We start from the raw sequence: 129820 nt of genomic DNA, 5'->3' as shown, positions 1-129820 counted from the left end.
TCAACTTCCATCTTTAAAAATAGAAGTGCCAAGGCAGGGTCAGGTAGCTCAGGTTGCAATACAATCTAGCTTATTAAAATGAAATTTGTTCCCCGGGATTTCAGTTCCTTTTCAAAGGTTCACCATGGGTAAAGCAGTATACCTTTAATTGAACAACCTCTGCAGCACAGAGGGGACAGATTCAGATTAATGTAACTAAGTTAAATCAGAATTCAATGTCACCTGTGTATTAATTTTAGTCCTTTTTCCCGAGTTTTGCAGAAATGGGCTTCACTTATCCACTCCGTGTCTGTGAACTGCACATTCAGATGTGCCTCTTTTTCTCTCACTACCCCCTCTGTCTAGGTATTGAGCATTTATTAAGAGTTGATACATAGCTTTTCCATGCACTCTGGCTTCCGGTGCGCCAGAAGCAGTTTAGTCCTGCTGGCCACATGACCTGGAAAGGTGTCTGTAGACAAATGCTGGCTCCCTTGGCCTGAAAAGTGAGATGAGCGCCGCACCCCATAGTCGCCTTTGACTGGACCTAACCATCCAGTGGTCCTTTACCTTTTTACATGGCTGAAACAAGTACTTTCCAGTACTTTCACACACACACCTTCAAAGAGAAGGAATGCAGGGGACTTTCAGTTCTGAGTGCATAACGAGAGAAGGAATTCATAGGTCTTTCCAATAAGACCAGGGCCAGGAAGAATTTTTATTCTTTTTGAGTCAGGGGCACACTTGTAACACAAGTCCCCTTCCCACCCTGAAAGACTCGCCTGTTGAAAAATTCAAGGGCTGTTTGTGGTTCTTTAGCTTCATGTACACAGCGAAGCCCTATGCACACTCACTCGGGACAGGGATAAGTCCCACTGTGTTCAATGACGCTATAACCCCTCTGAAATATACTTGGAGTCCTGCCGTGATTTCATGCTCTTTATTGCAGCTTGTAAAACAGTGATTGAATTTCCCCCCAAACCTCAGGCTTTTATATACATTATTTACACAGTGAGTCCCTTCTGATTGGCTGATTCTGCTTCCCTCCTGGAGCCTGATTGGTCTTCTCCTGCAGGCCAATCAGTTGTTGCATTCTAGGATCCTACCTGCCTATTGTTCTAGGATAAGCTTAGTAGCTAACACCCTCCCTGCCCAACTTTTCTGGGTTGGGTATGGGGCAAGGATTGTGATTTTTCTAAAGCTAGATTATTATGCCAAATTCTTTGCAGAAGTGGTAAAGCAGGTTGCAAAGATGTTCCTTGGAGAAATTATATGCAGCTGTCCCAGATGGGATCCCATATGCCTTGCTCAGTATATACTGAGCTAGAGCTTTAGCTTATGGAAATAAAGAAAATATTTACGTAACACTTGAAGCTTGCAAACCAATGTGTGGCTGAGATTTTGTCAACGAACCTTCTTCCTTTCCAGGAATCCAGAAAGATAAGCCAACACAGCATTCTTATTGTTGCCACCATGATGAAATGTGTTCGCAGAGCCACCACTAATGTTTGCAAAATTCAAAGCAGAATGTTATTTTTTCTGGACCCTGAAAGCTGGTTGGAATGCAGGAACTGTGCCTTGAAGTCTCCACGGGTTGTTGAAATCTGCTAAGAGCTGGAGACATGACAGATATTTAGAAGGAGGGAAAACGAGTGCCGTCCCTCTCCTGTTCTTGAAACAGGATGAGCTTGCATTATTAAGACAAGGTAGGTGTTGGTGAAACTTTAAGAGAAAGCCCTGAACTTTAAAAGAGATTCTGTAATGGAATATGAGTTTTGCAGTGTTCTAGAATGCAGCCAGGCATATCTGCAGGGACTTCTTTTGAATGTGTTGCCTCCCATTTTAGGAGAAACGTGGCTCAGCTTGATGGCTAGGGGGCACCTTCAACTCTGCTAGCACCTTCATTTTCAAGTGGGCAATCGCCTATCTCTGTAATGTCACACATCAATTGTCTGCTATTGTTTGATTAGCTTCTGATCACAGAAATATGTTGATTATCTTTCAGATCCTATATGTTCACTTCATTGCCATAGCATTCATGTGCTGCGCATCACAGCAGATTCACCTCCAGCCCTTTTCCCTCCAGATGAATGAATAATATCCAACTCTCATATTATTTTTGGGGTGGGTCTGGCATCAGCACCCAAATTCCTCAGGCAGCTGCCAGGGCCAGTCAGTGCCCACTGCTGCTGTCAGTATTTCACTCTCTCATTGCAGGATCATGTGATCATTATTTACATTCCACACTGCTGGAAGTTTGGGATGGAAACTCAGATACAGAACTTCCGTTCTTTGTGCTTTTGTTTTCTGCTCTTTGTTCTCTGCTCTAGGACAGAGAAGACGCACGTGTGAGATGCTGTTCACACTAGCCATGTTTTGTTGTTTTGATTTGCTATAAATAAAGAAAATTGTGATGCCACATGCCTACACAGCCTCGCTTCTTATGGAACTCTGCTAAGCGTGCATGTGCTGGTCCTGGGGGGGGTACCATGCGGTATGGTCCGTGTCCGGTCCAAGGCTGAAATGGGGTCCAAGGCAGGGAGTCGGGCGTGGTCAGGAACTCTGGCAGAAAGCAGGACAGGGTACCGGCAGGAACAGGTAACCAACAATGTTGCTCCCGCAACCTGGGACTGGGCGGCTGGCCTTTATCTCCTCTGAGGCATAGGGCGGTCCCGGTCCACAGGTGACTCGCCTCTACTGGCCTGGGGGCGAGCACTCCTCCTGCGAGAACTTAGTTCCCTCCGCCTCTCTGCCCTGAGCCTCTGCAGCTCAGGAGAGGCTGGAGGGTTACTGGACCCAGAGGCAACCTCAGCTTCCCCTGACAGGGCTGGGAGAGGAGCACCTGCAGGCGATGGGTCCTCAATCACCTCTGGAGCCAGAGCAGATTCAGCTGGTGTCTGCTCCTGAGGATCCAGCACAGGTGAGGGCCCTTCAGGTTCAAGCCCCTGCCCCGGCTCAGCCGGCCCTGGAGGCGGGGACTCCTGTGCAGGCTGGGATTCCTCAGGTTCAGCCTCTGAGTCCAAATCCCAGGCCATCACAGTGCATACAGCTCCACTGGATGTATGTCATAGTCTCCTCCGTACAGGAGATGTACAGAAAGTTGCCACCTGTCTTGAGGCCTTATTTTCCGAGGCTCCAGAAAGTGTGCAGATGCCGTTTTAATTTCCTGTGAAGCCCTGGAACAATGATACTTTGGGGGCATTTTAGGAAATTTGAATTTCAAGCTGTCCAAGTTCTCATCGAGTTGCCCCAGTGCTGTGCCCACTTTCTCTCCCCACAAGTAAGCCTACCAGGCCTCATGGGGAGGCATTGATATAGGAAAGGGCCATCTACGGGGCACTGTGTTGAGAGCCCTCTCAAACTTGAAGCTGCGCCTATGGTATTTTCTGTGCCGCACCATGACATGGATGCTAAGAATTACACATGAAGCTCTGCTGGGAGAATAAAGGTAAAGGTAAAGGTACCTCTGACCGTTAGGTCCAGTCACGGACAACTCTGGGGTTGCACGCTCATCTCGCCCTATAGGCCAAGGGAGCCAGGGCTTGTCTGCAGACAGCTTCTGGGTCATAGAATCATGGAATCATAGAGTTCGAAGAGACCACAAGGGCCATCGAGTCCAACCCCCTGCCAAGCAGGAAACACCATCAGAGCACTCCTGACATATGGTTGTCAAGCCTCTGCTTAAAGACCTCCAAAGAAGGAGACTCCACCACACTCCTTGGCAGCAAATTCCACTGTCAAACAGCTCTTACTGTCAGGAAGTTCTTCCTAATGTTTAGGTGGAATCTTCTTTCTTGTAGTTTGGATCCATTGCTCCGTGTCCACTTCTCTGGAGCAGCAGAAAACAACCTTTCTCCCTCCTCTATGTGACATCCTTTTATATATTTGAACATGGCTATCATATCACCCCTTAACCTCCTCTTCTCCAGGCTAAACATGCCCAGCTCCCTTAGCCGTTCCTCATAAGGCATCGTTTCCAGGCCTTTGACCATTTTGGTTGCCCTCCTCTGGACACGTTCCAGTTTGTCAGTGTCCTTCTTGAACTGTGGTGCCCAGAACTGGACACAGTACTCCAGGTGAGGTCTGACCAGAGCAGAATACAGTGGCACTATTACTTCCCTTGATCTAGATGCTATACTCCTATTGATGAGGCCCAGAATTGCATTGGCTTTTTTAGCTGCCGCGTCACACTGTTGGCTCATGTCAAGTTTGTGGTCAACCAAGACTCCTAGATCCTTTTCACATGTACTGCTCTCAAGCCAGGTGTCACCCATCTTGTATTTGTGCCTCTCATTTCTTTTGCCCAAGTGCAATACTTTACATTTCTCCCTGTTAAAATTCATCTTGTTTGTTTTGGCCCAGTTCTCTAATCTGTCAAGGTCGTTTTGAAGTGTGATCCTGTCCTCTGGGGTGTTAGCCACCCCTCCCAGTTTGGTGTCATCTGCAAATTTGATCAGGATGCCCTTGAGTCCATCATCCAAGTCGTTGATAAAGATGTTGAATAAGACCGGGCCCAAGACAGAACCCTGTGGCACCCCACTAGTCACTCTTCTCCAGGATGAAGAGGAACCATTGATGAGCACCCTTTGGGTTCGGTCAGTCAGCCAGTTACAAATCCACTGAGTGGTAGCATAGTCAAGACCGCATTTTACCAGCTTCTTTACAAGAATATCATGGGGCACCTTGTCAAATGCCTTGCTGAAATCAAGGTAGGCTACATCCACTGCGTTCCCTTCATCTACCAGGCTTGTAATTCTGTCAAAAAACAAGATCAGGTTAGTCCGGCATGACTTATTTTTCAGAAATCCATGCTGACTATTGGTGATCACAGCATTCCTTTCTAGGTGCTCACAGACTGTTTGCTTAATGATCTGCTCCAGAATCTTCCCTGGTATTGATGTCAGACTGACTGGGCGGTAATTATTTGGGTCCTCTCTTTTCCCCTTTTTGAAAATAGGGACAACATTTGCCCTCCTCCAGTCTGCCGGGACTTCGCCTGTTCTCCAGGAATTCTCAAAGATGACTGCCAGTGGTTCTGAGATCACATCTGCCAGTTCTTTTAATACTCTTGGATGCAGTTCATCTGGCCCTGGAGACTTGAATACATCTAAACTAGCCAAGTATTCTTGTACTATCTCCTTAGTTATTCTGGGCTGTGTTTCCTTTGCTGAATCATTTGCTCCAAATTCTTCAGGTCGGGCATTGTTTTCTTTATCGGAGAAGACTGAGGCAAAGAAGGCATTGAGGAGTTCAGCCCTTTCTGTGTCCCCTGTTTGCATTTCACCATCTTCTCCTCTGAGTGACCCCACTGTTTCTTTGTTCTTCCTTTTGCTACAAACATACCCATAAAAGCCTTTTTTGTTGCTTTTAACCTCTCTAGCAAGCCTGAATTCATTCTGTGCTTTAGCTTTTCTGATTTTGTGTCTACACGTGCTGGCTATTTGTTTGAATTCCTCTTTGGTGGTTTCCCCCCTTTTCCATTTTTTGTACACATCCTTTTTAAATCTTAACTCAGTTAAAAGTTCTTTAGATAGCCACCCTGGCTTCTTTAGGCACCTTCCATGTTTCCGTCTCATTGGTATTGCCTGACGTTGTGCTTTTAGTATCTCCCTCTTAACAAACTCCCAGCCATCATGAACTCCCTTTCCTTTTAGTATTACTGTCCATGGGATCTCACCCAGCACTTCCCTAAGTTTTATGAAGTCGGCTTTCTTAAAGTCAAGAAATTGAGTCCTAGTATGCTTGGCTGCTCCTTTCCGCTGTATAGTAAACTTCAGAAGAGCATGATCACTCGCGCCTATTGATCCTTCCACTTCATGTGGCCAGCATGACTAAGCCACTTCTGGCGAAACCAGAGCAGTGCACGGAAACACCATTTACCTTCCCGCCAGAGCGGTACCTATTTATTTACTTGCACTTTGACGTGCTTTCGAACTGCTAGGTGGGCAGGAGCAGGGACCAAGCAACGGGAGCTCACCCCATCGTGGGGATTCGAACCGCTGACCTTCTGATAGGCAAACCCTAGGCTCTGTGGTTTAGACCACAGTGCCAGGTGTATCTCCGCTTGGAGAATAGAGCACCACAAAGCTGCTACAAAGAGTGTAAGGATTTCTGGGATGGGGTTTGATGTGGGGGCACAATTGCACAAGCACAATTGCCTTCTGTTCATGCTCGAAGTTCATTGGATCCAAGGCTGTTAGCCCTAGTCAAATTGATACGCACATGTCTCATTTCTCATTTTGGTAACAGAGAGAGATGCACGTTTCAATGGGAGCAAAGCAATCCAGGGATTATCCAAAAGTACACGAAGGAGCAAAATGTTCATTTTATTAGTTTTGGCAGAGATGCTACAAGTGTACTGAATCACTTGGTGAAGAGTGGTGGTGAGCAAACCATAATTATTCTTAGCAGAAGACCTCATTTGAACAAAATGGCTGAAGCACCAAGTGAAGATACAAATTACATATTATTTCTTGCCTGTCTTACAACAAGAAACTTGAAAACATTGAACTCAATTACTACTAGGGGGGAAACAGGACCTTGAGAGTATATAGCTTACTGGATAGTTGGAACCCAGAAATCTGAGGAACAACATTAATGGAAAAACTCAAACACAAGGGTAGCGCACTGCGAAAAGGAATGGCAATGGACAACTTCCAAGCAATTTGGAATTGCTTTATTACATGTGCAGTTCAGTCGGGGCATAGATGTAAACCACCACTGACACCTTTGGAAAGACTATCTGAGGTAAGATCGACAAATAAATAATAATGATTTCTGGAGCAGACACACTGGACTTGATGGATGAAAAGGGAATTTGTAACCTTGTTAAAATTGTTGTTGGTTTTGAGTGAGTGGTTGAATGAGTAAATAATAAAAACCTTAGGGCATCTCTGCTACCTGCTAAGGTTTACAGATCAACACACAGGAACAGGGCCTAGTGAAATTGGCACTTTTATTCCCAGGAAAACCTTGCTTAGTTTGTATAACAGCGTCAGAGAACTGATTTCTGGACCAGATTGGGGGTTTTTTTGAACCATTTTATGCTCTTATGAACCACTTTTCCCAGTAACTGTTACAACATTTATTTATTGTCAGTTCAGTGTTATGCTCTAGGTGCCCTAAAGAACAGAGAAATTGTATAGGAAGCTTATAGCTTAGGTCCCATACCACTAGAACAAATGGGGAGCAAGTCCTGATGCAGGAGTAAGATGGGGTACAGAGGACACAGTTCCCTGCCTTACTGCTACTAAGCCAAAGTAAGTGTAAAATTAAAATTAAGTCCCACAGAAATCAATTGGGATAAATTAGCTGGGCTCAAGAGCTCTAATTTAGCTGGATTTTGAATCGATCCCTTTGTCTCCTGAAGTGCTGCAGTCTGAACAGTGTATAAGTTGTGTAGTGAGGATCAGCACGGTCTGTTGTTATGAAAACCAGGATTTTATTCTGTTTTTTAATACATGGCTGTCTTAATGTGAATTGTCTGGGGTTCTTCAGCTTTAAGTTAGCTTTTGCTTCTTCTCAAAACCAATGCCCTTCCAATCAAAATACTTTCAGCATTCCTGGTCCAATGTTCCTTGCTATTACTTTTTACCTTGTCTATCTCCAAAGACCCTCCAGTCAATACAATTCCCTACGTTCCTAGAATATACAACATTTAAACTTCAGAAAAGTTAATTGATAAGGGAATATAGTGGAAAGGGGCAAATGCCAGCAAAATAATACCAAGCCTTAATTAGAGTGAGAATAAAACAAGCTAACACTCTGCAGCTAAAACAGCTGGTGGAGACTGAAAAATTAAATTAACTATCAAATAATTCTTCTGTTGGCTGCTGCTGCGGAAAGCAAGTGATTTATGAACACAAGCAGCAATTGGCTTTGCAAAAGCACTTTTTCTCCCGGTTCCCACAGAACCCTTGAGCCCCCAGTGCCCCAGGAGGTAGTGTGATGGCTGCCTTTTTTGTTTCTTGAAAAGTAAAGGTAAAGGTAAAGGGACCCCTGACCATTAGGTCCAGTCGTGGCTGACTCTGGGGTTGCGGCGCTCATCTTGCTTTATTGGCCGAGGGAGCCGGCGTACAGCTTCCGGGTCATGTGGCCAGCATGACTAAGCCGCTTCTGGCGAACCAGAGCAGCGCATGGAAACGCTGTTTACCTTCCCGCCGGAGCGGTACCTATTTATCTACTTGCACTTTGAGGTGCTTTTGAACTGCTAGGTTGGCAGGAGCAGGGACCAAGCAAAGGGAGCTCACCCCGTCGCAGGGATTCAAACCGCCGACCTTCTTATCGGCAAGTCCTAGGCTCTGTGGTTTAACCCACAGCGCCCCCACGTCCCTTTCTTGAAAAGTACATGGAGCTAAAGAAGAAAACTAGAAGAGTGAGACTCCTTCCCACTTCTCTTTTAGCTCTCTGTGCTTCTCAAGGCTCACCGTTACTCAGCTGGGTCTGACTTGTACCCAGATCCCTTCAAAAACCAAAATATGTTCTCTTTGCCAAATGAAAAAGTGACCAGAAGGTAAAAAGGACCCGTAGACAGTTAAGTCCAGTCAAAGGCAACTATGGGGTGTGGTGCTCATCTCGCTTTACTGGCCAAAGGAGCCGGCGTTTGTCTGCAGACAGTTTTTCCGGGTCCTGTGGCCAGCATGACTAAGCCGCTTCTGGCGCAACAGAACACCAAAACCAGAGCAGCGCACAGAACGCCGTTGACCTCCCCGCTGGAGTGGTACCTATTTATCTACTTGCACTTTTTGGAGTGCTTCTGAACTGCTAGGTTGACAGGAGCTGGGACCGAGCAACGGGAACTCACCCCATCACGGGGATTCGAACCGCCAACCTTATGATTGGCAAGCCCAAGAGGCTCAGTGGTTTAGACCAGAGGAGTGACATGTGATGGTCCTCACTCAAAAATCCCAATGTGCCCAAGGCCTTAAAAAGGGCGAAAGCTTGACAACAACCCAACCAAGCAGACTTAACAATGGACAATGTGGTCTTTTCTATATGTTTAAAATGACTCCATCAATTCAAGGCACACACACTCTTTTTATGAGGTGATTATACAAAATAATCGTTTGACTTCACCCCCCAGCGCGGCTTCTTCCATTGTCTCCCGAGACTGACGGATGACAACAAAACAGAACACCTGAGTTCTGCAGATGACACAGGCACACTCACTAAAAGTAAATACGTGATCAGATGAGAAAACACGCAAAACTGAATAATTATGAAATGCTTATTTTTGGCATAGTTTTCTAGCTACCGACTATCTGCAGCTTCGGCTTGCATTTTATTAATTGACCTGCTGATCATCGTCAAATGATGAAACGAAGCTAAAATTATACATTTGAAGGAAATGGCAAATGTTACCGGTGGTTTTAGTTTTAAATTCTGTTTAAATATACTATTGTTATATATTTGTTTGACCTACAAGTAAGTACCTTGGTCATAGTACTTGTGGGAAGTTTTATTTTTGAAAGGCTGGATGCAGTGCCTCTATATTTGTAAACATGTGTGACTCATGGCTTAATTTTAAATTCGCATCTAAAAAAATAGTTCCAGCTAATTTTTCTGATGCTTTTACTAGTGAGTGCTTTTGCCTCCCTGCATTTATTATACCCTTGAGCAAATACCGCTGTCAACCCTTCAACCTCTCTGTTTGAAGAGGGCTTTTGTAGCCCATCTGCTTCTGAATTGCAAAATGGATGCGAAGCACAGCTTATTCGGGAATATTTTCCATTATTTTTAAGTGTATGCAAGTTTCCAGATCAATAATATATTAGCCAGTTGTTTAAATCAATGAATAGTTGAAAGGACAACTTATGTGAGATGGACACACACATACAATAAATTGCATATCCAAGTTCAACCCACATGCACAAAGGATTCATGATGAGACTTCTTAGTTGGGCTGGATCCTCACACACTCCTATAAATTGCATCTCCAAAGTACCTACCCATATACACAAAGGGACCTTGACCTTGGTTTGTCTAGTAAGGAGAGAAAAATGGTAGCCATCTTCCGTCCAGCATAACTTCTCCTTAATTATTGTGCCTCTCTTTTTTTATATAATTTTTTAAAATACATTTTATTTTCAATGTAAAATTACAACAAAAATTACAAACATTGAATCCAAAATGAAACTATACAAACAAGAAAGAAAAACAGAACACAAAAGAAAGAAAAACAACAACAAAGCACACATCTACAAATAAAACCATATATTCATTCTAATCTAGTCATCACATACATATACACATATTGACTTCCTTCCTTTGTTCTAAGACCTCAAAAATTTTACTCTTTCTAAATTGTTGTGTCTAATGTAGATTATACTTTTTACACCATTTTTCTTTTTCTTTAACCCTGCAAAGCATCATTCATTACATACCGATATGCTTACTCCAGAACACTGTAAATTTTGTGAATATATAAATCTGGCAAGACTCACAGCATTCATAAGGGGACAATCGGACCAGAAATTATTAAAAGAATGGGGATGTGCCAAAGAGTACAGGAAAAAACATTGTTCTGGAAACATTATTGTGCCTCTCATTGCTCCACCAATGAGGCAACATGAGGCAATTGCCTCAGGCGGCAGGAGCTGCAAGTGCAGCAGATCACAATGCCGATCTTTATTCCCCTCTTGTTCCTGATGTAGATCTTTACTCACCTCTTCTTCCCTGGTGAGAAGGGGAGGCACTATATTGTGGTTCACCTCAGGTGCCCAAATGTCTTAGGTGGCCCTGATCTCCTAGAACAATAGGATTCAGAATGCAGCAGTCTGATTGGTCCTAGAACAATGCAGCAGTATGATTGGTCTGCAGAAGCCACCCAATCCAGCTCCAGATGGAAGTGAATCCACAACCTGATTGGCCTCCAGGAGAATTCCGGAATTAGCCAATCACATGCAGCCCATTGTGTAAATAATGTATATAAAGCAGATACTTTGGGGAAACTTTCATTCCTCCTCACCACTATGAGCTGAATAAAGAGCATGAAATCCACTCTCGACTCTGAGTATATTTCACTCCCAATAATGGATTTCCCTTCCATTGTGTGCCTCAGCATTGTCCTTTGGGCACCATCTGAAGACATACTTATTCATTCAGGCCTTTCTATGGCACGCTGGTTTGACATCATCTGATAGGAAGTGCCTACAGAGGGTGGTGAATACAGCACAAGATATTATGGGCTGTCCTGTGAATCCGCTGGATGAAATAGCGGAAGAACATTGCCTCAGGAGAGTGAAGAAAATTCTCAGGGTTGATTCACACCCTGGCCGGCACTTTCTTGATCTCCTGCCCTCGGGCAGAAGATATAGAAGCATGATTAGTCGCACCAACAGGGTAAAGAACAGCTTCTGTCTGTGGGCTGTTAGGCTGCTGAATGAAAAGATAACAACAGGGCAACTGACTTTCGGGTTTGGTAGGTGTGTGTCAGTAAACGAGGGGAATTAAGACTAAGAGAGCTGAGTGGAGGGTGCTTGTGTAATAAGGAATGAGGCAGTGCATTTATAAAACATATCATGTAGCAGAGTCCAATAGTCATCTCCCACTTGGGAAGACCCAAATAAAATGGGAGCAGGGAGTGCAGCTGCCACATTGGGGGGGGGGGGGGAACGACAATATTGTGTGTACGGTGAGGAAAACGGGACTAGATGATCCTCAGGGTCCCTTCCAACTCTACAGTTGTAGGATTCTCTGATTCTCTGACTGCAAGTATCATAAATCGTTATGGTTTATGATACTTACATTGTTGGTCCAGTATACCTGAAGGAGCTTCTCCACCTCCATCGTTCTGCCCGGACACTGAGGTCCAGTGCCGAGGGCCTTCTGGCAGTTCCCTCGCTGTGAGAAGCCAAGTTACAAGGAACCAGGCAGAGGGCCTTCTCGGTAGTGGCACCCACCCTGTGGAACGCCCTTCTACCAGATGTCAAAGAGAACAACAACTACCAGACTTTTCAAAGACATCTGAAGGCAGCCCTGTTTAGGGAAACTTTTAATGTTTGATGCATTACTGTATTTTAATATTTTGTTGGAAGCCACCCAGAGTGGCTGGGGAAACCCTGCCAGATGGGCGGGGTATAAATAAAAAATTATTATTATTATTATTATTATTATTATTATTATTGGCACATTGCTATTGGACACCGTGGCATAATAGGTTTTATTTTTAATTTTTTGGGTAAGATTTTATGTATTGTTGTATACCACCCAGATGAAGGGCGGCCTAGAGATATAATGATGATGATTGTACCAGCTGTATATTTATTCTGTGGTGTGTGGGGGTTTTTTTTACATCATAAATTGGTATATTTATCTTTGAAGGGAACTTCTTTGTGACATTAAGTGAATGAGCATACCTCTGTTGGGGTAAAACAATACTTCTCTTCCACCTTCAATGTCAGGTCAGTTCCTTCAAGTGCCAACCTGAGGGATTAAGCTAGTAAGTACTGTTTGTTTTACAGCCCTTGACCCTAGTAAAATTAATAGACATGATGGAGGTCAGTAATGAATAGACTGCATAGGATTTATTTTGCAGAGAACATGATGGCTGGAAAAGTTATTTTATTTTATTTTAAATTAAAAGGCATACAGACCATTTTAACAAGTCTCACTTTGCACAGGAAAGCAAGTCTTACAGCAGGAGAAACAAAAAGCAGATTGAAAAAATATATACAGCAAATTTCAAAACAAGTGAAGGTATAAACTGTCAAAATACTGGGATGGACTTTATGATTAAATTAAATAAAAATATCCCGCCTTGAAAATGAAGGGGTAAATGAATAAAGGGGTCTGTTTTTATTTTAGGAAAGGGGATTACCTGAGAAACTCTGGGAGGGAGTTTCTGTCAGTGTCACCATGGCAGCCATGAAGCACAAGCCCTGCATGCCCTTGAATTGTGAACAGAAGCTTCAGCCAAGGCTGGAACACAATTTTGTAAACAGAAGCCAAGATGAAAGGGGCATCAATGCGCATTACAATTTGTAACATCTGAGGCCATATATATATATTAGCCCAGCACGTTTATGGGAAGACTAACTATTGGGTCATATCATGTTTCCACCCATTGTTTTTAAAATAGAGATTTTTGCAAACAAATCCTTAAAGACATGTAGGACGGAGCTCCCAGACAAAGTGCAATTGAGCAAAATCTGGCCCAAACCGTTTTTCCGGAGTGCCCTGCCACTTTTCCTGCTTCCTCCCATTCGTCTGTCAACTTAAAAGCGAAAGTGAACGGGACACTTGTTGGCAGTGGTGTAGCAAGATCAGGTGGTACCTGGCGCGGAAAATTTCTTTTCACACACACCCGTTTATTTTTTTTGCTGAAACAAAGTTGTGGAGCTTTTGGGGGGGAGCCAGAGCTGTTGGCAGCGGGAAACCTGTGCGTGCCAAAACCACAGTGTCTCTCACAGACGTGGAGGGCCGCACAGGTTTTTGTCACCTCCCTCAGAGGTGACACCTGGGGTGAACAGCCCCCACTGCCCCCACCTTGTTCCGTCCCTGTGTGTTGGCATGCCACTATAGGGCAGGCTTATATAACGCGTGGCTTTCTTAAGTCAAACGTCGCCCAGCAGCCATGAATTGTGGCTTGACAAGCTCCTGCCCTGTTTACAGTAGCAGTCAGTCAGTAAGGCTGGCAGGTCAAATCAACTTCAGATGGGCCACCAGCGATGGCTGCACCCAGCAGTTGGGTCAGAAGTGGTACAGTCCTGCATTAGAGGGTGCCTTTTGAAGGCACTGGCTCTCCTTAGCTAGCCTTCCCACTTCAAGTGGCTGCTCTGGATAACTAATTGCCAACCAGGGTTCTAGGCTCTGCCATGTCATGCCATTTAGTTGATGCCTTGATGCCTTCTCTTTAAGCTACCAGCTCCATCTGCTATGCCAGCCGAGACCCTCCCTGCCTACAGACTGTCTCGCCAGAGTGGTGCATGCTCTAGTTATCTCCCGCTTGGACTACTGCAATGTGCTCTACGTGGGGCTACCTTTGAAGGTGACCTGGAAACTACAATTAATCCAGAATGCGGCAGCTAGACTTGTGACTGGGAGTGGCCGCCGAGACCACATAACATTGGTCCTGAAAGACCTACATTGGCTCCCAGTACGTTTCCGGGAACAATTCAAAGTGTTGGTGCTGACCTTTAAAGCCCTAAACGGCCTCAGCCCAGTAGACCTGAAGGAGCGTCTCCACCCCCATCGTTCTGCCCGGACACTGAGGTCAGTTCCGAGGGCCGTCTGGCAGTTCCCTCACTGTGAGATGTGAGGTTAAAGAGAACCAGGCAGAGGGCCTTCTTGGTGGTGGTGCCTTCCCTGTGGAGACCATCCCACCAGATGTCAATGAAATCTGACTTTTAGAAGACATCTGAAGGCAGCCCTGTTTAGGGAAGCTTTTATTATTTGATGAATTCTTTTATTTTAATATTTTGCTGGAAGCCGCCCAGAGTGACTGGGGAAACCCAGCCAAATGGGTGGGGTATTAATAATAATATTTATTTATTTATTTATTTATTTATTTATTTATTATTATTATTATTATTATTAGGCTCCATCTCAAAGCAGCTGTCTGGATGTATAACTGATTCCTTTGTTATTCCTTTGTTTTGGATTATACCTTTCTGCTGGAGTCAGGAATTGCAACAAATCCCATTTTTTTTTCTGTGACTGCCAAGGGAGGGGCATGGCTTAATTTAAATGCCATGTTCTTGCTGGGCTTAGGGGCTAGCAATTTGTGACTTGCCTGGATTGCTTTGGTTCTCTTCCTGACAGCTAACTCTAGATGAATCTTCATCCTCCACCACCTGTGACCCACTTTACTGTAATGGGGAGAAGATCAGCAGCCTTCCCTATTTTGGAAGCTTTCCGGTGATCTGATCAGATGATCAGCAGATAAGATTCATTTATTTGTCATCAGACCACCGCAAGAAACAAAAGTTTGACAATAGGAAAGTAACACCAATAGAAGTTAACCCAGACCCAAAGACAACCAAAACCAAACTTCAAATCTCGAGTTTCCTGGGCAGAGAACAGGCCCTTCATTTAACAAATAGTAAAATAAAAGATTAAGATGAAAGGAATTTACACAAATCTGAATAGAATTATGCAAAACCTAAATGAAGAGGAGCAGGAAGCAAACTTAAAAATCTGAATCTCCCAGACAAGAGACACATCATTCTCTCCTTTCACAGGTTACCTCTGGGTATAGGGTATAGGGTATAGGACGGTATATAAATTCAATTATTATTATTATTAGAAAGAAAGAAAGAAAGAAAGAAAGAAAGAAAGAAAGAAAGAAAGAAATGTTACAACAGATGGAAAACTTGCAATCTTCACAGTGGCATATTTATCTTGTCCACTCAGTAGGTAAACCTCTCCCATCACTGCGTAAGAATTGTTTCAGATGTTCTTCTCTCAGCGCATTATACAATGGGCAGGGTTTTCTGGTGAAGCATATATAGGAACACAGGAAGCATGCTTTATATGGTGTCAGTCCCTTGGTCTATCTAGTTCCATATTCTCAACACTGACTGGCAGTGGGTCTCCAAGGTTTCAGAGAGGGAACAATCTCAACACAACCAAGAGATGTTGGGGGTTGAATCTGAGTCCTTTTGCCTGTAAAATAAATGTGCTCCCACTGAGCCACAGCAATCCAAATAGGGCAGCAGGGATAAAGTATCTTGACGTGCGCTGGGAATGCTCTTTTCTCGGAAAGGAGAGAAAAGGCTATTCCTGCTCTTCAGCCATCAAAGGGTCTTGATGATTTAGGTGACAGTATTGTGTAAAAACGAGCTGTGTGGTACCATGAAGAAATTTGGCACCGCCTTTTTCAAGATAAAATATTCCCATGTGGAGAAAAGCCATTTACACTGAAACATACTGCTCAGTGGATACAGCTTTGAAAAGCAAGGACTGACTGCAAATGTGGAACAAACCATGGCAGTTCTGCTTGGCCATCAGGGTATACAAGGAATGATTTTTGCTCCTCATTCCTCCCTCCTTAAATAATAGATTTCCGAAAAAGGGTGAGGCTTCTATTTCACCCCTCAGACTCAACGTGGCCTTTATAGTCACATATCAACTCTAAATATATTCCGGCTTGGATACCGCCTGCATCTCTTGCCCTTCTGTTCTTTCTCTGAAAGTCCCCAAATTTCCTGATTTTCTTCGCCTAGAGAACAAAGTAATAACAACAATAATTGAAAAATTGAAATGAATTCACAGTATAAGGGTGGTGCATACGCGCTCCTTTTTAATCTGCTAATTTATATGTCTAGACTGGGGGTGGCTAACCCTGGTCCAAGGGCCTGATCCTCTCCCGCTTGCTAATATTTTGGCCCCCCAGTGATAGTGGTGGCCAAAAGAGAGAATAAACATAGCACTGTGTGAGTGTGGAGAGGTTTAAACCACTCCACCCAACTTAGCAGCTGCTCTTGCCCCCTTGAATTCTGCAGTATGTCACTGATGCAATGATTGCAACAAATCTAATGAATCTAATGTAAAAAGAGAGTCAGGTTTAGGAGAGGATGAATTCAAACATGAATAAGAATTCATTCCCAGGAGGTCCAAATGCAGTATAAAAGGGATGTCTCCTGAATGGTTACAGCATGGGCCATGTGTACGGCATATGAGCCAAGTAGTTTTAAAGAAAGTCCAACAGAGGTCTAAGCATGCCAATATCAAATACCTGTGTTAAAGCAATGCCATGAGCAAAATTACAGAAGGGGTGTTGGAGGAATTGGACCTGGAGGAAGGGGTTAATTTTCTTCACGAGCACAGATCACCCCATGTATGAGACAAGATAACAGGTGCAAGGCCTGTCAAACCAGTTGCTATGGCAACAGCCCAGTGCCGCCTATATAAGTGATTGAGGTAAGTCAGCTCAGGATGCCGGGGTCTTGTGCTGTGTGTTGAGAAGTGAGTCAGAGTCGGTGTTACATCTTGAATTGTTGAAGCCTCAGAAATACTTTGTACTTGTGTAAATACATATCTGCAAAGCCTACAAGCTGTATGTATATATCAATGTCTGGAAATGTATTACTGAAGCCTTATCTTCTGCAGCAGTAAACTATTTTGGACCTTAACCTGCCTCTGTGTGTGACGGGAACTGAGGGCAACTTCTGTTATGGGGGTATCTCACAACACTGTAAACTGGACCATCTATCCATCATTCCACTTGATTAGGTGTTCTCTGTAATGTTTTCCCAATTTTAATACATCAGTGTGTCTGGAGGGGCATTCTTGCACTATTGCACAGAGAAAGCAGGACATTTGTGGTATGGAAAGTTGCAGGCTTCTAGCAGGAAATTGTAGGCAACATACTAATTGGAAATGAAGCAGTATGTCTGCCCTGAGGCTTTTGCAGCCGCAAACAGTATTGAAAGCAAGATCACATTTAACTTCCCTTAATACCATTATGAGCACAAATCATAAATGCAGAATAAGGAGGACTTCAGGATACAGGGGTAGCTGTATCTTCTAAAGTCTTCTGTTATAGTCCTATTACTCACCTGGTGAGCGCAATGTGTAACCAGGCAACTTTTTGCCCATATAAATCCCATTAAGGGGTGGGGGACCCAAGAAGTCTAATACCTGAAAGCATCGCAAAGAGTGTTGCTGAAAACACAGTATATGATGGGATTGATGGCACTGTTTAAAGATGGCAAATTCTGAATAATCACTGCGGCATAGAAGCGTTCTTTGGTTTCCGGGAGGACGCTGAAGTTGTCCAGAATGTCAAAGAGAAAGTAAGGACTCCAGCAGAGTACAAAAGCTGCAAGAAATCAAGGAAATGGTTTGAAAAGTGTTCCGTTTTAATGGGGAAAGTAGCACTAGGAGATCTGGGCAAAATTGGCTTGTCTACTCTCACAAGTGTTCTGTTTTTCTCACTAAAAAGGGGGAATTGCTTTGAAATCTGGTAAACTTTTGCATGCCTATGTAGAACCAACCTGTTGAGTTCCTGCAACACCTGCTGAAATCCCATCTATTAAAGTGCAGGATCCCCATCTGTCCTGGGTCAATGGGATTCAGCTGCAAATATACAAAGCTTTAAAAAAAAAAAATGTAACAACTTATTTTAATGGATGGCCATCATTAAATACTGAAAGGACTTTGCTTTCTAAGCTGCGAACCTCAAAGGTATTCCTACATCTGCCTCTGGCTTTCAAAGAAGGGAACTAAGTGTTTCTCTTTGCATAATCCTTTTGTTGCAAGTTCCCTGAGGTTCATCGGCAAAGGATCAAGAATACTGGCACAGACTTATTTGCACATCCCATCTGCAAAGAAGAAAATGCGTGGCACACCCTCCTCCTGTTATATCAGTTTGCCTGTCCCTCTGGACTAATCCAGACAAACAAAACACTGAGCGACAGCAATATAATCACATTAAACACAGATGTGTAGCCAATTAAATCATTATCAAATGCCAAGGAGCGCTTTCTCCTGCGTCCCCTTGCATTAACAGCCAGCCTAATTGAATCAATATAAATTCCAGCACCTAAGCCGGGGATTCTTCAGTTTTGCATTTGATAGCATCTCCAGAAAATGCATATTTAAGTTTGAATAAGAAAAAAGGAAGCCTAATCGCTTGGCTGATGGAGGTCACTCCTTCTGTATGCTTGCAGACAGGCAGATTAAAAAAAAGAAAAGCTTATAATGGAAATCAAAGAGCCTAATGTTTGCAGTGTATAGTTTGCATAAAAAAACCTCTGAGGTTCAATACTTTGCATCTCAAGGCAGGGCTGGGAAAGACTCCTCAAGAACTCAGTGGCAGATTCACACCGTAAAGTTAAAGCACATTCAATGCACATTTAAAGCACATGGCATCCTCCAAAGTATACTGGGAATTGTAATCTAAACGGCCTCAGCCCAGTATACCTGAAGGAGCGTCTCCACCCCCATCGTTCTGCCCAGATACTGAGGTCCACCTCCAAGGGCCTTCTGGCGGTTCTCTTACTGCGAGAAGTGAGGTTACAGGGAACAAGGCAGAGGGCCTTCTCGGTGGTGGCACCTGCCCTGTGGAGCGCCCTCCCACCAGATGTCAAAGAAATAAACAACTATCTGACTTTTAGAAAACATCTGAAGGACATCCTGTTTAGGGAACTTTTTAATATTTGATGTTTTATCGTGTTTTTAATATTCTGTTGGCAGCCTCCCAGAGTGGCTGGGGAAACCCAACCAGATGGGCAGGGCATAAATAATAAATTGTTGTTGTTTTGTTGTTGTTATTTTCGCCCCCACAGAACTCCACTTCCAAGCACACTTTACAAACTACAGTCCTCAGGATTCTTTAGGGCAGGTTTCCCAAACTTAGGTCTCTGGCTGTTGTTGGACTACAACTCCCATCATCCCTGACCACTGGTCCTGCTACCTAGGGATGATGGGAGTTGTGATCCAATAACAAATGGGGACCCAAGTTTGGGAAACCCTGGGAAGCCATGTGCTGATCTGCTCCCAGGGTGTCTTGGCAAGTTAGGGCAAATACTGAGCTAGATCTTAACCGTGGGTGCCCAGATATTGCTAGACTACAACTCCCATCATTCCTAGTGAGCAAGACCAGTGGTCAGGGTTGGTGGGAGTTGCAGTTCAGCAATATCTGGGGACCCACAGGTTGAGAAAGGCTGATTTAGATGGACCAGCAGCCTGACCTAGGACAAGACAGGAGTGGCAAATCAATGACCCTTTAAAAGTTGCCACACTCCAACTCTAAGTAGTTCTGGGCTGCCCTGGGCAAGATAAAGCAACTAACAAATGTAATAAAGAAAAATAATAGATAATAAACAGGGGTGATGGAAGTCGTGGTCTAGCAATATCTGGCGGCATAAAGGATCCCACCCAACTTTCTAGGTCTCTATCCTGGTTCTTATCATGAGCTATTGCTTCTTTGAAATTGTGTGGGGCTGCTTCTTTAAAGCAACTGTTAAAATCAGTTTTTTCTTTACTGCTGTTGTTGTTAAAAACTGATTTTGAGATAACTTGCTTTGGTTGCTTTTGTGAATTTGTGTAACCCACTGAAAGGGGACACAGGAAAGTTTGAAATAATTCAATAACAGGTATGAAGCACAGGGACATACCAAGAATGGCAAAAAATACTTGGCAAAAAATCAAAAAATCTACTTTGTTGCTATATAGGTGGTTCTAAAGCTTGTAGAGATTTCAGGGACTTGGAAAACCACGGGGGGAAATGACCCTACTCTACAGAGAAATAAGCACTCATTTAATATTTCATGGGGGTGGGAGGGAGGCAGAACAGAGTAGGTAGAACAGGACTTGACTGTGTTGATGATAAAGGCAATCTGTGACTGTGTTGCCATGGAGGGAGGCTTTAATTGCCGCAGAAGCGATCTCAGCCATATCCGCTGGGTGAGTCAATCTTTACTGCAGCACACCAGGCTAAACAAAACAGAATCCAAAATGCTACTTCAACCTATCTCAGAAAAGGGTCAGCGGCAATGACTGCATCTTTGCAACTTTCACATTTCTGTCTTGTCACAATTTAAGTGGAGAAGGACCCCTGCACAGAAGATATGAAACCAGTAGATATACAGTGGTACCTCAGGTTAAGTACTTAATTCGTTCCGGAGGTCTGTACTTAACCTGAAACTGTTCTTAACCTGAAGCACCACTTTAGCTAATGGGGCCTCCTGCTGCCGCCGTGCCGCCAGAACACGATTTCTGTTCTCATCCTGAAGCAAAGTTCTTAACCTGAAGCACTATTTCTGGGTTAGCGGAGTCTGTAACTTGAAGCGTATGTAACCTGAAGCGTATGTAACCCGAGGTACCACTGTAGTAGTCAAAGAGAGATCATCAGGGGGTATGGGCTGGGTGTCCATCAAGATGCGGATGATACCCAGCTCTACCTCTCTTTCAAATCAAAACCAGTGAAGGCGGTGACGGTCCTGTGTGAGTGTCTGGAGGCGGTTGGAGGATGGATGGCGGCTAACAGATTGAGGTTGAATCCTGACAAGACAGAAGTACTGTTCTTGGGGGACATGGGGCAGGCTGGTGTGGAGGACTCCCTGATCCCGAATGGGGTAACTGTGCCCCTGAAGGACCAGGTGTGCAGCCTGGGAGCCACCAAGACCATATAACACCGGTCCTGAAAGATTTTCATTGGCTCCCAGTACGTTTCTGAGCACAATTCAAAGTGTTGGTGCTGACCTTTAAAGCCCTAAACGGCCTCGGACCAGTATACCTGAAGGAGCGTCTCCACCCCCATCGTTCTGCCTGGACACTGAGGTCCAGCGCCAAGGGCCTTCTGGCGGTTCCCTCACTGCAAGAAGCAAAGCTACAGGGAACCAGACAGAGGGCCTTCTCGGTAGTGGCGCCTGCCCTGTGGAATGCCCTCCAAGCAAATGTCAAGGCAATAAACAACTATTTTACTTTTAAAAGACAACTGAAGGCGGCCCTGTTTAGGGAAGTTTTTAATGTCTGATGCTGTATTGTTTTTAATATTTGGTGGAAGTCACCCAGAGTGGTTGGGGAAACCCAGCCAGATGGGCAGGGTATAAATGAATTATTATTGTTGTTGTTGTTGTTGTTTCATACTACAGTGGTACCTCGGGATGCAAAAAGGATCCGTTCCGGAGCTCCGTTCGCATCCTGAATGGAACGTAAGACGCGGCGGTATGTCTGCAGGTCACATTTTGCCGCTTCTGCGCATGCATGTGACGTCATTTTGAGCGTCTGCGCATACGCGAGTGGCGAATCCCGGAAATAATGCCCTCCATTACTTCCAGGTTGCCACAGAGCGCAACCCAAAAGCGCTCAACCTGAAGCACATTCAACCTGAGGTATGACTATACAGGTGGGGAATTGAGTATTTTTGAGAAAGCCACAATACATTAAATAATAAAAAAAGCATCAGCATTCACTCATGCAATCCCTTTCCTGCAGTTTGAACAATTACAGCCCAGGAATAGTTTTCTCACTTTATCTGCTGCTTGTGTAAACGAACTAGGCATGTAAGAAGGGTCTGCTGGAACAGGCCAATGGCCCAGCGTCCTGTACGCACAGTCTGACTGCACATCCCTCCCTTGCTCTCGTTCCTATTGGCACTGCAATCCGCATTGAATTAAACTACAGTTTCTTGTTCAGTCTAAGACAGGGAAATGTCACTTTACAAACAAGATCTCAAATCAGAATCAAACTGTGGTTTCAGATCCTGGTTGGTAAACTGGCATTAAATCACAGTTTTCTTATTCTGCAAGTAAAGAGCTGGCCCAAGCGTGTGCGTGTGCGTGTGCGTGTGTGTGTGTGTGTGTGTGTGTGTGTGTGTGTGTTGCATGCAGGCTTGGTGGTTTTATTAAACCAGGAACGTTACAGCGAAACCAGTCCATTATCCACTCCGCTCGTCATAGCAGATATAATACTTGGGAAAAGGTCAGCACACAATAGCTTTTTAATAGCATCTCATAATTGAATCTTGAAGAAACCTCAGTTACTAAGCAAGCTAATGCTACTTTGTCTTATGGTTAGGCTTGTCTGTAAAGTTTTATTTTGGTGCAGAGACTGGGGCTTCTCAGCGACGGAAAACCTGGTTTACTGTCTTTAAAAATAAGAAAAGAAAACAGTATACATTCTTGCTTGAGTAAAAATGTGGCTTATCAAAGGCTGAGGCAGTCAGAAGAAGCTGCTCTTGCTGTGGCAGCAGAAGCGAAAGAAGTGAAATGGATGGAATGGATCTGAGACAAAACCATGGGGGCAGATATCCACTCCAACTCTCTGGAACCTTCCACGGAGCCATTTTTTAAAAAATGAAGTCTTTCACTGGTCACTGATGTCTAATTAATTGGCATATGTCGTCACTTACCAAGAATTATTACCACACTGTACTTGATAGCTTTGATTTTAGCCTTTGATATGAGTCCCCGATGGGTGTAGCTAGCGCAGAATTTGCCATCTGCAAAGAGAAGAGAAGGGAAAAATAAATTTAAGAAATGCATAGCCAAGACTGAAATATGTCACCTAAAATTTTTAGGCTGACCAATCTTGAGCAATTTTGCAATACATATACCATCTATAATATCATCTAACCTATCAATTTGTCCCATTATTTATTGATTCTTTATCTGAATTCTTACGCAACGCACAGTCACCTAGCCTATCACAAGGACCTCAGTTATGCTGAAGCATCTTAAAAACAACACAACACACACAACACAACACAATCTTTTGAGATTTTTTTATCATAGATGTGGCTATATGCTTTTTAAAAAGTGTAAACAGCTATCTGATGTGGCTTTCAACAAGTTGCGAAGACATCTCCCTTAGCTACCAGCTGTGAGGTAAAATAATCTCCTCGGTCCATCCTGCTGCAGAACATCTAACATAATAGTGTGCCGTGCCAAATTTCTGAGGTTTGATTTTCAAAGCAGAGCTGTAAATTGGGGAGATTTTAAACTGTTTGCTGCCACCACCACTCTCACAATTTTGATGCCAGTTCCCAGCCTTCCAACTCCCAATTTACTGTTCCTGCCTTATTTTTTATTTTATTTTTTGCAGGGGGAGAGAGATGTTAGAGATATAGATTTTTTAAATTGTTCATAGCCAATGACCATATGCTAGAGATAGGCAAGCAGTCTTGTGCCCACCCTGAAAAGCATATTAAACCTGAACACTTGGAAAGTTTTAATGAAGCTCTCTGAGTGTTCAGCTTAACACTTCCTTTGGCTGGTAGCCCATTCTACTCCCACAAGGGCTAAAAAAGCTCACCTTGAGGAAGAGAGACAAGGTAGCAGCTTGCGGAGGGCTCCAGTAATGACGGAAGAGGCCTGTTAATGCCTCCCCTCTGAAAAATGATGTTATGGGCATAATTTTCTGCTGAGGAATAATTGGGTATTAGAAATTCTCCATATGGCTTTCATAAGCAGAATCTTTGCTAAGAGCCTCGCTGTAGGTCTACTTCCAGTTTTGTTCCCCAACTTAGATGAAGCATTCTTCATGATCTGTGGTTGTCTATTCCCCATAGCTGGGTCAACATTGGCCTTTAGGATCTGATAACATTGGATAATATGATCCAAAGGTCTTTTCCATCCTTACAATTCTATGATCCTAAGAAATTGTGGCAATTTCGAGAGGGGTAGCTGTGGTGTCCTTTAAGATGCCACAGAACTTCTTGTTGTTTTTGATGCAATTCTACGTTACTTGGTAGCTCAAAGATTTCATCTGCGAAGCCTGCCAAAACTGAAACTTTTGAATTTAAAATTTCACACTCAAAACGGAAATTCCTCCAGAATCTTTTCAATCAACTGGCAAAAATGGAAGAAACCACAGTCAGTCAGATATTTGGGGATATTCTGCTATTACTGATCAGCTTAATCTTGGTCAATATTTCCATCCATGATGAATTTAGAAGGATTTCTGTTTTTTTATATATATAATATTTATTAAAGTTTCGAGATATTACAAAAATAAGAGAAAAAAGTAATAAAAAAGGAAAAAAGAAACAAAAATGAAAATACAAAGTAAAAACAGTTAAAAACAAATCAGTCTTTCCATATCTTATCTTTCACCTATTAACAATCCATTTTTACATATTCCTTTCTAACATTGCTACTAAAAGCCACTTAACTTCAATCCAACATCATTCTAACATTCATTAATTTTGCAGTGTTTCTGTAAATAGTTTTTAAATTTCTTCCAATCTTCTTCCACCGACTCTTCTCCCTGGTCTCGGATTCTGCCAGTCATTTCCACCAGTTCCATATAGTCCATCACCTTCGTCTGCCATTCTTCCAGAGTGGGTAAATCTTGTGTCTTCCAGTGTTTTGCGATAAGTATTCTTGCTGCTGTTGTGGCATACATAAAGAAAGTTCTATCCTTCTTTAACACCAATTGGCCAACCATGCCCAGGAGAAAGGCCTCTGGTTTCTTCAGAGAATTTAGAAGGATTTCTGGAAATTCTTAGTTTAAACTTTGAACAGAGCACAGCTTTGCATGAGATAACTTGTGGAAACCAAAGAAAAATAAAACTCTAGAAAAGCTAATTGTGAATTCATTAGAATGTATTAACACAATGTTTCTTTTCCTGTCACTAAAGCAGTAATTAAGGTAACAGTACACTTGGCTCAGTTTTTCCCCTTTCCTTTTCCTTTGAATATTTACAATGTTTATTTGATTAATTAGTGTTTCAGAAGAAAGAGTCTTGATTTTTCCCTTGTTTACATTAATCTATTTCAACCACTGTTGATGGATTTTAGGTCCTCAGTTAGGAATTAGTGTGTATTTTTCATGGGTTATGCTCAGGTTATTAGGATAAGACTTCACTCATTATTACTTCCAGGTAAAATGACTGGGGTCCAGCCAACCTGGTGAGCACATGTTTAAATGCTTTTGGCAATTTAGCCTATGGCAGCTCATGGAGATTTGATCTACAGTGGGCTTTTTAATGATCTGTGGCAATTGCATACCCACTGTCTTTCAATGTCATTAGTTTCAATGCTTGGGCGTGATTGCCCCAATTTACTTACCTGAGCAGTTGGAAACAATGACAGCATGAGCTTTGCTCTTAACCCATATTGTTCGGATCACAATGAAGTAAATAACGCTACAGTTGGGGAAAGAACAGAAAACAAACAAGTTAGCGATTCTTTAGGATGGGATAATTCTAAGTGTCTCATCATCCTAGTGATATAATTAAAAAAAAAAACCCTTCTCATTTTCCCTTATGGGGGTACCCAAGAGCCCATATAGAGTCCTTTTGTAGGTCCTCTATCGGTAGGAGAAAATAACAGAGGCCAACCAAGCAAAGCAGCTAGTAAGCCTGATCTTTATTAACTGTTGCAACAGGGTGCTCCCCCACACGCAGGAGAGAGGAGAAAGACCCCGAGCCATGCATACAAGCCCTTATATAGACATTTTAAATTGGCCGCCTTGGAGTCCAAGACCACCCCCAGAAACATCATACATACATCACAGAAGGGGTGTAGCCCAAGATCACCCCCCCGATACATCATATCTACATCACAGAAAAGATGGTCTACAACAGAAATCTGAGTGCATTGTTTTTACCCTGTCTGCCAGGTTACCTGTTAATGGTCACTTAACTGGATTACCTGGGGAGCCTGGCCATTCTTTTGTAATGATAATACTTTTAATGATACTGGAAGTGGCGTTAAGGTTAAACTTCTGCAGAACTTCATGGCTTATATCAAAACTCACATTGTGTCAGCTACAAGCATACGCACACTGGCAAACTAGTGTTATAAGAATTTTTAGGTCTCTCTCTCTCTCTCTCTCTCTCTCTCTATATATATATATGTAGTGTTCATAAATGTACCAAGCAAAGGTAAGGTAAAGGGACCCCTGACGATTAGGTCCAGTCATGGACAACTCTGGGGTTGCGGTGCTCATCTCACTTCATGTGGCCAGCATGACTAAGCCACTTCTGGCGAACCAAAGCAGCGCACGGAAATGCCGTTTACCTTCTCACTGGAGCGGTACCTATTTATATACTTGCACTGGCATGCTTTCGAACTGCTAGGTTGGCAGGAGCAGGGATCGAGCAACGGGAGCTCACCCCGTCACGGGGATTCGAACTGCCGACCTTTGATCAGCAAGTCCTAGGCTCTGTGGTTTAACCCACAGCGCCACCCGTGTCCCACACAAGCTACAGGGTAAAAAAACTTGGTGCTTGTCTATGCAGGGCTGCTAGCTTGCAAGCAGGAGAACAGGCAGTGCGACCTGTCACATTTCACCTCCTGAGGCAAAACAGAAAGGTGACAGCCTGTGTGCGCATGCCATGTGCCTCTCACCTGCTCTTGCAGCCCCCCATCAAAGCCTTGCTTACTGGGATGCCATGACTTCTGGGTTCTGGTGAGATCTCACAAGAGCCCCATGAGATTGTGCAAGGCTCTTGTGAGATCATACCAGAACCTGGAAACCTCGGCAGACGCTTCTCCCCACTCCTCTGACAGCAAGCGGGAGATGCCCATGAAGGTTCCCTTGGATTCTGCCGCCTGAGGCAGCTACCTCAGTCGGCCTCATGGGCAGCTGGGCCCTGAGAATGTCTTCTATATACCCAGGTAAGGCAGGAGGTGAGGCAGCTGTGACCTATTCCTATTCTAGTCCACTTCCTAGTCCTATTCCTATTCTAGTCCACCTATTCCTATTCTAGTCCACATGTTCCTATTCATAGAATCATAGAATCATAGAGTTGGAAGAGACCACAAGGGCCATCGAGTCCAACCCCCTGCCAAGCAGGAAACACCATCAGAGCACTCCTGACATTTGGTTGTCAAGCCTCTGCTTAAAGACCTCCAAAGAAGGAGACTCCACCACACTCCTTGGCAGCAAATTCCACTGTCAAACAGCTCTTACTGTCAGGAAGTTCTTCCTAATGTTTAGGAAGTCTAATGTTTAGGAATTCTAGTCCACTTCTCCTCCCCTGCCTGTGGTGCAAAGTATCAGCTTCTGAGCGACCTGCTTGAAATATTCATGTGGATAGTCCAGGCCTGAAAACCATAAGCATAAATGATTTTTTGCTTTAATATTTCTGTTCCGCTTTTCCAACAACAAACGTTGAGCTCAAAGCAGCCCGCAAGCATCACAAAAGCACTGAAATCCGCAAACATTACAATCACTATACTATCAAACAAACACAACACAATGACATATAAATAAAGTAAACGACAGCAAATTCATCAAAATGGTTAATACAATTCAATGAAGTATTAGCTAAGAAGAAAAGAAGTTTCCATGATGGCAAAGATATTAATACCCACACTTCTGAAGCTGGTGTGTCACCAAATTTAATGATCTTGGCTCCAGCCAGGAACCGCATAATTAAACCAAATGTCACAAAGGGAGAGATACCTAGATCCATCCAAGTGCCTGTTTGATGCAAGAATGATGCTCATCCCGTAAACTCAAGATTCTGTTGTTGTTGTATGCAGCTTTGATAACTATGAAGCTGAAAAGGAGCATATGTGTGGAAATTAATGAATGGCGCTAGAGAGGCAACCAAACATTCAGTTCTGTAACTTTATTTCATCGGCCTGCCCTTGCCTTCTGCACATTCTGCCAGATAGGTATGGCCAAAGTGGAAGACACTGGCCTTCTTTGAGGTATAAATGGCAGATCAGCATCTTCAGCAAACCAACATACCAAGTTACTTGAAGGAAAAGAGAATGCAAAGAAAGTAAGGCAGAAAGAGAGTGGGCTTGTAATTTGGCAACCCTACCCAAGAAAGCTACTTGTTATTCATTTTCAATTCCTACGATGGTATGATTGTTCCAGATAAATAAAGCCATCTGAGGCCTCTGGATCTCTCTTCAGAAGACATCTGTGAGTTATTCTTTTCACAGTATAAGAAAATTACAGAGGTTTTTGAATAATAAGGATAAGGAAGATGAAGCATTTATAAATTACTTTTTGAGTGTTCGGCAACTCACATAGATTATTGAGTAATCTTTGCAACAAATTTCAAAGGGACAGCCATGTGCTGTAGGCGTGTGTGTGTGTGTGTGTGTGTGTGAATGAAACTGACACCTTCATAATGTACACAAATCTGCACAGAATAGTTTTGTGCCTGCTTCATGTGTGGCAGCTTTCCTCCTATCCCAGTGCTAAAAAACAGGCATCTAAGTCTGGATTAAATATTAAAACATAGGGTGATATTCAGTAAGTTTTATTCAAAATAGACTTAATGAAGTGAATGGATTGATCTATCTTAGTCATGCCCATTCGTTTTAATGGGTCTACTTTGAGTAAAGGTTGAATACTACTGATAGGAAGTGACAATTTGCACCTGGTCATAGGATTCTCTACTATGGTGAGGTGTTTCGTATTTCTCTTTCAATTATAGAGATTATAATTTTACTATCATATAATACCATATGCATATATCATTCCAATTTTATGCTAACCTCTGGCTTCTTTTAGCCTCCTTTTTGGTATACAGCAACAGGTCCCAGTTCAGTACATTTCTTACACTGAAAAATCGATTTCACAAAACCTCCCGCCTTAGGAAAGTACATAAGCATAAATTCATGTGCAAACAAGTGATCAAATCCTATTAAGCTTACTGGACACCCATGAGCAAGATTTAATACCAGAGATCTATAAACACCTGTGCTCAAACTTCCGGGAATATGACACCACTTGAATATATCGGTTTTATGTATTGTGACGCAAGAGATGATTGTACTTTGTATTTCTTTGCATTCTCTGCCTTTTCAGATATATTCAAATGCAAAAGATACTGATTTGCCCTTCACAGGAGGCTGTTTTCCACTTTGAAATTACATTGCTTGTAGGATGTGGCAGAAGTAGCTTTCAGAACAGAATGTATGGTTGTCTCCTTTGGTTTAGTTTCATAAATACACTGCTTTTCAGCTTTATAGCTCTTAAAGCTGCACGAAACAAGATAAAAATGGTCTTGAACAGTGATGCATGTGGTTCCCAGGTCTGGATCATGGACATGTTTGTTTCAAGTGACTCTTCTGACAAGTCTCTCTTACCAGAGCCTTAATTACTCTTCACTAATGTGTTTGCCATTCTAATGATAATTTTCGTTGAGTCCCTGTAATGGCTTCAGATAAAGCAAAATATGAAAAGGAACCAAGTCCACACACCTAAAGACCTATGCAGACATTTAATTCCTCCCTCTTTTGCTGTTCCAGTTGCTTTTTACAAGTTGGAGGGTGATGCCCCAAAACATATGTATCCAAGGGAGTTCCCCATGTGTTTCAGAACCTCAATTTCCCCCATTTATTTCAATGGAGGAAACCAATATGTGCCCTTCTTCCTTTGCGTAACTACGCAGATTAGTGCCCTCCATTGAAATGAAGGTGGAATCTCACCTGGACGTGTGAGATAAGTGTGTGTGAATGCTTAGTACAAGATCCTTACCTGATAATAATCAGAGGAATGAAATAAACCAGGAAGGCAACTGTGGTCATGTAGGGAATCCAGTAGGAGTCATCCGGCCAGGCAGCCCAGCACTGCACTTCGCCATTGGATAATTGCCGCTTCCCGAATATAATCAGCGTTGGAATTGAAAACAGGAAGGCAAGGCCCCAGGCAACTACAATGAGGATTTTTGCTTGCCTTTCTGCTCGAGAAATAAGAACAAGGTATTAAATTACATGTGCAGCTTATTCAAAGAACAGACCTGGATATTGAGGAAAATTTAGAGGGGTGAATGAGAGGCAATAGAGTTCCTTACCCACAGTGTGGGGAGAAACTTAGCTGGTCGCATTCTGTGAAATATGAATCTGTGTTCTGTTTTAGGATTAAAATAATTAGGGATGGTTTATCAAATACATTACCATACGGATAACTGGGAGCTCTGCCAAACACTGTAGTCGGGAAAAAGCTTGCTGCAAGGTGTTTTTGAGATTTCAGACAAAGAATGGCCAGCACAACAGCTGGGATTCATTCAATTCCAGGGAGCTCCAGAAACAGCAAAACCCAAACAAGCATGGTCACCACTCCGTGGCAGAACTTCACTAGGCTCCATGTACAAAAGATCCCTGGTAATCCCAATTAACATGATTTCAGGGAAGCAGGAGAGATCTCTGCCCAGCCTTATCATCAGCACATGGTATTCTCAGGCAATCTTGGGTCCCAAGAGCCGCCAAAATGCCAGGGCCGGACCTGGAATAACCTCTATGTTTTCTAGCTATAGGGATTTTCTTCTTTTTTAAAGTGATAAATAAAAAAATGCTTCCATTTGAACTGTAGCAATTTTACAAAGGAACTACTACATGATTTTGCTGGGTTTGTGGCTCATTCTCTCACCCTACTTTTAACAATGTGCACATTGCAAAGGCATGGCTATTTTCCGGGTACAACAAGGTTTAGGAACGCAAGTGGGGGAAGCAGATGGCCCTCAATTAGCTCAATGAATGATCTCAGTGAATGGGGTTTGTTTGTTTTTATTCCAGCAGGCATTTCAACTGAATTCTGAATTTCATAGCTAAGTTTCTGCACGTTGCTTAGAGATGACAGTGATTAACTGGTATATAAATGGTTGAAACAAACAAACAAATGTTATTTAAAAACCTACTTCCATCCACCACTGCCTGCAATTCCAGTGTTCTGCAGAACACAAACTCCCCAATTATGATTCCTTTAATGCAATGTATAGTATTGTTATAAGGTTTGTGGGGCCTGGAGTCCCCTTCTAATTCCAGAGTGCCAACAGAGGGGGATTTAGGGCATGGAGCCTGGGTAGCACCGGCCTGCAACTATGATGCAGAATGGAAGGCGAGAGGAAGGGGCACCAAATATTGGCATCTCACAGGGCACCCCTGAAATTTGAGACCCCCAAGGTCACCCACTGGTGCCAGACATTGAATTTAGCATGTTAAAATACAAGTCAGGAGCTAGCTTGGTGAGTCTTTGGCTGGGACAAAGGGAGCGGCTCTGTGCCAGAGGGCAAATGGTCCCTCGTTGGAGAAAGACAAAAGGAGAATATTGGGATGGAGTTTTTGCAGTGATGTGAGAACTGGTAATATTCAGCAAAATGGAGAGAGGGTGAGAGGCATGTTTTGAAGCATGTTTGATTTCTGCATGAATCCTGGGCTGCGGCTATGTGAAAATCAAGACCTTTTTGGGGTGGCAATGTTCTGAACCCCTCAATTGCAGGCTCGGGTTATATATATATATGTGCGTAAATAAACCATATATCATAAAGACACCACAGTCTCTGCTCAGCCTCATTTCCCCAAAGGAAACACAGAACTTTATGAGTAAAGCATGCCTGGAACCCCTGGGGTCTCACGCTGCTGTGAAGATTGGAGTGGTGCGTAACAGTCTCATTCATGTGCCATTATCACATTGTGATTCCTCCACACCAAAAGTAAAGAGGGGAGAGCTGTGTGTGTTAGCCCGAGCTCCTTGGCTGAAGGGCAGAGTAAAAATCAACTTGGCAAGTACATAAACATGATTGGATGCCACAACACAGTCAATAATATGGTGCCACAATCACAAGAATGTTCACATTCTTTAGGATAATGTGATGTGGGGGATGCTGTTTTCATCAGCAGTCAATGTTCAGAATAACATTAAGTCCTGCCCTAAATGTTTCTCTGCAGAGCATTTTTTCCAGATTTAAAAACCACTCTGTTAGTTGTCTTCCTGATAGCAAACCTTCCACTCTCCTGCAAAGTTCCGGTTGCAGTTTTTTACTGACACTGGCAAAAATCATTTCCCTACACAGACAGATTTTTACTTTATTTTAAACTAATACTATGAAGCATTTCACTGGTATAAATGGAAGTCCCACAACATTTTAAACGACATGATTTAAGTTTCAGGGGCTCAAACCAATTAAATTTTTTGAATTCCCCACTGAATTTCCACCAGGCATAGTTTTCAAATATTTTATCATTTTATTAACTTTTGGGTGCCTAATGGCCCTTTCTCACCAGAGTAAGAAAAAAGGAAGATATTCATTAAGTCAGATATCTGACATGATTGCAATAATGGTTGTAAAATGCCAAAGGCCAACACCACAGATATTTGAAAAATGGCAAGGGAGTCTAAGAACAGGAATTAATAAATGAGTCTATTGCATTATTCATAGCAGTAAAATATTTGCTCTGAAAATGAAGTTGTTGCACAAAGTGTGTGTGTGTGTGTGTGTGTGTGTGTGTGTGTGTGTAACATGGGAGTGGGATAAATCTCTTACCTCCTTGGAAGAATTTCATTGGATACACAATGGCATGATATCGGTCTATGCTTAGTGAGACCAGGACATAGGTTGAAGCATACAAAAGTACAACCTAGAGCAGAAAGAAAGAAGTGACCATTTATTGGAGGGAAATGGGTCATCAGAGCATTGGCTCAATTCCATTTTGGTGTTAGGCCTGGGCATGGCACTGAAGCTGCCATGATTGTATGGCTTGGGAGAAAGATGGCAGAGGGGGACCCTGCCCAATTCTCAGGGGCTGTTGTGACTGTTGAGCATGGTATCCTTCTCAAGCATCTCAAGGGGGTGAGGGTTGGCAGGACTGTGTTTCATTTATTCCCTTCCTATCTCCATGGCCATTTCCAGAAAGTAGTCATAGGGTGCCCTGCCCCATGATGTCCTCCAGGGTTCTATCAACTTGTCCCTGATGATATTTAACATCTATATGAAACCTCTGGGAGATTTAGAGTGAAGTGTCGTCAATATTCAGATAGAACCCAGCTCTATCTCTCTGTCCACACGGATCAGGAGAAGCAGTCAAGGTGTTAGATCAGTGGTTGGTGGTGGTGATGGGTTGGATGTGGGGCAAGAAACTGAAGCTGAATCCTGAAAAAACAAATGTGTTATGGGTTTTGGGTTCTTGTGTCTGGGAGGCGGAGAGGCAGCCTGATCTGAATGAGATTTCACTCCCCTAGAAGGAGCAGGTCTACATCTCCACCATAACTGAAGGCACAGGTGGACTCAGTGACTGTGTGTGCCTATTTTCAGCTCCTTCTGGTTCACCAGCAAGGCCCGGTTGGGACAAAGATGACTTGGCTATTGTGTAACAAAACTGATACGTAGAATAAAATTTTTTTTCTACTTTCATGCAACCACCTTCTTGGAAACAGAGTGATTTCTGCCCCGCCCCCCGCCCTAGGCAAATTGTTAAGCTAAGGAATAAGTACGTCAGGAAACTCAGAGAGACATTTATCTATTCTCCTACCTGCAGATAGCGAACAATTCGGCAGACGAGATCAGGGGCCATGAAATCTCCAGTGAAGCGCCAAATTATATCAGTCATTATATTTATAAGGCCTGTAAAACAATCTATTAAAAACACAAAAAGGCACAGTTAGAAAGGAAGGAAAAAAGCAGCTGCTACAATGCCATTATCGTCTTCAATCCTACTCCCACCTGCTGTGATTGTGGAGATCAGTGTGTGGTAGCTGCCATGGGATAAAATAAGTGCTCAGATTTAATAAGTACTTTTCCATACAGCATTCAGAAAAAAGTTGCATAGGCAGTAAAACCTGGCTTAGTTACAGTGGTGAGAGATCCTAAATGACTGGTATAGGAACTCAAGAGAAGCTGGTAAGAGTCAGGTGGTCCGAACTGGCTCAGCTCAGACCTCCACACATGTGTTGAGCTTGTCAGGTAGACTCGGGGAACAATGTCTTGATTACCTAGCCCCTCCCAAGGTGAGCTAAGTCTGGCAGAAGAGTATCTATGGTATTAACCCTTTCATGTTTGTTATATGAGGTTGGTTATCCCAGACTTACAAAGCACCTTCAGATCTGACCACTCTATGAAGCCAAGTTAGAGGTGGACGCGGTGGGGATGTACACCTCTAACACACATACAGCTTCTGTCATAGAATCGAAGATTTGGAAGGGACCCTGAGGATCATCTAGTCCAACCCTCTGCAGTGCAGGAATATGCAGCTGTCCCATACAGGGATTGAACCTGCAACCTTGACATTATCAGCACGATGCTCTAACCAACTGACCTGAGTTATAACACCTGACAGGTCTCCTGAAAACAAGGCTTAGACTCTAAAGTTCAGGAAAAACTTGAGCACCTGGAAACCTTACCTGGGCTTGTAGCTGAGAAACAGTCCTTGTGGCCGTTTCCGTTCCACTTAAAGTTCATTGATTTTCAGTCAGGATCTAATGTTCACCCACTTTTGCCTCTGGCCCCATGCCCCACTGACATGTGTCCCTCAAAAGAAAATACAGCCCTCAGGTTAGAAAAGGTTCCATGTCCTAAATCTAGAGTGTCCTCTGGGAATACAAAAGCACACTGGGAGTTTTAAAACAAAGATGCTCTTACACCAGAGGCTGAATTGGGAGAGGATGTTGGGCTACTTTTGGAAAGGGGCTTCATAAACTCTACCATACGTTGTTCATTTCTGGAGTGCAGCTGCGTAAATTGCCGCTCGGACCTCAACTTCTGGAGCTTCCCCTGCACCAAATCCCTAACGGCTGCCAGGCTGGCTCTCCGTGAAACACAGGGATTGTAGGAGATTTAAAACAAGAGTTAAAGAGAGAGTGTGAGCTGTGTGCCACTCTGCAGATTTGGCACAGATAGATAAATCATAGGTGTGATGCTGTTGTGTTTGAATTGTGTTCAATTGATGCCAGAATAGAACTGTCCTCGCTTCTGAGGAAAGAATATGTTCACATCCACACGCAGTTGTTTGGGCCAGCTTTGATTTCTAATCTTTCGTTGCCAAACCAAAGTGTCAAAACTAACAGAAACTGCAGGAGCCACAGTGTTCATTTTGAAGAATGCAATTGTAATAAGGGACGTCAGTTGAATTCAGTGACCTTTAATATGAAGGATAGCTGATCAGTTGATTGCTAACCTGTTAGACAAAATGTACCTGTTTGACGTGTGATGGCGGCGGGGAGCTGTTATTTGCTTTCCACATTACAAAACATCTCATGTTAATGCCACAAAGGTTTTTAGGTGTTTACAACTTTCTTTCAAGTAATTTATAAATTTGCTCCAGCTATGTTGTTCCACGTGATGGAAAACTTCAACACAGCCTCTGGAAGAAGGGGTTTGGGGAAGACACGTCAGGAAGGAGTGCAAGTTGCAGGCAGCATGGCCACCTTGAACCAATACACCTCTCTTGCGAAGCGTGGCCAGGTCTGGGCACACATCTGACCTGTGCCTTTCTTCAAGGCAGGGAAGCAGATCCAACACCCCTCCCCACCTAGTAGAAACAATTAATGATGGGAGGGGTGACTGAGTTTATTCCAGACTACATGGCTTGCAGGGTTTTATAATATTTATAAAAGTACAACAACAATATGCATTATAATCTTTGCTCTAGTATTACAGAGCTGGTGGAGCTAATTTGAGGCTGTGGGTGGCAGTGTGGGTTAAACCACAGAGCCTAGGACTTGCCAATCAGATGGTTGGCGGTTCGAATCCCCGCAACGGGGTGAGCTCCCGTTGCTTGGTCCCTGCTCCTGCCCACCTAGCAGTTTGAAAGCACAAAGTGCAAGTAGATAAATAGGTACCACTCCAGCGGGAAGGTAAACGGTGTTTCAGTGTGCTGCTCTGGTTCTCCAGAAACGGCTTAGTCATGCTGGCCACATGACCCGGAAGCTGTATGCCGGCTCCCTCAGCCAATAAAGCGAGATGAGCGCCGCAACCCCAGAGTCGGTCACGACTGGACCTAATGGTCAGGGGTCCCTTTACCTTTACTTTACACACCGTACATTAAAAGCATTATCGCTTCTCCCCTGTAAGAATCCTGGGAACTGTAGATTACCCTTCAACCGCATAGCTACAATTTGTAGCACCCTTTACAAACTGCAATTCCCAGGATTCTTTGGGAGAAATGTGCTTTTAATGCCTGTTTTTCCTGCAGCAGACATGCTCAGCTACCCCTCTGGTAGCTCAATCCCACATAAAGCTGTGACGGCCACCAACTTGGATGCAGGAAAGGCTATCAATGGCCACTAGGCACGATGGCTATGTCTACCTCCACAGTCAGTGGCAGTAACGTTTGTGAATAGTAGTTGCTGGAAGATGCAGGAAGGGAATACAGAATGCTCTTGTTTCCACAGGCCTCTGTGAGAACAGGATGCTGGACTAGACAGGCCAATGTGGCCTCATCCGGCAGGCACTTCTTATGTCCTTCCGTGGTTCAAGGGTAGAGATTGTGAGAAGGCATCTTCCAAAGCAATCCCACCCAGCAAATAGCTTTGGAGCCTTCTTGCCTCTAGCCTAGCCCTCACCCTTTTTCCTGTTCTCGCTGGAGTCTTCTTTTGCTTGCCACGCTTGCGGGCTCTCTTCCGGCCAACGCTGCCAATGACAGATCTTAAAAACTTGGGGTTGGTGAGATTCGGCAATCGCAGCACCTTGCGCCTGCTGGACCTCCTGAGCGGAGCAGGTTGTGTCTTGCTCCTCGTGAAGCAGGGTGAAATATGAGGAGTGTTGCAAGCCGGTGCAGAGGCAGAAGGTCTGTCCAAAATGGTAGAGCACGGCTTCTCTGTCAGGGGCTTCTTCCTAACCCAGTGGAACGCCAGTATCACACACCTCTTAGATGGGTTGGACATGCTGAAGAAGGTGCTGGAGGCCCAAAGACCAGGGTGACTTCAAAGCGGAGGACACAGCAGGCAGTTCCCTATCAATGGTGCCAAATCCAAGCAAATGTTAACTCCAGTCCTGTTAAATCGATCCAGCAATTATGAACGTTAAGTAAGGGATTAATTCCTCAGGCAGTATGAAAAGACTTTCTGTGGCTTTTTAATAGATGGGAGCCCCCAACTACTGCCACTGTTGACGGCCTGTTGCCCCTTCACTCTGCTTGAATGGGTTATGTCACAATGGTTCCTTCATCAGGTGTTTGTGAGCATGAAAATGCTGTTGGGAGTTTCAGCAATGAAGGCTCAGGCATAACATACTGTTTGAAAGTCTGAACATTTCCTCTTTTTTTATTTAACAAAATTTATATACCACTTTTATAATTTATATACAAATTATTAGGAGAGCAAGTGAAAAATATACTGTAGTTTATTCACTTATAGGCTAGTTTACATACTTTATTCCTTCTTATACTTCTATCCCACCTTTCCTCCACAGAGCATACACACTTCAGCCTCCACCTTCTCCATTTTATCCTGACAGCAATATTGTCAACTAGGGCCATAGCTCAGTGGCAGAACAACTGCTTAGCATGCAGAAGGCATCAGGTTCGGTCCCCAGCATCTCCTGGTGGGACTGGGAGCGCTCCCTCTGCGCTTTGGAGGCTTCACGTTGCTATTGCTAAAGCCAAGGAGCCTGAATTCGCTCCATAGGATGCACACACATTTCACCTTAATTTTGGAGGGGGAAAAGTGCGTCCTATAGAGTGAAAAATACAGTAAATGCTATTTATTTATTTATTTATTTATTTATTGTATATAAGTTCCCAAAAGCTCTTTTTTTTTTTTTTTTGCACCCCTACCACATGTGGTACATCATGCCCTCTACCTCCTTACACCTCCAGCATAAGTTTGAGTTAATTCTGTACATTTTGGACAGCTTGCTGGGGGTGATGTACCACCTGTATAACATTTTCATAAAATTTTCTTTTATAGTGAAGCAGGCCGTGATTTCAATTCCCTTCTCCATAAATTTCCCCATCCCTTCATTTGTATATTGTAATCGAAATCCTTCGCCCCCTTAACCTTTACCGATTTTACCTCTGTAGGAGTTGTATTAAGCCCCATCTCCCCGTACTGTTTTCCCAACCCAAAACTCCCTCCCTCTATTCCCACACTGGAGAAAAGAATAAGAAAAGCACTTGTATCGCGCAACCTTTTTACGACTATTAGAGTAAATCCATTACAGAAGCAGGAAGAGGCACTTAGGAATCTGACATAGGATTACACTGATGTCTGGACCTACTTAATGGTTGAAGTTCAAACTATTGCCATAGTAACTCCAGTAAGTAAGTGATATTACTCATAAGGCACATGAGATTGGGCACTGGTGATTATTAAGAAAAAAGGTCAATGGGAACTTGAGTATTAAGTCCGAAAGCACTGGAGTGGATACAATATTGCTCATGTAGGTTGTTTTGATCCACAAGTCATATGGTGTTGTCCTTGTTTCTGTAATCATGCACATTATATATATATATATATATATATATATATATCTATCTATCTATCTATCCATATTTTTATAATTTTTATTTGGAAATATGAAACAGAGAATGAGACACAAATATAACCAGCTGACATTAATAACATCCCATCAAGTCTAGTGTTAAACATATACAGTAGACCAAAAGGCAAACTAAGGCCTGGGGGCTGGATCCGGCCCAATCACCTTCTAAATCTGGCCTGTGGACGGTCCGGGAATCAGTGTGTGTTTACACAAGTAGAATGTGTGCTTTTATTTAAAATGCATCTCTGGGTTATTTGTGGGCCATAGGAATTAGTTCATTTTTTTTTCTTTTCAAAATATCATCCGGCCCCCCACAAGGTCTGAGGGACAGTGGACCGGCCCCCTGCTGAAAAAATTTGCTGACTCCTGATATAGACTCATATAAGCAATCCATATCTCAAAATAGATATCTAAATGAGATTGACCATTATAAGCCACGCATATGAATGTAGAAAAGGCAGTGATGTCTTCTGATCAATGAATAGTAGGTGGTGGGTACAGTGGTACCTCGGGTTACAGATGCTTCAGGTTACAGACTCCGCTAACCCAGAAATAGTACCTCAGGTTAAGAACTTTGCTTCAGGATGAGAACAGAAATCGTGCGGCAGCAGCGCAGCAGCAGCAGCAGCAGCGGGAGGCCCCATTAGCTAAAGTGGTACCTCTGGTTAACAGCAGTTTCAGGTTAAGAATGGACCTCCGGAACGAATTAAGTTCCTAACCTGAGGTACCACTGTATTTGGTAGAACACGGATCCAACAGTTTGACTTCACCCCCAAAGGCGAACTCCTTCATTGTCTCCTGAGACAGACGGATGCCAACCATATCAGGTATTAGGTAGAACATGGGTAACTGCATTCACTTTCCAGACTGGCGATCCTTCCCACATGGTAAAGGAGCAGGCACTCACTCCTCTCATAATTTGTTGTTGTTGTTGTTTAGTCGTTTAGTCGTGTCCAACTCTTTGTGACCCCCTGGACCAGAGCATACCAGGCACTCCTGTCTTCCACTGCCTCCCACAGTTTGGTCAAACTCATGCTGGTAGCTTCGAGAACACTGTCCAACCATCTTGTCCTCTGTCGTCCCCTTCTCCTTGTGCCCTCAATCTTTCCCAACATCAGGATCTTTTCCAGGGAGTCTTCTCTTCTCATGAGGTGGCCAAAGTATTGGAGCCTCGGCTTCAGGATCTGTTCTTCCAGTGAGCACTCAGGTCTGATTTCCTTAAGAATGGATAGGTTTTATCTTCTTGCAGTCCATGGGACTCTCAAGAGTCTCCTCCAGCACCAGAATTCAAAGGCATCAATTATTCAGTGATCAGTCTTCTTTATGGTCCAGCTCTCACTTCCATACATCACTACCTCTCATAATACTCCAGTGCATTAGGTATGAGCAGTACACATTATGATATGGGCATGGCAGGAGTGTGCCTCCCCCAACAGTGATGGCACAACTGCCAACAGAGGCTCCCCTGCCTGTTGTAGGGCCTGAGGTGGCTGGTGTTGGGAGAGACAGTCTGCAAGAGCTTGCAGTAGCTCTCAATGAAGTTGAGATCCACATCTGTGCTGGATCTTAAATCTACCAGTGGTCCATCATGGAAACAGGAAGAGACTGAGATCAGCCCCATCAAATTTTCTGCCTCATAGCAACTTGATGTTCTCACAGAGAACTCTTGTCTCCATGCACCTGGCTGCTTCTCCATGCTCTGTCCCTTTCCCTCAGCTTCCTCCATGCTTCTGGTCAGGAGGAAACACTGGGCAACAATTTTTAACTTTTTGAATGTTGTCTAGATTTCTACAACTGATTTAGGGTATTTTTGCACTGCTGAATCAGGAAATGGCATCTGTTTCTCTGCATCAGGTCAGGTTTACTGTAAACTGAATGGTGGGCATTGATAAAGGTAAGTACACGTAAATTGCATGTTGCTTCACCATTTTTCAAACTTCAGGGCTTGAACTTCCGCTCAGCGGCAGGGAGGTCTCTCTTCAGAGTCCAACAGTAGTCAGCCATCATGACTGCGTCCCAGCGACCCTGATACCTGGTCTCCATCTCTTTCATGGCCTGATGGAATCTCTCCCCCTGCTCATCACTCATTGAACCCAGGTTCTCAGGAAACTGGTCCATATGTGAAAATAGGTAGTGCATCTTGACGCTCATGTTGCAGCCCAGGTTTCTGAAAGCAGTCAGCATGTTGTTGACAAGTTCTGCGTAGTTTCTGGCCTTATTGTTGCCAAGAAAGTTCTTCACTACCAGAACAAATGCCTTCCACGCTTCCAGTTCCACTTCGTACATTGAGTTTCCGAACTCTGGATCTCTGATGAGCTGACGGATCTGAGGACCGTCAAAAATGCCAGCTTTCAACTTCTCTATGGTCAATCCTGGAAAAGCCTGGCACAAGTAAGTGAAGCAGTCACCATCCTTGTCCAGAGCCTTGGTGAACTGCTTGATTAAGCCGAGCTTGATGTGCAGCGGTGGGAAGAGTATTCTGTCTCTGTCCACCAGAGGGTCGTTGATGACGTTCCTTTTTTTGCAAGGCACCAATTCCTCCCGCACAGGCCAGTCCTTCTTCGTGTAATGCTGAGCACAGTCCCTACTATCCCACATGCACAGAAAACATGGGTACTTGGTGAAGCCAGACTGTTGTCCCAACAAAAAGTTCACCATCTTCAGGTCAACATAAATAAACCACTTATGCTGATCATAACCAATTTTCTCCAGCACATATTTCACCGCTTCATAGTTCTCCTTCAGTGTACTCGAGTGAGCCAGGGGTATAGAGGCAAACTGGTTGCCGTTGTGTAGCAGAACACATTTCAGTGATCGCTTGCTGCTGTCAATGAACAGTCTCCAATCTTTGGGTTCGTACTGTGGCACTCCAAGCTTGAGCAGAACCTGCGCAATATCTGCACAGTACACCAAGTCCTTCTCTTCCGAGAAAAAACGGAGGTACTCTTAATGCCTGTTGCGGAAGAAGCTGCTGCGAGCACTGTCAGAGAGGAGGTGTTTTTCCTTCAATCTGGATGCCAACAGTTCGGCAGAGTCCTTTGAAAAGCTGAGGTCGCGAACTAGATCATTCAACTCCTTTTGGGAAAATGGATGTGGAGCATCATCTTCAAGAACCACTTCTTCTTCTTCATGTCCTTCAACACTGGAGGCATCTTCGTCACTAATGTCAGGAAGTTCTCCGAAGATAGGCACTGGAATTTCATCACAATGAGCTACAGGACGCCGTGCTGATTGAAAATCAGGATTAACTTAGTTTTGATCCCCCAACTTTATGCTTTTCCGCACCGATTTATGGAAGATTTCAAGGTTTTATGATCCCTTTTCGACATAATCACCCAGAACTATCGGACCTAAATACTTCTTGTCATTAAAATAATCATTTCCAATCAAAACAATTATTCAACATGGCATTTTACCCCCACCAACTTCTTCTAAAATGCTCCACACAAGCGTACATGTGAACAAAAATGTAAAAAACGACATGTGGCCATAGCTCAAAAACTTGACCTGATTGAGCAAAACCAATGTGATTTTTGGATTCAGCGCATCAGATTCATCCTAAATCAACTGAAAAAATGCAGACAACAAATTTGTTGTTGACCAGTGATAATCCCCCCCCCCCAAAAAAAGACAGTGAAAAAAATAAAAAGTGTTATAAAATCCAGGCATGTCAGGATTCAGGAAAGTACTAAAATGCTACAAACTTTCGCTTTGTGTAATGATAAACCATTTCCGGCTAGTAAAGCAAAGCAAAGGTGGCGCTGTGGGTTAAACCACAGAGCCTAGGACTTGCTGATCAGAAGGTCAGCAGTTCGAATCCCTGCGATGGGGTAAGCTCCCGTTGCTCGGTCCCTGCTCCTGCCAACCTAGCAGTTTGAAAGCACATCAAAGTGAAAGTAGATAAATAGGTACCACTCTGGCGGGAAGGTAAATGGCGTTTCCGTGTGCTGCTTTGGTTTGCCAGAAGCGGCTTAGTCATGCTGGCCACATGACCTGGAAGCTGTATGCCGGCTCCCTCGGCCAATAAAGCAAGATGAAAGCCGCAACCCCAGAGTCGGTCATGACTGGACCTAATGGTCAGGGGTCCCTTTACCTTTACCTTTAAAGCAAAGCAAATATCTCCATGCTTCTACTTCTATCCCAGATGGAGGTTGAAAGGGGAAAGCAGAATGCAATATTTCACTGGAGAAATCTTTCAAAGAGGGCAAGTAAGGAAGGCCCGTCTCTGCTCTGGGATCTTGCTGTCAGACATGCACAGAGTATTAGCTCAGAACACATTTGTGTTTTTTTAGTGACTACATGTACTTGTATAATATTTTTATTTTATTTTTTAAAAAAAGAACCCCACCTTTCACATGGAATTATCTCTGACACAAGTCAAGTGCCACCAGCACTCTTATTAAACCATCTTTCCATTTCCTCCTCTGGAGAGCCACATAAATCATTTCCGCAGTTCTTAGTAGCCTTAAGTTTGATCGTTTCCCCTATCCTACAGGCCTTTTTGAGCAAAATGCCTCCCACAAATCTTGTAGTATATCAAGATCTTTCCCTGCCTCCTCCATAGCTTGAAGCAATCGGCAATGAAATGAAACTCATCTCTCCTCAGTAGGGACACCCTGTCAGGGAAACGTTTATGAAGTCCAACTTTCATTGAACTTGTCTTCTGACATCTTGGAAACCCAGCGCTTAAAATAATGTGACTGGTTAACATTTTATACTGAAACAGTGACAGCCTACATGAGCAGTGCAGTAATACACCAACATCTACAATGTAGAAAAGTGTCTATCATTACAGTCTGCCACCCATGTGCTACTCAGAGAAGCTTACAACAATTAAAAATCAAGTATAATATGATGCAAATATATTAAAATACAAAAAGGTTAAATTAAAATACAAAAATTGCACAACATTAAAATCCATTTCAAAGCATCAATAGCAGAGAATGCAAGTTAGAAAAGAACATGAAAGCCCACCAAAATAAAAATATGTTGGCAAACGAGAGACAAATCAGAAGGAGCCACCCATGCTTTAGGGGGCAATATTGGTGAGGACACTGAAAGGGCCTTGTCACTTGTCATCAACATGTCTCCACCCTAGATGGGACTCAGAAAAGCCTGTTTCCTTCTGATTTTGAGGAACGGGCAGGATGCTATAGAACATGGGTAGGCAACCTAAGGCCTGGGGGCCAGATCCGGCCCAATCGCCTTCTAAATCCGGCCCGCGGACAGTCCAGGAATCAGAATGTTTTTACATGAGTAGAACGTGTGCTTTTATTTAAAATGCATCTCTGGGTTATTTCTGGGGTTTGCCTGGTGTTTTTACATGAGTAGAATACAACAGCCGTTGTAACATACTGCTTGTTCTGCCGTTGGGAACTTCTTGGATCATTCTTTATCTAGCTCCTCCCCTTTGACCTTACCGCCTTGGGTGACCCTGCTGTGACCCTGCTGGGAGTACGAGACTCCCAATGGCTTCGCTCACAAGGGTCATAGGAACATGCAAGCCCACTCCAGCAAGTGGGCCCAGTCCAATGAGGGAGCTATGACTTAGTGCCAATTCATGGCTTTGATGCCTTGCTGGGTTGAGAGCCATGCATGCAGATTATTTACTTATTTAAATTTATGTGTCAACTTTGCAAGAAGCCTCTGGGCGACTTGCAATTAAAAGAGGGAAGAAAATCACAAATGCAAAATGTTACAATACGTAAGTTAGACATAAAGACAGCAACCAACAGCAAAATCCTTCTTAGGGCGAAAATCTGAAGAAGACACAGGATCCCCATTCAGAAAATCGCAAACCCAACAGACAATATCAAATCAACAGCTGAGAAAAGATATTTAAATCCAAAGCACTAAAATGTTGGTATTGCTACGAAGCCTGGAGAAAAAAAAGAAGTCTTCCTCTGGTACCAAAAGGATTGTAAAAGGGGCACCAGGTTAGGTTCCCTGGAGACAGCATTCCAGAGGCAGGGGGCCACCACTGAGAAGACACTTGTTGCCATTCTCCAAATTTCAGCCCACGGGGGAACTCAAAGGAGTACCTCCAGAAATGATAGGAATAAATGTTTCTTTGGGTCCTAGGGTTCCAAACCATGTAAGGCAGGCATCCCCAAACTCGGCCCTCCAGATGTTTTGGGACTACAACTCCCATCATCCCTAGCTAACAGGACCAGTGGTCAGGGATGATGGGAATTGTAGTCCCAAAACATCTGGAGGGCCGGGTTTGGGGGTGCCTGGCTTAAGGCTTTATACCAGCACCTTGAATTGATGCACATTAGATACAGGTGTAGATTTTTTAAAAAGAACTAACTGATCCTCTCAACCTGTAATGAAAAGAGATGCACATATCATCCATGAAGTTGGGTTACCGCAGTAGCTCATAATACCATAAAACTAATTCTGCATAAATGCAAAAGATGGTCCTGTTTGAAATCTGAAAGTTGAACAAGTCTCAGAAATATTTTTATCTACCATTGTCCTCTTCTGACCAACAGAAACCAAAAAAATACCCACAGTTCAAATAGATATTCCTATATTAGTGTTTGCTAATGTAGTAGATGGATAATTCTGTCAAGGCTTCCTCTCCATTACTTTTTCATTTTGTGTGTGCCTTTTAGATTTTAAAGCTGAGGTCAGGGACTGGTACTCTTTAAATTGATATGTAAACCACTCAGGGAGCCTTTTTCACTCAAAAGGGGGTAAACATTATTTTAAAATAAATTAATACGAAACCTCTTGTCTAGTAGATAAAAGAGGACTTCAAAAAGCAACCTTTGCTTCAAGGCTTGGGATGCATATTAATCTAGACCAAAGAGAAATTGACAAGCATGGATGAATTATTCACGAGGTATCAATATTTTGTATCAAACTTACGAACTAAGAGATGAAATAAAGTGGAATTCGTTTAAGTTTTATTGATGTCCACACTCTCCACAGCGAAAAGCTCTACGAGATTAAATGTTTGCTGAAACAATAACTGTTGTACAACATGGAAAGGAAGGGTCTTGGGTTTTGACTGCAAGCCCTAACAACGTGCTAATTCAGAAGATAGGCTTGTCTTCCTCAAATTTGTCTAGTCTTCTTTTGAATCCATCCAAGTTGGTGGCCATTACTGTCTCAGGTATGTATGGAAGTGAGAGCTGGACCATAAAGAAGGCTGATCGCCGAAGAATTGATGCTTTTGAATTCTGGTGCTGGAGGAGACTCTTGAGAGTCCCATGGACTGCAAGAAGATCAAACGCATCCATTCTGAAGGAAATCAGCACTGAGTGCTCACTAGAAGGACAGATCCTGAAGCTGAGACTCCAATACTTTGGCCACCTCATGAGAAGAGAAGACTCCCTGGAAAAGACCCTGATGTTGGGAAAGATGGAGGGCACAAGGAGAAGGGGACGACAGAGGACGAGATGATGGGACAGTGTTCTCGAAGCTACCAGCATGAGTTTGACCAAACTGCGGGAGGCAGTGGAAGACAGGAGTGCCTGGCGTGCTCTGGCCCATGGAGTCACGAAGAGTCGGACACGACTAAATGACTAAACAACAACAACTGTCTCATGTGGCAATAAGCACCCAAGTTAAAAGTTTAGCTTTGAACTGTGATAAAGAAGTATTTTCTTTTACCAACCCCAAATATTCCAACATTCAGCTTCCTTGAATGGTAATGCTTTTCATCGGAGAATTTCATTGTCATATACTGATATGAAGAACAATTTATGTCACACCAAAGTAAACATGTTTCTAGTAAAATGTACAACTGGGAACTAGAAAAAAATGCTTCAGTGTGAAAGGCTCCCTGCTCAAGATTCCAACCATTCCACTTCATCTCCCATAGCTCAGTTAGCTTTGAAAGGTGTGTGTTTCTCCTTCAGCTTCTTCAAACGTTTTGGAAGTTGAACGGACTTTTCTGGAATGGATTAAGTTCGAGAACCAAGGTTCTCGATATCATCTGGTACAAGCTTCCTAGGACTGCAGGTGGCTCTATGCAAGTGGTTCACATTTGAGTGCATCCCCCATTCCCCTCACAAGAAAACCCGCACTCTCAACACACATTAGCATGCCAGCAAAAAGACCAACCCAAAATCCCTGTCTATGTATAAATTTTCCATTGGCAACGAAGAGCATTCAGTTGACAGGTGGTAATGTTTTAGAACAGATAACATTTCTCAGTTTGTAGTTCTCCTCCAGTCTAAGAAATGATTGACAATTACTAAGAACCATAGGCTGGAACATGTCTGTATCATGCTTTGCTGGGGCTTAGGAGTGTTGTCTGTGGTGGACCTTGGGATCTCAGATTCCAGTGGTGCTCTCTACAACACCAAAATTTGACACCCCCCACCTCTCACACTCCCCTAAATCATGCTCCCCTAAATCTGCCTAAATCTGGGGTTGTTGTCCAAAATATCTGGAGGGCATCAGCAGCCACGAAATTAAAAGATGCCTGCTTCTTGGGAGAAAAGCAATGACAAACCTAGACAGCATCTTAAAAAGTAGAGACAGCACCTTGCCAACAAAGGTCCGTATAGTAAAAGCTATGGTTTTCCCAGTAGTGATGTATGGAAGTGAAAGCTGGACCATAAAGAAGGCTGATCACTGAAGAATTGATGCTTTTGAATTCTGGTGCTGGAGGAGACTCTTGAGAGTCCCATGGACTGCAAGAAGATCAAACCTATCCATTCTTAAGGAAATCAGCCCTGAGTGCTCAGTGGAAGGACAGATCCTGAAGCTGAGGCTCCAATATTTTGGCCACCTCATGAGAAGAGAAGACTCCCTGGAAAAGACCCTGATGTTGGGAAAGATGGAGGGCACAAGGAGAAGGGGACAGCAGAGGACGAGATGGTTGGACAGTGTTCTCGAAGCTACCAACATGAGTCTGCGGGAGGCAGTGGAAAACAGGAGTGCCTGGCGTGCTCTGGTCCAGGGGGTCACAAAGAGTCGGACATGACTAAACAACAACAACAACCACTCACACTCCATTCTAAATAATGTGGTGCCCCGCCCAGGCTCTGTGCCCAGTGCAACCAAACTGATCATGCTCCTCTAATTCTGCCTAAATATGGGGTTGTAATCCAAAATATCTGGAGGGCATCAGATTGGTGAATACTGTTTCACATACAGCAGGTAACTTTGGCAAAATGTACTGCCACCTTGCAAGCACCTTTGTGTGTGTGCGCAAATAACTGCAAATAATGTACTGTCAGAAGCTGTAACCCAAGTATAGGGAGAGCAGCTCACGTTTAATAGGGGTTGTAGTTCATGTAGGCCAATTGGGTGACATTTGCAATCCAGTTTGAACTATTTGTACTTGCAAGACGGTCCATTGATTTCACCTGGCTCAGTTCCAGGTAACAGAAGTGTGTGCTCTATGTTTTCTTTACGGAAAAGAAAAAGATTATGTACACTGCCAACAGAAAGAACCATTTTGATTAATGTTTATAATTATAGGCACTTGGAATGATCATGTGGAAATTCAAGATAACATAGATTTATGCCTTTAGTGTTCTAATTAAAATAAACCACAGAATAATGCTCCTTGAGGAAGTTTGAGACTTAGTCTTAGTGCTTAGTCAGATACAGAATGGCTACCAGCAAGATCAGCCAACCACCCCTTGTTTGTCCAGGAAAGCAGTCTCTCCCCGGCAGAGAGGGTCCCATGGCTGCTCAGTGATGTTAATGCCCTCATGACACATAATGTGGCAGCAAGAAAGATTAGGAAGAAGAATCTGGATAAAAATGAAGTAAAATGTAAGGGAGATTCAGAGGTCTAAATAGAAAAATACTGTATGCTGTGTGGAGACCCCTAATTTACACATGCACAGGCATTTTATTATTCTGATGATTTAGGCAGCAGTTCTGTTTTGATATATAGATATATAGGTACAGTGGTACCTCGGGATGTGAACGGGATCCGTTCTGGAGCCCTGTTCACATCCAGAAGCAAACGTAACTAACGACGGCACGTCTGCGCACGCATGTGTGGCTTTTCAACGCTTCTGCGCATGCACGTGACGTCATTTTTGAGCGTCTGCGCATGCGCGAGCGGCGAAACCCGGAAGTAACGCATTCCGTTACTTCCGGGTTGCCGCGGAGGGCAACTCGAACGCGTTCAACATGAAGCATATTCAGCCCGAGGTATGACTGTATTTCTTTCATTGATAGTGTCTGTATGGTTTTGTCGTGGCCTTTGGCTAGTACAATAGAGCTTATCTACTTCTAAAGATAAACCAACCTAGTTGGTATCGTCTGTCGTATGCAGACATTCCTCATGTGAGATTCAGCAGATGTGCAAATTGCAGCAGGGCTCTGGAGAAAGGAAAATAGCCCTAAGCTGTAGACAGAGGTGAGGAAACTCTGGCTTGTGGGCCATCTTGACCCACCAGAGGGCTCAAGTTCGCTTGCAATGCCACCCCCCCCAAAAAAAATCACACCCACCTAAAGAGCTCAGACACCATTTTGAACTTAGATATTGTACTTTTGTAACTTAAATAGTAGTCATAAACCTGCCTTCATTTTGCTACTGTAACTACTGCTTCAAGACCTGGATTATGAAAGTAAATACAACTTTTACTTCTTCACAAAACAATGTATGTGTGATTGTTATTTTTCAGGGGGAGAAAAGGGGTAATACCAGCGAAAATCCAGTCTGGATTATTGTTTCTAGAAGGTTAAATCAATCTTGTCTTATCTTCCAAGCTGCAAAGGATGGTACTAAAGAATGTATGAGCAAGGACAATGTATCCTGTCCTAGTGCCTAAATCCATTCCTGCATTTTAAAGTCCTAAAAGTGTAAAGTGAGGGAAAGCAGCAGAAAGAGATATGCAAGAAAGGAATTTAAACTTGGCCAGGTTAGCTGCTGTTCAGTCAGTCAAAAGTTTGGGAAGCACGGCAGGATTAGGATTAGTGATTCAGCAGCGGAGGTTGATCTGACAGCCTCATTTACCTGCTCAACAGGGGAAACAACAGCAGGTTGATTCTTCTTTTTAACAGACGAAATGCCACAGCTGCTTTTTGACAGAGGCTGGTTGCCAAAACTAAATCTGCAGTTCCCACGACAACGGTGGTGACTCTAATTGTTGACTCTTGGTCCGCATTAAAGGTTACTGGTAGCAGGCATGCGATCATGAAAACTACTGATGAGAGTGGCATTAGCAATTGAAAATAAAACTGCCAATATCATAATAACTTCCTACAAATATGTGGTGCAGCTCCACATGGAATACTGTGTGCAGTTCTGCTCATCACACCTCAAAAAGGATAGTACACAAAAAGGGCAACCAGAATTATCAAGGAGTTAGAACAACTCCCCTCTGAGGAACAAAGGGCTTTTTAGCTTAGAGAAAATGTATGTAAGGAGGAGAATGGATAGAAATGTATAAGATAATGCATGACGTGAATAAAGTGAACTTGTTGTTGTTTAGTCGTTTAGTCGTGTCCGACTCTTCATGACCCCATGGACCAGAACACGCCAGGCAGTCCTGTCTTCCACTGCCTCCCGCAGTTTGGTCAAACTCATGCTGGTAGCTTCGAGAACACTGTCCCATCATCTTGTCCTCTGTCGTCCCCTTCTCCTTGTGCCCTCCATCTTTCCCAACATCAGGGTCTTTTCCAGGGAGTCTTCTCTTCTCATGAGGTGGCCAAAGTATTGGAGTCTCAGCTTCAGGATCTGTCCTTCTAGTGAGCACTCAGTGCTGATTTCCTTCAGAATGGATGCGTTTGATCTTCTTGCAGTCCATGGGACTCTCAAGAGTCTCCTCCAGCACCAGAATTCAAAAGCATCAATTCTTCGGCGATCAGCCTTCTTTATGGTCCAGCTCTCACTTCCAATAAAGTGACTAGGGAGATGCTTTTCTCTAGAACCCATGGCCAAGTTGAATGATGGGAAATTCAGGGCAGTATTACACAGTGCATAGTTAAGTTATGGAATTTGCTCTTAAAATGGCCAAGTGGGGAGCTTTGAAAGAGGAACAGGCAGATCTGTGGCGGATAAGGCTCTTATTAGTTATGAAGGCTATATATTACCTCAGTGACATATTGCTAGTGATTGACAGTTGCTAGTGTGCAAACAGCAGGAGGCAGCTATTGCATTCGTGCTGTTCTTGTGGGTTTCGCATAGGAATCTGACTGGTAATTGTGAGAACACAGCACTGGGCAAGAGAGGCCTTGTAGTGTGATCTACTTACATTGTGATGAGATGCAGGCAGTAGCCATTAAATTGTCACAACAGCTTTGTAAAATGAAAAATATATTCTAATTCCCATTCGCAAATCGATTGTGAGGATTAGCAAGCTGGAGAGAGACAGAAAGTGTGTGTGTGTGTGTGTGTGTGAGAGAGAGAGAGAGAGAGAGAGAGAGAGAGAGAGAGAGAGAGAGAGAGATTGTGTTTGGGTTGGTTAAGGGAATTAAGCAAAGCTTCAGAAACCACAGCAAAAATATTAGGTTTGCTTTGAGTGCTGCTCTATTTCGAAAATTGCATAGACAGAAGCAGCACACAGTATGGAAGGTCAGTGACCTCCCTTCACTGTAGTGTATCAACTAATAGCCTTGATGTTCGTTTCAGATTCTAATCTGTTGGGAGACGCCAAAGTATTGGGGCTAAGTGGTTTGAAATGGTAAAGGCAATCGGGCTATTGTTCGTTCTAATTGAAGCAGGCAGCTTGGTAGGCTGACAGAATGTGCGATGAACAACAGGTGATCACAGCTCCCTGAAGTCACCTCCATTTCCTACATGTGGTTCTAATTAGAAGCAAGCAACATAACTTGGCTCTGCTTGAGACCTTCAAATACAATTCTTCTAGCTTGACAGCACAGCCTAACTTTTCATAACAACTATGCACTTTGTGATAAAAGCACCCCGCCCCCAAGAACAATACCAAGAGACAGTTTTAAGATATTGGGGCAAATTAAAGTATACATAGGGGACGCGGGTGGTGCTGTGGTCTAAACTACAGAGCCTAGGGCTTGCCGATCAGAAGGTCGGCGGTTCGAATCCCCATGACGGGGTGAGCTCCCGTTGCTCAGTCCCTGCTCCTGCCAACCTAGCAGTTCGAAAGCCTGTCAAAGTGCAAGTAGATAAATAGGTACCCCTCCGGTGGGAAGATAAACGGCGGTTCCGTATGCTGCTCTGGTTCGCCAGTAGTGGCTTAGTCATGCTGGCCACATGACCCAGAAGCTGTCTGTGGATAAACGCCTTGGCCAGTAAAGCGAGATGAGGGTCGCAACCCCAGAGTCATCCGCTACTGGACTTAACGGTCAGGGGTCCCTTTACCTTTTTAAGGTCCATTAGGTCCAGTCGTGACCAACTCTGGGGTTGCGCGCTCATCTCCCTTTATTGGCCAAGGGAGCCAGCGTACAGCGTACATGTGGCCAGCATGACTAAGCCGCTTCTGGTAAACCACAGCAGCGCATGGAAACGCCATTTACCTTCCCGCCGGAGCGGTACCTATTTATCTACTTGCACTTTTGACGTGCTTTTGAACTGCTAGGTTGGCAGGAACAGAACAATGGGAGCTCACCCCATTGCGGGGATTCGAACCTCCGACCTTCTGATCGGCAAGTCCTAGGCTCTGTGGTTTAACCCACAGCATCACCTGTGTCCTTTACCTTAAATTATACATAGCTCCCACTCCCCTAGCCGTGTCCAACCATACAAATTATATTCACTAGATCCCAGTTCATTTGAGGGAAGAGGTGATTCAGTGACTTTGTGGGCACCGGGAGAAGACCTCAAGGGCACTTTTTTGCCCACAGGTGCCACATTGCAGCCTCTGGTATATTGGCTGAAATTCTTGACAATTTCCTCAAAGACAAAAATGAAGTAGACCCTATTTTGTCATTGTCCGGTTGCAACTAAATTGCAGGGGCATCCTTTACATTTGCTTTTTTCGCTGAAGACAATCTGAAATGATGCTCTGGTTTAATGTCCTGAAGCAACTCCCCCATACGTTATGAAATAATTGAAAAGATTCTCAGGGATAAAAAGATGTCTTGCTTTAGATGCCATCATCTAGCAGGGAAAGGATGTTTTGGCTGCTTCAGAAATGCCAATTCCATCAGCTCATAGAAGGGGCGCTGCTCAAATTTTCATAAAATGCCTGGAGCAATATACCCAAGGCAAAATGCTAGTGAAACCATGTTGTGTTAGGTTATTAAAGACAAACTTGTTGTGAATTAACTACTGCCTTACAGAGCAGATTCCTTCTGCCTGCCCCTTCCATGGTTGCTTACTAAGCACAGTATACAGCATAATAGTTGATTTGCTCAAAGAGTTGAACACCACTTCAATATTTATTTGTTTTTTGCAGTCCTTGATTCAGAAAAAACTGCTAACATGCAACATTAATTTATGACCACACCTGTGAAAGTGTGTGTGTGGATTTGTGTGTGTGTTCAATACCCAGAATCTGTACTGCTCAAGCCGTCCTCACATTCCACGGCATTGTATTTACAGACAATGTCATACAGTACATTGTCTTTGGGGTGTTAAAGCAGTGATTGGGAATCTGTGACCCCCATATCTTGTTGGACTACAAGTCCCACTGTCCTATATCTTGGCCCTCCTAGCTGGGGATGATGAGAGTTGTAGTCCAACAACATCTGGAGGGCCACACACTCCCTATTCCTGTGTAAAAGTAATGTTGGTACAGATTTCACTTGCTTATAAAGGTATTATTTCTCTTGCTCCTATTTCAACTGTGAATGAGGAGTCGCAATGAATAACTGCCTTGAGAGACCTGCATAACATAATAGGAACTGGGTCTGTTTCCTAACTTCCGCTTTGCAATTGTTTATGCTTTTGTGTCTCTCTTCTATTCAGCCACTCAGATGTTGCTGATTTATTTTTGGAAAATGAAAGTAGGCCACTGCTGCAATCTTCTGTCCATTTACTTGGGAGTAAGTCCCTCTGAGAAGGATTGGGCAAATGCTGCAAAACAATATTTTCAAATACCCCCCGTGATAAAACCTGCTCAAGCAGCAGAATATAAAACAGAATATAAAGAAGCATCCTTAGCAACCTCAGCAGCTGCTGTAGAACAGCACTCTTAACTCTATCATTGCTAATCTCTCTCTAATTAACTTCTGTTTAAATGATTACAGTTGCAGTTATATGTTGGAGACATTTGCCTTCCCGGCAATTCTGGTTTTAGCTTTCCATGTTACAGTAGGTAAAAGAAAGCAGAAGAAGAGAGCAGAACTTTACCTTGCATAGTCCCAGCCCTTGAACTAATTATATGGTCAGAATACTCTAAAGACAAAAGCTACCGGCTGACTGCTATTCTTTGACATAAAAGCAAATTATTCTGCTGATGTTTGATCCAAGGGCATGCAGGAGGCATACTGAACGCAAAAGCCAATATTTTATTGAATTCATTGTTTTTTACGATTCTGGCACTTATTCTCAATAACTTCTCTGTATAAATAACCATAACATCAACCCCGCTCCCTTATATTAAAAAGGCAGCTGTTAAGATGCAACACCCAGAAGGGGTCTCCCTGCCCCACTAGCCCACTTTAAAGTTGAAAAAGAAGGAAATAGATGGTGGCGCTGTGGGTTAAACCACAGAGCCTAGGACTTGCTGATCAGAAGGTTGGCGGTTCAAATCCCCACGACGAGGTGAGCTCCCATTGCTCGGTCCCTGCTCCTGCCAACCTAGCAGTTTGAAAGCACATCAAAGTGCAAGTAGATAAATAGGTACTGCTCCGGCGGGAAGGTAAACGGCGTTTCCGTGCGCTGCTCTGGTTTGCCAGAAGTGGCTTAGTCATGCCGGCCACATGTCCCGGAAGCTGTACGCCTGCTCCCTCAGCCAATAAAGCGAGATGAGCACCGCAACCCCAGAGTCGGCCATGACTGGACCTAATGGTCAGGGGTCCCTTTACCTATCTCAAAGGGGGAGACCTTCTTGTGCCCACTGGTGCTGGGAGTAAGCCCTGTTGAGCTGAGCAGACTTATTTCTGAACAGGCTTGTACAGCGCTGGCCCATCAACGAGGCAGGGTGAAGCAGCTGCCTCAAGTGGCAGAAATGCAAGAGGCGGCACCCCACCAGCTCCATCACTTTCACTGCTGCCGAGTTGATGAAGGTTCTGGTGCACCATATTGCCACTTGTCTTCCCTGCCCTGGGGTGGGGAAGAGGCGCAAGTACGCGAAGTGGAACACTCTCCACCCTCATTGAGTCAGGAGGAGTGGCAAGTGCTCCCGTGTGCCCCATTCCCACTCCTCTTCACTCTCCGGGAACAGAGACAATAAGAAGGGATGCCTTGCGGAATGCTCCCCCTTCCTGCTGGGATGTCCCAATGCCCAGCTTTGCCCTGAGTGGGAAGGGAGCTTCGGAAACCACAACCCCTTAAGTAGAAGTACAGTGGTACCTCTGCTTACGAACTTAATTCATTCTGGAGGTCCGTTCTTAACCTTATATACTGTGAACTGTTTAATGGAACTGTTGGAGCTACAACAACTGGATTTAAAGATGGAGATAAATTGTGTTAAACGTTTCCCACTGAAAACCAAGAAAGCAAGAGGGGAAAATTTTATAACAATAATCCAATTTGCATGCACAAGGATGCGAGACTATATCCTTAAAAATTTCCAGGGAGGGGAAACAAAATTTCTATTTTCCCAGACTATGCTCCAATGGTGGCAGAGAAGAGATGACTATTTGCCCCTGTTCGTAAGGTTGCAAGGGAATTAAAAATACAGCATTTCACAATATTCCCAGCTACTTGAGGTAAAGTTCCTGAGGTAAAGTTCTTAAGCCAAGGTACTACTTCTGGGTTAGCAGAGTCTGTAACCCAAAGTGTTTGTAACCCGAGGTAAAGGTAAAGGGTAAAGGGACCCCTGACCATTAGGTCCAGTTGCGGATGACTCTGGGGTTGCGGCGCTCATCTCACTTTATTGGCCAAGGGAGCCGGCCTACAGCTTCCGGGTCATGTGGCCAGCATGACTAAGCTGCCTCTGGCGAACCAGAGCAGCGCACAGAAACACCGTTTACCTTCCTGCCGGAGTGGGACCTATTTATCTACTTGCACTTTGACGTGCTTTCAAACTGCTAGGTTGGCAGGAGCAGGAACTGAGCAACGGGAGCTCACCTCGTCGTGGGGATTCGAACCGCCGACCTTCTGATCGGCAAGCCCTAGGCTCAGTGGTTTAAGCCACAGCGCCACCCGAGGTACCACTGTACAAATCTACTATTTGTACTTTTACTGGTTTTTTAACAGGAAATTCAGACACCACAAATGTACACAAAGTTTATTGTTCCATCCAGATTTGAATTCTGCATTTCCGTTAGCACGGAAGGGCAGGACACTGCATCTTCGGGAAGATATAAGCAGAACAGGCTCCATTCATTTAAATGAAATGCTTCAGATTCTAAAGAGTTCTCTTGATCGCCACAAAAGCACTTCATAGTCCCGAAGCCACAGCTGAGTGTTTCTTTTCATGCAAGAGTTTGTTGTTCCTTCTGGATTCAAACTGGAGGTACGCTTCATTCATGCAGTGAAACAGATACTTGTGTTTTTCCTCCCGGAATAATTTGCCGGCATTGCCTTTGCAACTGTGGGAAAACCCAGTTAGCATTGTTTCGTGGTGTTTTGCCCTCATCTTTACTCTATCGCTAAGGGCTGCATTGTAGATTTTAGAATCTACTAGGAGCTGGAGCAACCCACAGCCTAAAGCCCACATAGTCCTGGCATAGTGACGAGACTTTTGGATGATGTTCTGAAAGCTCATTCATACCCCTGACTGCCTCTGCCCCAAGCTTTTAATTCTATGTTTTCATGAAGTTCATATAATTCCCCAAGTATCTAACATGAATTACAAGTGCTGTGTAAATTGCATGGCAAATTCTACCCAAAGTTACATTCACACCATGCAGTTAGAGCACACAGCTTCCCCCAAAGAATCCTGGGACCTGTTGTTTGTCAAGTGTGCTGGGGAGTGTAGCTGTGCGAGGGATGAACTGCAGTTCCCACGACTCTTTGAGGGAAACCATATGCTTTAAATACCGTGGTACCTCTGAAGCAAATGCAACCCGCAACTGCAAGTCTGCGCATGTGCGGGTCACGTTTTGCCGCTTCTGCACATGTGGGTGACGTCATTTTGAGCGTCTGTGCATGCACGAGTAGCAAAATCCGGAAGTAATGCGCTCTGTTACTTCCGGGTCGCCGCGGAGCGTAACCTGAAAATGCTCAACTTGAAGCACATTTAACCCGAGTTATGACTGTATATGGTTAGAGATGTGACCAAAGTCTCTGCTGTGAATATGCGATCTGATGCACAGGCCGTTGGGCAACAAAAAAACCATACAAACTTGTGCCATAATCAAACCCATTAGACTTTTAAGGTGCCACAAGACACCTATTTTTTCTGCAACAGACTAACTTGGGTACCCGTCCAGAATCCATTGACAACTGCAGTTGTTTTCTCTGCATTCTCTTGTTCTGTTTTTTTTTAAAAACCCAAGCAAACAAGCAACAAAAGCAGCCCTGAATGGGAGGGAGGAAGGAAGGCAGGCAGGGAGTGACTCCTTGGGTCTTATCTTTTCCAACTCAAAAGTGTCAATAGAGGGAAAAGGTACTACAGGAAAGCCCCACTGTATCCTACCTGTCCATTTGGGAATGAGGATTCTGAGCTTTAAAAGCAGCTATATGAGAAAGAGTTAAGTACAGTGGTACCTCGGGTTACATACGCTTCAGGTTACATACGCTTCAGGTTACAGACTCCGCTAACCCAGAAATAGTGCTTCAGGTTAAGAACTTTGCTTCAGGATGAGAACAGAAATCGTGCTCCAGCGGCAGCAGGAGGCACCATTAGCTAAAGTGGTGCTTCAGGTTAAGAACAGTTTCAGGTTAAGTACGGACCTCCAGAACGAATTAAGTACTTAACCCGAGGTACCACTGTAGATTCTCTTCACATACCCTCCAACATTTCTCCGATGAAAACAGGGACATCCTAAGGAAAAGCGGGATATTCAGGGATCAAATCGGAAACCGGGACGGCTTCTCTGAATCCCTGGAAAATAGGGGCACTTGGAGGGTCTGTCTTCACCCTTCTTCCACTCTTAACTGCAGCTTATCCAGAATGTTTTATACTGTTGTTCTTCAACCCACAAAACAAAACTACAGATAGGCTCTTTGTTAATATGCAGTTTGAGCCACATCAGAATATTTATGAAGCTTTTAATTATAGGTTACTGTGCTGGGTTTTCTACAATAAGTGATTATAACTGAACATTTATTGCCTCACGAAATGATAAGCAGGTTTAATAAATAATAATTTGCAGGACTTTTCTGACACCATCTGTCCCTTGATGACATCCCGAAGTTGACACGGGCCACCTGAAAGAAATTTCCTTAATATTAACCTGTTAATTTTCGAAACCATATCCCAAAGGATTTGGGACTTAAATAGAACTTGACAGTTGCCTCACAAAAGCTTTCAATTAATCTCCCTCTGAAGAGGTGCCAATCAAATGACTTTATTAAACTTGCCAAAGGAAAGTTTAGGTCAAAAGCATGAATATTAATAAATGTTAACACTAACTTCTAAAGGTACAATTGTTTATAATCACTGTATAAGAGGAAATGATGAGTTTACACAGAGACACATATAAATATTAGGTGAGGGGGTTGTTTCATACTTTTTCTTATTTTTTTTTCTGTTTCCTCATATTGCTCAGATGAGTACCTAAGGCTGCGATCCTATACACAAACACAACTTTATTTCATGATTTATAAACAGCTATGAATTCAGATAATGCATCAACACTGAGCAGTAAGCAAAGATAAAATGATTTGGTTTCTTCTTTTTATTGCTTGAGTTCCCTGCTTGTAACAAGATGTTATCACATTTGATTATTCCATATCTCTCATAATACATTGTGATGCATACTTCTCAAGAGCTGGAGTCCATTGCAGTGTGACTCAGAGACAAAACAACATTGTTATTTGTATTTCCATTGCCCCAAACTTTTAAAGGCAACAAAAACTTTTTTATATAGGTTTCCCGTATTCAACATTACAGAACAAAAATCATCCACTCAAACAACTCAACATGGTGCACATCAATCAAGTATCAGAAGTAAACACACAATAATAATAATACAAATAATAATAATAATAATAATAATAATAATAATAATAATATATTATTTGTACCCCACTCTGGGCAGCTTCCACCAAAGATTAAAAATACATTAAAATGTCACACATTAAAAACTTCCCTAAACAGGACTGCCTTCAGATGTCTTCTAAATGTCAGGTGGTTGTTTATCTCTTTGACATCTGATGGGAGGGCGTTCCACAGGGCGGGTGCCACTACCGAGAAGGCCCTCTGCCTGGTTCCCTGTAGCCTCACTTCTCACAGCGAGGGAACCGCCAGAAGGCCCTTGGCACCGGACCTCAGTGTCCAGGCAGAACGATGGGGGTGGAGATGCTCCTTCAGATATACTGGGCCGAGACCGTTTAGGGCTTTCAAGGTCAGCATCAACACTTTGAATTGTGCTCAGAAACGTACTGGGAGCCAATGTAGGTCTATCGCTGGAAGAAATGTCTTTTGGTTAAGAACTCTAAGACCACATATGCCCACCGCCTCCCCCTCAGCTGTAGGGGAGCTGAGTGAGAGGCGGAGGGCAGGCCCAAGTCCCACACTGCCGTTTCAGGCAGCGCGGAGCCTGCAGGCGCCCAAGCCAGCACATCACTCCCAGGAGAGACGCATGGTTCGGGCACACTGCAGGGCCTGTGGGAAGTGCCAGCCCCCACGGTGTGGCACCCAGTGCCAGCCGCGTTTTGTTGTGTTTGTTGACTGAACTAAAAAGTTTCGTTAGCCCTTTTTTTTTTTACTTTAAAACTCATATTTTTGCCATTTTGTCACCCCCCTCAGTGATGACACCCGGGGCGGACCACACCCACCGCACCCCCCTTCCTACGCCACTGCCTGGTCTAATGTGCAGTCTTCAGAATTGTTACGTTGTGGGTGAATATATCAGAGGACACAGCGATTCTTCAAACAGCTCTTGTTTATTCACAGGCCAGAACAGAACTGAACTGAAGGGTTCAGCTAACCTGCTTATATATAGCTCAACTACAAAGCAACAGTAGCAACTTTCTGTAACTATCCAATCACTGAACATCACTTTCAATTCCTTAATTGCATATGCGGACCTGAGTGAAAACTATCTACAGTATCCCCCTGCTGGCCCAGGGTGAGAACTTCAGTACATAACAAGAATGAAGTGAATGACTCAGTTCAGAAGGGAATTAGGAGTGTTGCTCTGCCATTGAGTCATTTTGGCAAAATCTAGCATGCACTTGGCAAAAGGAAGCAGGATTCATGTGCCAGAGATGACGCAGGAGGCCTGTCCCTGTGTATTCAAAAAGAGGTTAGCGTGGTAGGAGCTCCTTCTTCTCTGGCTCTGTCTATTGGCCTTACACTCAGTCTAGCCTCCCTTTATCTGCCTCTCACTCGCAGATGAAACTGGCATGGAAAAGGCACTTCAGAGCCGTCTCTGTGGAAACGGATATTTCTCAGGCTGCAACCCTGTACTCACTTATTTCAGCCACATTAAGCTCAGGGGGACTTACATTTGAGTAGACATGTACAAGATTGTGCTGCCAGAGTCTTAAAGGCTTATACATTGTATAGAAAATTCAATTCCCCCTGCTATTTTTTTTCCTGTTCAAACAGGTTACACAGGCTTCAAGGCCCTGCAAAACTTGTTTCACTAGAGATTGCTATAACAGGAGGGGAGGGGGAATAAAGACCCAGCCCCACAAAAAATCCTGAGCTTCTGTCATCCTCCTCCCGTGGAACCCATGTGTGGAATGAAGCCACAGAAAAGCAGGTGGTAATTTATAAATTTCCTCCTTGTGGAACCAGAAGGAGCTTCCTGGCTGAGTGTCGTTATTCCTGTTGCATATCTAGCCAGCAGAATTATGTGGATAAAGCCTGTTTCTGCACTTGAATATCTTTCACTAGAGTGTGGCTCAGTTGTCTGATCCGTGGAAAGAGTTCATTTGATTTATTTTCACCCGATAGGCAAGCCAAAACCACCCTTCTCTCCCAAAATGCAAATGAACACAGCACTATCCTTAGTCTGGCTCCTCTTTGCTTGCCTTAGGGTATTAACCAAGAATAATTTCAGAATTCAGAGATTCATTCAAAAATAACATTGACCTTAAAAAGCAAAAGTCTGTCAACCTTTGTTTCCTCATGGCTTGTCATTCAGATTCTAGCTTGTGGGATTTAAGACATCCTTTGTGGGGCTCCGGCATGTTGCAAAGTGGTGATTCATCCCATAATCTCCAAATCAATAACCAGAAGCAAAGTACTATTACAAAAATCTGACAAGGGATAATTTAAACTGCTGTCTTGGTGACAAGTTTTGATGCCCTTTCTAAATGACTTTGCTAAACAACCTACTTTGATTAAGAGAGTTTTTTAGAACCACGTTCTATTATATTTCATTGAATGATACATGTCTTTTGTTTCATTATATTGTAATATTGATCAGTCCTCCACACTATTATTCTTTTGTTATATTCCTGCATTGCTCTGCTTTGATCGAAGGTTTGCTTTTGAAAATCATTCAATATATCCCCCCCATTACATTCTCTTTGCTTATGTGAGAGTTGGAGGGTTTTAGCAAGTCATTGTGAAATCTGGCTTTGTGTACTGTCGAATGAACTTCAGCTTTGTTCTCTTTGGTAAATATTTGCTAATTATAAAGATGTGTTGTGAGAATTATAAGGTCTAAGATATAAAATAAATGTTCATAAATGTACCAGGCAAACACATACAGAAATATATAAACCACATGTCTGAAACAGTACAGGAAAACAGTCCTAAAGCCATTTTGACTCTTTCAGTGACCTCAAATATTCCTCTGCAGTTTGGATGGAAATGGGAAAAACCTCTCCATTGTCTCTGCGCTCACAAATCCTGCCTTAAGGGAACATTGGTGTATGAATAGGGTGAGCCTGTGACCTGGACTCAGGAATTAAGTATTTATCATCACAAAAGAATGACCACGCTCTCCAGGTAAACCCATTAACAGGTTTCCTGCCAGACAGGATTCTGCTGTAGACCGCCCCTTCTGTCATGTATGGATGATGTTTTGGGGGGTGGCCTTGAGCTGGTGGCGCTGTGGGTTAAACCATGGAGCCTAGGACTTGCCGATCAGAAGGTCGACGGTTTGAATCCCTGCAACGGGGTGAGCTCCCGTTGCTCGGTCCCTGCTCCTGCCAACCTAGCAGTTTGAAAGCATGTCAAAGTGCAAGTAGATAAATAGGTACCGCTCTGGCGGGAAGGTAAACGGCGTTTCCGTGCGCTGCTCTGGTTCACCAGAAGTGGCTTAGTCATGCTGGCTACATGAGCCGGAAGCTGTACACCGGCTCCCTCGGCCAATAAAGCGAGATGAGCGCCGCAACACCAGAATCGGCCATGACTGGATCTAATGGTCAGGGGTCCCTTTACCTTTACCTTGAGCTACAGGGTGGGCAATTTCAAAAGTCTATATAAGGCTTGCACACCATTGTTCTGGGTCCTTCTCCTCTCTCCTGCATGTGGTTGTGAGCACCCTGTTGCAATGGTTAATAAAGATCAGGCTTACTAGCTGCTTTGCTTCTCAATACTCTCCGGTTGGCCTCTGTTATTTTCTCCTACCAATAGAGAACCTACATAAGGACTCTATATGGGCTCTTGGGTACCCCATAAGGGAAAAGAAGCAGTTGTTTTTTTCTTATAACAGGTGAATGGCTGAGTTATTATTAATTTTTAAAATAAATTTTATGTTTTTTTTAAAAAATTCAAATATCAAATATCTTTTTATCAAAGATAAAAACTAATCTAAATAAAAACACAAACAAACAAAAATGAAGAAAATAAAAGAAAGGAGGAAGGAAGGAAGGAAGGAAGGAAGGAAGGAAGGAAGGAAAAGGGGAGGGGGAGGGAGAGGGAGAGAGAACTTCTGGTTCTTTGTCTGCCAGATATATATATAGAAAATCATTCAAAATATCCACACCAAGATAACACCCTACAATTTCACTCTCTATAAACTAATATATTCTTCAGTCCTCAAACCCAGATGGCATAAGTTCATTTTCTTTTTCACACAAAGCTCACTGAGCTATTCTGAAGACTGTTCTGGTGAAGTAATGAAAAACACTGTTTAATTTAAGCACTGGAGCATTACACCCCAGTATTTGTTTAAATTACTAAGTCTAAAGTCCAACAGAATGTATTAGGACTGGAACACCAGGATATTAAAAGTACCAGTAAATTTATTCTTAATGTTAGGAATAAGGGAAGTCTAAATAGGTCAGAGAGAAAGGAATCTGCAAACTGCATAAATTAAACAATTTGAATTATTTTGGATTTTATCCAAAATCCTGCCTTACATTACAATCCTATCCATATCTATTTAAAAGTGAGTCCTATTGAATTCTGTGGGGTTTACTGTCAGGTAAGTTGGGCTAGGATCACCACGAAGCTCAGGGCAATGTTATCTTCCATCAGAAGAGTCACATTTCTATGTACTGTTGAATGACAGGAATAAAACATGTAGAGAGGACTCCTGTCTGTCTCATTTCCCCTCCCTGGGAGAATGCAGGGAGGGAGGAAGGAGGAGGGTGTGTCCTGCTCACGTTTGAGGAGGATCGCCGGTTTGTTTACCTAGCCTGCCGGGGGTCGCAGACGGACGGTAAACACACAGTATCTCGCTCAATTGCCTCGGGGGAGGCCAGGTACCTCTGCCTGTGGGCTGATGATACTGACATATGGCAGCCTTCGGATGGTTGCGATTCATCGGACATCTGCATGAGAGGCTGGTGGATTGTCCTCCTCTGCTCCAAGGAGGAAGAGAAAAGCGTCTGAGAAATGCCAGAGGCTCAACAGACAGCTGGTGGAAAGAAGAGGTGTTTTCCAGAGCAACAAAGTTCAAGGTATGCTGCTGCATTTCGGGCTAAAAGTGTGAACGCAGTTGGATTAATTCACTGGTTCATGGGGAGCTGCGTCTTGGAAAAATACAGCTCCGGGAGAAGAGGCCTGCATTCCACAAATTCTTGTGGAAGATAAGAAGTCCTATTGAAATGCATTGTTGCTAAGTAACGGAAAGTTACTGGCAGAGGGGCTGGACTGTGAGCCTGGGAAAGCGAAACAAAACCAGAGAATGTTTTGGCTACAAACAAGTTTACGAGCCCTTGGAAGGGACTTTAATAGCAGCCTGAGTTTAGCTGCCAGGTGCAAAAAAGCGTAAACAACTTGCAGTTTTGCTGCGTGAGAAAGGAAAAAACAACTGTTGGATTTTACAGTTTGTTTGACAGTGTGAGCTGGAGGCTTGGCTTCAAGATGGATGCCAAGAAGGGGGGAGACTTGCCTAACTCATCTCCCCTGACCAGAGACAGTTATTCATCAGGGTCTGGATGGATAACTACCCCAGAAGGGGTGAGCCAAGATGATGCTGGCTAAGTTCCTAAGAGCTCATCGAAAGCTGAGGAGAGCTTTGACCCCAGAGGGGAGAGTGCAGGAACTGTGGCTGTTGGAACTGTTGGTGTTCCTGAACAAAGTGCAATGGGTGTTGCTGACAGGGGGAGGGAAGAACAGAGTTCAAATCTCCCCACTGATGATGCTACTGGGAAGCATGGTGTAGCATTGAGTGCTGTCCGATGCTACAATTGTGGACAGACTGGGCATCTACAGCGAAACTGTAAGAAGCCGCGCCAGTCAAGAGGAGCAAAAAGCAGCTCTACGAAGCCTGAGGCGTCAGGCAAAAGCCGTACCAAGTGCCAGGTGAAACCTGCAAAGGCTATGATGGCGAAAGGAACCACGCCAGATGTTGGGAACTCGTTCATAATAGACACGGGCGCCACGGTTCATATGTGCCCGCACAGAGGACTATTTTCGACGTTGAAGAAGCAAAGCTTCACTGTGAAACAGGCCAACGGTCAGGAGTTGGAAGCGACTGGAATTGGGACTGTGTATCTTGAGAGTCTGAACTTGACTATAAGCAATGTTTACCTGGTTCCAGAACTGAAATTTAATCTGCTGAGCGTGTCGCAGATTGCAAAGAAAGGACTGAAACTGTCCTATGATGCTAAAAGCTGCAAGATCTACAAAGATGGAGAACTGTTTCTTACTGCCAAAGAGAAAGATGGACTGTATTTGTTGACTTTTGATCAAAGTGATTACATGAAATGTAATTCTTCTGTTTCTAACGAAATCTCTCTTGCAGGTGTGACCAGTGTGAGCACCAGGAAGGTGACGAAGAAGGTCGACAGAGCATTTCAGCGGGTGTATGCTGATGTGATTGGTCCTCTAGAACCATCTAGAGGCGGTGCAAAATATTACCTTTTGTGCGTGGATTGTTTCACTAATTATTCTTGGGTTTATATGATGGAGAAACCGCAAGAAACTTTAGAAAAGTTTCAGGAGTTTTGTGACAAGGTTAAAAGTATGCATGATGCTAACATTGATTGTCTTTTCACAGATGAGAAGCAAGTTTTTCTGTTACAGAAGTTGCAGAAGTTCCTGGATGGAAAAGGGATAGACCACAAAGTGGCAGTTTCGCAAGAAGCGTGGAACAGGGGGGTCTGTGTAAGAGTGAACAAAGAATTGCAAAAGGGGATGAATGCGCAATTGCTGAGTTCACATTTGCCACATGAATATTGGGCCGAATCGCTAGCGTCCTATCTTCATGTGTGGTTGAGAAAAGTCTCAACAGAGTTGGGATGTTCTCCTTTTGAGAAGCTGTTCAATAGAAAACCTTCTGTTGCCTATTTTAAGGTTTTCGGGTCTCATGTGAGAACAGAAGCTCCAGGTGGAGTAAAGAATGCCAGAGGCATTTTTGTGGGTTATGAAAAGGGTCTCTACAGAGTAATTTTGTCTGAATCTGGTCAGGTGATTCTCACAAAGTTCCTAGAGAGTGCTCCAAAGCAAGAGCGGATAGTACAGACATTTCCCACAGGAAACGATTCAGATGATGATGAGTTTGATCTTATTGAGTTCAGTAGTACTGATGATGACAGCGATAGCTCAGACAGCTCAGTTGTCACAGTCATTGAGAGGAAATCTCACATAATGACTAGACCCTCAGAAGAGGAGGATGAACCATTGATTAAGCTTAGTACTGGTTCCCCAGAGAGTTCAGAGGCTGAACCAGAAAGCAGAGAAGAGCAGCAACTTTTACGTAGGTCTGAGAGAGCAACGAAGGGTGTACCACCCAAGAGGTATTCAAAGGAGTTTGCTAACCTTGCATATGTTGCTATTGTAAACGACCAAGGACAGATTGAAGCTGTGTCTGAGTCAGAGACAAAGGCACAACAGAGAGTTGTTAACCGAGGTAATGCGAAGTCACACAACCAGAGAGGTACATTGGTTAAACCAGTGGCGGGTAGTTCCAAGGGTGGAACTGAAACAACAGGGGAATGTTATAAATATAACAACTGTTTGTTTTCTTCTCTGGATGACGCTTTGCTCGCGGCACACATTGATACTTTAGGGGGAGTATGTTACCATAAAGCACCAATGCTGCAGCAAGCAAAGGCTCTAGCAGCTCAGCCAGCTGCTTGTGGCTGGAAAGCCAGACAGGATGTTTGTGACTATTGCCATGGGAACAAAGGGGCAGTCCATTCTGTACTGAGCACCGGATGTTAGCTCAGTGTGTGTGTGTCATATGACCCGTACTGGATGTACTTGGGAGGAGTTTCTTCTTGCTGTTGTTGAGTGCAGACATGATTCTCTGTACTGATGTAAGAGGCAGAAATAAATGATGTAAATAGTCTTCTGTCTGCTTCTTTCCCCTCCCTGGGGACACCAAAGGGGAGAGAGGAAGAACGGTGTGTTCCTCTCATACATCTGAGAAGAATCGCCGGACCTCGCCTGCTTATCAGCAGAGTGGTGGAGACGCGGGGAGGTCGACAGGAATATCTGCCGGTGCCTACGCTGTGGCACATTCCTCTGACCCAGGCAGAATTCCAACACACAACAACCTTGCAAGGTAGGCCCACCAGAGGGCCACTTGGCCTTGTGGACTCAAGCTCAAAGGGGTCTCAGATTTAGACACTTGATAATTTGGGGGGCATATGTGGGTTAAAGCACAGAGCCTAGGGCTTGCCGATCAGAAGGTCGGGAGTTCAAATCCCCGTGATGGGGTGAGCTCTCGTTGATCGGTCCCTGCTCCTGCCAACATAGCAGTTCGAAAGCATGTCAAAGTGCAAGTAGAGAAATAGCACTCCGGCGGGAAGGTAAATGGTGTTTCCGTGCGCTGCTGTGGTTCGCCAGAAGCGGCTTAGTCATGCTGGCCACATGACCCAGAAGCTGTACACCGGCTCCCTCGGCCAGTAAAGCGAGATGAGCGCCAAAACCCCAGAGTTGGACATGACTGGACCTAATGGTCAGGGGTCCCTTTACCTATGATACATTTTGCGACTTGCTTGATGTACATCATAACAAAATGTGACATACGCTATCTGTTAGAAAATGCTTTTTATTATATATGTAAAAAAATCAAATGATATCTCACTCTATTTTTAGTACCTTAATTTTTGTTTTCAGGTGTTGCCATTTTTATTTTTATTACAGCTAGGGTCCTCTGTCAGGGACTGGACTGAGGAGGAATGGTGGAGACCGACCCCAACCTCCTGCTGCACTTCCCAGAGAAGAGGAAGACAGCATAGATTTAGAACAGTGGTTTGCAGAAGGTCACAGTTCAGAAGCTGCAGTGGGGAGAAGCTGGGGAATATTGGGAGAGGAATAGGAAGAAGAAGAAGAAGCACCACTGGGGCAGAGACAGCTGACAGTGTCTTTAGAAAGCATCCCAAACACACACACCCCCAACAGCAGAGCATATGCCTGCGCTGCCCAGGGCGGGCACATTCCAGACGGGGTCAGGTTGGAGGGTGCCCTCCCAGGTGCAGAATAGCTGCTCGGGTGCACGGAACGGCGCGTGTGCGCCCTGCAGCTGGGGGTGGAGCGAGCCACTGAAGACGAACATTTAGTGTGCCACCTGCCTGCAACTCCCAAGCCCCCCCAGCTGTCAAAATGGAGGGGGAAGGGGAAAATGTCACTGGCGAAGCGGCGAAGCTCCCTCACTTCCCCCGACGGCTCGGGATAGGCTTGGGAGTCGCAGGCAGATGGCATGCCAAATTTCACCCCCCTCAGCGAAGACATCCAGGGCAATCCGCCCCACCGCACCCCCTTCCTCCGCCCCTGCCCCCCTCACCCAGGACCCGGCGGACGTTGAGAGTAGGAGAACAGAAAGTTCAGAGGCAGAAAGCACAGATCAGCCGACATAGGGATTTACTTGGAGCAACGCCATTATCTAAGAGACAGCATTTCTACGACTCTCTCTGTGAATATTGAATAAAAGACCTTGGTAAGAGCTTCTTGTCTTTCCATTACAGGCAGACTGCCAGGAGGGAAGGAGGTCAGATTCCCTGAAGCCTGGCAGCCTCATACCCTGGAAGTAGCTCTGAAAGGTCCAGGGTTAGCCAGATAGTGACTTGTTCAAGGCCACGCAGAAAGCTTTGTGGCTTAGTGGGAATTTGAACCAGAGTCCCCTTAGGTGTGAAATGGGGAGGAAGGGAGTACCGTATTTTTCGTCCTATAGGACGCACTTTTTCCCCTCCAAAAATGAAGGGGAAATCTGTGTGCGTCCTATGGGGCGAATGCAGGCTTTCGCTGAAGCGTGGAGAGCGAGAGGGGTCGGTGCGCACCGACCCCTCTCACTCTCCAGGCTTCAGGAAGCTATCAGCAAGCCTGGGGAGCCCGCGGCAGTTCCTGCAGGGCTCCCTAGGCTGCGGATAGCAGCCTGCTGCCCGGAGTGCGGGGCGCGCCGAAGCAGACCGCCTCGCGCTTCAGGCAGACATCTGCAGCCTGCTGCACGGAGTGTGAGGCACGCCGAAGCAGAGCGCCCCAAGCTTTGGGCAGACATTCGCGGCTGGGGGGGGGAATAATTTCCCCCCCTTTATTTCCCCCCCAAAAAACTAGGTGCGTCCTATGGGCCGGTGCGTCCTATAGGGTGAAAAATACGGTATTTGCATTTAGACAGAGTTCCTTGCCTGAGTCAAACACCCTTACTTTCAGCATCACACAGGATGCGACGAATTAGCCCCTGGTCATAACCGGCTAACACCAACAGAAGCATTTTTTAATTTCTTATTTACTGGCTGCTTCACTTCCAGCCGTTACTTGGTAAGAATTCACTTCTTCACCACTTTGTACACCCCCTTGTACACTACGTGGGGGGGGGATACAAATAAATAAACAATTCAGCTTGTAAACTTCTCGAATTTGTTTTCCTCTAACAAACTGCATTCTGGAGCTCTTAGATACATGGGCGTAGCCAGGATTTATGTTTGGGGGGGGGAGAGCAGGACACCCCCCCTGTCAACATTGTCAACATTCTGTGTCTGGCTCTGTCTAGAAGATTCAGAATGAAATGTCTCAGCCACAGTTGTTTTAAATTGCTTTCTTTTGGCCCCAAGTGCTCAGGAAAATCTGTCAAAAATTTTCTAAGATTTCTATTTTTTGATAAGTTTTTTTAAAAATATATATATTTATTTTTGGGGGGGAGGGGTCAGTTTTTCCCCTGGCGTATGACCATGTCTAGATATGATGAGAGGACAATAAAATAAAATATTTCTTCTTTCCATCTTACTTTTAGGAGAAATACTCAAGGCAGGAATGAACATGAGCACGATACACTTCCTTATGTATAACTTGCTGGATTGTTTATTAGTTTTCCCTTCACCTTCTTACTTTGTTCTTCTGCTTTTTGCATCTTAATACCAGGCTGTGAAGTATCTGGAGAGAATGTCTTTAATTTATTTTCCCCCTTTGATTCTTCCCAGGGCAATCACACGCTCTAAGAAATGAAGGATAACGATAACAGTATACTTTTATCTGCCTGCAGGCATAAGGTTTGCAATGGGAGTACTGCTCGCGCAGCAAAATGTTATGGTGCTAGAATAATGTCTTAAAACGGTGTGATATTAATAATGACTCATCATTAGTACCGGTGAGGAACTGCCGGTACTAAAAACAGCTTTTTGCAAACAATGCCTTCCTTCCATAGCTGGGAGTCATCAAACTCTCCATTGCACAGCTGAAGGCCCATCTTCCCAAATAATGTAGAAGTTAAGAAATCTGCTGTGAATTGCTTGCGCTTCCCCTGAAAGCTGTATATAAGGGTCTATGTTAAGAACTTAGATGAGGTTACAAAAAATAATTGCAGCCAAGAAAACCTGGCCCTTTTTTTTTTTTTAAGGCTAAATTTTGGGCTGACATTGATTTTGGTTGCAAATGGACCAAACCCTGCTTATTTCTGCCATACATCCTGGTTTTCCTGAACATGTCCAGGAATTGGGCAGGCGGATTTTCGCTGAATCGCCAAAATGTTTCGGGAAAATGCAGACTTATGGCAAGCAGGGCAAGCAAAATAAAATTATCTTGAGCTATATCTGTCGTTGCTTCAATGTGGGGGCATTTTTAATCAGACATGTTTAAAGAAGAAATTGCAATAGGAAGGATATCCTGTGGAACGTTTCCTGTATTAGATATTAATTCCATCTCTTTATGGCCTCCTGCATCCTCCCAAGAGGTAAAATCTTATATGTAACCATTGAAGAATAATAAGACTCCAGGAAAGGACTTCCTGCCAAACTGAAAATTTCAAGAGCAATGAGGATTGTCTTGATATCGGCAGGTTGTACCGCAAAGGTTGAAAATGTAACAGTATAGTCCCAGTATTTTAAAAAGGAAATCAGAAGGGTCCCATGATTTATACATCAATCACCCTCATTGATAGATGAGCCTAAATTTATACAGCACATCTCCTTCAAAGATTAGAGCAGGCAGGCTTTGGGACAGGAACCCTTGATAATTACTCCATTTGATAATTTAATACACAGCAAAGGCTCATACTGCTTTTATTGACTTCATTGCTGCTTCTGATTCTGTATATAGATTTCTGGGGATAAATTGTTTAAAAACAAATCTTGATTTGAAGCTATTATTTTCAATCAGGCTGCTTTACACAGAAACACATTTAAAGTTTTGAAAAGACTGAAATTCTGTTCCTACATGTGAGATTCCTATATACAAAGGAGTCTGACCAGACCTTATCTTTGTTCAATTTATTGAACTAAGTTTGCATAGCCAAAATTTTGATATGCTTAACATTATGACTAGACCTGTGAAGATATCATTTTGTGCCAATGGTGTGACTTTATTTTCAACATCATAAGCTGGTATGAGATTACTGAGAAGTTTGTACAGAAAATTATCTAGTCATTAACAGTGCTAGATCCAAGGTAGTAGTCTTGTTGCTGTTTAGTCGTTTAGTCAAGTCCAACTCTTCATGACCCCCTGGACCAGAGCACGCCAGGCACTCCTGTCTTCCACTGCCTCCCGCAGTTTGGTCAGACTCATGCTGGTAGCTTCGAGAGCACTGTCCCACCATCTCGTCCTCTGTCATCCCCTTCTCCTTGTGCCCTCCATCTTTCCCAACATCAGGGTCTTTTCCAGGGAGTCTTCTCTTCTCATGAGGTGGCCAAAGTATTGGAGCCTCAGCTTCAGGATCTGTCCTTCCTGTGAGCACTCAGGGCTGATTTCCTTAAGAATGGAGAGGTTTGATCTTCTTGCAGTCCATGGGACTCTCAAGAGTCTCCTCCAGCACCATAATTCAAAAGCATCAATTCTTTGGCGATCAGCCTTCTTTATGGTCCAGCTCTCACTTCCATACATCCCTACTGGGAAAACCATAGCTTTAACTATACGGACCTTTGTTGGCAAGGTGATGTGTCTGCTTTTTAAGATGCTGTCTAGGTTTGTCATTGCTTTTCTCCCAAGAAGCAGGCGTCTTTTAATTTCGTGACTATACATCAATTTCGTAGTAGTCTTAGGTAAGTGGAAAATGTTGCACAACTAGTACATAGACTCTAAAGAAATAGAGCAAGTAAAATCATATTATCTAGGTATAGTCTTTCCCTCTTCATGATATTGGGCTCTACAAATAAAGAAATATGCGACAGAAAAATCAACCTTTCTGTTACAAGGTACTAATGAGAAGTGCATATGCCAAAAGCTGGATTTTGAACCTAGATTATATTTTTAGAATTTCTATTACAGGTCAAGACTTGACAAAAGAACAGAAGAAATTATTTATGTACACTACAACGGTGACTAGGATATTACTAGCCCAAAAATGGAAAGATAATAAGATACCAACAAAAGAAGAATGGCAAGAAAAATTGATAGAATACGCTGAAATGGCGAAGCTAACTGGAAAATTTAGAGACAAAGACAACAGAGATCTCAAAAAGGATTGGGAACTGTTTATGCTGTACCTACAGAAATATTGTAAAGAGGTGGACCTACTAGTAGGGTTTGAGTAAACACTTACAACTAAGAAAACAAAAACACAAGTTAAGATGTAATAATTATAACACAACAAAGTGTAAGATGTAACGTGAAAAAATATGGTACAAAAATGATAAGAATATAATAATATTTAACTAAAATATTATAAAATTAAGGTAGAATAAGATAGGCAGGAGAAGCAAATATTTAGAGAACCCGAAGAGGAAGTTGAGTCATTGGGATTCATATACGCTTTTTGTGATAATGATGTTTGTGTTGAATATAAAATTGTAAAACTTAATAAAAATTATTTACAAAAAATAGAATTTCTCGTTGTTTTAGCAGAAACAAGCACAACATTTTGTTGCATTTATATTTTTATGTGAAGTTTTGGATGTTTTTTAATTTGGAGTTTTTTACCTGATCTATGGACTCAATCAATAAGAAATTATATTTTCCTCATTCATTATCCCCCCCCCAACCCCCCCCCCCACATTTCTGGAAAAGCTGTGGCTGGCTTCATCTCTGTTAGTCTCTTCCAGTGTGTGAGGACACTCCACTACCTAGGCCGGATAATGTTGCACGCCCTGCGCTCCTGTGCCTCTGGCGAAATTTACCAGTTTTTTGGATAACTCTATCAGACAGACAGCAGAATAGAGCTAGGACAGCGAATGGAAGAGGCAAGTATCAGGGCAAAATTTTTCCACAAGGGCTCATTCCCTGGGTATGAAAACCATCCATTTTTTTGCTGCCAAGTGAAAATAAATCATAGAATCATAGAGTTGGAAGAGACCACAAGGGCCATTAAGTCCAACCCCCTGCCAAGCAGGAAACACCATCAGAGCACTCCTGACATATGGTTGTCAAGCCTCTGCTTAAAGACCTCCAAAGAAGGAGACTCCACCACACTCCTTGGCAGCAAATTCCACTGTCGAACAGCTCTTACTGTCAGGAAGTTCTTCCTAATGTTTAGGTGGAATCTTCTTTCTTGTAGTTTGGATCCACTGCTCCGTGTCCGCTTCTGTGGAGCAGCAGAAAACAACCTTTCTCCCTCCTCTATGTGACATCCTTTTATATATTTGAACATGGCTATCATATCACCCCTTAACCTCCTCTTCTCCAGGCTAAACATGCCCAGCTCCCTTAGCCGTTCCCATAAGGCATCGTTTCCAGGCCTTTGACCATTTTGGTTGCCCTCCTCTGGACACGTTCCAGTTTGTCAGTGTCCTTCTTGAACTGTGGTGCCCAGAACTGGACACAGTACTCCAGGTGAGGTCTGACCAGAGCAGAATACAGTGGCACTATTACTTCCCTTGATCTAGATGCTATACTCCTATTGATGCAGCCCAGAATTGTATTGGCTTTTTTAGCTGCCGCGTCACACTGATGGCTCATGTCAAGTTTGTGGTCAACCAAGACTCCTAGATCCTTTTCACATGTACTGCTCTCAAGCCAGGTGTCACCCATCTTGTATTTGTGCCTCTCATTTTTTTTGCCCAAGTGCAATACTTTACATTTCTCCCTGTTAAAATTCATCTTGTTTGTTTTGGCAATTAGTTCTCTAATCTGTCAAGGTCATTTTGAAGTGTGATCCTGTCCTCTGGGGTGTTAGCCACCCCTCCCAGTTTGGTGTCATCTGGAAATTTGATCAGGAGCAAATCAGTGGCGTAGCGTGGGGGGTGCCAGGGGGGCCGGCCGCACCGGGCGCAACATCTGGGGGGGCGCGCTCGCTGCCTCCGGAGTCGCCGAAGAGCCTCGGGCGCAGGCTGTAGCAGAGCCCCATGTCTCGTGGAACCGACGAGCTGTGCGCGCGCCCGGGCTGAAGGCGTCCGGCAGGCAGCGGCTCTCAGCCCCGCGCGTCAGGGCCGCGGAGGACGTGCCAGGCAGCCCCTCCTCACAGCCCCGCCTCCGCTGCTGCTGCTGCAGCTGCTGGGCCATGTTGCATTTTCCTCGCCTCTCTGCCCCCCTCCTCCTCCGGGCAAGCGGCGTGGTTTGGGCGGCAGCGCCAGCAGCAACTCGACTCAGATCGGCAGGTTAGGGGTTGGGGGGGCGCAAATTACTTGCCTTGCCCCGGGTTAGGGGGCGCAAATTACTTGCCTTGCCCCGGGTGCTGACAACTCACGCTACGCCGCTGGAGCAAATGAGCAAATCCACGCCCCCTTTTGACACAGCTTTACCTGTTATGGCCAGCTGGGTCACAAAGAAAGTCATTCTGGATTTCCTCTTCCTCCTCCAGGTGGAGAGCAAAACAATGGAGTTCCCAACAACCGTTATGACGAAAAGAATCCAAAGGGTAACAAGCTGTTCTGTCTGCAGAGAAAGAAAATACTGTGTTAAATGGATGGATCCAGTTGTAGCAGATGCTGAGCTGCAGTTAAGCACATTAACCAAGTGGCAGAAAGATGCGGCGGTAAAACTTGTGCTTGGTAAATTCTGTATTTAAAAGCCTTAGTCATTCAAAGCCAAAATTAACCTTCATTTTTCTGTATAATTTTTTACATTTTTTACATTTTAGAATATTCATTTAAACAACCTTAAAATATCAATGACTTCCCTTCTTCTCTTTCCATGATTCATTTTGCATAACACAAATCCCTGCATATTTTGTATAAACTAAACCATTCAGTATTCCATTATTACATCCATCAAAACTTATTTACACTGTTGAATTTATCTTCATGCTGCCCATGTTTTCAAATGTACACAATTTCCCCCCATATATTCAATAAACATTTTCCAATCTTCTCTAAACGTATGTTCTTCTTGTTCTCTTGTTCTATATGTTAGGTCCACAAGCTGTGCATATTCCATCAGTTTAAGTTGCCATGCTTCTTTAGTTGGGACCTCGCTCGTTTTCCATTTGGGGGCTAACAAAACACGGGCCGCAGTAGTGGCATACATAAATAACCTTTTTTGACACCTGGGAATTTCCGTCTGAATTTCCCCAACAAAAAGGACTCTGTTTTATTTTGTTTTGGAAAAGCACTTTAAAATACTTTTGTTCAATTCATTATGAATTATTTCCCACAAAATTAACCTTCTTATACTATAAGAAGACAGCTTATTAAAAAGCAGAGACATCAACTTGCCAACAAAGGTCCGTACAGTGGTACCTCAGGTTAAGTACTTAATTCATTCTGGAGGTCCGTTCTTAACCTGAAACTGTTCTTAACCTGAAGCACCACTTTAGCTAATGGGGCCTCCTGCTGCCGCTGCGCCGCCAGAGCATGATTTCTGTTCTCATCCTGAAGCAAAGTTCTTAACCTGAAGCACTATTTCTGGGTTAGCAGTGTCTGTAACCTGAAGCGTATGTAACCTGAAGCGTATGTAACCCAAGGTACCTGTCAGGGAACTGCCATCGGAAGGAAGGGAGGTGGAAGGGCTCACACAGGTTGGGAGAGACTCAGCAGCTGAAGAGGGAACCAGTAGGGGGAGAAGAGCTGAGCTGAGGGAAAGTGAGCAGGAGGGATGGCTCCGAGACACTTCCAGCGAAAACAGTGGGGAGGTTTCAGGACCTCCTGTAGGGACACCCAGTCCTCGCCGGAAACTGTCGCGCAGAGAGTCCAGAAGACGTGTTTCCGTTAAGGAGCTTTTATGTTGGAAGCGATTCCGAAAGCAACCACTGTCGGAATCTGCAAGCGACTGACAGAGCCATGTTTAAGGGGCTCCGTTACAGACAGAGGTTTGCAAACTTGACCAAACTCTGAGGGACTTGGATTTTACGCACAAGCAGCTCATCGTCCCATCACAGCATTCCGACAGTCTCTGTGAGCAGTTTGTGCAGGAGAAGGCATCATGAGCAACCCAGCCGGAACCGGAGAAGCAGGAGCTGGAGCGGGTCCAAGCCTGGAGGAAAGGTACCGGGCGTTGGAGGTCCAGCTAGCGCTGCAGACGGCGAGGCTCGAGGAGAGGAGGGCTCAAGATGCAGAGAAGGGGAAAACCACCCCGCTCGCCAGAAAGTTGCCAGGATTGGTGCAGAAGTTTGGGGGGGAGGCCAAGGACTATCATGCCTTTAGGACAGAGATGCAATATGCCCTTAATCTGCAGTTTGATGACTTTCCCGACGAGGAATCGCGGGTGGCTTTTGTGATTGGGCATCTCGAAAAGGGGGCGAAAGACTGGGTGAGGCCCCTGATGGCAACAAACAATGACATCCTGAAGGATACGAGGAAGTTTTTTCGTGCAATGGATTTGATGTTTTCCAGCGATATTGAGCAGGGAGTGGTACGCAGACAGTTAATGGCGTGCAAACAGGGGAGCCGATCTGTGCGTGAGTACTGGACTGAGTTTACCATGTTGATCCATAAATTGGGGTGGGATCTATCGGCGGAACCCATTCAAATGCTCTTTGAAGAAGGGCTTGCTTCGGCGGTAAAGGATGAACTTTCCCGGGCGCCCAGGGCGGAGTCTATGGACCAGCTGACCAAATCAGCGCTGACCATAGGAGCGCGCCAAGAGGCGAGAGCCTTGGAGAGGCGGGAAGGGAAGGGAAGGGGGAACGTTGGAGGGAGCTTCGCATTCCAGAGATTCCAGAGCCACCGTTCCCGCCGGGAGAGCCGATGGAAATTGGAACAGCGCGCGGGCGCGCAGTTTCAAAGCCCAGTGAAGAGCGGAAGAAGGAGGGAAAGGGCGCCAAGAAATGTTATCTCTGCCAACAGCCAGGTCATTTTGCCAGAGTCTGCCCCCAAAGAAAGGAATGGCAAGGAATGGCGGGAGCTGTTGGGGAGAGGGAGGAAAAGGTACCGGAGCAAGTAAAAGCCAACGCCTGGCTTGGTAGAGGAAACAGAGAATGATGAATATGCCCAGAATAAGCTCAGAGGTCTTAGGGGTGAGGGAGAGGAACCAGGGGGTTTTGAGGAAAGAAATGGAGCGTTGTATTACAAAGGGGCACTGTATATCCCCGAAGGAGACTTAAGGGGGAGGGTACTCAAGCAGTTGCACGACAGCCCCACGGCGGGGCATTTTGGACAACACAAAACCATGTGGTTGGTCACCAGGGAATTTTGGTGGCCTAAGGTGAGGGAAGATGTACGGGAGTATGTAAGAGGGTGTGAGCAATGCCAGCGAGCCAAAGGGGAGAGGCGGGCGCCGGCGGGGCTATTAGAACCCTTACCAACCCCAGAACGACCTTGGGAGGCAGTGTCGATAGATTTTATGACTGATCTGCCGAAGTCCAAGGGGAAAACAGCCATCATGGTGGTGGTAGACCTACTAACAAAGATGTGCCACTTTGTAGCCTGTTCGCATGCAGTCACGGCGGAAGAGACAGCGAAGTTATTTGTAGAACACATTTTTAGGTTGCACGGAGTGCCATTGAGGGTGGTCTCAGACAGGGGAAAACAATTTACTTCCAGGTTCTGGAGGAAGCTCATGAGCTTACTGCAGGTGGAGGTCAACTTTTCGACTGCCCGGCACCCTGAAACCAACGGGCAGGCGGAAAGAGCAAACGGTGTCCTCCAGCAATACCTGAGGTGTTATGTCAATGACAGAGAGAATGACTGGGTAGAGAAGTTGGCGCTGGCGGAATTTGCCTACAACAATGCAGAGAATGTGTCCACAGGGATGAGCCCCTTCTTGGTTAATTATGGGTGTCATCCCAGGGCATTCCCAGGGGGAGGAGGGGAGAGATGGAGCGTCCCGGCAGCCGAGCATTTTGTAGAAGAAATGGAAGCAATCCATCATCAGCTCCAACTCAACTTAGAAAGGGCGAAGGAAGAATACAAGAGGCAGGCAGACAAGAACCGAAGGGAAGGTGAAACCATAAGGGTGGGAGATCGGGTGTGGCTGTCAACCCAAGGGTTGCCGTTCAAAGGAGGTTGTAAGAAATTAAGACCCAGGAGGTTGGGTCCCTTTGAGGTCATTCAACAAGTCAACCCAGTGGCTTTCAGGCTCCGGTTACCCAACCACATGAAACTGCACCCAGTATTTCACAGGTCGTTACTGTCACCGTATGAGGGGGGACGAGAAGGGATGTCCACTCGGGGACCGATCATAGAAGAAAGGGAATGCAGCAGCCATGTGGCAGAAATCCTCGACGCCAGGTGGAAGGGGGATCAGGTGGAGTATTTGGTAGCGTGGGAAGGAGAACCGGAGTCAGAAAACACTTGGGTAATGGCAGAAGATATCAATGACGAGGTATTGATAGAAACGTTCCATCAAAGGTTCCCAAGGAAACCTCAGCCTGTGGAGAGGTTCCGGAGGGAATACTTTGGGACCACCGATGAGGAGGAGGAGTTGGAAGGATTCACGGATTCGGAAGGGGAAGGGGAGATGGACTCTGAGGAGGAGGAGTACTTCGAGACCAGGAACCGCAACAGGTGGAGAGAAGTGTTCGAGACATCGGAAGGTGAAGGAAGTTCCTTCCGGGGTTTTGCCTCCTCACCGCCCATAGAGGAGGGGGCGGGAGGGGGTGAAGGGGGCCCTGGAGGGGAGGTGGATGTCAGGGAACTGCCATCGGAAGGAAGGGAGGTGGAAGGGCTCACACAGGTTGGGAGAGACTCAGCAGCTGAAGAGGGAACCAGTAGGGGGAGAAGAGCTGAGCTGAGGGAAAGTGAGCAGGAGGGATGGCTCCGAGACACTTCCAGCAAAAACAGTGGGGAGGTTTCAGGACCTCCTGTAGGGACACCCACTCCTCGCCGGAAACTGTCACGCAGAGAGTCCAGAAGACGTGTTTCCGTTAAGGAGCTTTTATGTTGGAAGCGATTCCGAAAGCAACCACTGTCGGAATCTGCAAGCGACTGACAGAGCCATGTTTAAGGGGCTCCGTTACAGACAGAGGTTTGCAAACTTGACCAAACTCTGAGGGACTTGGATTTTACGCACAAGCAGCTCATCGTCCCATCACAGTACCATTGTATAGTTAAAGCCATGGTTTTCCCAGTAGTGATGTATGGAAGTGAGAGCTGGACCATAAAGAAGGCTGATCGCCAAAGAATTGATGCTTTTGAATTATGGTGCTGGAGGAGACTCTTGAGAGTCCCATGGACTGCAAGAAGATCCCACCTATCCATTCTGAAGGAAATCAGCCCTGAGTGCTCACAGGAAAGGACAGATCCTGAAGCTGAGGCTCCAATACTTGGGCCACCTCATGAGAAGAGAAGACTCCCTGGAAAAGACCCTGATGTTGGAAAATATTGAGGGCACAAGGAGAAGGGGACGACAGAGGACGAGATGGTGGGACAGTGTTCTCGAAGCTACGAACATGAGTTTGACCAAACTGCGGGAGGCAGTGGAAGACAGGAGTGCCTGGTGTGCTCTGGTCCATGGGGTCACGAAGAGTCGGACATGACTAAACAACTAAACAACAACATACTATATAGGGATGCTTTCTAGCAACACAAATGTATTGGCGGTGCTTTTTAATTGCTTTAATTGCTGTATTGTGAGCTAAAATAGGCTATTCCTGTATTCTGGGCATCACATCCCAAAATACACCATTGCCAAAGGCAAGGATACTGCTGGAGATGTGCAGCACACAGAAATGTACGGAAAAGTGTCCCCAATGCTTTTTCATGCTGACACTGACTGAAATTAAGTTTTTTTTAAAAAAAAAAAGTAATAAAAAATGCTAAACTGATTCATGATTTCTACAACTTTTTGAATTGCAAGTCATAACTTAATTTGTAGTAATTTATTTCAATAGTTCTTTTAGTAGCTGTGGGGCTTTACAATTCTTCTAAGAATGCTATGAGCAGTTAATAATAATAAATATAAGTAATAAATGATGGGTTTTAATACATACTAACAACAAGTAGTATTTTTTATTGATGTGGTTATTAGTAGTACCATTTATTTATTTCCCCCCATATCCCAAAGGCTGCCTATAATGGGAAACACTGGATTTGGCGCTACAATCCATATCCTATGCAGAGGACCATACTGCATGAGAGCCATAAACAGCCTCCTTGCACGAACATTGTCCTGGCCAGAGTCACCAGACCGGGTCCTGGAAGTTGGAGGTGAAACTTGGGTGAACACAAGAACTGGTACCTTGGGTGCAGCAAACAGTTCTGTTGTGGGCTCCTCAGCCTTTTGATGTTTACACTTGCCGTAGTCCATCCTAGCAGGAAGGAGTGTGTGGTGAGGGTGGGCCGCCCCGGGTGTCACCACTGAGTGGGGGTGACAAAATGCCGGGTGGCGCTCACCGTGGGGCCTGCAGCATGCCCGAGCCACGCGTCTCTCCTGGGAGTGACACGATGGCTTGGGTGCCCGCAGGGTCTGCGCTGCCCCAAACAGTCAGCCCGCCGCCTCCTCCTCAGCTGTAGGGCGGCTGAGTGGGAGGAGGCAAGTAGACTCCTCAGAGGCCCCGCAGAGCATCCTACCCCGGCTGGCCCCGCCGCTGGGCGCAGGGCATGCACGCCAACCCAAGCACCTGATTGGCTTGCTCCGCCACTGCATCCTAGTACCCATTGCCTTGTGGGACAACTTTGAGAGAAATAAATAATAATAATAATAATTTATTTATACCCTGCCCATCTGGCTAGGTTTCTCCAGCCACTCTGGGTGGCTCCCAACAGAATATTAAAATACAATAGTCTATTAAACATTAAAACATTAAAAGCTTCCCTAAACAGGGCTGCCTTCAGATGTCTTCTAAAAGTCTGGTAGTTGTTCTTCTCTTTGACATCTGCTGGGAGGGTGTTCCACAGGGTGGGTGCCACCACCGAAAAGGCAAACCCTTCACAAATCTGGAGCGGAGTCCCTAGCCCAGGGGTCAGCATGGGGGTCGTTTAACTGGCCCACAAGCCACCCCCGAACCGAGCTGCCCACTCGGCAAGTCCCTGCATGCTGCGCTAAACCGGTGCGGCGTGGGGACGCACTTCCACAGCACCGGAAATTGCGTCTATGCAGATGCCGGAAATCGTGGGCGCGCATGCGCAATCCGGCCCACAGAGGGATCTCCGCTGGAGTGAACAGGCCGACCCCTGCCCTAGGCAGTTGGATGGCGCCTTGTACACCTGCAGCCAAGCTGGCGCCAAACGTCCTGCTCTGCTTTCCTTTGGACCACATCAGAAAGGCTGAGAGGGAAGTCTTGTTGACTGGGCAGCACAGGACTTCCAGACACACTGCCCAGGCTTGTGCCTTGAAGAATGCCACCAATGCAGCAAAAGTAAGGCAGGAAGCAGCAGTTGTGGTTTACCAGTTTCTGCAGCCACAGCAGGTGCTGTGATTTCCCAGTGGTTTGACTTCACCCCCAATGGAGGCACACTCCATTGTCTCATGAGACAAATGGATGCCATCAAAAAAGTCCACCCAGAAACATGCCAATGTTATCCATACTCCTTTTGTGTGTGTGTAGAAGAGCTCCACAGCTAAAGCACAAACATGAAACCTAAGTCCTAGTTTTGGAACCTGTTCCAAGTTCCCTGTTCCAAGTCCAAGATTCTTCCACAAGTTCATCCAATGGGAGAAAGCTTCTCTGTCCGCACAGTGCTACATGCACAGACTTTGGTAAGACTTATCTGTTGGTGCTCACCATTAAAGCTCTAAATGGTCTTGGCCCAGTATACCTAAAGGAGCGTCTCCAGCCCCATCGTTCTACCCGGACACTGAGCTCCAGTGCCGAGGGCCTTCTGGCTGTTCCCTCCCTGTGAGAAGTGAGGTTACAGGGAACCAGGCAGAGGGCCTTCTCGGTAGTGGCACCCACCCTGTGGAACACCCTCCCATCAGATGCCAAGGAAATAAGCAACTATCCTACTTTTAAAAGACATCTGAAGGCAGCCCTGTTTAGGGAAGTTTTTAATGTTTAATGCTGTATTGTGTTTTTAATATTTTAATATTCGATTGGGAGCCGCCCAGAGTGGCTGGGGAAACCCAGCCAGATGGGCGGGGTATAAATAATAAATTATTGTTATTATTATCTGGGAATTATAGCATACATTACTATGCAAATGTATAAAGTCCAGTGAGTTGCATTTTCATTTCCCATGTGTGGGTTATGGAAATGCAATCACTGTTTGGCCTGTTTTCATCTTAAATGGGAGTGTGACCATGAAGAATAATATAATCAGCCCCTGAACACAAATTCCAGCTTCAGGGCTATTGAACACTAAGCACCACAGCATAAATATGCAGGCTGAATTAATCTGTTTTTGTGGTGACAATGAAAACTTTTACACTCACCTTTCAATCCATGTTTTGCTTTTAAAAAGTAGCCATGTGTGCATGAAATTTCCCCAAGCCCCAAAACACTCCTTGTGTATACTCACTATTCCCATTCATATGGCTGGCAAACTGTTGTCTGTTTGTCTTGCATATTATTATGACTGTTTGCTCCTCCATGAGTTGATCTCCTCCCTGCCCTGGCAGCACATTAAATCAGCATAAGAATAATCTTTCCAACATCAAAAATATCAAACCCGTGTAATTATATTTTTGCAAGAACTGGAGAAAATAAAATGATATTTTTACTTGACAAAAGAATCAATTTATTTGGTGGCAACAACTGTCTCTTGTGGATAAGATCGCTCTTATTTATGCTACCACTTCCAAGGAAAGACTTTGCTGGTACATCTACAATGCTTCACGCTTCATTCATTTTCTTAGGAGGATATGTGCTATTTTATTATGGCTGAAACAAAGTGCTTTATCCTGTGATTTAGCCTGGTGCAATCAGTGGGGCCAGAATTTTGAATTTCGTGCATTTTCTGGCCATTATGAAGACTCCCCAACAGTCCTTGGGATATGTGCATATATTGACAACATTTTATACACTATCTGGACGATGTCACATTCTCCAGTCAGTTTGAAGAGTCTCCAAGAAATATACCGTTTTGTCTTTCTTTCCTCTTTCCTAATGTTACAAGGTCTGCAGCGTACTTCTCATTGATCAGCCGAGTCACAGGAGCAAGAGGAGTGCCAGATAAATATTATTTATTTACTATTATTTATTAAATATCTTTACCCTGTGTATCAGAATGCACTTTCATGCTACATGGTTTGATCTGAAGGAGTGTCTCCACCCCCATTGTTCTGCCCGGACACTGAGGTCCAGCACTGAGGGCCTTCTGGCGGTTCCCTCACTGCAAGAAGCCAAGTTACAGGGAACCAGGCAGAGGGTCTCCTCAGTGGTGGCACCCAGCCGTGGAACACTCTCTCATCAGATGTCAAAGAAATACAGTGGTACCTCAGGTTAAGAACTTAATTCATTCCGGAGGTCCGTTCTTAACCTGAAATTGTTCTTAACCTGAAGCACCACTTTAGCTAATGGGGCCTCCTGTTGCCGCCGCACCGCTGCTGCGCGATTTCTGTTCCTGAAGCAAAGTTCTTAACCCAAGGTACTATTTCTGGGTTAGTAGAGTCTGTAACCTGAAGCGTCTGTAACCCGAGGTACCACTGTAAACAACTACCAGACTTTTAGCAGACATCTGAAGGCAGCCCTGTTTAGGGAAGCTTTTTACATTTGATGAATTATTGTATTTTAATTGTTAAGTTGTGGGCGAACATATCAGACGACACAGCGATTCTTCAAACAGCTCTTCTTTATTCTGAGGCCAGAACTGAACTGAACTGAAGGGCTTAGTCAGCCTGCTTATATAGAGCTCCAGTACCTTGTTACTGTAACAACTTTCTAAAACTATCCAATCACTGAATGTCACTTTTGATCCTTCATTTGCATACAAACTATCTAATCACTGAACGTCACTTTCGATCCTTCATTTGCATAACTATCTACAGTATCCCCCTGCTGGCCCAGGGTGAGAACTTCAGTACATAACATTAATATTTTGCTGGAAGCCGCCCAGAGTGGCTGGGGAAACCCAGCCAGATGGGTGGGGTATAAATAACAAATATTATTATTATTATTATTATTATTATTATTATTATTATTATTGAAGAAGAAGAAGAAAAAACAGGCTGAACTTGCTCAGCAGTGACTGTGGATTTAACTGGCAATTACCCTTTCCCAGGTGAAAAATTAACATACACCTTTTGGAAGGAGTTCCTCTCACTCGGGAGCAAGGAAATAGGGTGGCAGGTGTGGTGGGATTTCACAGACCAGCTTTCCCTTCAAGGCAGTTGGGCATCTCCCAAGCAAGTAATTACATTAAGTTCCTTGATGAAATAAGTTGGCTGAAGTTTCTATAAGTCATTGAGCTATTGCAGGGGGAAATAACAAAGGCGGAATAATTAGTTGTGCATGAGAATTCATAGCACCCAAAGCAGGAGATAAACAACTCTTCCAATGATAATAATTTCGATAGAATTAATTTGAGTCTCACTTCATCATCAACTGCTGGTCCTTAATCATTGAAGTATAAGCAATTCCCAGTGACAATCCTAGCTACCCTCTCTTCCTAATTTATTCAATAAATATGTATAATATTTGAGGCATTTTTGTTTAAAATATATGCATTTCATTGTGTCTAAAGAGGAATCTTAATATCTTCAAGGGTGCCTTAGCAAATCAAAGATAACAACAGAAGCAATATTCAAAGGACAGCTAAAACCAGCAGTTATCAAAATATTTAAAGCTCAGCATCATTTAAAGAGCCAATATAAATGCAACAAAATAATGTCTCAATAAAAACGTCTCCCAAGCCTGTCTGAGATACGGAGGATTGGTCGACATTCTTCCCCTTGTCTAATTAAATCGAGCTTTGTATTTTTAAACACAAATCATACGAGATGACTTTAACAGGGCAATCTTATGCACTGAGTTCAATGGCGTTATGGCCAGATAAGTGGGGGCAGGATTACAGCCTGAAAAGAATAATCATGCAATCGTTGTTTCAGCAGAAGTGGAATCAAGCTTCAAATGACATACTGAGCACTCCCTGGGGATTTTCCAGGGCAATCTCCAAACTAGCACAGCTTGCACTGCCCGATGCCAGGGAAGGAGAGAATAGAGGAGGCAGTGAGTCTTGCTACCTGTGGGGAAAACCTGTAAGCCCTTCACGGCCTAGGACCCACGGCCTAGGGGTTGGAGATGGGGGCCTCCATCATGTGGATGACCCCCCTCTCTCTCAGAAAAAAAAAATGGAAGAATTTCCAAAGCCACTAAAGTCAATGACAGTGTGCTGCCTTAAGTCAAAGTTGTAAGTGGTGTTTCCTGTTTACGATCATAGGCTCAAAAAGCAGGAAGTCTACAAATGGATACTTTAAACAGGTCCCTGTAGTGAATACTTGTCCCTACAAGACAAATGCCCCAGGATGAAACAACATCCCAGCTTCATGTGTGCGTGATGCAATCAAGAGGCATTTGTTACATTAGGAATTAATATTTGCTTCTCTTTATGTTGTGTCCTATTTCTTTTTGATTGGTCCTAGATGCTCTGTTGTATCTAACAGCACGACCTGCTTGGATATTCATCTTCAAATTGGAAAGGTTAACTAGCTTTCACTCTCTTTATTCCCAATCACTACCACTACTACTAATTTATTATTATTATTATTATTATTATTATTATTATTATTCTGCTGCTGCTGCTGTTCTTGTTGCTGCTGCTGATGTTTAGGCTCACAGACAGATGTCAATACCAGAAAGATAAGAGAGAAAGAGCTTCTTGACTTTATTTTTCCATTTCAAGCAGAATCCAGCTGAAATTCATAACAAAGCAACACACACACACACACACACACACACACACACACACATGTCCTTCTTGTAAACCTGCTGGAAGGAGAGAAGGCAAAGGGGCTTCAGCTGCAACCAATTGCAAGAAGTCTTTGCACTGGGAAATTCACTTGCGCTCTTTTCTACAAAGGTGCTTCCACTTTTTTACCCTTATGTCGATCTTCCCTCACCCCTTCTTCCCTGGCAGAGAGAGGGGCGCCATTCTGGGGTCCACCTCAGGTGCCAAAATGTCTTGGGCTGCCCTGTGCCATAGTTGGATTAGACGCACCTGATCTATCAGGGCTCTTACTACCTTTCTCTCAGGGCACAGCCATGTTGATCTGCCTTTTCTGCTTGTGTGCTAGAGAGCCAGAAACGACTATGGCCACCTACTATGCAGATGTGCCCTGAACCCTTAGATCCACTGGATCCATTACACTTCCACAGAGGGATGAAAGACCTTTTCCAACTTCTCATTTTTGAAACCACGCTGACCGCTGCTGCCTGATCGCTGTCAGTTTTGTCGTGACACACACAAACCCACCTGATGAAATTAAATCCATCAAAGGATTGGCAGCAGCCCAGACAATTATGCTATAAACTAAATGTTTGCCATGATTCTGTTCAGGTTCCCCCCTCCCAAACTTCACCTGCAAAGTGATGGCAATAGCAAGGTACTCTCCAATGAGAGGGCTGAAATCAAATTGTCTCCTTTCACAAATCTCCCTCCCCAACAGCACCCTGAAAATTACAGTCTCAGAAACTTTTATACAAGTCAATTACACTTGCAAGGGAGGGAGACAGCCTCAAAAGACGGCACAGCTTTTCATAATCACAGAACTCAGCTGCCTGTTGCTTAGAGTACATTTGTTGGGAAGGCTACGTGTTGGTAGCGATTTCTATAGCTCCATCAATTTGCATCACACTTAACAGAGAAACACAAGGAGGTAAACTAATCTAGGCAATCTTAATTTCAAGACACAGGAATAGGAATGCAATTACAAATATGCTGTTTATTGTTGCATTAGAAACATCAGCTGAAACATCGCTTCCAAAAAGAGGAAAACTCCATACTCAGCTAAGCAATTCTATATCTATATACCATCCTTTGGATATACAAAGATCGCTTTCCTGCTCTTCGCTGAACATTGAAATTTCCTCCCACTGATCACCAGCTGAAAAAAAACCACAGACCTCTTTGCCTCGAAGTCCTCATTGAAACAAATTGAGGGGCGGGAATCAGCTGCCAACTCAGAGCAAAAGCATTCAGTGCCCCACTGGCGAGCTCTGCCTGCCTGCCAAGCCGCTGGATCATCATAATAAGAAAAGCGAGTGACCGCAGGAAAGCGGAACATACCTTGAAGGAATAATAGAAGGATTCCAATTCCTCTTCCTCCGCTTCAGTGAAAGTCACTGTCTCTGTGCAAGTGACAAGAGTGGAATCCAGCCTGTCAGAGCTCCCATTTGAGCAATTGCTGCCTTCTGTGACATTGGCTTGCATGGTTTGTGGCTCTTTTCCGAACTGCTCTGGCTCTTCTGGCAATGGAGAGTTAATAATACAGCCAAGCTCTCTCCACAGAGGAGCACAGCTGCACAGGCAGCTTCACTGCTCCACCAGTGGCTCTGGGAGGCATCAAACTTCAAGGCAACTCAGCAACACCATCCAAGCTGGGGAAACCTTCTGTCTAAAGGAACTCAGGTTGCTGACAGACCTGGCTGTCCAGACGTTTCTCGTCAGCACCTGGAGTCAATTACTAGTGAGTCCCCATTGAGTCATCCTTGTACCTGAGCTAGCTGTAGATCACCACACGTCTAAGTGTCAACTGGCAAAGGGAGCATCATCTTCTTTACAAAACTGTTGTATCTGGCAGGATGCAGTGCAGCCCATCAAATGTGTCATCAGTTGTTGAAACTTGCCTAGACCACCAGGATTTTGAAGTAGACCGTTTTTTGTTTTTGTCATTTCTCTTTGCATCATTTTCCAAAATCCGTGCCACAATTCCCTGATTGTGTTATATCCCTGTTATGTACTGAATTGAATAGGATCCAAAATGCAGCAGTCTGATTGGTCCTAGAACAATGCAGCAGTATGATTGGTCTGCAGAAGCCACCCAATCCAGCTCCAGGTGGAAGTGAATCCACAACCTGATTGGCCTATAGGAGAATCCCGGAATTAGCCAATCACGTGCAGCCCATTGTGTAAATAATGTATATAAAGCAGATATTGTGGGGAAACTTCTATTCCTCATCACCACTATGAGCTGAATAAAGAGCATGAAATCCACTCTTGACTCTGAGTATATTTCAATCCCAATGCTCAAACATCACATTTGATCATTAGGGGAAAGGATGCTCTCAGATTCAGTGTCCAGCATCTCCAGGTAGGCTAGGAAATACCTCTGTCTGAATTCCTGGAGAGCTGTTGCCAATCAGTGTAGGCAGTATTGAGCCAGATGAGCCAGTTGGCTGACTCCGTAGGAGCTTTCTAAGATCCTGTGTTGCAGAGCAAAGAAAATAAAAAGCAAGCACTTTTCCGAACCCCCACAACAAGCAGTCTCTGAGTGCTTTGAGCTGACATGGTCTTTTGTGGCTATTATAATTTGCATGATTGCAACAATTAGGTTTCAGCCATTGCTGGTACTTCCAGTTCTCACAAATGGTGCCTTCAGGTAAATGCTGTTGGCTACAAGCTCATGGGACGCGGGTGGCACTGTGGGTTAAACCACGGAGCCTAGGGCTTGCCGATCAGAAGGTCGGCGGTTTGAATCCCTGCAACAGGGTGAGCTCCCATTGTTTGATCCCAGCTCCTGCCAACCTAGCAGTTCGAAAGCACGAAGTGCAAGTAGATAAATAGGTACCACTCCAGCGGGAAGGTAAACGGCGTTTCCGTGCGCTGCACTGGTTTGCCAGAAGCGACTTAGTCATGCTGGCCACATGACCCGGAAGCTGTACGCCGGCTCCCTCGGCCAATAAAGCGAGATGAGCGCCACAACCCCAGAGCCATCCGCAACTGGACCTAATGGCCAGGGGTCCCTTTACTTTTACCTTTACAAGCTCATGGTGGCACTTGCATGGGTGTGGGGAGAGGGTGCAGTTAGTCTGAACTGGGTGCATGTGTTGCCAGCTCACATGATTTCCCCCCTGGCTGTTTGAGAGGGGACGCCAGACAACAAAGCCCATGCCACTGGGTCATTTTGGTTCTTTTCTGTTTTGGTTGCTGACCATTTCTGCCATGGGGCTTTACATGTGGGCATGTGGGGAGCTATTTCTGTACCTGTGTGTGGACACCTTAAAAAAACAAATCCAAAAGTAGGCACGTTTCACAATGGGCAGAATGGAGGGGTTTTCAGGGTGGTGGGAGGAAGGGTCATCTACCAGAAGCTTGCTGCCTTAGAAGTCAGGTAAGTAAAATGCATTCAATTTCCTCTCAGATCATCCAAGGTAGAAGCACTTTATTAAAGTGCTGCCATAGCGAGAACATGTATTTAAGCACTAAAACAGTAGCCCTGAAACAATGATGTTCTAAGGATCCTGGAGGAACCTAGAAATCAGAGGCCAGTTAGCTTAATGACTGTTCCAGGGAAACTGATGGAAGAAGGTATCCAATTCTACTTTCTTCTTAGTAAGGTGGTCCCTCACTCAATCTCAGCAGTTCAGTGAGTTTCCCACATCCATTCTTCAGGGTATCTGGCAAGAGGGTCTCACAGACCTAAGAGTGGTCCTGGAGTTCTGTGGCTGCCCTGCCCCAGCTTCTTCTTGCTTGGGCAAGAGACTACTTCTGCAGAACTCATGCTGGATGGATGGACGGATGGATGGATGGATCATAGAATCCATCATAGAATCATAGAATCGTACAGTTGGAAGGGACCCCAAGAGTTATCTAGTCCAACTCCCTGCAATGCAGGAATCTTACCCACAGCTGTTTCTGGGTGGGCTCAAACCACTGGTGGCCTCAGAAGGTGATGGACTCTCCTTCCTTGGAGGTTTTTAAGCAGAGGTTGAATGGCTTTCTGCCATGGACGCTTTAGTTGAGATTCCTGCATTGCAGGGGGTTGGACCACATGACCTTTTGGGTCCCTTCCATCTCCACAATTCGAGTTGATTCTATGATTTGGGCTGCCAGGAAGAAAATGGCTAGGTTGTGCTCAAGGGGGGAGCAAAGGGAACCAGGGGCTGTGGCAATAGAGAGGGCTGCCATACTTGTGACAACCACTGTCCCAGTAAGTGTCATCAAGCTTCCAGACCAGTAGTGGCTGCCAATGTAAAACAGGTTCTCATTTACTCACCAGGTTTTCTGTGGTAAAGTGAAATCCAGAACAAATTAGGGGAAAGTCTAAATTGGTATTTTGGTAATAAAGAAGCTGTGTGGATACTGCAAAGCAACAACAATTCGGGAAAGCACTAATTCAACAATAAAATCTCATCTGGAAGCACCCTGTGTCTGGGGCAGGGGACAGACAGCTAAGCTCATTCCACCAGCTTGGCTGAGACAAACTGTCTTTTTGGCTCATCCCCTCCCAGAAAAGTTACCATCACTAGTGCTTTTCACCTGACTGCACCAGAGGGAAAGAACAGGCAGCAATTCCACTGGGTCAGCAAGGAGCAGCTGCTGTTCCAGCTATCCTATCTCAGAACTGTGCCATCAGCAACAATTCCAGCTGGTGCCTATAAGATAAAGGATGCATTTTTTTTAATTATGTGATTTTTGTGTAAGAATTGGTACTTGGGTTTACTTGGCTCCCTATTCCCTTCCCCTTCCTTATTCCATTTTTCATTTGCATTGTGTCTATTAGATTTTAAGTGTGCCACTGCCAGCAAGGACTATTGTGTTTGGAAGGAGAGGGATAAAGGATGGAGACTAAGGTTGTGTAATTATCAAAGTATTGTCTGAGACAAAACAGCATGTAATATGGCTTTTCATTGTGGACGAAGGACTTTTAAGACCCACCAGAAAGAAACAGCCAGCAAGGGCTACAAGCAAAGTGTGGCACTTATAGCAGAGCATGTGTCAGAGCTGCTTCCAGATCCTAGCTCACAGAGGATCACGCTAGCCAGCGATCATTAAATAAAAGTCTTTATTGAGTTACAGTTTCCATTCTCAATCTGCTGCGTGCAACTCTACGTCTCATGGTTAGATCGGCGAAGCTCCGTCTGAGTCTCCGCCCCTTGTACACCAACTTAATATCCTAGCCCTGCTCCACCTTTTCCGCCTGACTGTTCTTCTCTGGGTCCCTCTGCCCCCCGGGGTCTCTTCCTTCCGGGATTCTTCTGACGCCGACCCCCCGGACCCTCCTGTCTCCTTGCGCCGGGCTTTAGGACCTGGCTCCCTTTCCGGGCTGCCTACTGCGCCACCTTCCTGTGCATTTGAACTTGGCGCGCGCGCCAAACCTTCCACCTTCCGTCTGACCGTTTCTTCGCTCCCCGATGGAGGTGTGGCCACTCCTGACTCGTGCCCTCCCCCCTGTTGTGAGCTGCCAGCGCTTGATCCCTGGCGCCCTTCCTCTTCCCTGCTCTCTGGCGGTGACGCTGGTCCCGATTTCCAACTGCTCCCCTCTGAGTCCCCTCTGGCTCTATCTTCCTGGGGTGTCCCCCTAGGCTCCCCCCTTGCCCTGGCCACTGGTGCTCCTTTCTGTGAATCTTCTGATTCACTGGAAAGACTCGGAGATCTCGGGTCGTCGTCATCACTCATCTTTTCTTCTGCCTCCTCCCCCTCGCTCTCTGTTTCCTCCCTTGCCCTTGCCTCTGCTCCTGAACCCCTGACAGCATGAGACACTTAATCTCAGATCATAGGTTTGAGCCCCATGTTGGGTGAAAGATTCCTGCTGATAGTTCCTTCCAACTCTATGATTCTATGATAGAGTTATAAACATTATAACTTTATATTATAACATTATATTGCATTTTCTGGCCAACACCATTTAATAAGCAGAACCTAGCAATTACTCTCTTTCTTTTTACTTTTTACTTATTAAATCTGTTAGTCTCTTTATCTTGCCCAAGGCAACCCAAAATGACTTATAATTCATTGCAAAGATCATGAGCTTACAAAGTATGACGATATTCATTTCCAGATTCGTATAACGGTGCAATCCATTGGCAGTTAACAGAGTGGGAAGAAGCCATGGAGGTTTTTTTTTTCTTTTCTAGGGATGAAGTGGAATGTTTCATCAGTTCATGATATCATTTACACCATCTAATGCATCTGTAATGAAATAATTTTTGGATTTCGGGAGGGTTTTCATTTGGAGTGGTTGCCATAATATGATTTTGTTAGGCAGTGATACTTCACTAATGGACTTCAAAAATGACATTTAAGAATAATTGAAACAGAATCCTAGCTGCTTTCCTGATGAAATGGACACACATGATCCAGGAAAAGGTCACAACTATGTGCAGTTCCCAGGGAGTAGGCATGGCAGAGAAACAGAAGCAGAAATTGATGGTGTTTGGTTATTCACCTCATATCCAGAACGGAAATCAATCCAGAGAATATGATTGACATTTGTTGTTGTTGCTGTTGTTTTAAATCTGCAAATGATTACACGTCAACATTTACATCATGTCTCCTTTTGCACTGAAAAAAAATGGGCTGAAATAACGTAATATCAACATGATTTACAGAATTAATTATGTAAGTTGCAGAATTTTGACACAGCGGGCAGTGAAAGAAATAGCATGGTTTGGGACAAAAGACTGAATGAAAACAGTGTTTCATGCAACAAATACAGGTGGATCAGAAAATGGTGACTTCTTACATCCTTAATGGGGAGCAAAAACCAACGGACGTAATGGGATTTCTGAGTAAATATGCCCATTCTCACACTTGTAGTCTAGTTGAAAGTCACCCAGATGGTTTAGTTAGGACTAAGCTCTCTCCCACTGCTTTCTATGGAGCTCAGCTATGACTAGTGATGTGGTTTGCAGTCTTGTTCATTTCCCCCCTCACTGTGCCCTTGAGCAAACTCAGTTTGTTTCAGTCCACAGCCTGTGAAATGCAAATCAGCTTGGCCCGCTCTCCCGTTTTTTTGTGAAAATGGCATCATTGACTTTGAGTCTTCGGACTCTGTTGGAAGAACTCCTTGCCCAATGGATTTCACTATTCGCAGTTCTGCTATTGTGAATGTTTGTCCACCACTCTAAAGTATCCATTTGCAGGACTCCAGGGGGTATTGTAATTGGTTTGCCTTGCAGTGCCTTTTCTCTCCTCTTTGTGCAACACTTGCCAAGCAATTTGTGTCCCCAACCCTCCTGTCCCTTTTAACTCACACAGGCTATTCCCACCTCTAAATTTAGTCTCTGCAAAGGAATTTGACATCCACTCACCTATAGCTTCTTGGAAGAATGAGGAGAAACCAAGAGAAGGGAAGGAACAGTGAGGGTTTTTTTTGTTTTAAACTATTTGGCTGTTTTTAAAGTTTACTCATTCATTGATTCTCAGCTGTGTTGCTGGCCTTAACCACCCCCACCCCCACCACCCAAAAAGATGGTGTGTATTTTTTCATGTCGATAATTGTGACGTGTCTTGGTGTTTCTTCTTGCTCTCTTGTCATATACTATGCTTTTATGACTCAAAATCATTTTTACAAATTTTACCCATGTCAAGTTTTATATCAGCAACAATCTCTGTCTTTGAGTTTATACCCGAATATTATTTTTGTGGTACTTTCGTCTTTCATCTTCACCCAACTCTTAACACATCAAAGCTGAGACCAAAGATGAGATGAAGCACAAAGGGAACAGAGACAATGCAAGTAGTAATCTCTCTCTCTCTCTCTCTCTCTCTCTCTCTCTCTGTCTCATGATTGTAAGGGCTCTGGGCTTGCAACGTCAGTGAGACGCTGAAGTATGCTTAGGTTGTAGACGCCAGCTGAGAATTATTCTGTCTGTTCTGGAAGAGTTTGCAGTACCCATAAAGGATAAGAGTCACAGTTTGGAGTTGCTCAATGATGCAACATTGTCCCTGAAAGCACAAATGACTCAGAGTGCCCTTCATAAGATTCAGCTGATAAACAAACTATAACCTTATTGGGACAGAGAGAAACTAATATTTTCCTTGAGCTAACCACTGAGGGAAATTCAGGTTTCAGGAATCAATGGAAACGGGATGTGGGGGACCAAGAGATTGAAAAAGTGAACAAGTACATGACAATGGAACACCACTTTGACCTGAAGAAAACTCCATAAAGTTATTATACACCTGCTTGGATGACTCAGATATTGGAGCAAGGCTTTCCCCATTCTTAGAAGGGTTGTGAACATAGAGTGACTTACATAACCATGTGGTGGTCCTGCCCTCTGGTGGAAGCTTTTTGGGAAGCAGCAATTCAGGAAATGGGACATATCATTCACACTCAGATATTGACAGATATAAAATTGCACTTACTGTCTAGAGCCAAAGGGATCCTGCAGCTATTCTGTCAAAATAGGAACCAGGCAGAGGGCCTTTTCGGTAGTGGTGCCTGCCCTGTAGAACGCCCTCCCATCAGATGTCAAGGAAATAAGCAACTATCCTAAAAGACATCTGAAGGCGGCCCTGTTTAGGGAAGTTTTAAATGTTTAATGCTGTATTGTGTTTTTAATATTCAATTGGGAGTTGCCCAGAGTGGCTGGGGAAACCCAGCCAGATTGGGGGGGGGGGGTATAAATAACAAATTATTATTATTATAATAAAAGATACCTGGTGTGTTTTATGATAGTAGCTATGAGACCTCTGATTGTCTTCACAAAATGTTACTTCTTATCATGGCTTTGTTGTTGGGGTGCTGCTTGGACCAATAATGAAAGAGATGTGGGTGGCGCTGTGGTCTAAACCACTGAGCCTCTTGGGCTTTCTAATCAGAAGGTTGGCAGTTCAAATCCCTGCAACGGGGTGAACTCCCGTTGCTCTGTCCCAGCTCCTGCCAACCTAACAGTTCGAAAGCACACCAGTGCAACTAGATAAATAGGTACTGCGGCGGCGGGAAGGTAAACAGCATTTCCGTGCACTCTGGTTTCCTTCACGGTGTTCCATTGCACCAGAAGTGTCTTAGTCATGCTGGCCACATGACCCGGAAAGCTGTCTGTGAACCAACGCTGGCTCCCTTGGTCTGAAAGCGAGATGAGCGCCGCAACCCCATAATCGCCTTTGACTGGACTTAACTGTCCAGGAGTCCTTTACCTCTTTTTTTAACCTTTGGACCAATACTATCTAGGTTTAGCCAGCTATGTGAAAGTATTGCAGTTGCATGTATTTGCTGCTGCCCCCCCCCCCCCATTCCCAACGAAAGGGGAAAAGATGCAGGGGACTTTGATAGCCTGACTATTGTCATCGGTGTTCTGATTAAGATTTCTGTAATGGAGGGGTGAGAAATCCGCGGCCCTCCAAATGTTCTTGGACTCCAGCACCCATCAACCCCAGCCAGCCTGTCCAATGGTCAGGGGTGACCAGAGCTGTCATCCAGAAGCCAGGGCAGACTTAGACAATATGGCTCCCTAAGCGAGGCCAAAACTTGCCCCCCCCCCAAGATTTCTCCCTGCTCACAGCTCTGCTCTCCTCCCTTTGTCCTAACCGATGGGGAGTGTGCAACGAAACCGTCCCTCTGTAGCTAACCCCTCATCTCGGAGAAGCGCCTCCTAGTGGTGCATGAGTGCCCAGTTTGGCAGGCATGAAGCCACCAAGTGTCAGAGTCTGAAATGAAGAGGCAGAGGGATGGTGGGCTGACAAGGGGGGACAGAGACACTTTTGAATTGCAGCCAAACAATGAGAATGATAACAAGGGAGGGGCGGGCAGGCAAGCAGCCAAGCTACGCTGAATTGGGAGAATTAAGGGAGGGGGGAGAGCAGTCAGCGAACACTTCAATAGACAGTGTAGAAGCTCCTCCGTCTCCTAGGGCGCGACAGTCGTTGAGGGTACAAGAGCAATGTACCCAGCGGCGTTTGGCAATGGGAGGCTTCCGTGGAGGCCAGTGCTGTTGGGGAAGGGGAAGAGAGGAGCCAGAATGAGCCGCTCCATCATGAAGAAAAGACTAGAATTCTTTGTCTGTTACCACAGCAACTGAATAAATAATATAGTCATACCTCGGGTTGAAGTTGCTTCAGGTTGAGCGTTTTCGGGTTGCGCTCTGTGGCGACCCGGAAGTAACGGAACACATTACTTCCGGGTTTCGCCGTTCGCGCATGCGCAGATGCTCAAAATGGCATGCACCATTTTGCGTTCGTGCATGCGCAGAAGCAGCGAATCGCGACCCGCGCAGACGCAGGTTGCGTTCACTTCGAGATGTGAACGGGGCTCTGGAACGGATCCCGTTCGCATCCAGAGGTACCACTGTACTTAAAAGCTCTCTTGTTTTCTCCTAGCTCTTTGAAACCATTGGGAGGGGAGGGAGAGATTCTTCAGGCCTGACACAGGGGCGGTAAGAGGTGACTCCGCCGATCGGGAGGTGACCTGACCAGGCACCTGCACCCTCAACAGTGCCTCCTCATCGCTCCTGCAATGTGGAAAGACCTCTCCATGCGCTCCATGCGCACCATGCTCTGGCGCTGGCAGAGTGTGAGGCAAGCACCCCCAGCTGCTGCCTCCTTAGCCAGTGATCACATCCCTTCCACCACCAGCCACAAAGGAGAAGGAGGAAGAGGAATGGGCGCATTGGAGCCTTGACTGGGCGCCACCTCTGCGCCAGCGCCATGGAGACAGATCAGCCAAGCACCACCCGCATCGGCTCCTCTGGGAGCAGTGCACCAAGCCCTGTTGTGCACACCAAAGCCAGCTCCATCCCCAGTGGTGCAGAACGAAAAGAAGGGGGAGAGATGGTGATAGTTGTGTCGCCCTCGGTGCCCAGTGTGGGGGAACTGGCTGTGTTGCCCTAAATCTGCCTCTGCAGCAGCATCTGGAAGACCAAAAGTTCCTCAACCCTGGTGTGACCTATTGTATGTGGGCGTGCTGAATTTGATAAAAGAGAAAATAGATGCGGTAAAATAAAAGGAGAAATCCTGGATGTCAAGATCCAGGTTTGGGGCAGGTACTCTTTGGTGAGAAAGCCCCAGCAGAGATTTAAAATCCCCAAACAAACAGCAAAGTAAAACATGGAAATATAGGTTGTTGGACTTTTAAAATATCCCCTTCTAAGCCGCTTCCAAAGATTCCCATTTCCTCTAGCATAGAAAAAGACCATATATTTGGTAAACAATGGTTTACTTACAAACTCTTCAAAGGTCAAATTCATGTGCTTTTCTATACAGCAACAAGAAAAGACAGGCAGTATAACTTAGGTTCCCAAAAGTAATAAATGTTTCTAAATTATTTGTATAGAAACACAAAGATGGCTTGCTTAAGCCATGTGGTCTGTAAGCTTGGCACATCCAGCTTAGACCTCCTTACTGCTAGAGTTCACATGGTGGAAGAAGAGAGAACAGAGAGTTTGGTAACCCTAAAGCATGGTTAGGGTGTGTGACCTACCTAAACCTGGCAGGACAGCTTACTCTATGGTCTTAACCCCTTCATGCATTAATTAGAGTTAAGCTTGTTGGCTATATGGATATATCCCACAATTTTAACCTTTGAAGTCTTTAATGGCTTGGAGCCAGGTTACTTGAAGGATCACTTCCTCCTACTTATTCCTTCTCAAGGTCATAGGGGGATCCAGCTGGTGGCTACAAAAGAAGACCCCTCTTGCTGATAACACCCCAAGGCTTACCTGGCATCTAGTCTGTATTACTTTTATTCTCCCATAATTTGTAGAGCTCTTTTGATATTTTTTATGGATTTTGAGGCTCTGGTTTTGGGTTTTTTAAAATAAGTTTCCAGACCTCTCTGCACTTGGTGTTATTGATTTGTCTTTGCTGAAATTGAATTTTTCATGGCTTATATTGTATGATAACTGTTTTTCTGTATGATACCCAGATAATTTCCTTATAGGCACTGTATAAAAATATGCTGTAAATAAATAAAAACCTAAGGGGCATGAATATGACCCCTTGCCTGGCTTCCAGCATAGGCAGGAGGATTTTGTTTGTTGTTTTCCTTATCTCCCGATATATTTAATTTCTCTTTGGGGACGGTATACAATGTGCGCATCACTGAAAAACCAATAAAACTGATTTTTAAAAACAGCAACTCCAAAACAGCCTGATGAGGACTGAGCATGCTCACAGAATGTGCTGTGCTAGATGCTGTATGAGTTTTTATTCCACTTTTTTGCTGTTATTTCTAACCTACTGCACTTCATTGCAATACATAGAATTAAAAGAAACAATAAAAATGCAAATAAAAAATTATATGAATACTTAATACAATGAATGGGAGGTGGGTGGCGCTGTGGGTTAAACCACAGAGCCAAGGGCTTGCCAATCAGAAGGTCAGCGGTTCGAATCTCCGTGACGGGGTGAGCTCCCGTTGCTCGGTCCCTGCTCCTGCCAACCTAGCAGTTCGAAAGCACGTCAAAGTGCAAGTAGATAAATAGGTACCACTCCGGCGGGAAGGTAAACGGCGTTTCCGTGCGCTGCTCTGGTTCGCCAGAAGCGGCTTAGTCATGCTGGCCACATGACCCGGAAGCTGTATGCCGGCTCCCTCAGCCAATAAAGCAAGATGAGCGCCGCAACCCCAGAGTCATCCACGACTGGACCTAATGGTCAGGGGTCCCTTTACCTTTACCTTTAATATATGTGCTGTCACACCCTACTTCAAGCCCAGTTCCACAGTCACGCTGTTGACCACCTGATTGAAGCTCATGAATTCCTGATGCTGTGGACCAGCATTTGAAAACCCTCGTTCTCAAGAATAACTTTGTAAGGGCCCACAAAAACCAGCCTCTCTCTTGCCCCCCCCCAAACACTCGGACAGGCACTAGGAGTGTAATAGACCTTTACATTTTCTGACTCCACAGTTTAGCATTCCTCTGGATTTGTCACTCAGTTCGCTGCCCCTTTGAGAATGGCAAAAATGGAGAGGGGGTATTTTTATCATGGGGAAGGGAGTGAAATTCTCTGACTGTTCTGGGTCCTCCTTATCTCTCCTCCCCCCATTGGTGTTATAGATGGCAGTTATCTGGATTCATATTCAGAGAATGAGTTTGCTAAGCAGACACATTAGGGTTGTTTTGCTTTCTAAAGTGCTGCTGTCCTTAAATGCCTTCTTGCTTACAATTTTTTTTAGTGATAATGTGTGCTTCACTACTCTGCTTGAGCAAGAGAATGCTCATTTCACTTCCTGATTTTCTCCACATTGCTGCATTTCATTTTCCCTGATAACGGCTCCAGGTTTTCAAAACACCTGCTATTGTTGTTGTTTAGTCATGTCCGACTCTTCGTGACCCCCTGGACCAGAGCACGCCAGGCTCTCCTGTCTTCCACTGCCTCCAGCAGTTTGGTCAAACTCATGTTAGTAGCTTCGAGAACACTATCCAACCATCTCATCCTCTGTCGTCCCCTTCTCCTTGTGCCCTCCATCTTTCCCAGCATCAGGGTCTTTTCCAGGGAGTCTTCTCTTCTCATGAGGTGGCCAATGTATTGGAGCCTCAGTTTCACGATCTGTCCTTCCAGTGAGCACTCAGGGCTGATTTCCTTCAGAATGGATAGGTTTGATCTTCTTGCAGTCCATGGGACTCTCAAGAGTCTCCTCCAGCACCATAATTCAAAAGCATCAATTCTTCGGTGATCAGCCTTCTTTATGGTCCAGCTCTCACTTCCATACATCACTACTGGGAAAACTGTATAGCTTTAACTATACAGACCTTATATATACATATACACACGTGTGTGTGTGTGTGTGTGTGTGTGTGTGTATACACACACACATCAGGTGAGAAGTAAGGTTTATGGTAGAAAACGTGCAAGGGAGACAGCAGTTTGATAAGAGGATTGCACAAGTGACTATCATCTCCATTATCATCTCAAAATCAGGTTTGATGCTTCATAATAATGTACAGCAAAGGAGCAAAAATTATTTTACAGAAATGAGCTTGGTAATGTGACGCTGGACAGCATGATCAAAGAAAAGCTGGTTGAGGTCAATCAATGCCATGTTCTGATCATATTGTTCAAATGCTGCACTTAAGCACTGTATATTTGAGAAAGCGGTCCAGTCTCACACACACATCGCATGGAAGGTCATTCAAATATGCAGACCCCAAGATCACCAATTGCACCCCAAAGCAGAACAGTCTTGGGTCATCTCTGCTAGGTTGATTGGTAGCAGTAGAACAGTGGATGGGTTGGGAAACGAAATTTCTTTCAGCTGTCAGCAGGTGGAGCTATTGATTTATTCAAAACTCTAATTAAAGGAGTGGCAAAGGCAGAAAAAGCAAGGGAACCAGGGCAGTTATGTGGCTATGCTTTATCTCTACAGTCATAAGTGTGTCCCTAGTTTTTGCAAATGTCAGAAACTCTCTTAAATAAACTGGCTGTGGTTTAGGCACCAACATCACCATGTATTCAAGCCAATGGGGCACTTTTCATCAGTTTGAACAGCCTTTCCAAATAATGTATAATCGATGCATATCTGCAGAGATGATCCATAAAAGCTGAGGAAACTATCTTTAGCAGTTTGTTTTTAAAAGGTTTCATTGTTGCTCCCCGCAAAAATAGATGGAAAAATTCATTTTGGTGACATTTAACCACACAAAAAGTCTCAAGTTGAGAAGGGGGGAAAAAACACTTGCTAAGTTTTGCTGCAGTACAAATTACAGAAAGGATAAAGTAAGCATTCTCTGGAAAAGGTTGTAAATAAAGGAAGTAAGAAATAAACTAAGGCTGAACCAAAAATTATCTGTCACACATTTTGGCTGAAAGGTGGGGGGCTGTTTTTGAGCCTTTGTTGCCATCTGCTTGTGGTCCTTCGCTCTGATTTGCTTTCAGATATCATGACATCTACCTGCTCTCATTCTGATTTGGCTTTGCAATGATGCCACGCAAACAATGGCAATTTTAAGGAGAAATGTTTGTAGGGATGATAAGTTAAATAATCAGAGGAGAAAACTCTTATCTGACAGAATGTCTGGTCTCAGTAATTATTTTAAGTGCGTAATGTATTTTATTTTGTTTTGGAATGGCTTCAGTTACACAAATACAGTAAATGACTTTTGTACTCAAATCCACCATCACCATATATTTAACTTCACATTCTCTATTCAAAAGTCTTTTACCAGTGAAATTCAGGAGCTCCTTCTCATGTCGTCAGTGTGCTCGTTCTGCCAGATATTCACACTTAGCACATGATGACTGCAATATCAAGTGACGACTTACATGTATGAATGGGACATTACAATGATAACACAGAGAACGAATTTTCCATTTTACTCACAACACCTTAAGCACAGTATTTTTCAACAGTCTGTTCACCCATTCAGTGGCTTCTTGTCAGACGTACACTGTAGTCACGGTTACGAAATCAAATTGTATAGATACAGATGTAAACCGGGTCTCATATGAAAAATCTCTCACACATACAAAATGACCTGGAATGGCCTTTCCTGCCATGCCTGAGGCGGAAATTACAGATACGTGACAAATTGGAGGAGGTGTTCTCAAAACTCTGTGTGCCGATCAAGTTGATCAAGTACAGGCCAATAATGTTGATTCACATCCTTCGGTGCTTCACAGAGTAGTGAAACAATGTTGCCCCTTGTCCCCATTTTTACTTATTTCGTCATTAGACCCATTGGCTAATATCCTCAGAGACAATTCACTTGCCATTGGCTATGAACTTGATATCTAGCAGCACCTGTTAAGCACTGTCTGTAGAGCGCAGGGTCAGGTTTAAGGTGCTGGTTTTGACCTTTAAAGCTCTATGTGGCCTAGGACCCACGTACCTATGGGACCACCTCTCCTGGTATGCCCCGCGGAGGCCCTTAAGGTCCACAAATGACAACATTTTGGAGGTCCCAGGTCACAAGGTGGTTAGATTGGTCTCAACTAGGGCCAGGGCCTTTTCAGTACTGGCCCCGACTTGGTGGAAAGCTCTGTCACAAGAGACTAGGGCCCTGTGGGACTTGACATCTTTCCGCAGGGCCTGCAAGACAGAGCTGTTCCGCCTGGCCTTTGGTTTGGACTCAGTCTGACCCTTACGTTTCCCTCCCCTTATGGTTTTGACTTTTAAAATGAGGCTGCATTTTTAAATTGCATTTTAACCTGTATTTTAATTCTTTTTCTTTTTCTTTTTTTCTTATTATGTTTTTACTGAAATTTTATTGGTGTTAGCCGTCCTAAGCCTGGCTCTGGCTGGGGAGGGCGGGGTATAAATAAAATTATTTATTTCTTCTTATTCCTCTTCTTCTTCTTCTTCTTCTTCTTCTTCTTCTTCTTCTTCTTTTCACTGATGACATTTCTATAATGATACCTGATCCAGAATCAACTCTGCATGGACTGAAGAGAGAAATAGGTCCCCTGGGCTTGATTTCAGGTTTTAAAATTAACCGTGATAAATCCGAGGCTATATTCTGGAACACTGGCCTTACAACACAACTTTTTGTTACAAGGAACATAGATATTAAACCATGCTTTGCATCCCTCAAATACTAGGGGGGGTTCATGTTCCTAGGAATTTATCAAAACTTACCATTTCAATTATTTCCAAGTTATTGACAAGATAAAAACTGACTTTCACACTTGAGGTGAAAGTATTTATCCCTGCTAGGTCAAACAACATCTCTGCTTCCTTTTCCTCTTCTGGCTTCTCCTTTTGTTTACCCTTTCCCAAGTCAGACTTTACAAAAAAAAGGAGTTATTTCTCTCTAGCAACTTTCAATATTTATTTTCTAACTAAATCTGGCAGCTGGGACATTCCTAAGCTACAGACCGATGTTGATGCCATGTTTGATGCACTGAGAACTGAATGACAACAGTGAGATTCAAATAAGGCCGGGTTTGCGAATATGATGCCCTCCAGATGTTCTTAGAATAAAGCTCCCATCATCCCTGATTGTTGGCTGTGCTGACTGGGGCTGATGGGAGTCGGAGTCCAACAACATCTCAAGGAAAACAGTTTGAACATTTCCACTCCAATCCTATGCACAACTACCAAAATTGTATGCTGAAATCCTATGCACACAGTAAATTCCATTGATCTGAGTAAACATGGATAGAAAGTGCCACTATGAGTGGCAGAACTTGGTTTGAACACACATTTGAGAGCATGGGAAATTATTCAAACCACTTCTGCCAGAAGAAATATCAACAACCTCAGATATGCAGATGGCACAACCTTGATGGCAGAAAGTGAGGAGGAATTAAAGAACCTTTTAATGAGGGTGAAAGAGGAGAGCGCAAAATATGGTCTGAAGCTCAACATCAAAAAAACTAAGATCATGGCAACTGGTCGCATCACCTCCTGGCAAATATAGAAGGGGAAGAAATGGAGGCAGTGAGAGATTTTACTTTCTTGGGCTTCCATGATCACTGCAGATGGTGACAGCAGTCACGAAAAAGACGCCTGCTTATTGGGAGAAAAGCAATGACAAACCTAGACAGCATCTTAAAAAGCAGAGACATCACCTTTCCGACAAAGGTCCGTATAGTTAAAGCCATGGTTTTCCCAGTAGTGATGTATGGAAGTGAGAGCTGGACCATAAAGAAGGCTGATCACCGAAGAATTGATGCTTTTGAATTATGGTGCTGGAGGAGACTCTTGAGAGTCCCATGGACTGCAAGAAGAACAAACCTCTCCATTCTTAAGGAAATCAGCCCTGAGTGCTCACTGGAAGGACAGATCGTGAAGCTGAGGCTCCAATACTTTGGCCACCTTATGAGAAGATAAGACTCTCTGGAAAAGACCCTGATGTTGGGAAAGATGAAGGGCACAAGGAGAAGGGGACGACAGAGGACGAGATGGTTGGATAGTGTTCTCGAAGCTACCGGCATGAGTTTGACCAAACTGCGGGAGGCAGTGGAAGACAGAAGTGCCTGGCGTGCTCTGGTCCATGGGGTCACGAAGAGTCGGACACAACTAAACAACAACAACACCACATGGTTGAATGCTACATTTGCCTTCACCCTGAAATGGCCAAATCAAACATTCAGAAAAGTGACAATAAGAACTCCGGCTGCCTTATATTCTTCTCTCATATATAGTGAGAGAGAAAGGGAGAGGATCTGTTTTCTGTAAATATGGTGAAGAAAACCCACCAAATGAAAAGCGAAAAGTAGCAAGCGAGAAGTATGGTGGAGGAAAGAGTGTCAGAAGGAAGCTTCTGTCTCCTACAGAGTGTTATCACCCCATGGCAACATCATTATACTTTCCACAGAGATCTAAAGTGACCCATTGAATTCCAGCAGTGTGAAAGATGCACATCTGCTACATAAAGGATCCTGGAATTAAGCACTGCTGGAGGACTAATTATATGCCACAGCATAGATAACCACCCTGTTCAAATTTAATAGGATCAGTAAAGAATACAAACCCATTATTGTACAAAAGGAGCAAGCGCAGCAGTATCATACCTCAAACCAGTCCTGAGCCACGGGATATGCGTTTTTGAAGTGGAGGCTTATTCTTCCTTTCTGGGCAATTGAGCTAAAGTACAATCTGATCTCAAAATTTTAAAAATCCTACAGAGCTACAGAAATGGAAACTGGAGAAAGCAATAAAGAGTTTTGGGATTTGCTTGGGGGGGGGGGGGACGTCTTGCTGTTATTGATTGTTATGTACTGAGCTGAATCCTAGAACAATAGAATCCAGAATGCAGCAGTCTGATTGGTCCGCAGGAGCCACCCAATCCAGCTCCAGGTGGAATAGAATTAGCGACCTGATTGGCCTGCAGGAGCAGCCAATCAGGCTCCTGGATTAAGTGAATCAACAACCTGATTGGCCTACAGGAGCAGCCCAGAATTAGCCAATCATGTGGGGCCCATTGTGTAAATAAGGTATATATAGCTAGACGTTTTGGGGAAAGTTTCATTCATTGCTACTACGAGCTGAATAAAGAGCATGAAATTCAGACTTCGGATATATTTCATTGATATTAATTTTTACATCTTTATTTTTAGATCTTTTTATGGTTTACATGGGCATTGTTCAATATGGTTGTGTACTTTATGATGGGTTTTATTGTTTATGACTACTTTCGTGCTGTTTTTCAGTGGTGTGTGTTTCAAAAACAGTACCCCCCAAATCCAGGGGTGTACCTAGGTTGGGCCGGTTGACCAAGGGCACATGCCCAGGATGGCACAAAATTGGTGCCTCTCCACTCTGGTTCAGAGGGACTAGGGGGCTGCCCACACGCCTACTCCTCTGGCCGCTCCTCCACTGCTCTGGGCAGCGAGGCAATTTTTATTGATTTTCAATTATCATCCAATAGTAGCCTCATTATAACAATACCAAATTATAATACAATTACTAATAGCAATCATTCAAATACCAAATTATATAATTTAGATAAGGTGCTAGAATTGATTCGATGATTTATTTCTGCGTTCCAAAATCTTATTGATTTCAATTACATTCCAGTCGTAATAATAATCCCTTATACAACAGCTGCAATATTTATAACTTCCATCCATATTGACACATTAAATAATTTATGAAAGTACAGGTGAGGATCTCCATCTATATCCTTGTTCTTCCTGTGTGTGACATTTATTCTGTCTGAGGTGTTTCTTCCTGCCCTGTAAAATGTTATGTCTATCTTTTCCCGGTTTTGCTGTTATCCATCATGCCTTGGGCAGAGCTGATATCCCACTGTTGTTCCAGAAATTTCTCCTTTAGTCCCATGCTTCATTGTTTTGCAACTTTAACAACAGCTGAAAAAATCACTGTATCCCAATAAAAAGCCTGTTTTCACCATTTTTCGCCTAGGAAGCAGAGTGATCTGTCATAATAATATATAATAATAATTTATTATTTTTGCCCTGCCCATCTGGCTGGGTTTCCCCAGCCACCCTGGGCAGCTTCCAGCAGAATACTAAAATACAATGATTCATCAAATATTAAAAGCTTCCCTGAACAGGGTTGCCTTCAGATGTCTTGTAAAAGTCTGATAGTTGTTTATTTCCTTGACATCTGATGGGAGGGTGTTCCACAGGGCGGGTGCCACAACCGAGAAGGCCCTCTGCCTGGTTCCCTGTAACTTGGCTTCTTGCAGGGAGGGAATTGGCAGAAGGCGCTCGGCACGGGACTGTCAAACTGCAAATGCCTCAGTAATACCTCCGTGGAGAAATCTAGTCACTTGCCTGGGCCATCACAGCAATCCTATGGCATCCCCTCCCCAGATGGCTGGTGGCACCTTGAGAAGTGTGAACCAAGTACCCAGTGAGGCTCACAGGGAAGAAAGATGGAGAGAGTGGGCAAAAGTTGCAAGAGGAAGAAGAAGAAGAAGAAGAGTTTGGATTTGATATCCCGCCTTTCACTCCCTTTAAGGAGTCTCAAAGCGGCTAACATTCTCCTTTCCCTTCCTCCCCCACAACAAACACTCTGTGAGGTGAGTGGGGCTGAGAGACTTCAAAGAAGTGGGACTGGCCCAAGGTCACCCAGCAGCTGCATGTGGAGGAGCGGGGAAGCGAACCCGGTTCACCAGATTACGAGACTACCGCTCTCAACCACTACACCACACTGGAGGCAAAAGGGGAAGCAGCCAGCAGAGGGAGCAGCTTAGGAAGGAAGGCAGACATTTTAGACATTTTTTTCAATTCATTGTATATCATTTCCCAATATTTTTAATGCATTTGCATTCCCACCACATATGATAAAATGTTCTTTCCTTCTCCTTACGTCTCCAACATCTGTTATTTTCTTTCCTAAACATCTTTGCCATTTTCACTGGTGTGATAGACCATCTGTACACCATTTCCATGTAATTTCATGAATTTTGTTAAACGTCCTGAAGCCTTTTTGTTAAGTATCTCAAATCCAGAGTTACCAAAAGAAAAATGGACATTATTTATGTATGCTACAACAGTGGAAAGAATCTTGATTGCACAATACTGGAAGAAGGAAGAAAAACCCTCAAAGGAACAATGGCATGAAAAACTGAGGAACTATGCAGAATTGGCTAAGCTAACAGAGAAACTAAAAGGGAAGGACAAAAGGACTTCAAAAGAGTCTGGGAACCATTTACAGTTTATTTGCAGAAACAACAGAATGGACTGGATTCACTGGCAGGATTTGAATAAACATTCACAATTTCATTTGAGTAACAGATATTTCAGAGAAATGATAAGGGATTTTATTTTGTAGGAAAAGCAGGATACAATAAATAAAACTAAATAACTCAGCAGAGGGGGAGTTGTGGGAAGTTCAGAGGAGAGGAGGGAGAATAATTGTATATAACGTGATGAATGAGATTTCTTTCATTATTTGTTATATAATTCAATAAATATTCATATAAAAAAAAGGAAGGAAGGCAGATGGATCAATGGAGGAGGAGGAGGGGAGGGGAAGCAGAGCAGATAACACCACACCACACCACTATGGCCGTGGAGGAAGTCACTGGCAGGGCGCCAAAGGTGATGGAAATCAAACTTTTTGAGTTTCTGGTTCATGATCTCTCCTGGCTTTGGAGGTGCTGGAATATTCCCATTGGCAAGGGCACAAGAGATGGTGAGGGGGTTGGAGAATACAGCTCCTTGTCAAGAGTGCAAAGGAGTCTAGTTCTGCCTCTGCCCAAATCATACAGATTATGATTCATGAAAATGTGTTTTGTTTTGCAAATAAAAAATAGAAAAAACTAGATTGCAAGTTTTCTCCAGGTTTTTTACTTTACACAAAAGTAGCATCTTAAAAAGCAGAGACATCACCTTGCCGACAAAGGTCCGTATAGTTAAAGCTATGGTTTTCCCAGTAGGGATGTATGGAAGTGAGAGCTGGACCATAAAGAAGGCTGATCGCCAAAGAATTGATGCTTTTGAATTGTGGTGCTGGAGGAGACTCTTGAGAGTCCCATGGACTGCAAGAAGATCAAACCTATCCATTCTGAAGGAAATCAGCCCTGAGTGCTCACTGGAAGGACAGATCGTGAAGCTGAGGCTCCAAGACTTTGGCCACCTCATGAGAAGAGAAGACTCCCTGGAAAAGACCCTGATGTTGGGAAAGATGGAGGGCACAAGGAGAAGGGGACGACCGAGGACGAGATGGTTGGACCGTGTTCTCAAAGCTACCAGCATGAGTTTGACAAAACTGCGGCAGGCAGTGGAAGACAGGAGTGCCTGCCGTGCTCTAATCCATGGGGTCACAAAGAGTCGGACATGACTAAACGACTAAACAACAACAACAGTATTGTTTTAAGGAAATCCTATATTTGGAGCAGAAATACTATATTTGTAAGCAGATTTAAAGTTATTGTAACATATTGGTTTACCATGATGCACTGAAAAAGGAAAGGTTTTCTTACATGGGCATAGCCAGGATTTTCTTTAGGGGAGCAGAACCTCAGTCAGCTATGTATTTTTATTGATTTTTTTATTGATGGGGGGAGGCAGCTTCGCCTCCCTGCCCCCCTTGGCTATGCCCATGTTTTCTTAGTGGGGTAGGAGGCGTCAAAATCTGCTTCTGTAAAAGCAAAGTGTATTTACTGTATTTTTCGCTCTATAAGACGCACCGGACCACAAGACGCACCTAGTTTTGGGAGGAGGAAAACAAGAAAAAAAATATTCTGAATCTTAGAAGCCAGAACAGCAAGAGGGATTGCTGTGCAGTGAAAGCAGCAATCCCTCTTGCTGTTCTGGCTTCTGTGATAACTGCGCAGCCTGCATTCGCTCCATAAGATGCACACACATTTCCCCTTACTTTTTAGGAGGGAAAAAGTGAGTCTTATACAGCAAAAAATACGGCAATCATTTCTCCTCTGCTTTTGCAAATGCATGAGGCCTGACAGTCACATCAACTGTGAAGAGAATCTGCATTAAAATAAAGTAAATGTGATAAGCAGCATCCCTGGTTGCCAGGTTCTCTCTATGATTTCCTAAAATTAGTAAATGTTAGCAGACCGAACTGGGAAACAGCCTGGGGAGGAAAGCCATCAATGTGTAGTCAATGGACAATAGTCAGTCATCAGTACATCAAAGCAGGATTCCTGAATCTGTGAAACAGAGTTGCCATGGTTACTATGGGCAGAGAAAGGTTTAGGAGTCCAGCTTCCATGACAGAGGAAACAGGGTGGGGGGGGGGACACATTGTGCCCACACAGCACTGGGGAAAGAGAAAGGTGGAGCCATATCTCCAGGCAGAGGCCATGCAGGGCAGAATCATGTTGGCAGAAGGAGGCAGAAGTTTTTCGGGATCCGTTGGGGATCCAGTACTGCACTTCTGAGAGAACATGGCCTTCTTGAGATGTCGTGCTCTGAGCTCTCCCCAAAGTAGACCTAGGTGTAAATATGTCTAAAATAAACCATGCTTCTTAAAGGCCCTGTTCTCTGCTGTGCCTTGATTTCCCAATGGAAACACGACCCCGAGTGAGTACCGGGAACCCCTGTAATCTCATCAGTGGCAGACTTTAAATTTCAGCAGTGACCTGAAATTTTAGTGCACCACTACCACCACCTCTCACTTTCCATTTTTTAAACAAAATTTAAAAATTCCTTCCAGTAGCACCTTGGAAACCAACTAAGTTTGTTATTGGTATGAGCTTTCGTGTGCATGCACAATTCTTCAGATACATACCAATAACAAACTCATACCAATAACAAACTTAGTTGGTCTCTACTGTAAGGAATTTTTTAATTTTGTTTCGACTATGGCAGACCAACACGGCTACCTACCTGTAACTTTCCATTTTTTGTCATTGTTGTGGTGCTCCCTGCAGCACCCTCTCGGCTTGGCACCTTGTGAGCAGATTTGTGCGCTTAAGATTGAAGATTGAAAATGGGGAGGGGGATTTCAAAAGTATATATGAAGATCGGTATCAAAGACTGTTCACGAGTTCATGTGAGCAATGCTTGAGACAGGTTTGTGCAAATGTGTGCAAGGTTCAATGGAGCTTGCTCTTTTGCTGGCTCCTTTGCCAACTTCAGTATCTTTTGCTGGCTTCCCTACTGCCAATGAACATCATCTAGTGCAAAGATGGGATACCCGTGACAACCCCCCCCAGTCCTTGTCCTTGATGGACTCAACTCCCATCATCCTTGACCAATGGCCGCAACCTCTGAAAGGAGACAGGTTCCCCACCCCTGGGCTCAACAACAACAACAAGTTATTTATTCCCCGCCCATCTGGCTGGGTTTCCCCAGCCACTCTGGTTGGCTCCCAACAGAATATTAAAACACGATAAAACATCAAACATTAGAGGCTCACTCTTAAATTGCTAAAAACCAGTGAATTCAAGAGTATTTGCAGCAGCTGGTTTTGTAAAATATTTCCTTGCAACGGTTATGATTCCATCAGCACCATTGGCTATGGCCAAGCATAGATGTTTAGAAAGTTCGTATGAGTTTTAATTTGTTTTAGTCTATTCTGTTGCGGCTTGAACTTTCTGTATTTTTTTAAATTATGGTTGCATTTTTTTAAAAAAATGATAATTTTATTGTTTTATTATTTTGTAAACCGCTTTGAGTTCTTCTTCTACAGTTAAGCGGCATATAAATTTTATGAAATGAAATGAATGAATAAAAAGCATGCCTCTGTAAAGTGAGACAATGCACCCAAGACCTGGTCTCCTCTACTCAGTCATCTGTTACTTTTAACATTTACTGAGCCAAGGACACAGAACAAAGACAGAACACAACTGGGGTGGAGCGAGACACAGTGCTCATTATATCGATGAGTCAGTTTCAGTTGCGTTCCTGCCCTGTTCTCACCTGTTAAAATTACAGGAGGTCTAATAATACTTAATGGGCGCCCATTAAGCACTTTAAAAGTTTTAGCAAAAGATTTTTGACTCTGACTTGGAAGGCCTCTGTGATTTTCTGGAGCAGTGGCTTGACTTCCAATTACCTTGGACTTTGTGAAGATTATATAAAAGAGAAATGTTAGAGGACATAATGATAACAGGCCCTTATAGCAAAAACAATAATCTTCTTATGTCATCTCTTAAAAAAACCAACAGAACTTTAATGGCTTGTATTTAGACCACTCACACAGAGTTCAGGGGTTTCTGTTGTTGTGAACAATAGCCCCACCAAAGCCTGAAATACGTATAAGGGGTTAGCCTCAAACACAAAGTAAGATCAACAGCACCCACCAAATATCACTGTATATTTAGGCAAAGCATTTTAGGTCCGCGTGTGAAATTCATAGTTTCAATGAAGTAGGATAATAGCATAAAATGGGAAAGGAGCAAGTTGGGAGCGGGGAGCTGGGGAGGGAGGCAAGAAGGCAAACAGACAGATGGATCACTGGAGGAGGAAGAGGGGAGATACAGCAGAGCAGATGGCTCTGCGCCGAAGGAGTGCGAAAGGTGACAGAAATCAAACTGTTTGAGTTTCTGTTCCAGGAAAACATTTTCTCTCCTTTTGTGCATTGATGAAAAACCCTTTACAAGAGCTAGACGCTGGTTTTTCTTTCTTCTCATCTCCATCCACCACCAACCAGCCATGATACAGTACGGTTACAAAAGCCCAGTGCCTGCCCCTCTCTCTGCTGAGTGGTAATAATAATAACAATAATAATAATAATAATAATAATAATAATAATTTATTATTTGTACCCCGCCCATCTGGCTGGTTTTCCCCAGCCACTCTGGGCAGCTTCCAACAAAGATTAAGAATACATTAAAATGTCACACATTAAAAACTTCCCTGAACAGGGCTGCCTTCAGATGTCTTCTAAATGTCAGGTAGTTGTTTATCTCTTTGACATCTGATGGGAGGGCTTTCCACAGGGCGGGTGCCACCACCGAGAAGGCCCTCTGCCTGGTTCCCTGTAGCTTTGCTTCTCGCATCGAGGGAACCGCCAGAAGGCCCTCGGCGCTTGACCTCAGTGTCTGGGCAGAACGATGGGGGTGGAGACGCTCCTTCAGGTACACTGAGCCAAGGTCAGTTCAAGAGGTATACGGCAAGGTCAGTTCAAGAGGCAGCAGCACAGATAACCTACTGCCCCCCTCTCCAAGAAAGATCTCTGCTTTTTCTTTGCTTCTTCTTCCCAGAACCCCCTTGCCCTCCCCCAGAGCAGCTACCCAGGCAACCTCCCAAATCCACAATCTCTCTTCACACCTGGAGGACGAGAGGGGAGTTCCCTTGTATGGTGTTTCCTGCTTGGCAGGGGGTTGGACTCGATGGCCCTTGTGGTCTCTTCCAACTCTATGATTCTATGATTCTATGATTCTTGTATTGTTAATGGCCCTCTATTGTTCTCTTGGTAGCTCAGCCAGGTTGGTTTGCATAAACCAGCCCAGGAATTCCCAGTCTGCAACAGCTCTGCAGTTTATGTTTTTAATCCAGATCCCAATTAATCAAAATCCTGGCATTTATTCATTCCTAGGGTTTAGACGGATTCCCCCCACCACCAGATCTATAACAATACACTCAGCTTCTATGAAAGTCCAGCTGACCCTGTTATGACTGAAGCAACCCAATAAACAAAGTTTGCAAAGTGGCATTAAATAAATCTAGTCCAAGGAGTAAAATATGGGAGAGATACTATGGAAACCGTTCCAGAAGTCTGTTCAACTACCAAAATGTTTGAAAACCAAAGCGCGGCCTCTGACTGGCTGCAGGAAGCCACGGAATCCACATCGGGTGTTTGGCTTCTAAAAATAGTTCGCAAACCGGATCACTCACCTAGCCAAACATTTGAGAAGTAAGCCGTTCGAAAACCAAGGTACGGCTGTATTGAAAAACAACAAGGTACCATCTACATTTAACATGTAAACTGCTAGAATTTGAAAAATAGATTGTATCTTAAGCAGAGACTATGTCTCCTGCAAATGAGCCGAGTAAGAAAATATAGAGACCGTTAGCTAACCTGTCCTGAAGGCACATTCTTCTCAAACTGCCGTAAGAAATCCTGCCCACAGTCGTCCCTGGATGGGCTCGAACCACCAACCTTCTGGTTAATAGCAAGATGCACTGATATAAATCCCTTGTAGTAAGCTGCCCCATCAGGGAAAATACCATGCTAAGGTCCGTAATCTGTACTAACTGTGGTTGCCAACTGACCAGAGACAAAGCATCTTAGCTGTAACAGAAGGAAGGTTAAGTATTGCTCAACTGAGAGAAGCTTTCTGCATAAATTCACTACAGTCACAGTGGATTATTGACTTTTGGAAGAATCACAGTCAAGAAGAGGGAAGGGAAATCCTTTGAATTATGGGGGTGGGGAAATAATATGGGTTAGTAACACAGGTATGGATATAAAAAGAGCAGTTGGGATTATTCATATTAGGCATTGTAGAAATTTGGTAAATTGGACGTTACATAATTAAAATAATACAGTTTATAAAAACAGTCCCGATGATGTTGATGTAAATTGCCTTGAGCAAGATAAAACGACTAACAAATTTAATAAGTACGTCAGGTTAAGAACTTTGCTTCAGGATGAGAACAGAAATCGTGCTCCAGCGGCGCAGCAGGAGGCCCCATTAGCTAAAGTGGTGCTTCAGGTTAAGAACAGTTTCAGGTTAAGAATGGACCTCCAGAACGAATTAAGTACTTAACCCAAGGTACCACTGTAATACTAATATTAATACTTATAATGAAACAAAGCAACCTGGTCTGCTCCTGTTCCTCAGTCTAACAGCTGTTTGATATCCAGGAATCAGCAGATAATTTTTTATATGGCACAGAAATCAACACCATCACTATGAATGTGTGTAGATCAAGCAATAGATCAAGAGCTAAAAAGAAGAAGGTGGTAAACACCTCTGAAGAGTCATCTGCATTTCTGAGATTGGTGAGAGATGCATTCATGGAAACCTGATGGTTTTTAACCTGAGCAAATGTAAACTCACAGAATCACAGAATTGTAGAGTTGGAAGGGCCCCAAGGACTGGTTCTTAAGCTCATGATTTGCTGCTTCCTGTGAGTAAGTGAGTGATCAGTTGCTGCTTTCCATGGTGGACCAATGACTCCTGGTGCCTGTTTTATTATCACTTACGTACTAATAGTTCTCCGAATGCCCAAACCTGACCATCTGGTAGGCAGGATGAGACCCTACCTGCCTGCAGACTGTCTTGCCGGAGTGGTGCATGCTCTAGTTATCTCTCGCTTGGACTACTGCAATGCACTCTATGTGGGGCTACCTTTGAAGGTGACATGGAAACTACAACTAATCCAGAATGCGGGAGCTAGACTGGTGACTGGGAGCGGCCGCCGAGACCATATAACACCGATCTTGAAAGACCTACACTGGCTCCCAGTATGTTTCCGAGCACAATTCAAAGTGTTGGTGCTGACCTTTAAAGCCCTAAATGGCCTCGGTCCAGTATACCTGAGGGAGCGTCTCCACCTCCATCGTTCTGCCCGGATACTGACGTCCAGCGCCGAGGGCCTTCTGGCGGTTCCCTCGCTGCGAGAAGCCAAATTACAGGGAACCAGGCAGAGGGCCTTCTCGGTAGTGGCACCAGCCCTGTGGAACGCCCTCCCACCAGCTGTCAAAGAGAAAAATAACTACCAAACTTTTAGAAGACATCTGAAGGCAGCCCTGTTTAGGGAAGCTTTTAATGTTTAATAGGTTATTGTATTTTAGTGTTTTGTTGGAAGCTGCCCAGAGTGGCTGGGAAAACCCAGCCAGATGGGCGGGGTATAAATAATAAATTATTATTATTATTATTATTATTATTATTATTATTATTAGTTCATAAAAGAGTCCTATCAGCAAGCTTGGGGAAACCTCAAGGTTCCCAGAAGAACAATGAACCTTAGGATGGGGGACCTTATTGTGGAACACTCTCCCCCCACAACTAGTGACTTGAACTAAGCACTCTCAATAAGGCACAGAAAACTGACTGACTGCAATGGGGGGAATATCCTGAACAGGAGCACTCCAGACTGCAACAATATATTGCAGGCCTCATGTGAAACGATATATGTGCAAATGGACATCATATAGAGACTAATTTCACCGCCCCAAACTCTTGTTGATAATTTTCTCCAGCGTCTTGAAATGTATAGTTCTGCAGCGCCTTTGGAGAGCGCATTCCAAAGACTCTGATTGGAGATTATTCCCTACAATAGCAGCTAATTACGGGTAATCAAACATTGATTTAGCTCTTCAAATGACATAATTCAGTGTAAACTCCTGGCCACTTTTAATCACCTCCCACTCTAAGGATCACGTTTTTTATAACAGCACAACCATTCATTAAATGACATTAAAGCGACAATGACTTCATCTTCAATTTTGTAGTGGTACATCTTTGGAGACATTAGGCCACCAACTGGAAAAAAAAAAATCTTTCTTGACTCAGCCCACGGCTGAAATGTTCAGAAAAATAAGACTATGCTGGCAAAGTGTTTCCTCGCTTATTATTATTATTGAGTCACATGAAGGCAGAGAAAAATGCCTTTGTGTAGAAAATCAGGACCTATATTCAGACTAGTGAGGCAAATGGGAACAAGAAGAGAAAGAGACAAAGAAATTTAATTGAGGCAAAAGGGAACAGGGACCACATGCATGGAGTGGAACTATGGGGCAGGTAATTAGAAAGTGATGCAGGATTGTTTGGAAGAAAAAACCATTCTGAACACTCAGAGATTAGGGAAAATCCTACAGTGGTGAAGGCCCTTCTCTGTGTCATCCGCAGTGGTGATGAAGACCAGCAGAGTATTGCCTGCTGATCTTAAAGCATGGGCTGAGACCTACTGGGAGAAGCAGTTGCCCTCTTTCATAACACAGTGGTACCTCGGGTTTGGATTTGGATTTGATATCCCGCCTTTCACTCCCTTTAAGGAGTCTCAAAGCAGCTAACATTCTCCTTTCCCTTCCTCCCCCACAACAAACACTCTGTGAGGTGAGTGGGGCTGAGAGACTTCAAAGCAGTGTGACTAGCCCAAGGTCACCCAGCAGCTGCATGTGGAGGAGCGGAGATGCAAACCCAGTTCACCAGATTACGAGTCTATCACTCTTAACCACTACACCACACTGGCTCTCATTGGGTTACAGATGCTTCAGGTTACAGACACTTCAGGTTACAGACTCCGCTAACCCAGAAATAGTACCTCAGGTTAAGAACTTTGCTTCAGGATGAGAACAGAAATTGCACGGCAGCAACAGGAAGCCCCATTAGATAAAGTGATACCTCAGGTTAAGAACAGTTTCAGGTTAAGAACGGACCTCCAGAACAAATTAAGTTCTTAACCCGAGGTACCACTGTACCTGAACCATCCAATGAAGCTGAACATTGGAACATTAGAAAGCACTGAACATTAGGGAGTACTACTTCACACAGTGTGTGTTCAACTACGGAATTGCCTCTTCCACAAGGTGTAAAGATTTAATGTTTCCCTTGATGATAGTGAGAGGAAGATATTTAGCTCTGCCAGAATCAGAGCGTCTCTGCAAATGTAGTAAACAGGACCTGATACTTTGGAGCATATTTTCTTTTCTTGTGATTTTGGCATTTATGCCAGAAGACAATTATTAGAGGCCTTACAACTCAATAAGCTGATTTCTATGCCACCAACGGTTCAGGACCTGTTTTTGGACAGTAATGATCAAATTACTTTAATAGTGGCTGAATTCTTGAGTGCTGTCCATGTAGAAAGACTGGGCCATTATAAAGAGATTTAGTGGTTGTATTGTATTATTTATGCAAATTGATTTTCTCTGGAGTTAAAGATCTGACTGGGACAAACCTTGTTATGTTGAGCTTGTATTTTGCACAATTTGTATACAGTGTTTGTCTGATAATGTGTGGTTTGCTATGCCTAATAAAGGATATTTGGGTGTAAAGGTAAAGGTAAAAAGGTAAAGGACCCCTGGATGGTTAAGTCCAGTTGAATTCGACTATGGGATGCAGTGCTCATCTCTGCTTTCAGGCCGAGGGAGCTGGCGTTGGTCCACAGACAGCTTTCCGGGTCATGTGGCCAGCAGGACTAAAGTGCTTCTGGCACAACGGAACACCATGACGGAAACCAGAGCGTATGGAAACACCATTTATACCTTCCTGCCACAGCAGTGCCATTTATCTACTCGCAAGGGTATGCTTTTGAATTGCTAGGTTGGCAGGAGCTGGGACAGAGCAACAGAAGCTCTCCCCATCACGTGGATTCAAACTGCTGACTGAGTGTTAGACTCCAGGCCAGAGGGCTTTGCATCTTTAAGCAACGGGAGTAGCCTGAAATGGATATTCAGGGCTAGGAGTTTAGACCAAGGTCTATTTGGTTCTGTCCAGGGTCCTGGGAGATTTGTTGCTAACCATCCTGTTTCTGGAATCATTACCAAGGGTTGAGCTATCTCTATTTCCTGATGGTCTTCCCCTTCTACCTCAGATGACCTGATTGGCCTGACCTCCTCTGACCCCTCCATGGTTGCCACCTTGCCAAGAGAGGACACTTTTTGCAGTATCTTCTGTCACTAAAGTACTACCAAGTAGGAATCAGCATAAACCTCACGCATGGATTTGGGCATGTGGGGAATGTGCACACATTTCACTGCCTGAGCATGGATTGTGCATGTACTGGGAAGCTATGCCTAATCATAAGTTCCCCATGCACCTGCAACAGATTGATTCAGGCGTTTGGTGCTCATTCCTGCGGCAGAAATCCTACTTGCATGGAAGTGGCTCTTTTCGGGCAGGGACAATTATGCATCTGCTGGGGGACACACCCATTGTGTTCATCATCACCAAATGGGCAGTGCTAGTAAAGGTAAAGGGACCCCTGACCATTAGGTCCAGTCGTGGCTGACTCTGGGGTTGCGGTGCTCATCTTGCTTTATTGGCTAAGGGAGCTGGTGTACAGCTTCCAGGTCATGTGGCCAGCATGACTAAGCCACTTCTGGCGACCCAGAGCAGTGCACGGAAACACCGTTTACCTTCCCGCCGGAGTGGTACCTATTTATCTACTTGCACTTTGATGTGCTTTTGAACTGCTAGATTGGCAGGAGCAGGGACCGAGCAACGGGAGCTCATCTCGTCGCCGGGTTTCGAACCCCCAACCTTCTGATTGGCAAGTCCTAGACTCTGTGGTTTAACCAACAGCGCCACCCGCATCCCTATGGGCAGTGCTAGCTCTCCACAATCTTGCTGGGCCCTTAATACTTTTGGAAATTAACTTTAAACAGGGCAAACGCAATGTGTAACATCATACGTAGCAATCTAAACACTGGTTGTTTGGGAATAGGGTGAATTAGGTAGGTTCACATGAAAATCAGAACCAAACCAAATTTCTTCCAGATCCCTAAGGGCAGGTCACTTCTTGTGCCACAGCTGGGGTGCTGTTATGGCATATTCTGAGCAAGAGCAATGAAATCAGGCAATGTTCTCAAAACTGCTCAGGCTGCTAATATATGCCGGCTAAGCAGGGGTCCTATATACCTGAAGGAGAATCTCCACCCCCATCGTTCTGCCCAGACACTGAAGACCAGCACCGAGGGACTTCTGGCGGTTCCCTCACTGCGAGAAGCAAAGTTACAGGGAGCAAGGCAGAGGGCCTTTTCGGTAGTGGCGCCCGCCCTGTGGAACACCCTCCCATCAGATGTCAAGGAAATAAACAACTATCTCACATTTAGAAGACATCTGACGGCAGCCCTGTTTAGGAAAGTTTTTAATGACTGATGTCTTACTGTATTTTAAATCTTTTGTTGGAAGCCGCCCAGAGTGGCTGGGGAAACCCAGGCAGATGGGTGGGGTATAAATAAGTTGTTGTTATTATTATTATCATCATCATCATCATTATGGAGCTCGGTGAGACATACCTCTGAGAAATCATGCATAGCAATGGGATGTAAGTCAAGTAGCAACACATGAAAAATCCATACAAGCCACAAATTCATTGGCTGTTATGTACAGTAGTGTGAGGAATCCATCCGAGTGCTTTAAACTTCCTCTTTCCCCTCTGATACTTGGCAGAACAAGCAAAGCAGGATCTCTGACACATCAGCCTGCTGGCAACGGTCTTAGCAAACTGTTCGTGTATCCCGACCCCCTGCTGTTTCATATCCTCTGATGCCTCACAGGGGAGCAGCCACAATTTCCTGTGGGGTCCCAGTAATGAACTGGCAGATGTGCAGGGTTTCTTTCACAGACAAATCAACATAGAAATGTGGTATTTTTGCTTGCTGTCTTTGATGGAGACGACTCTGACTATCAGAGTGAAAGAATCTAATCAGATTTATGGTAGCTGCTGAGCTACACAATTACTCAGCGCTGGAAAAATGCTCCACACAACATTTTGAAAAACCTGGGAGATGCAAGATACTTTTTCTTGCTGTGGTGCAATTTTATTTCTGATGTGAATAATGCATATCAGAGAAGGACTATTCCATTACAATCGAGGCAATTGTGGCATGAGTCATGAACAATAGCAATATGAATTGGGGTGTGTAGCGTTATCACATTTCTTCAGAAAGTTTTCTTCTTTATGGAGAATACGTCTGCTTCACTCTAAAGATAATTACTGTGATACATAATATTATTGCTGTACAATAATATAGGGTTATTTTTTTCAATAAGAAAGGAATAAATGAGGTCTTTGAACTTTGGAAAACCAGTGCTTTGTATTCTTCTAACCCATATCAAATCTTCCGTAAATCCTACACAATGAGGCACTTTGGCGGAGAAATTTCAACAGTCAGGTAGCAAATTGCCATCGTTACTTCCTTAAATCTAATTTCCTCCATCGTGCGTTTCTGCAGATAATCTTTATATTTAGGTCAGTGAAACTGTATTAGTTAAATGTCACAAAGGAGCTCAGTCTAAACAATGGAAATGCTTCTAGGCGGTTTGCTTTCTTTGGGGAAAAAGCTCCAGCTCCTTTTTGATAAGACAAGGGAGGGGCACTCCTTTCACTGCTGAGAGAAACCCAATAACTTCCTAAATAAATCAAAAACAGATATAAATATAGTCACCCCAAAACTTTCTAAGTTTCACAAGCTATTATCAACATTATCATCATGTTAGCAGTGCATGAAAATGGATGAAATTGAAAGCTTAGGTTTACCACTGCAACATTCACTTTATATGGCTTTCATGATCAGGGCATGTATGTATTTCATGTTTATATTGCAACAGCCATTGGCTACAAGCAATAATAAAACTTGAAATATATGGCTTTCAAATCATTCTCTGAAGTCAGAATACATCAGTTTCTGGTTCTCCCAGTTTCTCCATTTCACAATATTCTCACATCAATCTGCGACTTACTATTTTTAAGCTGCCTCGCCCATGAAAATTTATCAGCATGTAAGTGTGAATTTCTCCCAATACTGTACACACGTTTTCATGTGCTTAACATAGATGTGTTTGCAAAACAATTTTATTTCGTGTAACACATTTTTGTATATTATTTTCACACATATATTTGCACACATTGATTCGCACTTTACTCTGATTATATGCATTTTTGTACATGATACCTGGCTGGAGAACTGCACTGCAAAATTCAGAGGAATTTGACTTTGAAAGGATGGCTGGGCTGCAGTGTGCATACTGCTGCTGCTGCTGTTGTTGTTGTTGTTGTTGTTGTTGTTTAGTCGTTTAGTCGTGTGCAACTCTTTGTGACCCCATGGACCAGAGCACGCCAGGCACTCCTGTCTTCCATTGCCTCCCACAGTTTACTCAAACTCATGCTGGTAGCTTCGAGAACACTGTCCAACCATCTCGTCCTCTGTCATCCCCTTCTCCTTGTGCCCTCCATCTTTCCCAGCATCAGGGTCTTTTCCAGGGAGTCTTCTCTTCTCATGAGGTGGCCACAGTATTGGGAGTCTCAGCTTCACGATTTGTCCTTCCAGTGAGCACTCAGGGCTGATTTCCTTCAGAATGGATAGGTTTGATCTTCTTGCAGTCCATGGGACTCTCAAGAGTCTCCTCCAGCACCATAATTCAAAAGCATCAATTCTTCGGCGATCAGCCTTCTTTATGGTCCAGCTCTCGCTTCCATACATCACTACTGGGAAAACCATAGCTTTAACCAAACGGACCTTTGTTGGCAAGGTGATGTCTCTGCTTTTTAAGATGCTGTCTAGGTTTGTCATTGCTTTTCTCCCAAGAAGCAGGCTGTAGAATGGATGAATTACGTAGGTTTGCCTTGAGATACAAACTGAATGGAATTTCTCTACCATCCCTAATCTAAACTCAACACCTGCATTAGCTGGCGTGAACAATACAGGGATGCCATTCTTGGATGTGCTAGGACATTTGGTCTTGAGTAGAGTGCTCAGCTAAATAGTTGCCTCTTTTTCCCCAAACGAAATTTCTTCATTTCTTTGATTGCCTATGAACAGTCCTTCAGAAAACATTATTCATCTTACAGTACTCCCAAAGGGAATCTAGATAAATGCCTTTTGCAGCTTTAAAGCCTGATTTATTGTACTCTTCAAGTTCATGCATAACCTAAAGCATCTGTTGGCAAAAAAAAGCAAGAGTTTCCAAAGTGTTGTTCATGACCAATCTGGGCACGTAGGAAGCCTTCTGAATGGGTCTTTGGAGAAGACAAGAGAGCAGATGAAGTGAATGGAGTTTCACCCTTAGTCAACGCTGGGAAAGGTTCACACTCATCCCCTTACATATGTGGAGTGATAATACACTCACCGATACTGTCTCCATGTTCACAGATACAGTAGGATGTCTGCAGAGAGGCAACAGCTGCCGGAGTGTAGGCACTCTATGCAACGGTGAAGCCTGAATGGTTGAGGTTCATGCAGATTTGTGCACCCTCCAGTCTCTCTCACTCCCTTCTCCATGTCTTTACAGTCAGAGGGGAATGAGTGACAGGCCCTATAGACATAGCTGTCAAGTGTCCCTTATTTGAAGGGACAGTCCCTTATTCCAGCGCCATGTTTCGCTGCTGTCCCTTATTGATGGATGTCCCTTAAATGATGTCCCTTAAATTTCAAAGGAAGCAGCTCCTCTCCCTCCCTCCCTGCTGGCCAGGGAGGCTCCAACTGTGTTGCTTGGCTGTGTTGCTCACCCAATAAGAAGTCTAAGAATGACTGGGGGGTGGGGCTTGCATGCCTTGTGCTGATCAAATCGGCTGCATTCCCTGGGGACTTGCCTTTGCTCAGCGCTTCCCAGCGGAGAGGTGACGGTGGTTTTCCTTGAGGCTTCGTTTGGCTGTTGGCTGGGCTTTCTGCCTTTGGCTCAGAGGGGCTCAGAAGTTGAACATACCTGTGCTGAGTGCTCGGATCAGAATCGAATGGAAACGTCATCGATGGCCCACTCACCCTTGCCGGCGAAAAGGTCTGTCTGGAGCGGGGGCACATGGTGGGGGGAAAGGAAAGGAGATCTCGTGGGAGGGGGGGAGGCTGTGTGTGTCTGTGGCTAGTTAATGCAAGCTGAGGGCGTTTTTGAATGCTGGGTGCCATTTTGTTGCACGTGCTGCTGCAAACTTTGCAGTGCAAAGCCAGGCCGGGGAGCCATCTTAAGTTGAGGCTTCAAAGGCCTTGTGGTGCATGTGATTCAGATTCTATTCAGTTGAACCTCTGGTTACAAAGTTGGTTGGACAGTGTTCTCGAAGCTACCAGCATGAGTTTGACCAGACTGCAGGAGGACAGGAAGACTGGAGTGCCTGGAACAGGTGAGGCTGCAGGTCCCTTATTTTCAAGGCTGCTGGTCCCTTATTTTCAAATCTGTAAGTTGACAGCTATGCCTATACATAGGCCCAAAGTCATGATTGACTCGCTTCTGTGATTCCTCTATATATCACATTCAGAATGTAAGATCACACCAAACATCCATCTAGTCTGGCAGAGAGCCAAGTGCCTATGGGAAGATCACAGGTAGGACCTGGGTGCAACACTATCACTCCCCCTAGCAATTGTTGTTCAGAGGCAATAGAGGGACAACACAGGTATCACAGCTTAGTAGCCTGTGATAGCGTTATCCTCAATGGATTTGCCTGATCCTTTTTTAAAACCACTGTTGGAGAAGTCCTTCCTTCTGCATGTTCTGTATCTTCCAACATTCACCTTCATTGAGTGGACCTTTGCCCTCTGTTTCCATATCTGGGTCACAGCTGATAGTCAGCTTCATGATCTGAAATAGCCCTTACTTTAATTTCTCTTTGCCAGTAATATAAACACATATAATATAAATTTCTCTTTGCCAGTAATATAAACACATAAACTCAACCCACGGGTGTCTTTGAAACCTAAAGACCAAGACTATAATCAGCATCAATTTGCTGCAAAATGAGTCCAGTGAGCAAAACCTCCCTGGAGACACAAACATCCCCACACACCCTCAGGCACAATATCATAGCGGGGCATCTCCTGTCGTGTTATTTTAGAATTCAGGATTGTCCTATTTTCTTGTGACAATTTAGATAGTCCGTTTTTTACCAAAAATTGTTTAATCTCAGCATCATCTTGCGGCCCTTGGGTGTATAATTTTTTGAAGTATCTCTGGAAACACTTTCTGATGTCCACTGGATTCTGAATGTTTTTTCCATCAACCTCTAAGTTTGTAACAGTATTTAATCTTTGTCTTCTCTTCAGCTGCCAAGCTAGCAGTTTTCCACATTTATTCGCCGACTCAAACGTTTTTTGTTTCATTAATTTAACCTTCCATTCAATTTCCTGATTTATCAATTTAGAATATTGTGTTTGATAAAGTTTAATTTCTCTCAGAGTTGGCTGTGACTTCGGATTCACTCTTAATTTTTTCTCTAATTCTTTTATTTTATCCAAGATCTTATCTTTTTTCTCATTTTGTGTTCTTTTCTTTACTGCATTCTGTTGTATCAAGAATCCCCTCATTACAGCTTTGCTTGCGTCCCAGATTATTCTTTTTTCCACCATATTATTCATATTTATCTCAAAATAGTCCTTCAAAACTTTTTGGGCCTTCTTGGTAATTTCCTGATCTCTAAACAAATTGTCATTCATCTTCCATCTAAAGGATCCAGTTGGTAATAGTGTCATATCCATCTTTACTGCATTATGGTCGGAGCAGGTCTTTGGGCAGATTTCCACTTTTCTGACCTTAGGTGCCAGGCCTCTAGAAATCCATATTTGGTCGATTCTTGTCCAGGTCAGTTGGGCTTCAGAAAAGAATGTTCCCTCTCTTCCTAGTGGGTTCTTTGTCCTCCAAATGTCAATCAAATCCATATTGTCAGTCATTTCAAAAAAGGTTTTAGGTAGTCTGCCGTCTTTTGTAACATTTTGACTTTGTGACTTGTCCATGTTAGTTGATACGACCCCATTCATATCTCCCATCATTATGATGTTGTTGTAGTCTAGATAGTCCAGCATTGTCTCCTGCAACTTCTTGTAAAATTCCGATTTCCCTTCATTAGGTGCATAGATTCCTAATATCAGCAGTTTCTCTCCTTGATATTGTATCTCAATAGCCAAAATTCTTCCATGTTCATCTTTAAATAGGAATTTAGGTGACAGGCTCTCTTTTGCATATATCACCACACCTCTCTTCTTAACTTTGTCGGACGATACAAATTCCTGGCCCAATCTTTTATTTATTAACACTTTTCTGTGGAGCCTCGTCACATGTGTTTCTTGTAAACAAATAATGTCCAATTGTTCTTTTTTTAATATATAAAATATTTTCTTCCTTTTTTCCGGAATGTTACAACCATTAATATTCCAGCTCAACAGTTGCAGAGACATCCTGAACTATCTGGTTATTTTTCAAGGGGTGGTATCTTCTCAGGATCTTCAGGTTCCACAGATGCTGATGTTGGTACTGGCGTTGCCTCAGGCCCAGAAGGTAGTTCAATTCCTTTTTGAAGGTCCTCTCCGTATGTAGACAGGAATTTGTCTCTCTCTTCCAGTGTTCTTACTTTAACCTTTCTCCCTCTAAAGGTAAAAGATATTCCTTGGGGAAATTCCCACCTGAATGGAATTGCGTTGCTCCTTAGTAGTTTAACAAGTTCAGAATAGGCGGCTCTAAGATCAAGCAATAGTCTTGGGATATCTTTATAAATTTCAATTCTTCTATCCAAGACCTCCAGTGATTTTACAAAATGTAGTCCCAAAATCTTATCCCTTTCCTCCTTTGATCTCAATGTTATCAAACAGTCTCTGGGCCTCTCCTTCTTTATAAATCTTCCAAGTCTGAAAGCTGACACGATTTTAAAGTCCTTTTCTTCCAGGTTCCAGAACTTGGAGAATTCTTTGGTCAAAAACTCAGTTAGATGTCCTTCTTCTGCCTCTTGTAGTGATCTAATCCTTAAGTTGCTCTCACGGTTTCGCAGTTCTATCATAGAGAGATAAATCTGATGTTCCCCAACTTGTTTGGTGAGTGGTCTTACCTCTTGCTCTAAATTTTCTAATTTTTGTCTGGTGTCCTCAGTCAATTTCCGATTTTCTGCTGAGGCCTCCGTTAACTGTCCAATTGCTTGTGCATTCTGTACCACTTGTGTGGTTAATTTATTTAGACATTCTGTGTTTTTGTCAATCTTTTCTGATTGCGCATCTACTTTCTTGTCCAAAGCTTCCAATTTTTCAAAAATTTTGTCTAGAACAGAAACAGATGCTCCTGAGGCCATATCTTCCAATTGTAACTGCTCTGCTTCGCCCTCTCCCTCCACTTCTGAGGGCAAAGTAGGCACAGATGATCTACGTGTCTGTGAGGCTGAGGTTAGAGTTGTTAAAGTTGTTTGTTTAGCTCTCCCTCTTTTTCTTGTGCCACTCATTCCAACGTTATCTGTCAGTCACGGTCACACTGAGTTATTCCCATGGGAATGGAAAGGTCCAGAGCAAGCAAACAGCAAGGGAATCGAAAGTAAAAAGTGCATGTAAAGTCACTGTTTTAATCCAATCCTCTAGAGGGAGCTTAATCTGTCTTTCAGAGTCTAATTTAATGTCCAAGAACCTTCAAATACAAATGTTTAGCAGAGTTTATAAATGGTCACTTTGTTGCAGACAGTGCTTATTTATTTCCAAAAAGAATGTTTCAAATTTAAAAGGTCTCAATACCCTCAGATTGTTTCAAGTTCCAATATACAGTATCCAAATCTGCAGTGCTGACAGCTCCCTTAGTGCTCAGGCAGCTCCTGACTCTGGGTTTCACCTTCTAATTTGTAATCCAATAAAAGGAGGAAAGTCAAGTGCAAGTAAAAATCCCAAATCTTTAGCTTAAAGTCTTTACTTTAAGATGCAAGTTCAATAGATGCTTAGATCTGTAAAACTTAGAATCTCTTTCTTTCAGCCTCCACTCCTCCAGCTGATTGCTTTTTTCAAGTTCAATGGCTGCGGAAGACGGACTTCCTGCTTCCACGTCTCTCCGCTTTCAGCCAAGTTCAAGCCAATTTAAATTTTCCCTTTAAAGTCTCAAATTCAAGTGACTCAGTCTTTTACTCACAAGTTAGTTGCTTTTTGTCCGAATCCGTAATTTAGCAGGAAAAGGGATCAGCGCTCACCGACAGTAGCAGCGCGGCTTCGCTCCTCAGGCTGTGAAACAGCTCTCAGCGCCGCAACCCCCCTCTGCGCTCCGGAGCCCCTTACGGGGTTCCTTCTGCGCTTGGAGGGTCGCTCAAGGCGCCCGCCGAGCCTCAAGACCCCAGGCTCTTGCCGCCTGGGGTTTTCCAGAGTGGGTCTCCGCTTCGCCGTAGCGGACGACCCGTTGCCTGCGGAGCCTCCTCTCCCGTTCAGAAGAGGACCGCCATTGCCGTTCGCGCCGCCCCCGGAAGTTGTCTTTGCCAGTAATATAGGTCAGAAGAAGCTGCTCTTTAAAGCTGTGATGAACATTGGTCCTTTTTCTGGATCAAGCACTTTTCTGCATGAAAAAAGCTTTTGATGTTGCTCTCTTCTGTAATGAATGGAGTAGCCATATGTGGCACAGAGTCAGTGCTGATAAAATACTAGATGGTAGCACCTGAGGATGTTTAAAAAAGAGCCTCACAACTATGCATCTACTTAAATAGCTAGATAAATCACCAAGTGGAATCTACTGTCACCCCAACACTAGGACATTAAATAAACTGAACTATACTCCTATTTATGAAGTTATTATATGGACAGGAGGATATGTTCTTGGCAGGCAGCTCAGGCAGGCTGACAGTGCAAATGACTGTTACTGCTTATACTACTTTTATTGCAAACAATTCTTCAACATGTACCCAGTGAGATTCTGGCTTCTTGGCAAAAGCTGTTTGATGAGTCAAACTGGAAAAGAGTTGAACGTTAGAATTGGTGCACTACCACTGCAAAGGCAGAAGGAAACTAGTGGGGAAGGAGCATCTAACCTCCATTTATATTGTTATGGAGCTTAATTCTGTCTTTGCATTGGATTAGGTTAACCATAAAAAATTAAACACTGCCACAGTTACAAAGAGATTGTCATTAATTGGCTACTTGCTGTGAGATTATACGTGGCACAAAATCGGGGAAAACACTCTTTTCACCGGTGAGAGTGGTGAATCAATAAGAGTTCAGATACTGCTGGGATGCAGAAATCGACAGATAAGATGTACACAGTCACATGATTTTCACAGAGGAAATCTCTAGTACCGTATTTTTTGCTCTATAAGACTCACTATTTCCCTCCTAAAAAGTAAGGGGAAATGTGTGTGCGTCTTAGGGAGTGAATGCAGGCTGCGCAGCTATCCCAGAAGCCAGAACAGCAAGAGGGATCGCTGCTTTTGCTGCGCAGTGATCTTGCTGTTCTGACTTCGCTTCGCTGGAGAGGTGCTGCGCAGAGAGGGAGAGAATATTTTTTTCTTGTTCTCCTCCTCTAAAACTAGGTGTGTCTTATGGTCGGGTGCATCTTATAGAGTGAAAAATGTGATAATTTACTCTGGCTAATGAGATCATAAAGAAGACACGTCAACATTTGAGAAGTATAAGATGAGACTAAGTTTTATATTTGTTCATCTGTAATATGAGTGCCAGTGCCATAGACACTGTAATATGAGTGCCGGTGCCATAGGCACGATTCAATTTTATTGCATATACTGTGTTTTCTGTTATCCTACATAAGTCTGGGAAGGTCTGTAGCTATGGGAAGAGCACATACTTGGTGTGCAGAAGGTCCCAGATTCATTCAATCCAAGAGCATGTGGTCCATTGAATCAGATACTCCTTGTTTGCAGGCACACAGATGGGCTTGATATGGGGTATGTGAGAATCTACCTGTGGTCACTGCAGAGGGGAAGGCATTTAGTCTCGCGAGCATAAACGTTCTTTGATGGGAAGGGAGTAGTAGGTCCTTTAGATATTTGGCAGCCTGGATGCTATTTCTGGGGGACAAATCCTGGATATGTCCTGGAAATTCCAGATGTATAGCAGCCCTAAATAAAAGCAATGACAGTGCAAAATATTAAATGTGCAGCAAAGAGATGGCTGATGCTGGGGACGGGTTTTTGTTCATAAGTGCATGAAATTCACCAAACGGTTTATTACTTAAGGGAGCATTTCACAAAGCACTTTTGGCAAAACATTTAAACCTGCTCTATACCAAGAGCTGTAGTGTAGTGTCTGAGAGACTGGACTATGAGCCAGGAAGTCCATTTAACTTGCAACATGGGAAGCTGCCTTTTACGGAGGTCAGACTATTGGTCCAGCTAGCTCCGTATTTTCTGACTGCCAACAACTCTTGAAGATTCCAGACGGAGGTCCTACCTGGAAATGCTGGGAACTGAACCCGACACCTTCAGTTTGCAAAGCACATGGTCTGCCTTTAATCAAAGGCCGTTCCCTGCATTACATCATATTAATTAGATCACCAAAGTATATCACTCTTTAAGAACGCTATCTCCTTCAAAAGCCCTGGGTTTCTACTAGCATTATTAGAGAAACTTGGGATCTTGCAGTTTCCAACTCCTCCTTCCTATATTATATTTGGCTTTAGGGAGATGTTCTCAAGAGACAAGGTATTTTTGCTACTACTTCTGTGGAACTCTTGGCTCCCTCATTTCCTTTGACAGCTCATTTCCAATGCTGGAACTCAACCCATCTGCTCCTGGAGCTTTCAGAACAATTTACTCGCTATAAAACAGGCTTGAAATGAATAGCTTATATGGATTTTTCAAATAAACCTATAAAATGTGCTACTTTGGACCTAATACTGTAGTTAATTTGCCTCTCATAAACCTCCTTTCCCTCTGAGCATTTCTAAGCCTCAAATAGAAGGAAAGGCTTTTTTTCCTCCCCCAATTATATCCATTTCAAGCACAGTTGTCAGGCATTAGGAGTTACAAAAGCAGCAGCTATATATGATAGAACAGATGCAGTCGGCTCCGTATGCTCCCTCTGCCTGCCCCCCAACTCTCTTCTAATAGATGAGGATTCTTTGGTAACGCAGACTCTTTCCTCCAATTATTTGGTCCCAATTGGGAGAAAATTGATTGCACCTGCCGCCTCCTTGGTGAAGCTCACGCGCTCCCTTTGCCCTCATCCTTTGGATGACTCCATGGGGTGACCTAAGCTCTGTAAGAAGGGCCTTGTCTGCTGTGTGCAGGCCTCAGCCTGCCAAGGAGATTGCACACATTAACAACACGAGTGCTGTTAATACAAACCAAACATATATTTGACACTCAGTCCTCCGAAGACTAAACGGGCTTCCCATCACAGTCACCAAAACTAAAATGGAGCTTTCTTTTCCCTTTCATGTAGTCAGAGTCCCATCGTCCATCTGAAGTATTTATTTAGCTAGGAGGGGGCATGGGTGGCGCTGTGGTCTAAACCACTGAGCCTCTTGGGCTTGCCGATCAGAAGGTCAGCAGTTCGAATCCCTGTGATGGGGTGAGCTCCCGTTGCTCTGTCCCAGTTCCTGCCAACCTAGCAGTTTGAAAGCACGCCAGTGGTGAATCTCATCTCGGGAGAACGGCGAGATATACATATATTGAAATCAATATTAAATGAAAGGAGACCATGCTGCCCAACCACCGCACCACCACCTCTGGCCATACCAATGAGATTCGGCCAAATGTCTTAAAGGGGCTCCTGTTCACAGAAAGCATGGCCTGTCGTGAGGGATGATAGGAGTTATAGTTCACCAACATCTGGGACCTACAAGGTGCCCCACTCTTGGTCTATGGACTGCATGTGATGAGCAAATCCATCCATTTATTTTCTCTTTTTCTCATTTTTCCAACCTTAAATTCAGTTCTCCACATTTCCATATCAGTTTATTATTCTTATTTTTAATCCTCATGAAAAAAATTCATCAGCATTTTATTTCTCCAAGCCTCTCCTAATATACACACCCTTGTATGCAATTTTGCCCAATATGTATGTTTTTGCAGAGCAATTTTCTGTAACAAAATTCCCTGTTTCATGTTATTTTCAATAATATAAGCATTATTATGCATGCCTTTCCCTCGCATATGCTGGAGAGCTGCGCTGCAAAGTTCACACGGCTAAGTGAATTTCATAGGATGGTTGTGTTTCAGTTTACGTATTGTTTTGGATAGTGTTAATTAGGCAGGTTCCCCTTTAAATACAAACTGCATCAAACTTTTACTCCAACTCCAGCAAGAACCAAAATTACTTGGGGCTCCCA

At 44.1% G+C, this 129820-nt stretch overlaps 1 protein-coding gene across 3 annotated transcripts; it reads right to left on the bottom strand.

Annotated features, from left to right (window-relative positions):
- Positions 1–14978: 14978 nt before the first annotated feature.
- On the bottom strand, positions 14979–87233 carry NPSR1 (neuropeptide S receptor 1). Of its 3 annotated transcripts, none has more exons than XM_080975966.1 (9): positions 86787–87233; positions 74052–74184; positions 33588–33691; positions 32603–32696; positions 29818–30019; positions 25437–25513; positions 22778–22867; positions 17560–17740; positions 14979–16138 (listed from the first exon to the last, which is right to left on the bottom strand). In XM_080975966.1, the coding sequence occupies exons 1-9, from the start codon at positions 86928–86930 to the stop codon at positions 16051–16053; spliced, it is 1113 nt and encodes a 370-aa protein (XP_080832092.1). In that variant the 5' UTR covers positions 86931–87233; the 3' UTR covers positions 14979–16050. The 3 variants fall into 3 exon arrangements, with proteins under 3 accessions (XP_080832092.1, XP_080832094.1, XP_080832093.1); XM_080975968.1 differs by lacking the exons at positions 74052–74184; positions 86787–87233 and adding exons at positions 34456–35414; positions 36616–37510; XM_080975967.1 differs by lacking the exons at positions 74052–74184; positions 86787–87233 and adding exons at positions 34456–34857; positions 36616–37510.
- Positions 87234–129820: the final 42587 nt, after the last annotated feature.

Source organism: Podarcis pityusensis (assembly GCF_964106645.2).
Source record: "Podarcis pityusensis genome assembly, chromosome: 12".
NCBI classification, from domain to species: domain Eukaryota; kingdom Metazoa; phylum Chordata; class Lepidosauria; order Squamata; family Lacertidae; genus Podarcis; species Podarcis pityusensis.
This window is presented reverse-complemented; position numbering and strand designations above follow the sequence as displayed.

Coding starts and splice junctions, on each gene's coding strand:
- NPSR1 (XM_080975966.1), bottom strand. CDS start 86,930: ATGCAAGCCAATGTCACAGAAGGCAGCAATTGCTCAAATGGGAGCTCT. Junction 32,697..33,587: donor GAATTGTTCGCTATCTGCAG/GTAGGAGAATAG, acceptor TTTCTGCTCTAG/GTTGTACTTTTGTATGCTTC. Junction 17,741..22,777: donor CAGTGTGGTAATAATTCTTG/GTAAGTGACGAC, acceptor GATTTCTTGCAG/CTTTTGTACTCTGCTGGAGT.